This window comes from Schistocerca gregaria, chromosome 1 (genome assembly GCF_023897955.1).
Source record: "Schistocerca gregaria isolate iqSchGreg1 chromosome 1, iqSchGreg1.2, whole genome shotgun sequence".
In the NCBI taxonomy this organism is placed as follows: Eukaryota; Metazoa; Arthropoda; class Insecta; order Orthoptera; family Acrididae; genus Schistocerca; species Schistocerca gregaria.
The window spans coordinates 606,981,505-607,125,683 of NC_064920.1; the positions used below are offsets into that span (position 1 = coordinate 606,981,505).

At 42.5% G+C, this 144,179-nt stretch overlaps 1 protein-coding gene across 1 annotated transcript; it reads left to right on the top strand.

Moving 5' to 3' along the window:
* Nucleotides 1–6,317: 6,317 nt before the first annotated feature.
* LOC126299449 (uncharacterized) lies at nt 6,318–88,863 on the top strand. The gene is made up of 4 exons (XM_049991400.1): nt 6,318–7,580; nt 33,663–33,839; nt 74,995–75,093; nt 88,629–88,863. Exons 1-4 carry the CDS (start codon nt 7,473–7,475, stop codon nt 88,680–88,682), a joined length of 438 nt encoding a protein of 145 aa, XP_049847357.1. The 5' UTR covers nt 6,318–7,472; the 3' UTR covers nt 88,683–88,863.
* Nucleotides 88,864–144,179: the final 55,316 nt, after the last annotated feature.

A 144,179-nucleotide genomic window follows, 5' to 3' on the forward strand; every position in this document is an offset into this window, starting at 1 on the left:
GTAGGGCACTTGATCACGAAAGACAACGATCCTGGTTTCGAGTCCTGGTGTGCCACATAGTTCCATCATAGAACAATTTGTGTTGTTGTTGTCTTCAGTCCTGAGACTGGTTTGATGCAGCTCTCCATGCTACTCTATCCTGTGCAAGCTGCTTCATCCCCCAGTACCTACTGCAACCTACATCCTTCTGAATCTGCTTAGTGTACTCATCTCTCGGTCTCCCTCTACGATTTTTACCCTCCACGCTGCCCTCCAATGCTAAATTTGTGATCCCTTGATGCCTCAAAACATGTCCTACCAACCGATCCCTTCTTCTAGTCAAGCTGTGCCACAAACTTCTCTTCTCCCCAATCCTATTCAATACCTCCTCATTAGTTACGTGATCTATCCACCTTATCTTCAGTATTCTTCTGTAGCACCACATTTCGAAAGCTTCTATTCTCTTCTTGTCCAAACTAGTTATCGTCCATGTTTCACTTCCATACATGGCTACACTCCAAACAAATACTTTCAGAAACGACTTCCTGATACATAAATCTATATTCGATGTTAACAAATTTCTCTTCTTCAGAAACGCTTTCCTTGCCATTGCCAGTCTACATTTTATGTCCTCTCTACTTCGACCATCATCAGTTATTTTACTTCCTAAATAGCAAAACTCCTTTACTACTTTAAGTGTCTCATTTCCTAATCTAATTCCCTCAGCATCACCCGATTTAATTTGACTACATTCCATTATCCTCGTTTTGCTTTTGTTAATGTTCATCTTATATCCTCCTTTCAAGACACTGTCCATTCCGTTCAACTGCTCTTCCAAGTCCTTTGCCGTCTCTGACAGAATTACAATGTCATCGGCGAACCTCAAGGTTTTTACTTCGTCTCCATGAATTTTAATACCTACTCCAAATTTTTCTTTTGTTTCCTTTACTGCTTGCTCAATATACAGATTGAATAACATCGGGGAGAGGCTACAACCCTGTCTCACTCCTTTCCCAACCACTGCTTCCCTTTCATGCCCCTCGACTCTTATTACTGCCATCTGGTTTCTGTACAAATTATAAATAGCCTTTCGCTCCCTGTATTTTACCCCTGCCACCTTTAGAATTTGAAAAAGAGTACTCCAGTCAACATTGTCAAAAGCTTTCTCTAAGTCTACAAATGCTAGAAACGTAGGTTTGCCTTTTCTTAATCTTTCTTCTAAGATAAGTCGTAAGGTCAGTATTGCCTCACGTGTTCCAACATTTCGACGGAATCCAAACTGATCCTCCCCGAGGTCTGCATCTACCAGTTTTTCCATTCGTCTGTAAAGAATTCGCGTTAGTATTTTGCAGCCGTGGCTTATTAAACTGATAGTTCGGTAATTTTCACATCTGTCAGCACCTGCTTTCTTTGGGATTGGAATTATTATATTCTTCTTGAAGTCTGAGGGTATTTCGCCTGTCTCATACATCTTGCTCACCAGCTGGTAGAGTTTTGTCATGACTGGCTCTCCCAAGGCCGTCAGTAGTTCTAATGGAATGTTGTCTACTCCGGGGGCCTTGTTTCGACTCAGGTCTTTCAGTGCTCTGTCAAACTCTTCACGCAGTATCGTATCTCCCATTTCGTCTTCATCTACATCCTCTTCTATTTCCATAATATTGTCCTCAAGTACATCGCCCTTGTATAAACCTTCTATATACTCCTTCCACCTTTCTGCCTTCCCTTCTTTGCTTAGAACTGGGCTGCCATCTGAGCTCTTGATATTCATACACGTGGTTCTCTTCTCTCCAAAGGTCTCTTTAATTTTCCTGTAGGCAGTATCTATCTTACCCCTAGTGAGATAAGCTTCTACATCCTTACATTTGTCCTCTAGCCATCCCTGTTTAGCCATTTTGCACTTCCTGTCGATATCATTTTTGAGACGTTTGTATTCCTTTTTGCCTGCTTCATTTACTGCATTTTTATATTTTCTCCTTTCATCAATTAAATTCAATATTTCTTCTGTTACCCAAGGATTTCTAGCAGCCCTCGTCTTTGTACCTACTTTATCCTCTGCTGCCTTCACTACTACATCCCTCAGAGCTACCCATTCTTCTTCTACTGTATTTCTTTCCCCTATTCCTGTCAATTGTTCCCTTATGCTCTCTCTGAAACTCTGTACAACCTCTGGTTCTTTCAGTTTATCCAGGTCCCATCTCCTTAATTTCCCACATTTTTGCAGTTTCTTCAGTTTTAATCTACAGGTCATAACCAATAGATTGTGGTCAGAGTCCACATCTGCCCCTGGAAATGTCTTACAACTTAAAACCTGGTTCCTAAATCTCTGTCTTACCATTATATAATCTATCTGATACCTTTTAGTATCTCCAGGGTTCTTCCACGTATACAACCTTCTTTCATGATTCTTAAACCAAGTGTTAGCTATGATTAAGTTGTGCTCTGTGCAAAATTCTATTAGGCGGCTTCCTCTTTCATTTCTTAGCCCCAATCCATATTCACCTACTATGTTTCCTTCTCTCCCTTTTCCTACACTCGAATTCCAGTCACCCATTACTATTAAATTTTCGTCTCCCTTCACTATCTGAATAATTTCTTTTATTTCATCGTACATTTCTTCAATTTCTTCATCATCTGCAGAGCTAGTTGGCATATAAACTTGTACTACTGTAGTAGGTGTGGGCTTCGTATCTATCTTGGCCACAATAATGCGTTCACTTAGAACAATTTAGATGTGGAAAATATTTCATTTGTGGGTCTGTTGTCCGTTATAGTTTGGTACAGTGATCGGATCTCTATGTTCACAAGTGCTTGTGTGTGTGTGTGTTTGTGTGTGTGTGTGTGTGTGTGTGTGTGTGTGTGTGTGTGTGTGTCTTGCTGTCTTATTTTAAATGTGGAAACAATGAAAGTTGTAGTCTTTTTATAATTGTTTTGGAAAAATGCTTTTGAGCACGGTGTAAAAAATTCAGATCGTTTGGATACTTTAGAGCATGGCCAGTATGAGTGCTCAGGAACTTCACTGTGACTAACTGCTTAATTTCAATTGCCGCTAAAGTACTACGCTGTGATTGGCTTGAGAAGGAGTGTAGGCGGATGGGGAGGAGAAGGAGGGGGGTGGGGGGGAGGAGGAGGTGCAAGGCACAACGTGACTGGTCCCACCGTCGTGGAACGTTTCATATTTTTATTTTTTTTTTTAAACACAACCTATTATTTTGTTGATTTTTCGTGTAATCGAACTACCAGCCAACATCACCCTCCATCTATATGTGTCACATGAGCACTATCTCGGATTGTTTAATTTCCAGCAGTCTGCTAATGTCAGCAACTTCAGCGCCAATTGTAGGTGGGCGCTTCAGCTGTGAGCCTAAGATCTGGTATTCAGCTGTACCGAATAAAAAGGGACTATCTGAACTAAACGTCCACTTTTTATGACATTTAAGGCAGTAGAATAAATTGGAGAGGGTCCAAGACACAAAACTGACGCTGGCATTGCTTTGCTAGCACGGGTGTAAAGTGGTTTATGAGAACATCTTCAACTTCTGTTGTCCTGTCTTCCTCACTTGCTTGTAATATTACGGTAAACTGATAATTTTTACTTTTTGGACCGTCTGACTGCAACTGAATGAAACACAATTTTCGTGCCATACGCGTTTCGCCTTTATTCTGTGCAAGACATCTTCTGTTACTGGTTGCGTGGACGATTTTCTACATATTACGCTTCTATTTCTAGTGCTGTGAATTTGTTAAAAACCGCAAGTGGCAGTTATAAGAAGAGGAACGGCACCAAAAATGGAACAGAAGTGTAATATGTAGAAAATCGTCCACGCAACCTGCCACTGAAGATGTCTTGCACAGAATAAAGGCGAAACGCGTATGGCGTGTTTCATTCAGTTGTAGTCAGACGGTCCACAAAGGAAAAATTATATGTATACCATAAAGGGTTATGGGAACTTGTAGAGAAAGAAAATCATGCAAGCCCTGCAGGGATTCCAGTCTCACCCTTCCGAAGATAATTGTTTGAACTATTGTTCGGATCTGTTTGATAGGTAACTTCGGATCAGGTAAGTTGTCACTTAAATAAAAATCGGGGGAGATTCCATTATTGCTGCATCCTCGATGATTGGAAACTGTCATATAGAAATTCCCTGCATACTGATACGGCCCCTCGGCGCGACGTTTCAAACAGCAACGTATCGACGCAAGCGACAAGATGTTCATTTGAGCTACAATGATGTCACATTGGAGCTAAATTTCACCACAATTCTGCCCGTAGACGTCTCACACAATGGGAAGGTCATCACACACCCTCTTGACTACATTTCACCCCTTATTCTGAAGACTCGGCGATGAAGCTCAGATGCTTGACACCCAGTTGTGAAATCATGCTGTTTCCTTAAGGGACGCCACGGGAAAGATTTCAGACACATTGCCGCTCAGAATACACACGAAAAATCCTTAGTAGTTGGCATAAGGAATGTCAGTGAAACCACCCACTCCCTTTGTGCATTGGTTCCCTAACTCCCGCTGTTGGAAACGACAGTTCGCTGTGTGATGAGCACCGGGACGAAGTTCTTGACTATCTGTTGCACTGCTGACACCTCCCGGACACTTCAATCCTTCTCTGATGTCAGGGGTAGTCAACCCCGCTGAATGTGACCAGGTCCATTTGGAGTGCAGGGCGACCATAAATATGCTCTGGTGTGCAAACGAAATCTTAATGCCGAAGGAGCAAAAGGTGTTTACGTTTTCTCAGTTCTCCTGTTTGATGCCTTGTCGAGGCGTGATAACAGAGAGGCGCACCACTGACACATGTGTGAACAGAAGGGCAAGAGGGTCTTCTAAGACTCCTCAGTTTGGCAACAGTCTCGTCGCCACTTACCCGCCTATGTTGAGTATTTAAAAAAGTATCTGAACAAAGACCACCCGTTACAAAGTTCTAAGGCCTTTCAGGTAGGCAACCCCCTGCACACCACTTTGATGCCGGAAGACCCGCTAGCAGGCGGAAGAGCCTGCTTGCCTGGGACTGTCGCCATGGGTTCTATCTCTTGACGTACATTTTTCAGATTCTCTACAATGGTGGGTTGATGATATCGAGGGTGTTGCCGAAATGATGCTCGTACAGGGACACTTCGCCGTTTTATTTGTGTACGGGTTCACGGGTGTTATCATATCAGAGGAGGGTGCGAAACAGGAGGGCTGAAAAAGCGTAAACACCCTTTGCTGCTTAGAATCAAGTTCAAATTTCTTCGAGAGGTTTCAGACGGTCAATAGTGATTCAAATCTGTAAACCAGCGCAAACACTGCAGTCGTGCTGCGCTCCGGAGGGGTGCGATCACGTTTAGTAGCGTACTGGCCCACAGCGCCTTAGAGGAGGGCTGGGTCAACCGAGTGATGTGTGCAGTGTCAGTGGCTCTGAGGAACGTAGATCTGTTGCTGATCCTATGCGCAACAGTCGTTTTCAGCCACGACATGTATAGGAGTCGATGCCCAAGGAAAAAAGTTTTTCGCCACCCGTAAGAAAACTGCGCGATTTCAGCGCTGGACGTCACGGCTCTGACTCTATCACAGAGGTGTGAAAATGAGGGGTCAAATGCGATGACCTTCCCGTCGTGTGACACGTCCGCGGTAACATTGGGCAGAACTGATGTGTAATTTGGTACCAATGTGAAATCACTACAGCTCACATGAACTTCAGAAGTCTATGGCTATTTTTTTTTTTCGCATGTGGGGATACCTGTTGGCAGTGTCGTAGAGCCCGAGGTTGAGGTCTCAGTATTCCACCCTTTTTCATCATTTCAGAGGAAGGTTGTAAACAGCTTTGAACCAAATTTCGATGTTATGCTTTGCAGGAGGAGAAAAATACAGCGTTTCGAAGAAGTGAATGTTTAATTTCGTTGCGCGGTTCGAAAGCGATGTATAGTGCCTGGATGGAAATGGGGCCATATTTAGTGTGTTGATGTTCTTCTGAAGTAGTGGCTTGAATAGTACACGTCTCCGGGTCGCATAGGACACCCAGTAGATACAGAGCAACTTTAATCCAGCGAGCACATTCGGTCTAGTTCTACTTGAACGCGCAGGCTCGTTTGCCAACGCTCTAGGAACAGATCGCTGAGTCGATGGTTAACTGCTGAACGGAAATAACTCCAGACAACAACATCCATCAGTAAGTGTGTGGGCGTAGGCACTACCACATAGGCCGTCGCAGCCAGCGTGAACGTCGCAAGCCTAGCCTACGAGGAAGGCGTCAGCTTACGCGCTTCTGTAGACCGCGTGGGCGGTGGGAGGGGATGCGTGGCCTGCTGCCGCTGCCGGGAGGCGGAGGAGGCGGAGGCGGAGGCGGAGGCAGACGTGGCCAGCGCGGCGAGCCGCCAGTGCCAGGCTCGACGCAGGGACCGCCAGGTGTCTGTTGTGGGGCCCCTCCAGCAGCGAGGACACAGACTGCGTAGCGAACCTGCACGTGACAGCCTTAGCTCCCACATCCAGCCACATATTCGTAATCAGTCGCGGTATAAGAGGGATCAGTGCCGAATCTTTGACCGACTGTGTAACCCGGATTTTGTGAATGCAGTGTCGGCGTTTAATTTCTACGTTATGTTCGTGGGTTTGCAGCACGTACAGTACCGCATCAATGAACAATTTGCCAGAGAGTAGGTGGCAGTAAATCTAAAAAGTACATGTGTTTGTTGCGGACAGTTTCTTTTCGCGTGCACAATGTAAAGAGGACTGGAGACCTCTAGGTAATATAGCCTGATCGTCTAAGTGAAGCATTCCAGTAAATATGCGATCCTCATGAACTTAAGAATACATGTTTAGTGATTTCGGCGAAAGATCGTTGAGCTGCAATTAGAGCGTGCGATGAATTTTTCACACTGATGTGCGTGTATTACTCTCGCTCAAATTTCCTTACAATCGTTCATTTTGTGCTTCTCATAAACATCATATGTACAGACTGGGATTTCCCTTGAGTGATCACTTGGCATTTAGGAGATGTACGGTGTAATCGGAATAAGCCAGCAGGTAGCCTGACGAAGAAGTTGTCGACACTACTCTTCATCTTGTCTGCTCAGCTGTCTTCGAATGAGCTGCAGTCACCATCTTCATCGAAGACAACGTACTGTGACGGATGCTCCTCTCATTTGTTCGCGTATCACTATTTTACGACAAGAGTGAAAGTGTTTACTATAAAATTCGTCGTAGCTGTAATTATTGTTTTCGTAGCTTATTAAAGAAATCGCGTGCCTGAAGTGGTGCAATGCGCGACAGATGTGAACGTAGTAAAATATTTGGTACTTGTAAATACCTGCACGGACGTTGAGGAGGAATAAGGCAGACTGTTCATCGAAAGTGAAGGATGATGCGAGAGTGCCATTCGTTCCATCTTCCACTGGCGGAATGCTGAAAACGCTTTTTATAGACGAGCTTCACTGTTGTGCGTTGTAACACCGGCGTGAAGTCTGGAGTGTGAGCACCCGCTGGAGAGTCGTGGCTGCCCAGTGATGGTGGAATCGACGCAGAGTGCGGGCGCCACCCCTGGAGGCCAGTCTGCGACCGGCGGCGGCGATGAGGCGGTCCCCAGCGCTCCCACCACCCGGTCGCCGGAGTCGGTGAGTGCCGCCACACACGTCTTAACTCTCTTCTGTAGGTCGCAGTGCTTCGAACAAGACACGTTACTTAAGTTGCCCGACCCTAACAACTGGCAGTTGCCTTAGATTCAGTGAGACTTGATCGTTCTTAGTTTAACCACACACAGCACAGATCTTAATAATTGCCGACATGTTTTACTGCAACATTTTCCACATTAGAAGAAATATATTTTCAATGGGCATACTTGTATGTGCTTGAGCGATTATGTTGTACTTCCGTACAGCAGAATTTGAAATGCATTTCACAACGCATAAGCGATTTCGACAAGCCAGTGGTGGTCACCAGCTTTCGTTCTTTTGGGTAAATTTAGAAAAGTCTATGTTGTTCTTGTGGTCTTCCGTCCTGAGACTGGTTTGATGCAGCTCTCCATGCTACTCTATCCTGTGCAAGCTTCTTCATCTCCCAGTACCTACTGCAGCCTACATCCTTCTCAGTCTTCTTAGTGTATTCATCTCTTGGTCTCCATCTACGATTTTTACCCTCCACGCTGCCCTCCAATACTAAATTGGTGACCCCTCGATGTCTCAGAACATGTCCTACCAACCTGTTTCTTCTTCTAGTCAAGTTGTGCCACAAGCTCCTCTTCTGCTCAATTCTAATCAATACCTCCTCATTGGTTATATGATCTACCGATCTAATCTTCAGCATTCTTCTGTAGCACCACATTTCGAAAGATTCTACTCTCTTTTTGTCCAAACTATTTGTCGTCCACGTTTCACTTCCATACAAGGCTACACTTTCAGAAACGACTTCCTGACTCTTAAATCTACACTCGATGTTGACAAGTTTTTCTTCTTCAGAAACGCTTTCCTTGCCATTGCCAGTCTGCATTTTATATCCTCTCTACTTCGACCATCATCAGTTAAACTGCTCCACAAGTACCAAAACTCTTTTACTACTTTAAGTGTCTCATTTCCTAATCTAATTTCCTCAGCATCACCCGACTTAATTCCACTACATTCCATTATCCTCGTTTTGCTTTTGTTAATGTTCATCCTATACCCTCCTCTCAAGACACTATCCATTCCGTCCAACTGCTCTTCCATGTCCTTTGCAGTAAAAGTTTAGCTGATCTGTAAAGGAGAGCACATTTACGTCACTGGTACGACCTAGTTTTGCATATACCTCGATTGTTTGGGGTCCCCACCAGGTCAAAAAAACGGCTCTAAGCACTATGGGACTTAACATCCGAGGTCATCAGACCCCTAGACTTAGAACTACTTAAACCTAACTAACCTAAGGACATCACACACATCCATTCCCGAGGCAGGATTCGAACCTGCGACCGTGGCAGCCACGTGGTTCCGGACTCCCACCACGTCAGATTAAAGGAACAGATAGAAGTAATTCAGAGGGGTAGAGCTAGATTTTTTTACCGGTAGTATCGATCAGCATGCGAGTGCGGCGTAGAAGTTTCGTGATATTTAATGACGATCCCTGGAGGGAAGACGTTGTTGTTTCTGCGAAACACTGTCGAGAAAATTTAGGGAACTGGCATTTGAAATTGATCGCAAACTGATTCTACTGCCACCATTTCGTGGAAGGACTGAAAAGACAAGATAAGAGAAATTAGGGATCGTACGGAGACATATAGATCGTCGTTTTTCCCTCCTTTTATTTGCAAGTAAAGGGAATGACTAATGAAGGTTACCGCGTAAGTGTGTATAAGTAGGCGTAGAAACCGTATTGTGACGTTGCAGTTCTTTTATCTAGAGTAGATACTTGCAGCACGTGCTTTTAGTCTAATGATGGCCTAGTTGGTTGAACTAGTTGTGCTTTGAACAATGCTGTTTCATAGAAGCGTTAAAAAGTAAAGGAATATTTTCTTCTGTTTTTGGAAGCTGACTTTCTCAATGTCATATTTAAATTAAATCGAATATTCCTTGTTAATCAGAAAATTTACTCAACTATGCATCCAATTAAGGCTTTAATTCACCAAATATTGAAAGCATTGCGCTACAGAATATTTCATGTTATTAATCACCGGAACTACCCAAGATTTTTGCAGACACTCAGATATTATGCTATTACTGAAACAGTTTCACTATATGTTCAACACAAGAAACCTACAGCTTTCGTTTTAACTACGCTTATAATGAGGTAATTGTGATGAGTGATTGTTTTAAGACTCGAAACAAAAATTTCTCCCAACTGCACTCTGTTCTACCTTAAGACCACTACTATATGTCTAGTTTATCGCACGTCACACGAGGAATTGAGTAAACTGCTTCAACAAACGTAGAACATACTTCTAGCTTGGTTTAATCAGTATTGACTGCAAAAAGATATGCACTCTTTATTTTCATTTTTCGTAATTTCAAAATCACATCCACTTTATAGTGTTTATGTTTTGATTTCTCGGTTCACAATATGTCAGTCATGGATTTTCCACTCTCCTGCTGAGAATTTTTTGGGTATTTTCCCCTCTGCTGCTGAGATTAGTTTTGATACTAAGCCAACTCATTGCCTGACTCGTCTTTCAATTCTGAATTTCTCAATATGCTGATAGAGTCTAGTGGGAACTGTAATAAGTTGTTGCATAAACCGCAGTATGCTAACGTAAGTTTGGACTGATCTATCATTTCTCAAAGGCCATTAGCACAGACTGGACCGAAAGCAAGTTATAAGTTTTCTCGCCATCTGTGCAGCCAACGCAGAGTGCTAACTCATACTTATCGCTTCACTCAGTGTGTATAATTCTGAATTGAAAATGGTCTATGTGCTACATCCCTTCCTATATCCCTTCTATGGTCAACTTAATCCTACACTGAATGAATTTGCTCTATTAAGGTCCTTCATCCGATATTGGCACTTACCTACACTACAGACAATCACTACAATGTAAGTACCAAAACAAAGGTGGCTCGGGCATGTTAACATTACACTACTCCTTCAATTTTTCAGTTTAGGCGATAAGGAAATTCCTTGCCTGAAATATGTTTTGCTTATGAATTTACTTCTATTTTGTTAAAGTCCACAATTATTGTAAATTTGATCACATACATTTCAGAAATACAGCATATGCGCTTTACGGCATAATATTTACAAACACTTATATGTTTTTTCTCTTTAAAAAAATGAGTTATTATAGAGAATGGTCACCTTCATCACGGTAGATGACACAATGTGTGGGAAATAGTTAATTACGACCAAATCTGACGCCCAGATCCAGCGGAATTCTGGACATGCTACAGAAGCACACTATCATCACATCCGACCATCAGACAGTGTCACGCAAAATTCATAGAATCCGGAAGTATTATAAAGAGTGATGCATATGTAGAACGGATGCAACATGCGTTTATCCGGAGCCCAACCAAACCAATCCGTCAAGCGTCTCGGCAACTGCGATTACCAATGGTATGATGCGCATGGTGTTACACAAGAGACTGAAGCTCCATGCCTACAGATCGCAGCTGCTCATGCAACTCAGCGTGAAAAGACCAAAACGCTATGCATTTTCAAATTGCATCGACGATCACCCAGACTACCCGAAAAGGTTAAGTTCACGAATGAAGCTTTCTTCCATACGTCCGGGAACATAAAACGAACCAATACCAGAACATGGATCTGTGCGACAGTCCAAAGGTGAGCATGTGATTCTGTATGTTTAATTACAGTACGGTAGGACCGTTTCTCTTTGTAGAGGCGTCCATAGCTCCTACTGTGTTTATCTGGACGTGTTGGAACCGTTTGCATTTACACAGGTCGAAGAACTGCAACCTTACATCGTGCAGCAGCAGGGTGGTATCACTCCTCACTTTGCATCGATCGTTCAGATGGCTCAGGGCTCACGTTCAAAGGCGCTGGATCGGCAGAGGACGAACCATTTCTTAGCCCCCGAGGTCTCCTCACATAAACCTGCTAGATTTTTTTTCTTTGGTGATTTATGAAGTATGCTGTGTACTAGAACGCGGTGCGCGAACTGCAGTAACCACGAACTCGAATCAGAGCATCAAATGCACATGTTAATGAGGACATGTCAAAGCCGGATATGGGAGGATTTGGAATATCGCTTAGATACACAGCGTGCTGCGTATGGAGCAAACAGTGAACTCTGTTAAACAGCTACTAAAGTTTCAGCTGTGTGTGAAAACTATGGCGCCATCCTTACCTTTCTAGCAATCCTCATTTCTGTAACATACGTGATCGCATTTGTAAAGATTATTCAAGAACATCCTGTAGTCTGAATCAATGTCGTGTATGTCAAGCACTGTCTGGGCAGACATTCCCATAACCTAACAAATCTCATTTTATCTACGTGGAAAATTCAGCTCATTCGTAAGAAGGTGAACATGAGAGTAGCACGTATTATTACTCACGTACAACCATATAAAAAAAGTAAGGGTTAGAAAACTGTAGAACAGGAACGAAAGCTCTTAAATAATAGCTACAAACGACTAGGGTCGCAAGTGCGGGTTAAAACACAAAGTAGTGTCTTGTTTAATACCAAATTGGGGGAGACGCACTACTAGAAGTGTAAAAAGTTTTACTGTCTAAGAAGAAAGTTTACACAAGATTTCCTCTGCAACGTAGATATCAGAAACAAATCGTAGCTTCTCCAAGCAGGGGCCTCTACTGATATCAAGTGCTCTTGTGGAGTGGGGCGTGACACACATTTTGAGGAACATTGTCCTTCAGACTAGCACACAGCTTCACATACGAGAGTGGTTTGAAAAGTTCTCGGAACTGAGTAGAAAAAAGTACTTACATCACTGAAACTGTTATTTATCGATATAGTCTACCTGTAGATTAATGCACATGGTCCAACGATGTTACAGTGTCTTGATGCAATTTCTGGAATGTTCCCTGCATGCCTGCAAAATAGTTGTGAAGAGATGGAAGTCTGACGGAGCCCTATCAGGGTAATAAGGTGGGTGTGGCCACAATTCATACCTTAGTTCGTGTAATTTTGCCATGGCAATAGCACTTGTGTGCGAGCGCGCATTGTCTTGATGGAATATGACTTTCTTACTTGCTAAACCTGGCCTTTTTTCGCGTTTCTTTTGCTGCAGTTGGTTCAGAATGTTAGCACAGTACCCTCCAGTAATTGTTTGTCCAGTGGGGAGATACTCTAGAGACAGAATCGCCTTCTCATTCCTTAACACTGATGCCATTACCTTTCCCGCCAAAGGAATTGTTTTTGCTTTCTTTGGTGGCGGAGAATCAGCATGTCTCTAGTAATTTGACTGTTGTCTTGTTTCTGTGGTATAGTAGTGCGCCCAAGTTTCAAGGTAGTCACAAACCGGCGGAAAAAATCTTGTTTGTTTCTCGCAAACGGGCCAGACATCGTTCCGATATGTCCATTCTCATGCGTTTTTCATCCAGCGTCAAGAGTCGCGGCACCCATCTGGCAGATAATTTTTTTCATTTCTAAGCCTTCTGTCAAAAAGTGAGATATCGCTTCAGATGACATCTGGTAAGCGTGAGCAATTTCACGCACTTTCAATCGGTGATCCTCCATACAATGATTTCTGGAGTCGTGACACATCTTGGCCGACCAGTGATCGGATCATCATGTAACTTCTTCCGACCGAATTCATTTGTCCACTTGGCGACAGTTGAACATGAAGAAGCAGAGTCCCCCATTGTATTCTGGAAATCGGAATGAATGTCCTTTGCTTTCACACCTTTCTTTACGAAGTACTTAATCACTGCTCGAATCTCTATTTTTTCCATCATCGTAAATCACTAAGCGGGAGCAATAAAAGAGCCACGTCACCGCCACAGCTCTGTTGCAAGAGAACTGACGTGGCGCGTGTTTACAGGCAACAGCCCAATAAAATCACGTGAACAACTCATTGCGCTAGCGCTGACTTTGCGCGGTGATTCCAAGTATTTAGGTGATCTCTGAGTTGTTGCATCAGTTTCGTCTCTACAATTCTGTTAAAGTAGTTGTGAAATAGCTAAATTTAATTCAGGGAACTCAACTATTTGGTAGTTCTATACGAAGTCATTGGCAGCCACCCGCTAACAGCTTGTCCCCATTATGACGACAACCTGCTACCAGAAAGTTATACAGTGTCCCAACGAACAGCATTTACAGTAAAATTCAGATACATTGTTGATTTCTACGCATTCCGAAGATTCAATGTCGATGTTGACTTGTGACTAAACATTGTGACCTGCTGATCTTAGTCTATTAATTTTAAAATCAATGTTTGATGACTAAATATAAAGAACCTAGCCTCGAATTTGGGGTTACTATATGTAAGTGGTATTTGTAGCACTCTCTAAACTCACAAGATATTTGATCTTTGAAAGTGTAAGGAGGTTCAGCAATTACTGTCACAGCTAGTAACTGTAAAAATTGTGATAGCCGACGTCTGGAGCATTGCTGTTCTCTGCAAAGACAGCGGTCTGTCGGTTGACTAGTGTTGTCAGTCGCGGAGTCGGAGTGGCAGAGGTTTGTTTGGTCCTGGCAGCGGCGGCGCGCGGCCTGTGCTAACCGTGTCAGAGCAGCCGGCCGCCGCGCCTTGCTCTACTATTTCTGTCCCCCCGGCTATTGCGTACACAAGCCGTACCTGTCACGCAGATACGCGGACAGAACAGCTCTTTATCCTCGACTTTCGCAAAAGCGTTCAAGCAGTCCCAGTTATCCTTCCTGCAAATTTTCAGATCAAAGACGTTAGACGGCGTAGAGGTGGGGCGCATTTACAAGAGAGTGAACAAACTGTCATCCCGTGACACCAATTTGTGGGGAAGAAATTTCCCTCTTTCTAGATGTGCATTCTGCCGAGAAAAAGACTGCAGTTTTCATTCACTTACGCCTGCAGATTTAACTCCCAATTCCAGATAGGTACAGCCTTTATTGTTACTTACATTAGATAAGGGTTCACTTAAAAAAAAAAGAAAAAAAAACCATTAACATCAGAAAGTTAACGGGTCCATTTTCCCAGAGGCAGTGTAAAACGTTCACATTGATGATTATGTCATGAAAATTGTTCAGAACAGAACTGGATCTGGATTTGATATCATGAGCAGTCACATATTTTAGTCCCGACTGATAGTTTTTATTGTACTACAATCTGAGTTTGGTTCAAATGGTTCAAATGGCTCTGAGCACTATGGAACTCAACTGCTGTGGTCATTAGTCCCCTAGAACTTAGAAGTACTTAAACCTAACTAAGCTAAGGACATCACACACATCCATGCCCGAGGCAGGATTCGAACCTGCGACAGTAGCAGACGCACGGTTCTGGACTGCGCGCCTAGAACCGCGAGACCATCGGGGCCGGCTCTGAGTTTCTTCTATAAGGTACATGACAGTAGTTCGACTGGAGGAAGATTCGATGTAATATTGTGGCTAATGCATTGAAGTAAATGTAATCACTGGGGATGAATTCAGTGAAATATAATAACAAATTGTATCTGTGAAATACATTCAGAACTAATATGAACATCGTTTCTTTCTAGTCTTCATCTTCCCTTCCGTCATTATCGCTATCTCATCGATGCTCTCAATTATCATATTTTCACTATCTAAGGCAGTAACAAATCAGTGATCATCTCTGAAGGTGATCGAACTGTCATCAATCGGAAATAACCTCCGTTGGTTTAAAATACATTATCTTTGTTTGTAAAATATATAAAATGAGACGGACCAATTATTCTTGGTAGTATTCTCGTGTTTGCTACCGGATCCTTAAGTAAATGTGACTGGATATTTCGGCGATCCGTCTGTCCGCCATCTTCAGAATGTCGCTGTAAACTGATGCCAAGGCTGCAAATTGTTGTCCTACAGGCCCCCGTACCACACACGGCGCGTCCAAGTGCGCCGCCCACCACAGTTCCCCCCCCCCCCCCCCCCCTTCCAAGATTTCCAACCTTGACAAAAGTTTTCAGCAGTAGCAATTGTCCCCCTAAAGATGGAGGGCAGATGGAAATCCCACATATTTTAGGATCCATCAAATTTTGGGATTCGACAGCAAACTCGAGAAGACTATCGAGAATATACAAGGTAGTCCGAAAGCTAAAAGTCCATACTAAATAGAATAGCAAGTAATCCCTTTATTTTCCCTTATCATAAATTCACAACTCTCAGTATTATGCAAATATCCTATTGGGATGAGCATATCAGAAACTATTTTCCATCTGGTCGCGCGTGCTAGCCGTGCGGTGTAGGGCGCCTTTCCACGGTACACGCGGCTCCACTCGTCAGAGGTTCGATTCCTCCTTCGGGCATGGGTGTGTGTTTTGTCCTTAGCGTAAGTTAGTTTAAGTTGGATAAAGTAGTGTGTAAGCCCAGGGACCGATGACCTCAGCAGTTTGATCTCATAGAGCTTGTCCCATATTTCCAATTTCCAATTTTGTATCTTGTCTGCAATGCCTTTCATGATTGCATTAAAATTATTTTCTCACTGGAAACATCTTTCTGATCATGATAGCATTTATTGATTCAATTCCTTCATTGATAATCACATTGTATTTGGATTCTTTAACTATAAACTTTGTCATTAATTCTTGAATCTTCGCGATTTCGATCTTCTCGACATGTAGATATTGTTTCAAACTTCGCACTTTGATTTGTGAGAGAAGTTTGCTAACGTTTAAGATGTCAGTCTTATATGTTCTTTTGGCTTAGTGATTCAATTATTCATGTCTGCCAGCGGTTGTAGGGATGTTAACGCGGTAGTACTCAGCCGCTGATCTCTCCACAGGTCGGTGTTCCGCACCGCGTCTCTTTTTCCAATTAACCATATTGATTCTAGTATTCCGGTCTCTTGTTTTTTCTGTCCCATTTCATCCTTTTCCACCGTCTTCAGTATGTAATTCGAACACTCCTTATTCTGCTACCTGGCCATATATCACTGAAACTAGTATAAAACGATTTCGAAATATCTGAGGTTGGTATAGACGCTTTCGGTCTCCATGTCCTGAAATTTATTAAACATCCTTACTCCGCTATGGCGTAAAATCACACCACGTGCTACACATGTCTCATTTCTTCTTTGACACAAAAGACGTTTACGGGAGCGCCAGTTTGATTCATAACATCACAGAATTTGCAATACACCCGCTCATCGGAAGCTATTGCTGCAGTAATCTCATCTCCTTGTCTTGCCAATATATCTTGTAATCCTCCTTCTCACCACGCCCTTACTGGCTACTAATACCGATGCCACACACAGCATGCAGTTCGTTCAGACGGTCACACTCAGGCACTGCATAAACATAATTGGCACGTTATAGAAGGAGAAGCGGTCATCTCCTCATGGCTACCCGGAGTGAACTAAACTCGCCTCCGTGCATGACATGTTCGCCCTCACTACTCTCAACCCTAATCTTCCTTCCTCTTTCACGACTATCGAATATCACACACAGGGATTTTCAAATGACATATCATCACACTTAAGGATCAACGTTTCTGGTTTTCTGTAACATCATTCCATGGCATTGCATTTCATTGTTTCCATGACTTCAGTTCAGTTGATGTAATTATAGGTCATTTCCTATTGCACAGATTTGAGTTTTCCTATAAAGTACACTAGTTGAAATATTTGTTGACTCCTATTGTTTTATCTTGTGCGACAGCTTCCTTTTCATAGTTCAATCCGCGTCTATTGCTCTGATATGAGTTTAATTCTTACTTTACTGGTTCCATCAAAAGCTTCTCGATTTAGCGCTATCCTAACTGTAACTACGGTTTTAGTTTCGTATTGTTTCGTATTTAAAGGATATTGACACGAAGTTATTAATTATAAACTGGAAACCATAATAAATGCATGTCAGTTTCTGGTAAATATTACAGAGATTCTTTATACACTGTTTGAAATCCTTTTACTGGCCGTAACATTTGTATGCGCTACAGAGAGCTAGAGTCGGTCATAGATAAGTCATATGACACTAGTGTCCATAACCGCTACTGTTGCCCCATAACATTGCAGCCTATTAGTCATCATTTCAGGCAGGAACTTACTAGACACTCTGCTGTTATGAATATGGCATCGCCTATGCCATGCAGAGCATTTTCGGTACAGTACAACATTTCTCTTCTACTTAAAGAAGTGCTCGTAGCTTTCAAGGTATGCAATTTAGAGCCCTTGCTTATTGCACAAATTTTTTTTGTTCTCATCCATGCTATTTCATTCCAAAATATCGAAAGCAAAGAGATCGCAGTAGAATGGATTTGTTTCACAGTGTGTGAGATGAGGAAGTGCTCATAGCTCTCAAGATACGTGCTTTTGAGTCCATGTTTACTAGTCATTTTTGCTTCGAATGATCGTTCCTGCCATGTCCCTCCTGGGTCACCCTGTGTAATCAGTTTGTATTGTTTTATATATATAAACCTCTAGGTTAAGTTGGGCAGCGTCAGAGAGTTTAGATGGGCTTAAATTTCGGTAAAAACTAATTTATACGTAAGTAACTGGGCTCTTGCGGACTTACAGATCGAAGTGCCATTATATTTGTACAATCCTCTTATTAGGTTATGTGTGTCACAAATTTTTTCTGAACGACGTTTACCGATAGCTTTTCTATAAACTTCTCCAATATTCACTTAAAAAACTGGAGATTTCTTATCCCCTGCAGTTGTCTGTTGTTGGCAGCCACATCGTCTTCTTCATCTCGCGGTATTATCCCTTGTCTCCACGGGATCGGCTTGTTATAACGTATGTGACATTTGGTAGTAGTGTGTGTGTGTTGGGGGGGGGGGGGGGGGAGAGGGGGGGCGAGCGATGCCCTTCCTGACGTAACCCCTCCTACACGCCCCGTCACCCCCCTTCCCAGGGCAAAATTTGTGTACCCCATCGGTCTAAGTCTGTTGTTATCGCAGGTGCCAGTTTGACAGCGCTTTATAAACGTTTCTGAATGCGCAACCGAGGCGAGACGTGGGTTAATGTCTGTATTCTCCAAGGCGGATATGGGAAATACTGACAGCCTAATATTCGCTATCAAATACACCTCTCCCACGTAGCTCGAACATTTTCAGCACACATTCACTTCATCGCGCTCGGCACTAAACGTGAAGATTGTAAAGGAAAGAATGAAATGTATCCACAACGTAAACATATCATCCAATTTAAAAGTTTCAAACAGTATAGTTGCATTTCTGTGAATTCTTATCTCTCGGTAGGTTTTGGAGACTATTATTATTCTGCCAAAACATCTGTTAAATATTTCCAAAGAACTAGTAATTATTCACTGAATCCGTATATAATTGCGACATGTTGAATTCAGTGATACTTCTGACGTAAGAGAGTGGATGACAAGCCAATTACGTAAAATGATGTTCCACAGTTTCACACGTCCCCAACTTCATTTGTAGTGTGGAAAGAGAAACTTTGCTCACCTCTACCAAAGATTTATGTACATCTCATTTCTGAAGTTGCTCGTTGTTTTTTTCTGCGGAGAGTGTTTGTGTGCTTCCAGCATGCTCTAACTGAGTGTGATAGGGCACACGGCCGCGTCCCCTGGTTGCTATTGCGTATAGATCAGAAAGCGGACCCATGCATTATATTGGAAAGTGGCTATTTTATTCTATGACATGCCGCCTTTTAGCGGTTTGTTGTTCTGACGGACAAAGAATGTTGGGTAAAAAGGTTCCGATCTTTTCCACTCTAATGTTTTAGTCATATTTTCATCTGAAGATGTGGTTTTTAGTGCAACGAAACCGGTAGTGATCCACTACTTAAGGGCTAAATACAGCTGAAGCGATTATTACAACCAAAGATACAAACTCATAGCTGTGGTTTCCCTACCTACAAGGCTGGCTGTTACAGTTCGTTTGCATATTTTTGACATGGTTTCTGCAGTTTAGAAAATCTCATTTTGGGCTATGTTATGGTAATTTTAAAATGGGTCCTGGCTTGAAACTAGTCATCGAGTAACCAAAAAAAGTGAAAATTGTAAACTTGACTAGTCTTTCGTTGTACTGGAGTGGGCCGGCCGTTGTGGTTGAGCGGTTCTAGGCGCTTCAGTCTGGAACTGGGCGACCGTTACCATGCCTCGGGCATGGATGTGTGTGATGTCCTTAGGTTAGTTAGGTTTAAGTAGTTCTAAGTTCTAGTTAACTCATGACCTCAGATGTTAAGTCCCATTGTTCTCAGAGCCATTTGACCCATTTGAACTGGAGTGTTTAGCCCTAGCAGGGACAGGAAACAACAGTAGTTGGTGTAGTACGATTGTAGACCTGATAGTACGGCAATAAATTTTGTATCTCATGTAGTCAAACACAATTTGAATTTCTTTTCTATACAGCTATCATGAAAGCGCTACGAGAAGTGCCAAAATAATGCAATTTCATAATAGCTCTTAACAGCTGAAGACTTATCAGTCCACTATGATACTGATCCTGAGAATAAAATGTTCATCTGACCACGTGATGTTACTACTTAGTAATAACTACACCATTAGACAGCGCTGGTACCTGCTAATACGTGTAATTTCTTTAGTTAGAGAACACGAAGTAATATGCAAATTTCAGTTCAAAGCCACCATATTAAATAAATTTAACTTACATAATTTTCGTGGTTTTAATTTTTGAACGGTATCATGTTTAATGAAATGCGCTCACCCGTTCCTTTTTCTCTTCCTTTCCTAGCGCGATTTCGTTAGGAGAATATTGCGTGGAAATGCGTGGTAATCTTTTCATCACATGCTCAAAGATCGCAACAAAATCTACCCTCCGGGTTTGTTGGTTCGGTGCATGCGTTCGGAAAAACCAGTTAAATTCCGGGAATATCACCCCAGTCGGGTTTGCTTCTGAGTGAATTCGCAAATAAAAACTTGCTTTAGTTTGTGTTCCATTAGAAAAGATCGTCAGATTTTCGTACCAAAGTTTGAGGAGTTGTCAGATATTGCTTTGGGTGTCCGAAATCGAAGGAAGTAGTCTTTCTTGAAACTTTTGACAATGGGCCCTGCTTCGATGGAGTTGGTCGCATACAGTCGTATATGTTTGGTGAATAAGTGATGTAGGCCATAAGGTATTTAATGTTTTCCCTCGCCTGCGGTATGGGGCTCCGGTGTCACCTTGTTTTGACGTTAGTATCGGGTACATCGGTATCTTTATAGATGCGTTTATCAATTTCGTCCTCTGACAGACGAGACAGGTTCGTCGCAAACTGTGCACCCGCCAGTGTAGATCCCACAGGTAACAACAGGATGCTATTTCTCACTTACGCTTTTCCACCCCACATGCCCCAATACCATATACGTCTAACAAATCATGTGGTCCTGACGGGCATAAGATATGCATCCACGCCATGATAAACACTATTTTTTCTTGCGGTGCAACACCACACAATTATAGAATTTGTACAGTTTTGTTAATTCATGAGAAGATTGTTGTTGTTCTATTTGTTTTGCTCTCTACCGACTGGGATCTACATTCTGCAGTGCAGTCATGTTCTTAAACATGTCACGATAATAGCGATGATGTGCCGTATCTTTCATAACATAATTCTTGTAATCGGTCACCTGCTCTACAAGTTCACTGAATTCTGGCAACATCTGGTAAGATGGAAAGTGCATCCACCATTACGCTCCCACAGCAGTTAATGTATACAGTATCAGAAAGTATTCTTGCAAGATTCCTCAAAGACAACAACAATATAACTACCCCTAATTAATTTTGCTTCCGATCTGAGCACAGCACCAGCCACCAATCCCAGAGTCTAGTGAAATACATATACAGGGCTAGAGGCTAGAAACATAGTAGAGAAGCAGTCTTTCTCAACACCGAGAAAGCATTCCATAAGGTCTGGGATGATGGCTTAATATACAGATCATCGCAGTTATGCCTTCCAGGACACATGATCAGCGTGACAGACTCGCTCCTGATGGGGGCAGTATTCTGTTAAGTAAGGCAAACATGTCAGCACGATCAGGAATGCAGTGAACAGGGTCCTGCTGGGGTCGGTTCTAGCCCCCGTCCTTTACAAACTCTATACCAATGACATACCCTACGTCCAACAGTTCTTGACTGTTGACGAGCTGCTTGGTAATCAATTTTCGAATGATTGATGCCAAATCATAAAATGCCCTCTACTGTTTTACTGTGCAGGAGGAGGGAACTTCTCTATAGATTTTATTTTATCCTGCCCAGGAACACTTCCGGTCGGAGATACAATGTGGCCTATCAACCATGAACCATAGACCTTGCTGTTGGTGGGGAGGCTTGCGTTCCTCAGCGATAAAGACAGCCGTACCGTAGGTGCAGCCACAACGGAGGGGGATCTGTTGAGAGGCCAGACAAACTAGTCGTTCTTGAAGAGGGGGGGATCAGTCTTTTCAGTGTCATTCTGTGTAACGTGACGTGGAATTTTATATCCCTTAATAGGTGTGGTAGGTTAGAAAATTTAAAAAGGGAAATGGATAAATTGGAATTAGGAATGGCGGGAATTTGTGAAGTTCAGTGGCAGGAGAGTAGGACATCCGATCTCGATGAAAACAGGGGTATAAACACTAAAGAAAATAGGTGTAATGCAGGAGTAGGTTTAAAAAGGAATAAGAAAAGAGGAATACTGTTAAGCTACTATGAACTACGTAGTGAACATATTATTGTAGCCAAGATAAACACGGAGCCAACACCTACCACAGCAGTCTAGGTTATATACCATGTAACTCCGTAAGTGACTAAGAGATTGAAGAAATGTATGATGAGATAAAACAAATTATTCAGATATGTGAGGGAGCTGAAAATTTAGTACTGATGGGAGGCTGAAAGTCGACAATATGGAAAGGAAGAAAAAGTAGTATAGCGTAGTTGAATAAGGTCTGGGAGAAGCGAATGAAAGAGGAACTAATTCACTCTTTAGTCTAGCAAGGGATCCGTACTCGTGGTCTAGGGGTCAGTCGTGTTCCGGCACTCGGCCAGCGCACATCGCGCGGTGACGGGCGGTAGCGCGGGCCAGTGTTTACGTCGCGAGCAGTGCTGAGGTGGAGAGCTGAGCAGCGTGTGCGAGCGCTGTTAACGTTTGTTTCTGTATAACTGTTGTAGGTAAGATGTCGACAATTAACAGAGCGAACAGCGTTCAGTGTGTTTTCGATCGCGCTGCCTTGCGACCGACGGCGTTTGAAATTCATGAGTGGATCTTTGAGGATTTGAAATTGCCTGAAGATATAGTCGACACATTCCAGTTAGACTTTGTGCAGTACTCGTTATTTATCAAATTTATTTCGAGTGACACTTACGAGAAATTCGCTGAGGAGCATGTTGGTGTGAGACCATTCCGTCATAATGATGGCAGTATTAGTAATGTCCAAATCGTGCCTTCGGGATACGGAGTAAGAACCGTCAGGGTATTTAATGTGCCACCTGAGTGCTCTAATGATCTGATTGCACGTTCTCTGTCACTGTACGGCGCTGTTTTGTCAGTTACAAATGAAAAATGGTCGAGTGCCTATCGCTACCAAGTTAACAGCGGGGTGCGCAGTGTACGTGTAGATTTGAAAAAGCATATACCTTCGTATGTTGCCATTGGCGGCTGTCGTGCACAGGTAACTTACATTGGTCAACCCCCTACCTGTTCGATCTGCCATTCAACTGAACATCTGCGGATGAACTGTACACGTAGACGTCCATTTCAACTTCCACGGGAACGTCCTGCAGACGGTAGTGAAAAGCTAGTACCACTATTGAGTGAGGTGGTCGCGGGGACTGTACCACCACCCCGGCAGCCGGAACATGTCAGCGAGGCGGATGTGCCAGTTCGGGTGGAATGCAGTGCCAAAGACATTCGCGGTAGGACGGACGTCGATTCGGCACCGTCATCTTCACCGGGGCAGTTACCGCTGGATACCAACGATGCGCCAGCCACCTCTGAAACTAAGCCGTGTGAGATACAGGAGCGGGTGCAGATCAGTTTGCCTGAACCACCCCTATCGGTAGAGACTGTAGCAGACACGAAGAAAGGCCGCCGAAGGAGAAGCAAAGGGAATAGTAGCAAAGAGGAAAAGTCGAATGATTTAGGACCCGTGCACATGTCAGAAAGTGGCAGCGAGACTGAACCTCAATCTTCTTGCCCCGTGCGCTGCGAGGACACCGCGAGGCAAGAACGCATTCGTGAACAAACCAAACATCTGAAGGCACTACTGAGCGCTGAAAGGGATCAGAGCACCGTAACGGCCAAGAGGAAGAGCGAGCAGAGCAGCGAGCAGCTGCAGCAGCGATCTCGCAGGAACTCGCTGACGTCAGTCGCAGCCCCGCGTGGTGGCCAGGCGGATGCGACCACGTTGACAGACTCAGCCGGCGGTGGCGGGCAGGGCGGCGCGCGCACCGCGCAGCACCCCGACAGCAATGAGCCGTGGTGGCAGCAGAACGAGGAGATGCAGCAGTAGCTGCTCTCGCGCATGACCATCGCGCTGCGACCTTCCCCTCCCTGGTCCGTTATTGGTTTTGACATTTCGTTTCATACTCCAAACGTTACCAACGAGTTTGGTTCAAAGCCGGAGAGAAGGACGATGCGAAACTCACAGCTCATTGTCCTCTGAACCATCATGGGTGACAGCAAACCTACAACATTACCACACTTAACGTCAATAGAATTCAAAGTGCGGTGAAACTCCGTTCGCTAAATGATTTCTTGTATGGTACCAGCGTTGACATTGCCCTCCTACAGGAGGTAGTCACAGCCTTAGAAGTGCCCGGTTACGTTCTTATTGATAACATCAATCTTCAGGATGCTGTAGGCACTGCCATCCTTCTGCACGACGGTATACCCTTTACGGATGTGCAGCGGCTGCCCAGTGGTCGTGGCATTTCTCTTCGAGTGAATGGTGTGCAGATTGTTAACGTGTACGCCCCCTCAGGTAGCAGTCATAAGAGAGATCGTTCAAAATTTTATAAAACCGAGGTTCCCATTCTTCTTAGCGGTTATCGTGAACATCTCATCCTTGGTGGTGACTTCAATTGTGTGCTCAATGACAGAGACCAAACTCCTAACACGAACAGATGTATCGAACTTGAACATTTAATTCATGGCATGCGTCTTCACGATACATGGGAACAACTGCACGGTGAACGGGTAGCGTACACCTTCGTAACCAGTCATTCTGCCAGTCGGCTGGATAGGATCTATGTGTCCGATGCCCTCCAGCGACACACTGTGAACTGTGACATAGCTCCTGTCAATATCTCCGACCATTGTGCATATCAGTGTTACCTCAACCTACACCGCCAGCCAATTTACCGCGGGAAGGGCTACTGGAAATTGAATGTCAGCCTTCTGCAGGATGCCCAACTTGAAGAGGAGGTGAACTTAACGTGGCAACAGCTCCAGCGGCACCGACGTCGTTACGCTAGCGTTCTACAGTGGTGGATTCAGTGTGCTAAGCCTAAATTACGCCTGACCGTCATGAGCTACGCCCGACAAAAAAGCTTTTGGCAGAAACAGACTATTGAATTTTATTATCGCTGTTTGAGAGAACTGTACAGTCGCACTAACAATCCTTCTCGAGACATCGACGTAAAGATCAAACGATATAAAGCGAAAATCACTTCGATACAACGCCAACGCATGCATGGCATCATCGTGCGAGCCCACCCTAAGGACGTTGCCGCCGAAGAACGGGCCTCTCTGTATCACATCCTGAGAACGACGAAACGGTGTAAAGCCATGTTGATTGAAGCCGTCGTTGATGACGCTGAGAATGCCATCACGAAGCAACGTGACACCATCTCGCACGTCTACGACTATTATAGCCAACTTTACAAGAAGCAACTCGTTGATGAACGCTCGTGCGAGGATTTTCTTAGGACCTTGAGCTGTCGCTTGTCACAACAGGATAATGCAAAGTTGGAATCTGTTTTCACACAGGACGAAATCTGACTGGCGGTTCACAGTGCAAAGAAAGGGAAATCACCAGGACCTGATGGTCTCAGCGCTGAGTTTTACCAGCGATACTGGAACGTCCTCGGTCCGACACTCCTCGAGATAGCGAATGAACTCTGGCACCTGGAAGTCATACCCAAGGCATTTACGGAAGGTATCATCCTGCCCTTACCGAAAAAAGGGAACAGCAGGAAGGTTGAAAACATGCGACCCATCACACTCCTGAATGCCGACTTCAAAATCATCACCAGATCGATTAAGCTAAGGATGCAAACCGTTATGTACAAGGTTTTAGGCAGTTACCAGTACAGTGCAGTGCAAGGTCGAAGTGCAATCTCAGCTGCCTGCGATTTGAGGGACATCATCTGTTCATATGCTGAAACTAAAGGACTGGCGCTCTGATCTTTCTAGATTTTGAGAAGGCTTATGACCGTGTACGTCATGATTTCCTCTTTCAAAGCATGAAGAAACTAGGATTTGGACCTCATCTCATAGAATTAATTCGCAAACTTACTACAAACGCCTCTTCACGGATTCTCATTAATGGCCATTTTACAAAAGAAGTTTCCATCGAGCAGTCCATCCGCCAAGGATGTCCTCTCTCAATGATTTTGTACGCCATTGCAGTAGAGCCGCTCCTGAACAACTTAGTGCATAGCGGGATCGGGCTTAGCGTCGAGTCTGTCACTATCCCATGCATTGCGTATGCTGACGATATATGCGTAACTGTGTCATCATCGCAACAACTTCTGTCAGCAGCAACTCTTCTACAAACATTCACGTTTCTTTCAGGAGCAATACTCAATAGAACTAAAACCACAGTTTTGCAAATCGGTGGCGGTATCGGAGACATATCCCATGTTACCTGGTGCAAGGTAAAGGATTCTCACACAACCCTCGGTGTTACTTTTGAAGCCAAACCAGACAAATTCCTGACGAAGAACTGGTCACACATGCTTAATAAATTACGTGCTGCTTTGATGCTTCACTCCGACCGTGACTTGAACATACTACAGAAAGTTAAGACCATCGAGATCGCCATTACGAGCAAGATGAATTATTTGGCGCAAATTCTTCCAATCTCCGACCACCTAGCCAAGAGTATACAACAAGCGTTATGTTGGTTTATTTTTAGGGGGCATATTTTCAAAGTTCAGTTCGATACCTTAACCTTACCTTCGTCCAAAGGTGGCCTTAACCTCATTAAAGTACACAAAAAGTGTGTCACCCTGCTCCTAAATCGCATCAGGAAGGAGTTTCGTACCCGGAGGACCAGTCTCATCAGAAACCTCATTCAGCGGTGGAAACCTCATAGCTTGGACCCACCCGTTAATATCGCCGGCATTCCACTTTCTTACCGACATGTGCGACTATACTACATGGAAATGAGCTACATTCGACACAACATCGTCGATACCGGAAGCCTGACGAACAGGAAGCTTTATGACCTTCTCATGACAACAAACCATAGGAATCGTCTCGAAGAAATATATCCACATATACATTGGAGTATAATATGGCGGAATGTGCACAACGACATGTTACCATCACGCGTCATAGCAGACTGGTATCTCACAGTCAACGATAAAGTAGCAACGAATGAAAAGCTACATAAAATAGGCCTTCAACCAACGCCCAACTGTGACGCATGCGGAAGAGTCGATACGCTCCTTCATAGGTTCACTTGCGGACATGCAGAAGAAATTACAACCTTTCTTCGTCAACGATTGTCAGTGATAGACCGTACGACGCCCAGTGATGTAGAACTTTTAGAGATCACTCAGCCACAAAAACTGAGGTATCCACGAGCAAAAAACAACACTACAACGTGGATCATGGGCCACACAGCATCGTTTATTATGCAGAATAGGCATGCTACTTTTCTAGACTATTATTCTTACATAGAAATTGAGCACTTTAAAATAAGCCAACATTGTGACTACAGGAGGATATTTGGAAATATGCTGAAAATCATAATTAACGGTTAAATGCTTCAAATACAATATTTGGATAGTAGAGGTTGCCAGTTGCCTGTATGTCTGAATCCTATTTGCTTCCTGGGCCTTTATTTCTTGCCGGAATTTTAAGATACTATTCAGATGCTCACCAATGCAGAAGGCATTTTTTTTTCCTTCCCATTTTTCTCTCAACATTTACCTTCTCTCGCAGAGCAGCGGGGCAACTTTCCTTTCGACAATGATGTGGTAGTCTTTTGTGCACCTCAAGAAGACATTTCCTTTCTTTTCTTATATTGCGCAACGGCAGCCTAGAACTCATAAATACTATGTTCATTCTATTTTCATTACAAATCGGAGCACATGTTTATTTTTCCCTTCCTAAAAAAAAAAAAGTGGTCCAGGGGTAGCCTATTAAAAAAAAATGTTGGTAGAGCACTTGCCCGCGAAAAAAAAGGGGGGGGTAGCGTCTTTGATTCATAATCAAAACGTCTTCGGTCCCGGGTTCGATCCCTGCCACTGCCAAAATTTTGATAAATAGTCAGCATTGGCGGCCGAAGACTTCCGGCATAAGTCAGCCTCATTCTGCCAACGGCCTTGTCAAAGAGGGCGGAGGAGCGGATATAGGTTCAGGGCACTCTCTTGTCCTAGGAGTGGGAAATTGCCCCTAAAGGCGGAAGAATCAGCAATGATCAACGACATGAGGATGCAGAAGGCAATGGAAACCACTGCATTAAACACACGTAACGTGTATCCACAGGACATGTGGCCTGTAGTTGAAGAAGTGTCATGATGATCTCTCCATTGCCAAAAGATTCCGGAATAGTCCCCATTCGGATCTCCAGGAGGGGACTGCCAAGGGGGAGGTTACCATGAGAAAAAGATTGAATAATCAACGAAAGGATAATGTTCTACGAGTTGGGGCGTGGAATGTCAGAAGCTTGAACGTGGTAGGGAAACTAGAAAATCTGAAAAGGGAAATGCAAAGGCTCAATCTAGATATAGTGGGGGTCAGTGAAGTGAAGTGGAAGGAAGACAAGGATTTCTGGTCAGATGAGTATCGGGTAATATCAACAGCAGCAGAAAATGGTGTAACAGGTGTAGGATTCGTTATGAATAGGAAGGTAGGGCAGAGGGTGTGTGACTGTGAACAGTTCAGTGACTGGGTTGTTCTAATCAGAATCGACAGCAGACCAACACCGACAACGATAGTTCATGTATACATGCCGACGTCGCAAGCTGAAGATGAACAGATAGAGGAAGTGTATGAGGATATTGAAAGGGTAATGCAGTATGTAAAGGGGGACGAAAATCTAATAGTCATGGGCGACTGGAATGCAGTTGCAGGGGAAGGAGTAGAAGAAAAGGTTACAGGAGAATATGGGCTTGGGACAAGAAATGAAAGAGGGAAAAGACTAATTGAGTTCTGTAATACGTAATAGTAATAGCGAATACCCTGTTCAAGAATCACAAGAGGAGGAGGTATACTTGGAACAGGCCGGGAGATACGGGAAGATTTCAATTAGATTACATCATGGTCAGACAGAGTTTCCGAAATCAGATACTGGATTGTAAGGCGTACCCAGGAGCAGATATAGACTCAGATCACAATATAGTAGTGATGAAGAGTAGGCTGAAGTTAAAGACATTAGTCAGGAAGAATCAATACGCGAAGAAGTGGGATACGGAAGTTCTAAGGAATGACGAGATACGTTTGAAGTTCTCTAACGCTATAGATTCAGCAATAAGGAATAGCGCAGTAGGCAACACAGTTGAAGAGGAATGGACGTCTCTAAAAAGGGACATCACAGAATTTGGGAAGGAAAACATAGGTACAAAGAAGGTAGCTGCGAAGAAACCATGGGTAACAGAAGAAATACTTCAGTTAATTGATGAAAGGAAGAAGTACAAACATGTTCCGGGAAAATCAGGAATACAGAAATACAAGTCGCTGAGGAATGAAATAAATAGGAAGTGCCGAAATGGCAGCAGGAAAAATGTGAAGACATCGAAAAAGATATGATTGTCGGAAGGACAGACTTAGCATACAGGAAAGTCAAAGCAACCTTTGGTGCCATTAAAAGCAACGGTGGTAACATTAAGAATGCAACGGGAATTCCACCGTTAAATGCAGAGGAGAGAGCAGATAGGTGGAAAGAATACATTGAAAATCTCTATGAGGGTGAAGATTTGTCTGATGTGATAGAAAAAGAAACAGGAGTAGATTTAGAAGAGATAGGGGATCCAGTACTAGAATCGGAATTTAAAAGAGCTTTGGAGGACTTACGGTCAAATAAGGCAGAAGGGATAGATAACATTCCATCAGAATTTCTAAAATCATTAGGGGAAGTGGCAACAAAACGACTATTCACGTTGGTCTGTAGAATATATGAGTCTGGCGAAATACCATCTGACTTTCGGAAAAGCATCATCCACACAATTCCGAAGACGGCAAGAGCTGACAAGTGCGAGAATTATCGCACAATCAGCTTAACAGCTCATGCATCGAAGCTGCTTACAAGAATAATATACAGAAGAATGGAAAAGAAAGTTGAGAATGCGCTAGGTGACGATCAGTTTGGCTTTAGGAAAAGTAAAGGCACGAGAGAGGCAATTCTGACGTTACGGCTAATAATGTAAGCAAGGCTAAAATCAACCTAGAAAAAGCGTTCGACAATATAAAATGGTGCAAGCTGTTCAAGATTCTGAAAAAAGTAGGAGTAAGCTGTAGTCAGAGACGGGTCACATAGAATATGTACAACAACCAAGAGGGAATATTAAGAGTGGACGATCAAGAACGAAGTGCTCGTATTACGAAGGGAGTAAGACAAGGCTGTAGCCTTTCGCCCCTACTCTTCAGTCTGTACATCGAGGAAGCAATGATGGAAATAAAAGAAAGGTTAAGAAATGGAATTAAAATACAAGGTGAAAGGATATCAATGATACGATAAGCTGATGACATTGCTATCCTGAGTGAAAGTGAAGAATTAAATGATCTGCTGAACGGAATGAACAGTCTAATGAGTACACAGTATGGTTTGAGAGTAAATAGGAGAAAGACGAAGGTAATGACAAGTAGTAGAAATGAGAACAGCGAGAAACTTAACATCAGGATTGATGGTCACGAAGTCGATGAAGTTAAGGAATTCTGCTACCTAGGCAGTAAAATAACCAATGACGGACGGAGCAAGGAGGACATCTAAAGCAGATTCGCTATGGCAAAAAAAGGCATTTCTGGCCAAGAGAAGTCTACTAATATCAAATACCGGCTTTAATTTGAGGAAGAAATTTCTGAGGATGTACGTCTGGAGTACAGCATTGTATGGTAGTGAAACATGGACTGTGGGAAAACCGGAACAGAAGAGAATCGAAGCATTTGAGATGTGGTGCTATAGACGAATGTTGAAAATTAGGTGGACTGATAGGGTAAGGAATGAGCAGGTTCTACGCAGAATCGTAGAGGAAAGGAATATGTGGAAAACACTGATAAGGAGAAGGGACAGGATGATAGGACATCTGCTAAGACATGAGGGAATGACTTCCATGGTAGTAGAGGGAGCTGTAGAGGGCAAAAACTGTAGAGGAAGACAGAGATTGGAATACGTCAAGCAAATAATTGAGGACGTAGGTTGCAAGTGCTACTCTGAGATGAAGAGGTTAGCACAGGAAAGGAATTCGTGGCGGGTCGCGTCAAACCAGTCAGTAGATTGATGACAAAAAAAAATCTAGCTACCGTAAGAACTATTAGTTCAGTTAATTTTTTCACATAAACCATCGAAAGTTGGCAGAGGTTTCTCGCTCGGCGCAACTTCTGTACAGATTGGCGGTTATACGTCACAAGCAAATCACTTGTTCTAGCAAGTGTAGGTTCTGAAATATCAAGATAAAAATCTGATTCTTCCATAGATGGATGGAGAATATTATAGACTTGTTTTCTTGCATCGGTTTCCATTTCCACCTTCCCAGCTTTCCCGGATTTTTTCATGATTTTAATTATTCACAGAATATCTTAATATTTATAAACAAAATTATTCACAAAGTTTGAGTCCATCGTTAATAACTATGAGCTGCAACAATTTTGGAATAACATAGATAGACAAGGTCGACGCTCATGTAAGAAACAGATGATGGGCTAGCCCTCCACATTGCCAACGTGCGGCGCTATAGAGGCTACGTTGGACAACTTCTCTAAAATAATGTGAAAAAATTAAGTAGATAACGAAATGAATCACTCAGATTGCAAAATGAGCCATGAGTTATTTAAGAAAGCTTCAAGAATGTTGTCGAACATGTAAAGGTGTGATACGTAGGCGGTTGTCCTTTACCTTTTCCATTACTGTGTTGCATAGTATCGTATAAATTTTTTCTCGTCCGAAAAAATATTGCGGCTTTTTCACGTTTTTACACTGGTTGATCTCGTTTGGTTCGGAAAATTAATACTCCCAATGGATGTTCTGATAAAATATATGAAAAAGAAAAGGATAATCATATAGTACGTGTTGTAACTGCGATGAGGATGGTCGCGGGGTAGCACTGACGAAAGGCGCGGAGGGACCCGTGGAGAGGCCCGCGAACAACAACACAACGGGAGAGGACGGACACGACCAACGAAGGACAGAACGAATACAAGACCGAACAACAGAGTCACAAGGAAACAAACTCGCACACGAACCAGGAAGAAAGCAGTCTAGCACAAACGAGGTTCAAACTTACGTAAGCGAGATAAGACTGGCTTGATGTGCCTTTTTTTTTTACTTTATTCGGTTTCGATTCCCCCTGAAGGGGGTGGGCTGGCAGCAGCTTATTACGCCGCTCTTCAGCCTACAGAATTTGTTTTAAAAAGATGAAGATAATAAACAATAACAGTTGGCGATAAAATCGGTGATTTAAAGGTAAAATGGCAGAACATTCTGGAACTTAAAACATAAAACACAGGGTTGATGATGCTAATAAAATACACAGGAAGCAGAAAAATAATAGACAGACAATTAAAAAAACATGGCGACAGTCTGGTTTCTGTTCCCAAGAGATAGAAAATGTACACTCAGCGACAGCATGATTCCTGTTCGCAACCTGTGGAAAGACGCACGACACTGAACACTCACTTAAACACTGAACTAAAAAGTTGGCACAAATATGACATACCACAGCCGACAGCAGGTGGGGGGAAACTGGACAGATGATGGGAAAATAAAAAAGGGGGGAAGGAGAGGAAAAGTGAAGGGGGAGGGGGGAAAGGAGCCAATGGAGGATCAGGATCCAGAAAAGGGGTGGGGGTGCTGAGCAGATGTGCCAGGGAGTGGGGAAGGCAGAGGAGGGGAATACAAAAGGACTCGGGGGGGGGGGGGGGGAGAAGGGAGATAGGGAGAGGTTACAGGGGCCGGAAACACAAGATGGAAGGGGGGGGAGGAAGAGGGAGCCCAGAGAAAGGACAGAGGAAAGGAGCAGAGTGCGGATAAGAGTTGATAGAAGGGATAAATGGAGGGAGAACCTTGCAAAAGGAGATGTAGAGAGTAGAGATGGAGGGTAAAGGGGATACAACAGTGAAGAGGTGGCAGGGGGCGGGGATGGGAGAGGAGACGAGGAATCAGGGGGTGAGGGGGTTCAAGGGGGCGGGAGGTGTAGAGGATGCGGATTTGTTCGAGGAGTAGGAGCAGATGGGGGAAAGGAATGAGATCATAGAGGATCCGCGTGGGGGATGGGAGGCGTATACAGAAGGCGAGGTGGAATGCATGACGCTCAAGGATCTGGATGGACTTATAGAATTTGGGGTGGGGGGCAGATATCCAGGCAGGACTGGCATAACAGAGGATGGGACGGATTAAGGATTTGTAGGTGTGGAGGATGGTAGAGGCGTGCAACTCTAACGTTGTAGTTACACAGGAGGACACCACATCATCTGACTTGGCCGAAGATAGACACAAACGTTATTCGGAGACGAATGTCCGAATCACGCACACAACACTTTCTTGAAATGAGCGCAAGATGTTAAATTGATTGGCCTTTAATATCAAGGTCACCGACTGCTATGAGCAAGGACAATGAATGAACGGAGTACACTTTCGGTCATTATGTCTCTTCACAATGACCTGCCGACTTTTCCGGACCCTATCTGTGACAAATTAGAGAATAGCGAAAGTCATGTAATTATTCACACTGAGAGTAGGTAGATTTAAAATAATTCTAAAAGTTGTAAATTGATACAACATTTAATTGCCCTAAATGAGCAAGTCTTATAAAGACGACTACACGTGTGTGCGTTAACTGCCTACGCCAGCGTGTAACTGTTGGTTAACGATGCGTGCCGTGTGTGCAGGAGGAGCGGCGCCGCACGGGCCAGTACATGGCGCTGGGCGTCGTGGCGGCGACCTTCCTGGTGGGCCTCTACCACGCCTGCCTGCAGAAGAACGCCGCGCTGGCCGGCCTGCTCGTTCCCTCGCTCATCATGATCGTCTACCTGGCCTGGGTGCTCTACTCCGCCAGGAAGAAGAAGGTACGTCTTCCATACGCACAATGAAATTATCACTCTTCCCCGGAACGTGGGCTGATTAGGAACATCAGGCGGAATAAGTGCTGAACACAGACACGAACTCATGACCTTTTCCTTTTGCGGGTGAGTTCTCTCCCGACCTTTTTTTTTCTTGTATGTATTTATTTTCTGAGAGACATCGACCACTGTTTTTCAAAAAAAAAAAAAAAAAGGTGAAGAAGAAACTGTGACTACCGCTCCAAAGCACGATGAAGGAACTACCATCGAGCCTAGCGGGTGTAAGAGGGTAGGAGGAACAGAAACCGTCATTGTTCACAAAAAACCAGAGTATGTCCTTATAACGTCATAACTGTCCTGGAAGTAACCTCGCTGCCGTTCTACCAGGCAGCAGGAAATAACAAAAGAGTCAAAGTGAGGCCACCCCGACAACCTTCAACATTTAAAAAGGAACATTCCGTTGCTAGCAGTGCAGCTTTTAGTTCTTTCTGGGTCGCATACTCGCCTACTTTTCCATAGCTGATCACTATCGCTTTGCTTGGTTTGTTCCACAAACAACAGCACCGCCGCTCATCTTTGCGCACCCGGCACACCCCAATTATTTGAAGGGTCCGCATAAACCACTCCTAGGAAATTTGCATGTAGTGCATTGTACTTTCATAACCGTAACATTTTTATATGTCCATATTGCAAGTGTTGTCAGTAACCCAGTAAGTTCATATCTGCATCTTGGTGTAGGTAATGGGCCGTCAATCCTATGTCAGAAGAGACTGAAGGACGTATATTGAGCCGCATGAACGCTATGATCTACCTTTCTTTCTCGGCAGAGTCCAGAGACGCAATGCCACGCCACAGACCAGTCGGTGGTCACCCGTAACCAGCATTGCTCGGTGTTGACACATCGGTGAATTCGTCAAATGTATTGCGTACTTTTTGCCATTCGTTGGTTGTTTCCGATTCAAGACGAAGTACCACGTTGACCTGACTGTTGTAGGCATGATGGGGTGGTTTGCCGTGCGCCACTTGCCAATTAACAGCAGGATGTTTCCGTCCTGTCTTGTTTAGGGCGATGTGTCGAAGAAGCAGATGGTACACGTCCTTCGACGGCGGTCGTCGGAACGTCGGTAAATGCGCACGAACGTAACTGTGTTGAGCGGTGAACGTGCGGATGTACGGTAACGGGGACGATATATCCGACACTGACGGGGGAAAGATGCGAAGTTGGTAACAGTTCATCGATGCTGTTCCCCATAGTGGAATGATTCCCATTTCGCCACCGTTTCTACATAGTATTAGTACACATGGCACGCGTCTTCTCGTGTACGTTGACTAAACCAACGCTCCCTTCTCGCGCTGGGAGGGTAAGTGTGTCGTACTGCACCTTAAAGAGCTGTCCCAAGCTTACATAGCACCAAAAAGCCGCCTGAATCCTCATAACCATCGTGCGGTGGCAAATCATGGGAGCAAGATAAGGACTGATGGGTAAACACGCGTTGCAGCATATCCACGGACCGTAGGGCGTTCAGTCGTACTGACGTGCGAACTCTCAGCAGCAACCGTCGTTAGTTGTCCGCAGCCGTTCTTCGGTTCTCCTTATGGAAGGTGATACCGAAACTTCGAAGGGTTTGCACCACAGGTAAGGGTCCTTTCGATCCTGGTTCTAATCAACGCCCCATATGCATGAATTGCGATTGTCGGAAGTTGACCTAGCTGCCAGTCGCCATCCCATACGTCTGTAGCCAATCCAGGACTGAGCTAGTCTCCATCTCTTTCCGGGCGAGGAACACAATGCCATCTGCGTATGCTCTAGTACATACAAATAGTTAAGATTTTTGAATTAAATTCACAATGTATGAGGACATTTGCATTATACGTAAAATTACAAATAATACAAAAAATCTCAACTGTGCAACACAATGATGTCCCGTCTACAAACAGTTAATTAATGAAACAAACTCGCGACGGCACTCTGTCCCCGCAACTAGATCACAAGTGTGGGATAATCCCACAACGGGACTTGAATATAAGTTCAACAAACATTACATAAAAGACGTTAAAATTCATATACCTCCACTGCTTATTCTGCTCTCATACAGGCAAGATACGGCCAAGCTGCCCAAAGGCTAACCACATGTAATATCGAAGCGACAATAGTACTTCACTGATTGGCCACAAGCCTCTTCCACACGAATCACACTAAGTAGTTAAATAAACTACCGTGCCCCTAAACCATAATTAAAATCGTCATGAGAATTAAACCCTTAATTTTATTTGCCCAAAGACATTAACCACACTCTCACTAGGTCCTTACAATTACAGAAAGAGGTAATTACTTCCTAATCCGGCGACACCCCAGCCCTGGCACGATTCCAAAAGATTAACGACAAACTACTCAACCTGAGGCTGAAACGGGAGATCTGCAGAATCGCGTGTGACCTGCCAAGATTTAGGCAACGTGCGACAGCGGAAAAGCCATTACAGCAGAAGGCAAATGCACCGCTGCCTCGGACCAGCACAACAGCAAAGCGTCAACCACTGCCATACAAGGTTGTCAACATATAGCAAACAACAAACAGCTAAACAAGTTTGACCAAAATTAACGTACACATTAATACTTAAATGGGAAATTAAAAATTCAGCTAATATATTTTCCGTAAGGGAGTGGCTTCCCAGCAATAACAAGACGAAAGAAAGAATAATTACATAATAATTGAAACAAGAGTTTAAAAAAAATAAAGGTGTGTGGCGCCTCTTAGGGGCTAATAGGCACTGTAATTGGGATACGCACCAAATGGCAGACGCCAGTTAAGTTGTACCCTCGAAAGGAGTCTACGGGGGCACATTTGTATGTGGCACCCGAATATGATTTTATAAACGATGTATGTATTTGACAGGCTTTGTATCGCTGACTTTGTAAGACCACAGACCCAGAGTTACTGCTTCTGGTCTGTGATAATTTAGTGTTGGAGTAAGAGAGTGCTGGGAGCTTAGTTATAGGTAGCCATCTGTGAGCGAAAGACCATGGAGTAGGCAGTTTTTGTGAAGCCACCAATTGTTAGATTAATGTAGGAATCACGAGAACATGTACGCAGATGTGTTCATGCAAGCGTGTTAGTATAGATGAATTGGCTGATAATTTGTAATTGTTAAGTAACTACAGAATGTACGTAAACCCTTTCATGAAAAGGGTAGTTAGATGCTTCACTTTTGTTATGCTTTTAAGATTTGTTAACAGAGCTACATGTAATCTGATGAGTTGCATTTATTTTGGATTAGTGAGGTTAAATAATACTTGCTGTTTAAATCTCATTTCTTTGTGAATCAATTGTGGGTAATGTAACTTCAATTGTTTCATGTTTTTTTGCAAAGCCAAACTTAAATTACAGTATAATTTTGCTACAAATACTGCGTGTTAATCATTCACTACAATCAGTACCTCCTCCCTGTCCAGGTCATATATTTTTTAAAGAAGTTGCTTTTTCTTGAACGTTTTCATTTACCAGCCAAAAGAATTTCATGTGCATTTCAAGTATTATGGCCAGCATTGCACACTTCTGAGCCTGTAACTAGCATATTTATGTTTTTCACCAGAGTTCAGTATATATAGCGTATTGATCTTTGCTACTTTAGAGATAAGACAATTTAATTTATATGTTATGCGTACAGGGACCAGAGTTATCAGTTTTGAACAGGGCCAGATGATTCAGCACCTAAGAGGCTGAATGTAATTTGCAGTGACTGTATTTCCTTGCTGGTGTTGAGAGTTGCATTGTCCTATCAATTCGTATAAAGTTTTGCCAACAGTAACACAGAGTAAGTACACCACTTACAGCTACAACACGCTAAACAACAATTTGCGTGTTGTATCCATTCCATAGTTGAGACATTCATTCAACGTAATCTTAAAACTTCTATTATTTAAAAGAACGTTACACTTGACGACAGCTCTGTCAGTCCTTGTGAAATCATATATATATATATATATATATATATATATATATATATATATATATATATATATATATATATATATATATATATTCTGTAGCGATAATATTAGTTTTTTTTCGCAACGCAGTTTACTAATTTGTGCAAAATTTTTCCACAGTTCATCGGCATTCTTATGCTCCGCCTTGTTTTCCATTGATTTGATTGTTCAATATTTTGTCTTTGGATTTGCACCCTGTGTGTGATTAACGATGCAGAGCAAAAGTGTTTAGGTTACGGCGCGTAGTATCACAATTAAAGACACCGAAATGGACAACTTCCCGATTTTTCACAACGATGCTGAGAATGACAGTGACCACGCTGCGGTCTTGCAGAGTCAGCGACATAAAGCCCGTCAAAGACATACATCGTTTATAAAATCATACTCCGGTGCCACATAGTAATGTGCCCCAATAGACTCCTTTCATCCTGTAACCCGAAGGCGTCCACAACACAGAGTAAGAAAGTTTGAATACAAGCACGCACACACATATGACCAACTTTTACGCCGAGCGCACACAATTTTAGTTACAGGCCATGAGTTCAACAAAACAGGAAGTACCATGAGGTCTACATCAAAAGAGACTACAATCAGTAGTATCAAATACTCAATAATAACAGACAATGATTTCAAGTACAAGATTAACATACCTAAGTATTAGTTTGGCGCATCCAGAAACCTCCAGATTGAGACACACAGCCCTAGAGAGTTCACCGAAGGGCATAAAGAAACTGGATTCCTGGCCAGCAAACACCGGGCAGGATTGATAGTCTTTAAGTATAGTACTTCCGAAACAGTCTTCACAGATAATTTCAAACAAATGCCAAGGAGGCCAATAGCTTCCGGACTCCAGGTAGGCAATGGACAGTACTGCTGTGCTGCGCGTGGCTGTTAACAAGTTGTTCAGCACATCTTGGCGTGTTTAGCACGCCACGACTGAGTGACCAGGTTGCACGCGATGAGAGCCGCTCCTTGCCCACTAAACTCCCCGACAGCAACGGTCAACGGTGTTAATTCGCTGCAATCGTCAGGACGTCGAGTACTGAGGCACATCCGCCAAGCTCCGTGTCCGACACCACTCGCCAGCACACAGCCTCAGAGGAAACACACAACCCAACACAGATGACACTAAGGGGGCCACAGACAACGCAACGAGCGCACAATTGGCGCCAGTAGGATTACGCATATGCCCTCACGGGACTCACCTCGGCTCAACTTCCTCCATGTAGGAGGTGAGGTACCGGTGGAAGTAAAACTGTGAGGACGGGTTGTGAGTCACACTTGGGTAGTCTGTAGAGCACTTACTCGCGAAAGGCCAAGGTCCTGAGTTAGAGTCTCTATCGGGAATTTTTAGTAGTGTAAGTAAATTACAAATATTTTGTACAGGACATAATGCAGACAAGCCTTTCTCTCGAGGTCATGATTACGCGCTGTAGGTCGCCCAGCATTATCGAAGTATCGTAGATTTCAGCTTTGAGTTGTAAAATTTACCGTTTCCTGCAGAGAATCCAAGGAAGCTCTCTGCCAGACACTTCATAGGGCTTCGCATATACACTCCTGGAAATGGAAAAAAGAACACATTGACACCGGTGTGTCAGACTGACCATACTTGCTCCGGACACTGCGAGAGGGCTGTACAAGCAATGATCACACGCACGGCACAGCGGACACACCAGGAACCGCGGTGTTGGCCGTCGAATGGCGCTAGCTGCGCAGCATTTGTGCACCGCCGCCGTCAGTGTCAGCCAGTTTGCCGTGGCATACGGAGCTCCATCGCAGTCTTTAACACTGGTAGCATGCCGCGACAGCGTGGACGTGAACCGTATGTGCAGTTGACGGACTTTGAGCGAGGGCGTATAGTGGGCATGCGGGAGGCCGGGTGGGCGTACCGCCGAATTGCTCAACACGTGGGGCGTGAGGTCTCCCATGGAGCATGTTTGGGACTGGATGAAGCGTGTCCCACGCGGTCTGCATGTCCAGCACGAACGCTGGTCCAACTGAGGCGCCAGGTGGAAATGACATGGCAAGCCGTTCCACAGGACTACATATAGCATCTCTACGATCGTCTCCATGGGAGAATAGCAGCCTGCATTGCTGCAAAAGGTGGATATACACTGTACTAATGCCGACATTGTGCATGCTCTGTTGCCTGTTACTATGTGCCTGTGGTTCTGTCAGTGTGATCATGTGATGTATCTGACCCCAGGAATGCGTCAATAAAGTTTCCTCTTCCTGGGACAATGAATCCACGGTGTTCTTATTTCAATTTCCTGGAGTGTATGTATAACATTGCCAGTGAACATAAAAATAAATTTTAAGTAAGATATCTACAATGAGGTCCTTCGAAATTAAACAAGAAGACATGAAATTGGATAAAATTATCCCCTCCAAAACAAAGTACACCAAAACATATAAAAACAGAACAAATTTTATGTTATGTTTACCATAAATACGTACATGAAATGTTTCCTCAGTAGTCAATATGGACAACCAGTTGCTGCGTAATGGTATGACCACAATGGAGACTTGTGCCGAACAGGCACTCGAACCCGAATTTCCCGTCATCGGAATCCCTACCATTTTTTCTTGACACTACCGAGCATAGCAGGAAACCAACATGCATGGAGAAGGGAACAGTAATTCGTCATAGGCAGTGGGACTATCGGCGCAAAGCTTTTTGGACATGAATATATATTTGTATATATATGAGAATATCCAATCATTACTAAGAGTGGAAAACACGTGGACCAAATTCTCATTGTTGTAACACCCCAACTCAGCGATGGGTGAAGAAAGAGACAGGAAAGAAAATTAGAGAAAAATCATTTGTATTTGGGACTGCGGACAACTGCACAATGTCGTTGACTGAGGAAGTGTCAAAATCAAGGATAGTTTTTCGTCATCAGCAAGCAAATAGTGAACTGCGTGTCCACAAATCCACTTCACGGAGTTTCTGTTCATTTGTAGGAAGTGTCCCTTGAAATACGAAACAGAACTCGATGTAGAAGTCGTAGGGAATCCAGTATTATAATGTGAATTAAAAAGAGCTTTGGAAGACTTAAGATCAAATAAGGCAGAAGGGATTGACAACATTACATCAGAATGTCTAAAATCACTGATGGAAGTGGCAACACAACGACTGTTCGCGTTGGTGTGAGAATGTATGAATCTGGCGACACACAATCTGACTTTCGGAGAAACAACATGTACACAGTTCCGAAGACTGAAAGAGCTGAAAAGTGTGAGAATTACCGCACAATCAGCTTAACAGATCATGCGTCCAACTGACTGACAAGAGTAATATACAGAAGAATGGGAAACAAGTTGACGATATGTCAGATGACGATAAATTTGGCGTTAGGACCGGTAAAGGCACCAGAGAGGCAGTAATGACATTGTTGTTCATGATGGAAGTAAGAGTACAGAGAAATTAAGACATGTTTGTAGGATTTGTCGACCGGGCAAAAGAGAGCCGCTATGTCAAGTGGTACAAGATGTTCGAAAATCTGAGGGAAATAGGGGTAAGCTATACAGAGAGTATGTACAAGAGACAATAGGGAATAATAAGAGTGGAGGTTCAACAAAGAAGTGCTTGGATTGAAAAAGGTTGTACGACAGGGGTGTAGTTTGTTGCCCCTTCTGTTGACCACAGAGTGTTTCTGAAAGAGCGAGAAAAATTTTATCAGGACGTAGGGGATGCTCCGCTGATCAACCTGGGGTCAGAAAAGTGAACTTTCCGACCGCTTTGTCTAGAATTACTATTTTCCAGTGTATTTACAACTAACATGCTGTAAGATGTCGTGGACTCCTGACCTTCATTGCTTACATATTCCGCCCTCACAATCATATCCTGCATATCAAGACGCTTCATTCGAACCCAAACTCGATAAGATAAAGTCAGTATTGTATGAATTCATGTAAACGATATGCAAATAACAAGTAAGCGCACCGTGGTTGAAATACTCGAGGCTAGCGTACACACATACATTCCAGACACGACGGTCACAGAAGCTTTTACTTCGAGAGAGGTATACCACACACCGGGAGGCCGGTCCCTTCAGAGGACAACCCAGCGTATGTTGGCTGGTGACTGCCCATGGAGTGGACAGCGTGGGCCCAAGTGAAAAGGGGGAATGACCCCGTGTTCAGCTTAAAATTAAATTCCGCTAGATTGTGTGGGAGCGACCAGCCTACGCATTCTTTACACATAGCATGCAGTTTCAGAGATTTTCACAGGGAGACAGCAAACGCCAAACGCCAATGCTACAGGTTTATGGATTGGTCGCCTTAAAGGAAACGTCATTCTCCCGTTTTAGAAGTTTGGCAGACGATATGTCTGATGCCTTGAGCTGAAGGAATAATGGAAGAGACCTAAAGATATACCCCTTCACATCTGGTGTGGAGAGGCACCGTTCTGTTATCGCTCTTGGAGCGAGGAACAAGTCTCTCCTCAGTACTTCACTGGGAGAGCACCTCTGTCGAGAGTGAATCAAAGTGCTACTCTATATTGAGTCCTTGCGATTAAGCATTGTTGACTGTGTTGGCCGACACACTTATTGTGCGGTGTGAACGGACAGAGTTATATTTAAATGCCTACGAGCGAATTTTGTGTAGCATTGTGGTGGACTGATTATCTGACCGGTGTACCACGCCAATAGTTAGACTAGGGGCGAATAGGAATCCTTGACTTCATCAAGTCATAGGGAGAGTTTGATTGGCGAACGACAGTTATCTTATTTGTCAGCAGTGAGTGGCGCAACAGCAGTCATCACAGCTTACAGTATTGTGTGCTACAGCTATTGCGAGCCCCATATTTCCTCCACAACAGTACACTTCACTGCATTTTACATGCGACAGCCTCGACCATACCTAGAAATATTCTAAATGATGATTATTCAAGTTGAGTAGGCACGCCTCTCAGCCATTCTGCCAAGTCAACAACTATCTTAAACTTTGTATAGAAATTTCATTAGCGAATCCTATCCTTGAGAGGTAACTTCACATTCCGAAAAGAACCAAGATATAACTTGTTCAATTCATAACTAAAAGTGCCTTTGTGATTTCTCAGAATTTTTGCAAAATAAGTAATAACTTTCGTTAGTTTCATGTTTTTCTTACACTAACTAGCACTACTCCAGTACCCAAGTATCCCACTAGTTACGTAAGAAATTTTGTGAATTTTTGTGTCATTTCCTTACAGCGGACGACTCCAGAAGATAATTACTGCTGAAAGTTTTTCAGGCATTTCTCTTTAGAACGTTAGGAGCGTCTCTCTGACTTCTGTAGTCGTGTGGGATGGAAATTGCATCTTGCAGGAGCCATAGGGTAAAGGGTACATCTCAGATTAATCCGTTGCGCCGAATAACAGAATAAAAGACCCTGAATGCGTACAAGTTTACACGTACAGTGCTGTTTATTTACATGTACATTCTTTATTTCCACCAGGGAGCAAGGAGAACGAGTCATATCTTTTACCTGGCATCTTTACTAGAGATTTGTGCTAACTGTTCTACGTAAGTTGTTGGAGAACGTAGCGTAGGTTGTTCATGAGAGCATGTAGATATGGCATAACGGTGCACCACCTCCTCACTTCACTGTGAATGGCCGCAACCATTCAGTGTTGTGTTTCATGTTCGCTGGAATGGAAGGGGAGGTCCTATCCCATGGCCTGCTACGTCAACTGACCTGAATCCCCTGGACTATTTCCTTCGGGGGTATCTATAGTACGAGACCCTAGTGGATTTGGAGATGGAATTAGTTGCTAGAATTGTGGCTGCGTTTGATGTGATTCAAAACACACCAGGGATATTTGTCAGGGTAAGTCAGAATCTTGTTCACGATGTCATGCTTGCATTGAGGTTGATGACCGCCAGTTTCAAAACAGTTTTTGAGACAGAGTACAAACGGTACGTGCAGTGTGCGAACGATGATAATTGCAGTTAATGTAGATAAAAAAGCACACAGTAATGTATTTTTTTCCCTATTATCTCCTCGGACGTCATGTTCCCTACCTCAGATTGCTCAGTAGAGTACCTTCAATGTCCTGTTAAATTTTTGCACGCTCTTACGGAAACATCTTGCATACATCGAAGCAGCATTGACGGAAATTAAATTTAGGGTGAAAAGATATCAGTGATAAGATACGCTGGTAACATTGCTATCTTCAGTGGAAGTGAATAAGGATTAGAGGAGTTACTGAATGGAATAAACAGTCCAATGAGTACAGAATACGGTTTGAGAGTAAATCGAAAGCTGGCCAGAGTGGCGCTACAGCCTGGAACCGCGCCACCGCTACGGTCGCAGGTTCGAATCCTGTCTCGGCATGGATGTGTATGATGTCCTTAGGTTAGTTGGGTTTAAGTAGTTCTAAGTTGTCAATAAAATTCTTCTGGGTTAGAGACCGCATTGTCATTTATAAAATTCCAACGTTTCGGCGTCTGTTGCAAGACGCCTTCCTCAGGGTGTGTTGCTAACTGCTGAATGCGCGCAAGTGTGGTTACATATATACTATGGAAGAGTGTTGTGATTGGATGTGAGGATGAGGAGGAAGGGTACTAGGAGTTCATTTTATTGGCGTTTGCATTGCGTCTTGTTATTGGCGGAAATAGGCGTTTTCCATTGGAGTTTCCTTTACTGCCTGCCACTGGTGGAAATCGGCGAATAGGAGACTTAGCGGCGACTGCAGCCAGTTTTGGATACGCGACGAACAGTGGTGAACCTCTCCAGCCACACCTTGAGCGATGCAGCCACAAAAGTTTTGGCGAAAGGGATGAACTATGCAATCGCACCAAAACTAGTACCGAAAGAAGACATTATCGAATCAGTGGAGGCCTCGGTACGCCATCTACCACAACCAGAAGCAGAGAAGATCCGACAAGAAACAGTACGAGTCTTGGCTCACGCAAAGCCTCCGAAGCAAAACATCAGTAAAGAGGAACGTCAGGCCATCAAGGAGCTGAAGAACAACTCTCAGATTGTGATAATACAGGCGGACAAGGGAAATGCCACCGTAGTGTTGGACACAGTAGATTACGATAAGCGGATGGAGGATCTTTTGAAGTAACCCATTTACCATAAACTTAAGGGGGATCCGACGGTCAAGCGCTGCTGAAGCAAACCAGGATGAATTTTGACACGACCCGTAGACTCATTCCACAGGTGCCACAGGCACCAAGAATATATGGGGTACCAAAGATCCACAAAGAAGCCTTCCCTTTACGGCCGATAGTGAGTAGTATCAACTCGCCGACCTACAAATTAGGGAAAGAATTGGCTCCGAAGCTTAGACGTTTAGTGAGACATGCAGATGCAAACGTCAAGGACCCCACCCATTTTATAGCACTTTTGAAAGAGAAGCGGGTCTCTGATACGGATTTGATGGTCAGTTTTGACGTGAAATCTTTGTTCACGAATGTACCCGTGACGGACACCATGAACATCTTAGAGGAACGCATGGCACGTGACATCAGCGAGCTAGTGCGCCACTGTTTGACGACCACCTATTTTAGGTGGTAAGGGGATTTTTACGAGCAGACGGACGGTGTTGGTATGGGTTCCCCTCTTTCGCCAGCTGCAGCAGACATTTTTATGCAAGCATTCGAAGAAACAGCACTCCTGTCCGCCCCATTACGTCCGGAATGCTGGCTACGATACGTGGATGACACCTTTGTTATCTGGCCACACGGAGAAGAAGAGCTTCAGAACTTCCACGAACATCTTAACCAGCAGCACAGCAAAATTCATTTTACCATGGAGATTGAAAAGAACGGGGTATTGCCTTTTCTCGACGTAGAAGTTTATGGTAAGCCAGACGGGAAGCTTGGACACAGAGTTTACAGGAAGCCCACCAACACGGACAGGTACCTGCATGCATCCTCCCACCACCATCCTATGCAAAAGAATTCGGCCCTACGAACTTTAACTAAGAGAGCCTACAGGATCAGCGATGAATACAACCTGCAAGCTGAACTGCAGAACCTCAGGACCATTTTTGGAGCTAATGGCTACGACATGAGGCTGATACGCAAAACCATGGCGCCGAAGGAGGAGGGCAACAGGGAAATACAGAACGAAGCACAGAACACCGCCGTGCTACCGTATGTACAAGGGGTTACTGAACATCTGTGCAAAATTCTCCGTCGGGCAGGTATTAAGCCGATTTTTCGTAGCAACAACAAAATAAAAGACATTCTGGGCTCGACAAAAGATACAATTGACAAGTTTCATGCCGCCGGAGTTTATGAAATCGAGTGTGAATGTGGACTGGTGTATGTAGGTGAGACTGGGCGTCCAATAAGCACCAGGCTAACTGTACATGAGAGATATATCCGCCTCAAACAATATAGCAAATCAGCCGTGTCAGAACATCATGAGCAGTGCAGGATGAACATCGAATTTCGAGAGGCCCGAGAACTGGCGAAACAGCCGTTTAGTTTGAGGAGGAAGATTAGAGAGGCTATAGAAATAGCCAAGCGACACGATAATATGAACAGAGAAGACGGGTACAGACTTCCAGCGTCTTGGCTGCCTGCTGTGACACCTTTGCGGAAGGACAGCTCGCGCAAAGCAACAGGCGTGCGGTAGGCCACAGCGGAGGATGGTACACAGAGCGCTGACGCGGCCTAGTCGATACTAGGCAGTTAGTAAACAACGCTACGCTGCAGTCGCCGCTAAGTCTCCTATTCGCCGATTTCCACCAGTGGCAGGCAGTAAAGGAAACTCCAATGGAAAACGCCTATTTCCGCCAATAACAAGACGCAATGCAAACGCCAATAAAATGAACTCCTAGTACCCTTCCTCCTCATCCTCACATCCAATCACAACACTCCTCCATAGTATATATGTACCCACACTTGCGCGCATTCAGCAGTTAGCAACACACCCTGAGGAAGGCGTCTTGCAACAGACGCCGAAACGTTGGAATTCTATAAATGACAATGCGGTCTCTAACCCAGAAGAATTTTATTGACATTGACAACGGCCGCGGACGCCTACGGTTACATTTAGTTCTAAGTTCTAGGGGACTGATGACCTCAGAAGTCAAGTCCTATAGTGCTCAGACCCAAGAAAATCGAAGACGTACGAAGGCAGTGAGAACTAACAGAAATGAGAACATCGAGGAAACATCAACATTGATAATCACGAAGTAAACGAAGATAAGGAACTCTGCTGACTAGATAGTAAAGTAACCCGTGACGGACGGAGCTAGGAGGATGTCAAAGGCAGGCTAGTACTGGCGGAAAGGGCGTTACTGGCCAAGAGAAGTTCATTAGTATCAACCGTAGGCCTTAATTTGAAGAGGAAATTAGTCTGGAGCACAGCATTGTATGGTAGTGAAACGTGGACTGTGGAAAACCGGGACAGAGGAGAATCGAAGTATTTGAGATGTGGTGCTGTAGACGAATGTTGAAAATTAGGTTGACTGGGATAAGATAAGGATTGAGGAGGAGGTTCTGCGCAGAATCAGAGAGGAAAGGAATGTAGGAAAACACTGACAACAAGAAGGAACAGGATGGTACCTAATCACGAAATAACTTCTAGAGAACTAGAGGGAGCTGTGGAGGGTAAAACTGTAGAACAAGACAGGGACTGGAATAACTACAGCAGGTAATGGAGGAAGTAGGTTGCAAATACTACTCTGAGCTTGGCACAGGAAACTAATTTTTGACGGTTCGCTTCAAAGAATGCAGAAGACTGATGACTCAATAAAATTAAATGAAACAAAAAAAACCGAGGAGCATGTGAGACGATATCTGATAAGCAGTCATACGGGTAATTAAAGCCAACATCTATCGTGACAAGAATCAGACACCGCATACCAGGCGATGCTCGTCTGCGTCTACATCTAAATCTACATGATTACTCTGCAATTCACACTTAAGTGCCTGGCAGAGGTTTCATCGAACCATTTTCATACTACTTCTCTACCATTCCACTCTCGAATGGAGCGTGGGAAAAAGGAACACCTAAATCTCTCCGTTCGAGCTCTGAATTCGCTTATTTTATTATGATGATCATTTCTCCCTACGTAGGTGGGCATCAACAAAATATTTTCGCTTTCGGAAGAAAAACTTGGTGATTGAAATTTCGTAAATAGGTCTCACCTCAAAGAAAACCGCCTTTGTGACTGCCACCCCAACTCGCGTATCATATCAGTGACACTCTCGCCCCTATTGCGCAATAACACGAAACGTGCTGAAATTCCTTGCGCTTTTTCGATGTCGTCCGTCAATCCTAGCTGGTAAGGACCCCACACTGCGCAGCACTATTCCAGCAGAGGAGGAACAATGTAGGCTGTCTCTTCAGTGGGTTTGTTGCATTTTCTAAGTGTTCTGCCAACGATGCACAGTCTTTGTTTCGCCTTCCCCACAATATTATCTATGTGATCTTTCCAATTTAAGTTGCTCGTAATTGTAATTCTTAGTTATTTAGTCGAATTGACAGCCCTTACATTTGTGCGATTTATCGTATACCCAAAATTTATCGGATTTCTTTTAGTACCCATGTTGATGACCTCGTACTTCTGTTTAGTGCTAATTGCCACTTTGCACCATACAGAAATTCTCTCTACATCATTTTTTAATTGGAATTGATCGTCTGATGATTTTACTAGACGGTAAATTACAGCATCATCTGCAAACCATCTAAGGGGGCTGCTCAGATTACCACGTAGGTCATTTATGTAAATCAGGAACAGCAGAGGGCATGTGACACTACCTCGCGGAACGCCAGATATCACTTCCGTTCTACTCGATGATTTACCGTCTACAAACTGTGACCTCTTTGAGAGGAAATCACGAATCCAGTCACACAACTGAGACGATATTGCATATGCACTCAATGTGATTAATAGTCGCTTGTGAGGAACGGTATCAAAAGCCTTATGGAAATTTAGGAATATGGAATCGATCTGAAATCCCTTGTCAACAGCACTCATTGCTTCATGACAATAAAGAGGTAGCTGTGTTTCACATGAACGATATTTTCTGAATCAGTGTTTGTTATGTATCAATAAGTCATTTTCTTCAAGGTGATTCACAATGTTCGAGTACAGTATATGCTCCAAAATCCTACAGCATATTGAAGTCAGTGATATGGGTCTGTAATTCAATGGCCTACTCCTATTTCGTTTCTTGAATATTGGTGTGACCTGCGCTACTTCCCAGTCTTTAGGAACATTGAAGGCGAGACACAACAAGGAGTCTGCAAGGTGAGTCTCGTGAAGATGCGTGTGGTATACTTGCTTCGAATTTTTAACTGACCGTAAGGTGCCCTGCTAACTCGACATCAGTAGCAAATACGGAGAGCACACCGATAGCAGACATATGGATGCTTCTCTTCAACCACGTTTGGTAATGTGTTTTGCTGAAGAAAGCCGTAGATGACCTTCGTGGACATCAAGCGCGGTGGCAGTTTCATAGTATGGTTCAAGGAAAAAATGGCTGAAGTAAAAGAAGGGCGGTGGGACGCCCAAAGGCAGGAGAGCGGCCGAGAGACAGCGTGGTGCACATGAGGTTTAAACTCAAAGAAAGAGTATCGACGGCAGCTGAAACACATACCACAGAGGCGGTTCTGATCCACCATGGTACACAAAACCAACAGAGTACTACTGCAGAAGCAACGAAAAAAGCATGCCGAATTTAAAGGATGGAAAACCCTGATGATTGGCCATGTTTGAAAGTAGTTCGAAATTTAGCACGAACGTCATTGCAAAATGTGTCTAATAGTTTACACAATGAAGCTTTATCTCCCAATACGGCGGAAAATCTAATAATCCAGAATTTCAACGAAAAACAAGTGAGTAAATTAGAAGTGGATATCCTCAGTGTAGCAAAGTAGCATAAATGATTTTATAAAAGCAAAGCCTCCGATCCTCACTGTACACCCGTCAGGTTCCTTTCAGAATACGCTGATACGATAGGTCCATACTTAGCAGTCACAAAAAACCCACCGCTCGTTGGAAGATCTGTACGTAAAGGCTGGAAAAATGCATATGTCACACCAATAACCAAGATTTAAGAAACAATATGATTAGCATTCTTAGTACGTTTGCAGATAGTGTTGTCATTTACCGTCTTATAAACTCATTATGTGGTCAAAACAAACTGGAAAACGATTTAGACAATATATCTGTATGGTGCGAAAAGTGGCAATTGACTCTAAATAATGAAACGTGTTGCGCTAAATTACATACCCATATTTTGGAACATATACTGTGTTCCATCATTACAAGTTGTCTCTACGAAAACGATATATTGACATACAGCAAATACGGAGTCAGAAAATTTCGTCCTAGTGAAACACAACTAGCTCTTTGTTATCACTAAGTAAAGAGTGCCTGACAGCGAATGTGAAATGGATTCCATACTTTTAGATTTCCAAAATACTTTTGACAGCGCACCTCACAAGTGATTTCCAATCACATTGCTTCCCTAGGAGCTAAGTTCTCAGTTGTCCAACTGGATTCGTGATTTCCTGTCAGGAAAGTCACAGTTCATAGTAACTGACGGAAAGTCATCGAGTAAAGCAGAAGTAATTTATGGTCCCCAAGGAAGTGTTATATGTCCTCTGCCGTTCCTGATCTACATAAACAATTTAGGAAACAATATAAGAAGCTTCTTAGAGACATTCCGACACACGACACCAAAAAAGTTCAAAGAAGGGCAGCCCATTCTGTACTATCGCGAAAAAGGGGAGGGAGTGCCAGGGATATGACACGTGAATTTTGGATGTCCTTTGTGAGTCCCATGTGATGCGGATCCAACACCGCAAAGTAGTACTCCAGACTACGGCGGACAAGCGCGGTGTAAGCACTCTCTTTAGTATACTGCACTCCTGGAAATGGAAAAAAGAACACATTGACACCGGTGTTTCATACCCACCATACTTGCTCCGGACACTGCGAGAGGGCTGTACAAGCAATGATCACACGCACGGCACAGCGGACACACCAGGAACCGCGGTGTTGGCCGTCGAATGGCGCTAGCTGCGCAGCATTTGTGCACCGCCGCCGTCAGTGTCAGCCAGTTTGCCGTGGCATACGGAGCTCCATCGCAGTCTTTAACACTGGTAGCATGCCGCGACAGCGTGGACGTGAACCGTATGTGCAGTTGACGGACTTTGAGCGAGGGCGTATAGTGGGCATGCGGGAGGCCGGGTGGACGTACCGCCGAATTGCTCAACACGTGGGGCGTGAGGTCTCCACAGTACATCGATGTTGTCGCCAGTGGTCGGCGGAAGGTGCACGTGCCCGTCGACCTGGGACCGGACCGCAGCGACGCACGGGTGCACGCCAAGACCGTAGGATCCTACGCAGTGCCGTAGGGGACCGCACCGCCACTTCCCAGCAAATTAGGGACACTGTTGCTCCTGGGGTATCGGCGAGGACCATTCGCAACCGTCTCCATGAAGCTGGGCTACGGTCCCGCACACCGTTAGGCCGTCTTCCGCTCACGCCCCAACATCGTGCAGCCCGCCTCCAGTGGTGTCGCGACAGGCGTGAATGGAGGGACGAATGGAGACGTGTCGTCTTCAGCGATGAGAGTCGCTTCTGCCTTGGTGCCAATGATGGTCGTATGCGTGTTTGGCGCCGTGCAGGTGAGCGCCATAATCAGGACTGCATACGACCGAGGCACACAGGGCCAACACCCGGCATCATGGTGTGGGGAGCGATCTCCTACACTGGCCGTACACCTCTGGTGATCGTCGAGGGGACACTGAATAGTGCACGGTACATCCAAACCGTCATCGAACCCATCGTTCTACCATTCCTAGACCGGCAAGGGAACTTGCTGTTCCAACAGGACAATGCACGTCCGCATGTATCCCGTGCCACCCAAAGTGTTCTAGAAGGTGTAAGTCAACTACCCTGGCCAGCAATATCTCCGGATCTGTCCCCCATGGAGCATGTTTGGGACTGGTTGAAGCGTCGTCTCACGCGGTCTGCAAGTCCAGCACGAACGCTGGTCCAACTGAGGCGCCAGGTGGAAATGGCATGGCAAGCCGTTCCACAGGACTACATCCAGCATCTCTACGATCGTCTCCATGGGAGAATAGCAGGCTGCATTGCTGCGAAAGGTGGATATACACTGTACTAGTGCCGACATTGTGCATGCTCTGTTGCCTGTGTCTATGTGCCTGTGGTTCTGTCAGTGTGATCATGTGATGTATCTGACCCCAGGAATGTGTCATTAAAGTTTCCCCTTCCTGGGACAATGAATTCACGGTGTTCTTATTTCAATTTCCAGGAGTGTATTTCCATTTTATCAGTTTTCTGCCAAGAAATCGTAGTCTTCTGTTTGCTTTACCCACAACATTACCTACGTCATCGTTCCAACTTAGGTTGTTGGTAATCGAAATCCTAAATTATTTTGTTGAATTTACAGCCTTCTCAAAAAATAGTTCAAATGACTCGGAGCACTATGGGACTTAACATCTATGGTCATTAGTCCCCTAGAACTTAGAACTACTTAAACCTAACTAACATAAGGACATCACACAACACCCAGTCATCACGAGGCAGACAAAATCCCTGACCCCGCCCAGCCTTCACATTTGTGTGATTTATCGTTAACCGAAATTTAGTGAATTCCTTTTGGTATTCATGTGGTTGACTTCACACTTTTTTGCAGTCCATCGCCACTTTTCGAATCATAGAGATGTTTGTCTAAATCATTTTGCAATTTCTTTTGTATCTTATGAAGACTTTATAAGACGGTAAATGGCAGCATCATATGGAAACGACGTAAGAATGCTATTGATATTGCATCCTAAATCGTTTACGTACATCAGGGAGAACAGATGGCTTATAACAATTCTGTTTTACTCGATGAGTTCCGTTTTTTATGTCAGTGCGAGGCTATATTCCATGCAAAATCCTTCAGAAAAGACCTATCACACATAGCTATAGCAAATATTAATAAATTCCTCTTCGTCACAAGTACTTTTTCCTGCCATTGGTAATCCACTCTACTTCAGCTATCATCCGTTATCCTGCTACACGAGTAACAAACTTCATCTACAACTTTTACTGTTTCATTTACTAGTCCTCTTCCCTCGGCATAACCTACACTAATTCTGCTACAATCTATTACACATTTTCTCCGTTTGGTTATATTCATTTTACAAACTCTTTTCAAGACACTATCCATTCCGTCAACAGTTAGTGAAAGCATTTGTGGAAGATTCTCAATGTTTTAATTTCCCCACCTCGAAATTTAATATCTTTTTCAAGATAACTTTCCGCTCCATGAAGTGTATCGTCATAACTTGAAGATTGTAAAGTATGTAGCTCAGTCAACATTTTCTAAAGCTTTGTCTATGTTTACCAATGTTACAAAGGTAGGCTTCTCTTTCTGTCATCTATTTTCTAAGATGAGTCGTAGGAGCATTGTTCCATCAATCGTTCCTCAACTTTACTGGAACCAAACTACTTTTCCCCGATCTCGGCCTCTACCAGTTTCTCCAGGCTTCAGCAAATAATTGTGGTCATAATTTTACAACCATGACATTAAACTGGCGGTGTGGTAACATCCACGTCTGTTTGTATCTGCCTTCTTTCGAATATCAACTCTTAATCCTTCTTCCCCCAGTATAATTTCTCTTAAAAATTCATATGCTTCCTTTTGTCTTTCTATGTTATCTTATTTGTTTTCGTTATGTAGGTCCTCTACGTATTCCTTCCAACTTTTACGCTGCTCCTCTTTGTGTAGTAAATTCTTGGAATTTGAGCTCTTAATGCCGCGTGCTTTTCTTTTCTTCAAAGGTCTCTTTAACTTTCCAAAAGTTGGCAACTACCTTTGTCATAGTCATGTTTGTAGCTGCAGCCTTGTTTTTCTCGACTAGCTATTTCTATTTAGTCAGTTTGCTCTTCCTGCCCATCCCACTTTCAGATTTCTGCATTCCTTATTGCGTACTTTCTTTGCTGGTAACATTCCTCTTTCGTCCTGAAAATCCAAAGGTGTAGCCTTATTATTTGTAGATTGACAAGCATTGCAAGAGAAATGTCTAATTCCCCTTTTCTAATCAAGATATTCAGTCTGTGAGACTAGATATATCTGGCGGGTAAGGCTTAATTTTGAGGTAGACATACATAAAGTCTTTCGACAAACAGCTCGGTGGTAAAGAGAGATACTGAAAATGTGTTGAGTGTGAGCATTGAAGTGGGGGCTCCTACAGGACTCAGGAAGCGGTCTACATCCAGAAAAGCTTCATATAATAATTTATTGAATACAAGTTCTTAGCTAACTTATCTGAAGAACGAGTTGGCTTCAAAAAAGGGGAACATAACGGATAGAAAACTGTAACATACCGTTATGTGTTGGAGGTGAAAATAAAGTATAATCAGGATAAAGTAACAGATTTGTGCAATATTTCTATATTGTAAGTTGTACTAAAATGTTCAAAATCCCTAAAATAATAAAAAATATGAATGCAAAATAGCAAAAGGTAAGTTGCAATGAAGGCGAAAAATGAAGATAGATGTTTTCGTTGCACGAAGTTTGTCAGGTTCGTTTGCAACTAATTACCAAAAAAATTCATGTCCATGAAGCAGCGAAGTGAAGTCTCACTTCTCTTGCAAAACATCAACTATGGAAGGTTTCAGTTGACCCGGAAGCGATGTTATCGAGGTGATCCAATAATGTAACAGTTCAGAAGAAGTTCAAAAGTCGTAAGATGTTTCTCCAATAAAATTCGATACGGACATCAGAAAGGATGTGTACCTCTGTAGCAAGGCACTGTGTGCAACTGGAGTATGGTATGTAGATAGGTGAAGAAGCAAATGCAAGCATTTCAAATGCGCTCTACCAAAAGGATCATAATTAAGTAGAAAGATAATGTGCGAAATGAAGAAGTGCTAGAGGTGAGTTTAAACGGCGATGAGGACTTTTTACAGTGATTAGTTACCTTAGCACAGGAAGTAGGAGGAGAAGGAATTTAAGATGTAGGAGTAGATAGTTTGTAGAGCATGAGAAATACATTATTCAGGTGACAATGCAGATGATGTGAAGAGATCAATTAATACAAAATAGGAAGAAATAGAGGGTGTCAGTTAACAGTTTTGAAAAGTTACCGACGTAGTGTTGGAGATCCGAAAAATATTGTTGCCTCAAGTGCAAGGTGTAGGCTGGGAACAGCTGCGCGTGTGAAGCGCGGAGTGCCACCTCTCAACGCAGACGGCGAGCTGTGACTTGGAAACTGCCTCGGCAGCCGGTTCCCCGCCCTGATCGCGGCGCGGCGTGGCCGGGCGCTAGTATTTTTACCCGTGTCACGACTGGGCGAGTGTTTACGTGGCTTCCTCGCTGGCCGTTGCGAGACGGGAAGCGCGCAGCGCCGCTGGACAGTGACTAACACTGCGCCAGAACCGCTCCATCTGAGTGGGCGCGGCTTGCTAAAACCTCGCGGTAAGTCATCTACTGCCGCTCTGCACCTCCTCCATCATCCGCGCGGGCTTCATTATCTCCCAGAGGAACTGTTTCAGGAGTATCTAATCACACTATTGTGACGGCCTCTTTGACTTCACGAGTACAGTGAATAAATTGTGTTACCGAGTGATAGTTACTTTATTTACCCCATACACGTCTCGCCTTCTCCTGTTCTAAGGCATCATCAGTGGGATCTATAACGATTCAGTTTTGTTAGTTATAGATTATCAAACAGTTCACTTCGCAATTTTTTGTAAAAAGAAAAGTGTTTACTTACGGTTTCATGATCTGCGTTTCCTCACATTTGGTCTGGAGGTCACACTACCACTTTTATCACTGCCATATAATCACATCTTTGTGTTCTCGCATTCCACACATTGTTCGCCATGTTTCTCACTATTTTTTGTTGTGGGCCATTGTTCTTTTCTCACTCGATACAACTGTTTCATCGTGCACTGTTTTTCACAACGTAAATATTGCGACACCATTACGTGTTTCATCTTCATTGGTATATTTATCTATTTATTGAAAACCTAACGAAGTATATTTTCGAGGCTAACATCTATTTATGGTGTTTATACCATGTGTGTGTATGAGAGAGAGAGAGAGAAAGAGAGAGAGAGAGAGAGAGAGAGCCAACGAGCTATTTTCTTTTTGGGAGGATGGGGGGGGGGGGAGGTGTACTAGCTAAGTTGCTGAAAACCATCGTACATTATACGTTAGATGAGTATGTGCCAAGTAAGATCGTAAGAGATGGAAAAGAGCCACCGTAAACCAACAACCGAGTTAACAAAGGGAACTTCACAGCAAACATAAACATAGCCAAAGCCTTGTAGGCAAACAAAAGTTACACGAAGCGGAATGTAGTGTGAGGAGAGCTATGCGAGAACGGTTCAGTGAATTCGAAAGTAAAGTTCTATCTACTGACTTGTTAGAAAACCCTAAGAAATTTTGGTCTTATGTCAAAGCGGTAGGTGGATCAAAACGATATGTCCAGACACTCTGTGACCAAAATGGTACTGAAACAGAGGATGACAGACTAAAGGCCGAAATACTAAATGTCTTTTTCCAAAGCTGTTTCACAGAGGAAGACAGCACTGTAGTTCTTTTTCTAGATTGTAGCACAGATGCCAATATGGTAGATATCGAAATAGTTGACAGAGGGATAGAAAAACAATTAAAATCGCTCAAAAGAGGAAAGGCCGTTGGACCTTATGGAATACCAGTTCGATTTTACTCAGAGTACGCGAAGGAACTTACCCCCCTTCAAGCAGCGATGTCCCGTAGGTATCTAGAAGAGCGTAGAGTTCCAAAAGATTGGAAAAGGGCACAGGTCATCCTCGTTTTCAAGAAGGGACGTTGAACAGATGTCCAGAACAACGTCAATCAGTTGTAGAATTTTGGATCACGTATTATGTTCGAGTACAATGACTTTTCTGGAGACTAGAAATCTGCTCTGTGTGAATCAGCATGAGTTTCGAAAAAAACGATCGTGTGAAAACCAGCTTGCGCTATTCGTCCACGAGACTCAGAGCTCATAGTCACGGGTTCCCAGGTAAATGCCGTGTTTCTTGACTTACGCAAGGCGTTTGATACAGCTCCCCACAGTCGTTTAATGAACAAAGTAAGAGCATATGGACTATCAGACCAGTTGCGTGATTGAAGAGTTCCTAGATAACAGAACGCAGCATGTCCTTCTCAATGGATAGAAGTCTTCCGAAGTAAGAGTGATTTCAAGTGTGCCGCAGGGGAGTGTTGTAGGACCGTTGCTATTCACAATATATATAAATGACCTTGTGGATAACATCGGAAGTTCAATGAGGCTTTTCGCGGATGATGCTGTAACAATGGAAAATTGTACAGAAATGCAGGAGGATCTGCAACAAATTGACGCATGGTGCAGGGAATGACAATTGAATCTCAATGTAGACAAGTGTAATGTGCTGTGAATACACAGAAAGATAGATCCTTTATCATTTAGCTACAATATAGCAGGTCAGCAAATGGAAGCAGTTAATTCCATAAATTATCTGGGAGTAAGAATTAGGAGTGATTCAAAATGGAAAGACCATATAATATTAATCGTCGCTAAAGCGCATGCCAGACTCAGATTCATTGGAAGAATCCTAAGGAAATGCAATACGGAAACAAAGGAAGTAGGTTACAGTACACTTGTTCACCCACTGCTTGAATACTGCTCACCGGTGTGGGATCCGTACCAGATAGGTTTGATAGAAGAGATAGAGAAGATCCAACGGAGAGCAGCGTGCTTCGTTACAGGATCATTTAGTAATCGCGAAAGAGTTACGGAAATAAACTCCAGTGGAAGAATCTGCAAGAGAGACACTCAGTAGCTCGGTATGGGCTTTAGTCGAAGTTTCGAAAACATAGCTTCGCCGAGGAGTCGAGCAGTATATTGCTCCCTCATACGTATATCTCGCGAAGAGACCATGGGGATAAAATCAGAGAGATTAGAGCCCATACAGAGGCATGCCGACAATCTTTCTTTCCACTCACAATATGAGACTGGAATAGAAGGAAGAACCGATAGAAGTACTCAAAGTACCCTCCGCCATACAGCGTGAGGTGGCTTGCGGAGTATGGATGTAGATGAAGATGTAGATTTTCACTCGTCACAACTGATGCCGCACAAATTCTTGATCCACTTGATATCAATAGACGTTATCCTTTCCTTTCCTTTCTCCAACCTCCTTCAATTTATATAATAGCTAAAATTGCATTTCTTTATTCATGAAACTTGGTTTAGTAATCCAGTTGAATTTAAAGGCGTCAACAATCGTGCTCCTGGCTTCAGTATTTCACTATACTAACTGGAAAACCCAGCTGATAACATGTCAGAAACAAGCCTCGAGTCCAAATGATTGTTTTTTGTCATCATCCCTTAGACTGACTTGAAGTGTTTCGCCAAGTTTTCTTCTCATGTTCCAAATGTTGCATCTCTTAGCAGCACTTCACCAAACATCTTCACTTATTTTGTTGGATATATTCAAATCTCTGTCTTCCCTTACAGTTTTTCTCTAAGTGACTTCCTCTTGTGTCATGGAAGTTATTCCCTGACATCTTAACACATGTCCCGTCATCCGGTACCCTCTTGTAGTTGGTGTGTTTTACTTACCCCTTTCCCCACCAGTCATACACAGAAATTCCTATTATTTCATTTCGTTTTAATCATTCTTTTTGCGGAAACCCATATCAGATCAGTTACTCATTATTCTCACATTGGGTTGTATCTACAACCCACGATTCACTCCCGTCTAATGCTCTGGTAAATGGAAATGAGCGTTTGGTGTCATTGGCCGGGAGGCCCCTCACGGGGCAGATCCGGCCGCCTTCGTGCAGGTCTTCTTATATTCGACCCCACATTGGGAGACCTGTTCGCCGGATGGGGATTAAATGATGATGAAGACAACACATCACTTAGTCCCTAAGCGAAGAAAATCGCCGACCCAGCCGGGAATCGAACCCGGCGTCGTAGGACGGCAATCGTCACGCTGACCATTCAGCTATCGGGGCGGACAATGCTCTAGTACAAATGTACATCTTCAGATGTTAATACATCAAAGTTAAGTCTCTTGTTGACATGATTTTTTTGGAGCAATGAATGTCATTTTCACGTATGCTAGCCCGCTTTTTACATCCTCATTGCTCGTCGATCATTGGTTTTTTTGCTTCCAGAGTAGCAGAATTCCTAACTTCGTCTACTATATAGTCCTCAGTTTTGAGGTAAGTTTATCGCTAATCTCATTTCTGCTACAAATTTCCGAGTTTTTTTTCAAATACTATCAGTCCAGAATGAAACTTTCACTCTGCAGCTGAGCGTGTGCCGATATGAAACTTGCTGGCAGTTTAAAACTGTGTGCCGGACCGAGACACAGTTTTGATCTGCAAGGAAATTTCAGTATCAGTCCACATTCTGTGCTAATTAGACTGTTCATTCCATTCAACAGATCTTGAAAATTTTCCATTCATCCAATAAGGATATGAAATGATCTTACGGCGTTATTGCCCGGCAGATACCCCCTATGGTTGGTCGGCCGCTTCGTGTAAGTCTTTCTATTTGACGTCACTTTGGGGAAATGCGTGTTTTGTGATGAATATCAGATAAAATGACTCTTTTGTGCCGTGTAGAGGAACGTGGGGGGTTATCAATTTCCTCTCTTTTACCAACCTCCTCACCTCAGAACAGCTCCTGCTCCCTGGGTCCTTAGGCTAATTATCTGTCGGATTCATTCTAGTCTCTGTCTTCCCCTACAGTTTTATCACGTACGACACCTTCTAGTACCATGGAAGTTAACAGGTGTCGTGTCAGCCGGTCCTTTCTTATTGAGCGCGTTTTCCATGTCTTCCATTCTTCGACGATTCTGCTGAGAGCCTCCTCATTCCTTATCTTATTAGTACACTTAATTTTTAACAACCTTCAATAGCGCAACATCTCAAATGTTTCGATTCTCTTCTTTACCACTTGAAGATTAGGATAACCCAAACACCCAACCCCTACTGAAGAAAACGTCTCACCTAGTTGGGAGTTGAACCTGGGACTCCGCAGTCTAGAGGCAGCAATGCTAACTTTTTGCCCTTGAGCTGTGTACCACTGGCAATAGTAATATAGTAACAGAATATTATCTTTGTTACTCCACTATTGAAACTATCCTTTATTTCTTCCATTGATCCATTGAGGTACGAGTTAACTAATAGAACAGAAACACTTATACCATTTTTAACCTTAGTACTTATCCCTTAAACTTCTGTTATTATTGTGCATGGTTACTACTCATCAGACATAGGGGTTAGAAATTATGAAGCCATCATTCATATTAAGAAAACTTGTATTAAAATCTGGCCTTGTTTTACAAGAGACACTTAATCCCGGAGGACTGCCTACGACTGTGCAGGTTTCACAGTGAAACTTGCCATTATAGAAATATATCATGCTATTTGATAGACGCCATGAGATATCTAAATGAGGAAAAAAGTAATTCATGTAGATTTCATCTCACTCTTAGTGACCATGGATGCAATGCCGACCGTCTGGGATGCTTTTCAAACTTTATCAAGATCCTAATATTAAAATGTGCAACTGTTTGATCCCGGTAACATGTTTCGGCTGCATAGCGATGAAATGCACTTTCAGAGATACTCATTTTGTATAAAATCCGATTGGGAATTAGTTTGAAATACATAGCTTTCGGGGGAATATCTAGAGTATGTGGAATAAATGCCGAAGGGAAACATTTAAAAGGAAACTCTGATTACTACTTTGTCTTTACTACGTTGATTCACGGTCTGCTCAGATTACATGAACTAAAATTAGATTAATAGTAAAATTTATAAATCCTTCAAATGTGAAAGTAAGGCGTAAGCGAAGTTGTAAGAGAGCACCAGCACGGAAGATCTCAAATCTAATGAGCTGAAAATTGAGAATCCATTTGTTAGGTGACTGTTTAGCTATTTAATACTGCAAGCCCAATCCCTGTTGTCCTACAGAGAAGAGAAGCTCCCCATCAGATCATGCAATTTAAGAAAAACAATCTCACGCTATGGAATAACTTTATGACAGAAAACTATTAAGAGTGACCCAATCAACATGAAAATACAGTAACCACACCACACATGGGTACTGTAATGAAGGCGCTCACGTAACTTTAAAAGAAACTGTTGTTGTTGTTGTGGTCTTCAGTCCTGAGACTGGTTTGATGCAGCTCTCCATGCTACTCTATCCTGTGCAAGCTTCTTCATCTCCCAGTACCTACTGCAACCTACGTCCTTCTGAATCTGCTTAGTGTATTCATCTCTTGGTCTCCCTCTACGATTTTTACCCTCCACTCTGCCCTCCAATACTAAATTGGTGATCCCACGATGTCTCTGAACATGTCCTACCAACCGATCCCTTCTTCTAGTCAAGTTGTGCCACAAACTTCTCTTCTCCCCAATCCTATTCAATACTTCCTCATTAGTTATGTGATCTACCCATCTAATCTTCAGCATTCTTCTGTAGCACCACATTTCGAAAGCTTCTATTCTCTTCTTCTCCAAACTATTTATCGTCCATGTTACACTTCCATACATGGCCACACTCCATACAAATACTTTCAGAAATGTCTTCCTGACGCTTAAATGTATACTCGATGTTAACAACTTTCTGTTCTTCAGAAACGCTTTCCTTGAAATTGCCAGTCTCCATTTTATAACCTCTCTACTTCGACCATCATCAGTTATTTTGCTCCCCAAATAGCAAAACTCCTTTACTACTTTAAGTGTCTCATTTCCTAATCTAATTCCCTCAGCATCCCGACTTAATTCGACTACATTCCATTATCCTTGTTTTGCTTTTGTTGATTTTCATCTTATATCCTCCTTTCAAGACACTGTCCATTCCATTCAACTGCTCTTCCAAGTCTTTTGCTGTCTCTGACAGAACTACAATGTCATCGGAAAACCTCAGAGTCTTTATTTCTTCTCCATGGATTTTAATACCTACTCCGAATTTTTGTTTTGTTTCCTTCACTGCTTGCTCAGTATACAGATTGAATAACATCGGGAAGAGGCTACAACAGTGGTTCATTCCCTTCCCAACCACTGCTTCCCTTTCATGTCCCTCGACTCTTATGACTGCCATCTGGTTTCTGTACAGAGTGTAAATAGCCTTTCGCTCCCTGTATTTTACCCCTGCCAGAGAGTATTCCAGTCAGCATTGTCAAAAGCTTTCTCCAAGTCTACAAATGCTAGGGACGTAGGTGTGTCTTTCCTAAATCTTTCTTCTAAGATAAGCCGTAAGTTCAGTATTGCCTCACGTGTTCCAGTATTTCTATGGAATCCAAACTGATCTTCCCCGAGGTCGGCTTCTACTAGTTTTTCGATTCGTCTGTAAAGAATTCGTGTTAGTATTTTGCAGCTGTGGCTTATTAAACTGATTGTTCGGTAATTTTCACATCTGTCAACACCTGCTTTCTTTGGGATTGGAATTATTATATTCATCTGGAAGTCTAAGGGTATTTCGCCTATTTAATACATCTTGCTCACCAGATGGTAGAGTTTTGTCAGGACTGGATCTCCCAAAGCCGTCAGTAGTTCCAATTTAATGTTGTCTACTCCGGGGGCCTTGTTTCGACTCAGGTCTTTCAGTGCTCTGTCAAACTCTTCACGCAGTATCATATCTCCCATTTCATCTTCATCTACATTCTCTTCCATTTCGATAATATTGTCGTCAAGTACATCGCCCTTGTATAGACCCTCTATATACTCCTTCCACCTTTCTGCTTTCCCTTCTTTGCTTAGAACTGGGTTTCCATCTGAGCTCTTGATGTTCATACAAGTGGTTCCCTTATCTCCAAAGGTCTCTTTAATTTTCCTACAGGCAGTATCTATCGTACCCCTAGTGAGATAAGCCTCTACATCCTTACATTTGTCCCCTAGCCATCCTTTGTTAGCCATTATGCACTTCCTGTCGATCTCATTTTTGAGACGTTTGTATTTCTTTTTGCCTGCTTCATTTACTGCAATTTTTATATTTTCTCCTTTCATCAATTAAATTCAATATTTCTTTTGTAATCCAAGGATTTCTACTAGCCCTCGTCTTTTTACCTACTTGATCCTTTGCTGCCTTCACTGCTTCATCTCTTAAAGCTACCCATTCTTCTTCTACTGTATTTCTTTCCCTTATTCCTGTCAATTGTTCCCTTATGCTCTCCCTGAAACTCTGTACAACCTCTGGTTCTTTCAGTTTATCTAGGTCCTATCTCCATAAATTCCTACCTTTTCGCAGTTTCTTCAGTTTTAATCTAAAGGTCATAACCAATAGATTGTGGTCAGAATCCACATCTGCCCATGGAAATGTCTTACAATTTAAAACCTGGCTCCTAAATCTCTGTCTTACCATTATATAATCTATCTGATACCTTTTAGTATCTCCAGGGTTCTTCCATGTATACAACCTTCTTTTATGATTCTTGAACCAAGTGTTAGCTATGATTAAGTTATGCTCTGTGCAAACTTCTACCAGGCGGCTTCTTCTTTCATTTCTTAGCCCCAATCCATATTCACCTACTACGTTTCCTTCTCTCCCTTTTCCTACACTCGAATTCCAGTCACCCATGACCATTAAATTTTCGTCTCCCTTCACTATCTGAATAATATCTTTTATTTCATCATACATTTCTTCAATTTCTTCGTCATCTGCAGAGCTAGTTGGCATATAAACTTGTACTACTGCAATAGGTGTGGGCTTCGTATCTATCTCGGCCACAATAATGCGTTCACTATGCTGTTTGTGGGAGCTTACCCGCATTCGTATTTTCCTATTCGTTATTAAACCTACTCGTGCATTACCCCTATTTGATCTTGTGTTTATAACCCCGTAGTCACTTGACCAGAAGTCTTGTTCCTCCTGCCACAGAACTTCACTAATTCCCACTATATCTAACTTTAACCTATGCATTTCCCTTTTTAAATTTTCTAATCTACCTGCCCGATCAAGGCATCTGACATTCCACGCTCCGATCCATAGAACGCCAGTTTTCTTTCTCCTGATAACGACATCCTCTTGAGTAGCCCCCGCCCGGAGATCCGAATGGGGGACTATTTTGGAAATATTTTACCCAAGAGGACGCCATCATCATTTAATGATACAGTAAAGCTGCATGCCCTCGGGAAAAATTACGGTCGTAGTTTCCCCTTGCTTTCAGCTGTTCACAGTACCAGCAGCAAGGCCGTTTTGGTTAATGTTACAAGGCCAGATCAGTCAATCATCCAGACTGTTGACCTTGCAACTACTGAAATGGCTGCTGCCCCTCTTCAGGATCCACACGTTTATCTGGCCTCTCAACAGGTACCCCTACGTTGTGGTACGGCTATTTGTATCGTTGAGGCACGCAAGCCTCCCCAGCAACTGCAAGGTCCATGGTTCATGGATGGGATAAAAGAAACAGTCACCATAAAAATTCGGTTTATTAGCGTAAAGGTCAAACAATAAAATTACTCACCAAATTAAGTATGTAATATTTAATACATGAATGGAGGACTTTTATTAGGAAATATAGCCTCGGCACAGATAGGTGGTCACTTGAAAGCATGCGGTGAAACTACATCGCTGATATCGCCAATGATTGTGTAAATGGTTAGTGCTTTAATGAAAGAACCCAGAATACTCGTAATAAGAACACACTGTGGCAGAAAAGGCAAATTTCGACTAGTAGTCAAAACGTTCTCGATACCTCGTCTGAACATCGAACTGCTTGAAATTTGCATAAACAGTTGTCAGCAAATGGAGTAAGAAGTCACTCTCATTCTGCCAATATCCATGTCGAAAAGGGAGAAGGAGTGGACAGCGGATCAGCGCACTCACTTGTCCTTGGGGTGGGAAACTACTGCTAAAAGTAGAAGGAATCAGCAATGCTCATGGCACGAGGATGCGGAAGGCAATGAAAAACACTGCATGAAAGGCACATAAGTTGTGCATGTGGTCTGTATTGGGAAAAAGTTAAACGATTATCTCTCCACTGAATGAAGATTTTGGAATAGTCCACCATTCGGATCTCCGGGAAAATACTGCCAAGGAGGAGGGTACCATGAGAAAGAGACTGATTAACCAACAAAAGGACTGTGATCTACGAGTCGGGGCGTTGAATGTTAGCTGTTAGAATATTGCAAGGAAGCTAGAAAATCTGAAAAGCGAAATGCTAAGGCGCAGTTTAGATGGAGTGGTGGTAATTGAAGTGAAATGGAAAGAACAAAAGTACTTCTGGCCAAATCAGAATATAGTAATATGAACAGCAGCAGAAAATTATATAACGGAAGCAGGATTCCTTATGAATAGAAAGACAGGGCAGAGAATGAATTACTGCGAATGGTAAAGCGACAGAGTTGTTCTCATCAGAATCTACAGCAACCAATGGTTCAGGTGTACATTCTGACGTCAGAAGCAAAACATGAAGAGATATAGAAAGTGCATGATGATATTAAACGAGCAATTCAGTACATAAAGAGAGATAACAATCTGATAGTTATGGGGGACTAGAATGCTGTTACGGGGGAAGGAGTAGAGGAAAGGGTTACCGAAGAATATCCGAAAGTAACAGCGAATACTCTTTTCAAGAGTCACAACAGAAAGTTTTATACTTGGTAAAGGCCGGGAGATATGGGAAGAGCGCAGTTGGATTACACCATGGTGAGGCAGAGATTCCGAAAAAAGATATTGGATTGTACGACGTACACAGGACCGGATATACACTCTGATAACAAATTTGAAATGATGGAAAGTTGACAGAAGTTTAAGAGACTACAAAGGTAAAATAAAAACACAAAGAAGTGAGATGCAAAGGGATAAAGATATACGCTTGATGTTATTCGAGGCTTTAGCCACTGCTGTAATAAATAGCTCAACAGGCAGTTCACACGAAGAGGAATGAACATCTGTAAATAAAAAGTCCAATCACAGAAGTTGGGAAGAGAAACATAGGTAAAAGGAAGGTGATTGTGGAAAGACGATGGATAACAGCAGAAATACTTCAGTTGATCGACGAAAGAAGAATGTAAAAGAGCGATCAGGGCTACTCAGGCATACAGAAACACAAGTCAATTAGGAATATAAAAAGTAGGAAATGCATGGAAGCTAAGGTGAAATAGCTGCACGAAAAATGTGATGAATCGTAAGCTAAATGATTGTTCTGAAGTACACATTCTGCATGTAGAAAAGTCAGAACAACATTCGCTCAAATTAAAAGTAAGCGCGTTAACATAGAATGCAATGAGGTTGCCAGTGTTAAATGCAGGGGAAAGAGTGGATAATAGGAATGAGTTCATCGAAAGCCTCTATCAGGTTATGTACTTTTTTGATGAAATGGTAGAAAAAGAAACAGGAGTCGATATGGGAGAAATAAGGGATGAAACAGCAGAACTGGAATTTACAAGAGATCAAGTTAGGCAGAAGGGATGGATAAAATTCCGTCGGAGTTTCGAAAATCATTGGGGAAAGTGGCAACAAAACGACTATCCACGTCAATGTGTAGAACGTATGAGACGGGCTATATAGGATCATATTTACGGTAAAACAACATCAACACAATGTCGGAGACAGCATGAGATGACAAATCCGAGAATTATCTCACAATCAACTTAATAGCTCATGCATCTACGTTCCAGACAAGAGTAATATACAGAAGAATGGGAAACAAAACTGAGAATCTGTTAGATGAGGAACAGTTTGACTTTATGGAAGGTAAAGATAGCAGAGAGATAGTTCTGATGTTGAGCATGATAATGGAAGAGCGTCTGAAGAAATATCGAGGTACGTTCATGGGACTTGTTGACCTGGAAGAAGAGTTCGACAGTGTCAACTGGTAAAGATGTTCGAACCTCTGAGTAAAATAAGGGTACTAGTACATACAACATGTACAAGAGCCAAGAAGGAATAATAAGAGTGGAAAGTCAATAACGAAGCGGTCGGATTAAAAAGGGTGCAAGACAGGGATGTAATCTCTCCCCACCCTCCCCTACCCCTTACTTTTCAATCTGTACATCGAAGAAGCAATGACGGAAATAAAGGAAAAGTTCAAAAGCGGAATTAAAATTCGATGTGAAACGATATCAGTGATAAGGTTCACTGATGACCGTGTGGGAGTGAAGAAGAATTGCAAGATCTACCGAATGGAGCGAACAGTCTACTTAATACAGACAATGGATTAAGAGTAAATCGAAGAAAGGCCAAAGTAATGAAATATAGCAAAAGTGAGAAAAGAAAGATACTTAACATTACGATTGATGGTCATGACGTAGATGAAGCTAAGGCAGTAATGAAGCTAGGCAGTAAAATTACCCATGACAGTTGGAGCAAGGACGACATCAAAAGCAGGCTAGCACTGGTAAAAAGGGCATTCCTGACCAAGAGACCTTACTAGTATCAAACATAGGCCTTCACAGGAGGAAAACATTTGCGAGAATGTACGTTTGGAGTGTAGCATTGTACGGTAGCGAAACGTCCACTGTGGGAAAACTGGAACAGAAGAGTATCGAATCATTTCTGATGTGATGCTACAAATCAACATTCAAAATTAGGTGGACTGATAATGCAAGGAGTGAGGAGGTTCTGCACAGAATTGGAGAGGAAAGAAGTGTAGAAATCATTGACAAAAAGGGACAGAATGGTTGGACAACTGTTCATACATCAGAGAATAGCATCGACGGTACTACAGACAACTGTAGGAGGTAAAAATTGCAGAGGAAGACAGATATTGCAATACATCCAGCACATAACTGAGTATGTAGGTTGCAAGTGCTACTCTGAGATGAAGAGGTTGGCACAGGAGCTGATTAGTGGTGGGCCACATCTTGCAATGGTTAATTAATGATGATCTGATGCGGGGAGAAAGGCATAAAATGTTGACCACTCCATGACCAGTTTCTAACCGTGGCTAGTCGAAAGGCTTGTACGTGGACATGTGTGGAGAGTGTGCCTGAGACAGAAATAATCATTGTGAGCCAATAAGAGACTCGAGTACTAGGATTTTAAACAAACTTTTGTTCATTGTGTGGCTGCAGAGAAATTGCCAGTCTCAATGATTTACCACTCTGAAATTTACTCCTGGCTTCGATTTCATCTTTCTTTAAGGGATTTCTCCTAATGTCAAACACAAAGCAATTTATGGGAAACAGTCCACCCATGAGTAGCGTGAGGCGAAATGTGATGTGGAAAATTCTCTTATTTAAACGTGCTCGGTATGGTTGCTTTAAGCTCTGAAGAAGATTATGACTTTTAGGCCTTTTAAGTAAGTTTCCAAGTGTACAAGCCAGCTAATAATAGCTGCAATGCTGCCATAAATAACAGCTCCACTTACCATAATAAAGGAATGGAGCAGAAGAAGTAGTTAGCTGAGAAATCATTGGCAGTATTGAATAATATCCACAGTTACGGTGCAGCGTGAAAGAACCAACAGTTATTGGCATGTTACATCATAAAATATGTCGCATGTCAGTTTGGACAAATTATAATGTAACACATGCAAGAAAAGAAGGATAGCCCTGTATTAATGTTAATCAGATTCGAAGTAATACTATTTCTGATGGCACATGGTCCACGGTGGCATGAACAGAACAGAGAAATCCAATTCAGACATCAGCAACGAAAATTGTTCGAAAAGAATTCCACAAATCGAAACCAAAAACGTTCCTGAAAGGTTAAGGAAATAAATTATTTTCCTATCTCAAACAAGCATATATCCACACCAACCAAAACACAAAGATGTACCACAACACGTTCAGAATAACATCGTGCTTACCTCACCAACATCTGGACGAAGAGAGTGGATCCTGTACCAGCCAGAGACCATTGTTGTGCGATATGTTGATTTTTCAACGGAGGTGGGGTGAGTAGCTAACGAATCCTGGACACTGAAGGAAGCGAAATGCTCTGACTCGCAGACCGAGCGAGGTGGCGCAGTGGTTAGACACTGGACTCGCATTCGGGAGGACGACGGTTCAATCCAGCGTCCGGCCCTCCTGATTTAGGTTTTCCGTGATTTCCCTAAATCACTCCAGGCAAATGACGAGATGGTTCCTCCGAAAGGGCACGGCTGACTTCCTTTCTCATCCTTCCCTAATCCGATGAGAACGATGACCACACTGTCTGGTCTCCTTCCCCAAGCAACCAACCAACCATCTGACTCGCACAGAATTATATTTTGTTAACCATTTGAAAGCCCCAAACAATGGCGGATGCTGTGAAGACTGTTCTTTTTATTAAAGGCAGTAAGGCGGTTCTCATTGCCAATGTTTCTATGAGAAACCAATGACAACACTTTGACTGAAAAACAAAGTTATTGCTAAATCTCTCTGGAGAAGCATAGCGAGGTTGCACAACACTACCAGAGGACATAAGGTAGTCTCTCATCCCATCACTCACAGGTTCTAACACATACACCACTGCATTCAACCTTGCATAGACTACTTTGGTGTATGGAATGGATGTGACAAGGATGCTGGTGATTATAAAAATAAATACTGCCTAGCCATATGTATTTTCTTCCCAACGGAGTACAACACACAGAGAAACCAACAGCTATGCAAATCTCTACCAAAAATAAAATAAAATAAAAATAAACCTAAAAAATCAGAGCTTAAATAGCAATTTTTCATGGTTCCCTCTTGAATATTGTACATATTGTCTATTACCCTTCTTGTCATATAACTTAAATGAATTTTTCGCTGAATTTCGAAGATGTAGCTCCATTTCACATTTTCTAATTCTTTTTATACATCCAAAAACCATGCTGATGTCTTGCCTCCTGTATAGAGAACAATATCAGAAATTTCTCTCTGATGCGTCGAGCTGATAGTCACCTAACAGAACCTCAGCTTTGTTTTTCACACTTCTACAAATTAGTATTATTAATTTTTAACTCTATGTAGTTTTACATGTACATTCCGTGGGATTCATTGGGATTGTGAGGATGATATTTTTCCGTAAGTTTGGTGGTACGCCTTCACAGATTCTACATACGAGTTCGTGTGATAGTTTGTTTTGCTATGCCCCTCAGCGATTTTAGAAATTCCGAAGGAATATTATCTGCGCCCTCTGCCCTGTTTTATATGTCTCCCAAAGCTCTGACGTACTTCTCCAACAGCTTCCCTTTCTTCTTCTAATACTTGAGCATGAAGTTCATCGCCCTCAACGATCCAAACAGTGTTTCTACCTATCCGCTCTCCCCTCTGCGTTAAGTAATGGAATCCCCATTGTATCCTTCATGTCAACGACCTCACTCTTAATATCACCGAGAGGTATTTTAACCTTTTTTGAATGCTGAATCTTCATACGAGTTCTGCAGATGTTTCCTTACAGTTCCAAGTAACATGTATTGTGGAGTTTTTGTATTATTTCTTTTTTCAATTGAAGTATTATTTTCTTATAGATCAAGTAATTGGTGCGTGCACTGAAAATGTCCACCAATGTGATTACTGAAGGGTATTTCTAATTAATTAATATGTTCTAGAGGATTACGTTTTTGTCTATTACTAGTAAATTGGCATTCACTTATTCAGGTTGCAATGCAATTATATATTTGTGCAGTCGGTCTCCGAATACGATAAGGTTAGCCATACAACCAGCCATTGTAGAGAGAAAGAGATGATATGTGCACCACGCTACACTTACGTCTATTTTTACCCCAGGGATAAATTAAAGTTTCTTTAATAAGAGACTTTCTTCTTGGTGACTTCATTCAGAAACAAGAACAATTCAGGAATTATCTGTCTCGTAAACAGGACGATTTTTCAAAGAAATCTTGTATTTTCCTTATGTTCCCTAGTACCAAAGCACATTTGCATTCAGGGACGTTGTTCTAATTAACAGGAAATTTTGTTTTCCAGTGAAGGATTCTCTGACATGTATATTTTCGTACTGGAGTCCTCATTTACTATGAGCTGTACGCCAATAATTGTGTTATCATTTGGAAAGCAGGCAAAGAGGAGAAAGTATTTTGCTTGCTCAAAGACAAAAAAATGGGTCAAATGGCTCTGAGCACTATGGGACTCAACTTCTGAGGTCATTAGTCTCTTGAACTTAGAACTAGTTAAACCTAACTAACCTTAGGACATCACGCACATCCATGCCCGAGGCAAGATTCGGGCCTGCGACCGTAGCGGCCTCGCGGTTCCAGACTGCAGAGCCTAGAACAACACGACCTCTTCGGCCGGCTGCTCAAAGACACTAGCTAATATTAACGGTACAGATCAAAGAGATGTAAGTGTGTGTTCTCTTGTAGGCTGAAGTTGTAGTCCAGCTGATTACTCATGGTAGTAAGCGATTGGAAGAAAACACTCAGTGCGGTAGCGTTCCTGCTTCCCATGCCCGGGTTCCCAGGTTCGATTCCCGGCGGGGTCAGGGATTTTCTCTGCTTCGTGATAACTGGGTGTTGTGTGGTGTCCTTAGGTTAGTTAGGTTTAAGTAGTTCTAAATTCTAGGGGACTGATTACCATAGATGTTAAGTCCCATAGTGCTCAGAGCCATGTTTTGAAGCCACTCATTTTATTCTACGAAAATGGAAGAGAAAAGGGTGAACAATAATTCATAATTAGAGCCAGAGCCCTGACAAACCTGGTCAAGAGGTTTGGAATACGACTTAAACAAACTTGTTCCCGGATAAAAGATTTACATTTACATCAGTCTTACCGTGATTGCCAAAGGCTATTGCCACAGACAGGAAATACTATAGGAGGTATGGATTTACATCGGTCACCAGGGTTGACCACATGCTGAACCTCTAGTTGCAGAAAATTTTCAGAGTGAAAACAGCAGCTACTGAATACCGTTAAAAATGACGCGATTTACCTTACAGATCACCTCACTGATGCGACTGGATCTAACGATACTCATTATACAAAATCGTTAAGGCTTTCGTGGACACCTGTTGACAAACTGCCTATTGGCTTCTGTCTCGGGTTCTTCGGCCGACGATCGTCTCGTGATTTTATTGACGTTTCGCCAGAAAGAGTGGCTGGGGTTGTCAAAGCTTTACCCTCCATTGCCGGTGATGAACTGGAGCCGAGCTCGCGGCCGCTGACTATATGTACCTGGCGCGCCAACGTCCGAGGGCTTCTCCGAAGTCATTTCTGGTACGGTCCTCCTCTTGCCTCTTTTCTGGCTCGAGTGGCATGATTAATACCCTCGTAACGCGAGCAGGACAAATCTGTTAGCAAGAGTACCTGAGGCGCGAAATGAAACACCTGAAGAGCGTTCTGAGGAGCAATGGGTACACCACAAATTATATTACAGAGCCAAACAGTCGGCCAAGTAAGAAATCAGGAAAAGAAATGTCGGGTATGGTTTTCCTGCTATATATTCCCAGAGTGACTGACCGAACTGACCGTATATTGTGCAAACACGCCGTAAAGACGATTTTCAAATCGACAAAGAAGATCAAAGATTGTCTTAGATCGGCAAAGGAGGAAACGGACCCACTTGCAATGTCGGGAATATACAGTATACCATGCACATGCGGTAAAGTTTATGTCGGAATGCCTGGACGATCAATCTACACCAGGATCAAAGAACATAAGCGACATTGCAGATTGGACGTGGTGGAGAAATTGGCCGTGGCAGAGCACGCGCTGATTGAGACCGACCACGTAACAAAATTCGGCGACAAGGAAGTTGTGGCTGTAGAAAAGCACTATCACACCCGCTTCTTCAGAGAAGCTGTACAAATACAAAAACACGGAAATAGTTTCAGCAAAAAAGAAGAAAGCCTTCAGGTAAACAGATCCTGGCTTCCTGTGCTGCAGCGTAAGATCGTCGCAGGTAGCAAGAGGAGAACCGGAAATGACCGCGGAGAAGGCCTCAGACGTTGGCGCGCCAGGTACATATAGTCTGCGGCCGCGAGCTCGGCTCCAGTTCACCACCGGCAATGGAGCGTGAAGCTTCCACAGCGCCGACCACTCGTGCTCGCGAAACGTCAGTAAAATCATTTGATGAACGTCGGCCGAAGAACCCAAACAGAAGCCAATAGGCAGTTTGTCATACTCACTGTATAGATATGGCTGCAGAAGTGGTTGCAAAATCAACCAGTGGCTCTGTATCAACAGCTTGCGCTCCATCTGTGTATGAGTTCAGTTCAGTCCGATCATAACCTCCCGTTTCTGAAGTAAAGTGTGAGTGTGAAGACCACAAGACTGCATGAATGCGCGTTTCAGTGAAGTAACTTTCGACAGTAGGTTTCTAACAGTAGACTTCTCCGCGTTTTTCAGGGTCAAATAATTTTGGTTGTCTTATTAATAAATGGTACGAGTGTGACCAATAAGATGTCTTAAAAAACGCTGGTCTCTCTCTCCTTCACTCTCATTCCTGATGGTTAATCAGTTACGAAATTCATTGTACTTGACGCAGCTAAACTTCTGCTTTCTCCGTCTCTCTGTCCACGTACGTGTGCTGGCGAAGAAAGGATGGACCTGTATAAGCGCAGCGGTATTCCTAACTACCACTTCTAAATTATTTACATTCACCGATGGTAGCTGTTTCTACAGTTCCTTAAACATGTTTCCTTGCAGGATCTGAACATGGTGGCGGTGTCTCACAATCTTCAAAGATGCCCTAAACTTCGCTGTTGGCATTCCATTCTCTTACATGCTATCTTAAAGCCGTTTGTATTCTCTCTCACATGTTGTCTTAAAGGCGTATGTACTTGGGAGATTTCTGACAGCGTGCCATAAAATACACAGAAAGAGCTCTTCCAGCACTCTGCCAAAAGAGTACCCATCCACAGACCAAACACACCTCTTTAAACTCTGTCTTCCTTGCCGCAGCACACCCTAGAGATACAATCTGCGTTGTTACTATTAGTGTGTCCGACACAAAGTCAGTTTTTGTCGAAGCTCGGTCTATTCTGACTGACGGAGTAACTCCCTGGCATCCATGGGAGTGCCCCAGCAGGCCTTCTGCGAACTCTGCTTGTGTTGTTTCCTCTGACAGTTTATGAGCCTTGGCATGTCCCGTCATCTACATTCAAGTGCATCCAATTAAGTATAGTAAATTCTACACAGTTAAAGAGTGGTAATGGGTGGCAATAAGTCATAATTCATTTATCGGTGGATGTTGATTTATTCGGATTATTGTTTTTAATTTTTAATTTCGGTTTTTCCACCAGTTACGGGACAGTTTACGAAAAATTGGCCATACAACAATGTACTAAATTATTTCTTCCTCAAGGTTTCGGCTCCTGTTGTTTCTTACTCCTCAGACTGTCTTTCGACCAGTTCCACATTACCCATTTTCCGGATTTCTTTTGTGTCCTTTACCAGGATCACCTAAAAGTGATGTTCAGGAACTTTGATTTAAGCAAATCATTTTTTATCTGATGAAAGTGAATGAGGGAGTTTTAGCGTGATATTTTACCTACTGTGAACGAATTTCAATTAGCAATAAACATTCCTAAACAGAGAATAAAGTGAAGTAAAATAAACAAATGGGTCTGAATTACATCGTAAGTTATATATATGAAGAAAGTACAAAGAAAACTACTACTATCAAGTTGCGTACAAACTAGATATTCTACAGACGTCATTTCTCCACAATATCGTCTAATAAGAAGACATCAACAAAAATCTCATTGTTCTCAGCTCCTCTCTATGTAATTTGCCGATTTATTGTTATTTTGCTTCACGGAGTGGTTGTGATGTAAGAAACTGTTCCAGTAATGCTGCTCCTGATTCATGACGGAGTGTTTCTTCCAAGAAAAGTATTGTGGTTACGTGTTGAGTGTACGTGTAACTCGCCAGGGTAGCCGAGAGCGCTAACGCGCTGCTTCCTGGACTCGGGTGTAGCGCAGGTCCCGGATAGAATCCGCCTGGCGGATTAACGACGTGGGCCGATGTGTCGGCCAGTCTGGAGGTGGTTTTTAGGCGGTTTTCCACATCCCGCTAGATGAATATGATCCGCCTGAGCTACACGACTGACAGACATATGAACACATTCGCACTATTCCATGAATTACACTCGACACAGACAGTTGGGTACACTAATTCCGTCCCGGAGGGGGGGGGGGGGGGAGGGGGGTATGGGGTGGATGCAGGAAGGGCATCCGGCCACCCTTTCAACATTAACATGCCAACTCCGATTAACGATGGCTGACCCTGCGTAACTGTGGGGCAAGGCTCAAGCGATAGAATAGGTGTAGTTGTGTGTACGTGTAGTTTCAGCACTTCCAAGAAATGTATTGTGCTGACGTGTTGTGTGAACGTGCCGTTGCAGTACGGGGAGAGGAGGCGGAGTTCGGCGCTGGAGAGCGGCGGGCTGACGCCACGGGCGGCGCGGCGGCTGGCGGAGCACTGCTACAGCAACCCGCAGCAGGTGAGCCAGCGGCGGCGGCGGCTGCAGCAGCAGCAGCGGCGTTAACAGGCCGGCTGGCGCCAACCGCTCATAACGTCATCGTACAAGGTTTATCGCCGTAAATGTCAGCAGCTGCGCACTGTAATAAAATGGTGTAATGACGATTTTATTTAGACTGTGTCATTGCACTTATGGAATACACGGTCGAATATTTTTTATGATCCGAAGATATCTGAATCTGACCGAAGTCGATAGTCTAAACAAGTAATAATACCGCTATGATGCAGTTCCTAACACTTATGAAGACTGTGCAACACCACCTATAGAAAAAATAGCATCGTCAAGTTTTAATCATTAACCTGTGACACACAGGCGTCGATGAGAACACGGTGTGGTTTGGCTACAGTTGTAAAACTACTGTAGGATCGTTTACACCACCATAAGTAAATGTAGACCACAGAGGTTTTCCTAGTAGCTTTGGTCCGTTAAGGTCGTACCCACATTACCCGTACATTGGGTGTGCTGCATACCTTCTGGGGGTTATCTCACAACGATCACCGTCTTTACATATGCGATTAGAGTCTTAGTGAGTTTCCCTAAACCCGGAAGCGGTGAACCTGCTAGATACTGAGTAAGGATCCATAAATAGCGGAGTAGCCTACAGAACATTTTTATTCTCTGGTGTTGTCCCCCTTGCCTGTTACTTAATAATAAGTAATAATTGTAGCAAAAAAGGAATTTTAAATGTTTAATTCATGTTTTATTCAAACATTGTTGATTTGTAGTGTGAAACAGAAGGTTGTAGTAGTAAAAATCAAGAAAACAATGCAGATTTATCATACAGTGCTAGAAAACGCAATATACTCAACGAAAAGGCAAAATAGAGAAAATGTCAAAGATGACTGTAATATTCGTCGAACTTACATAAAACCTGTTTCAAACACCTTTCGAAATTATTACATGAAACTCTCGTCTTTGATTATGATGAAGTACGTTACCTTGAGTACAAAATGACAACGATAATTATACATATTTTTCATTATTTGTGTTTACATCAAAACTATTAACTTTGGTTAGATAAAAGCGCAAATGTTATTCGATCAACTAATTTTTGTGGCTTCTAATATGCAGTTTATATTCTGTAAGAATATAAAATACACAATGGACTAACACTGAATGATGTTCGGTTCTAATTAGATGCAAAAAAGCAACCAAAAAAACAAAGAGAACTAGTTGGCTCTCATTTTTTCTCTTACACTTTCATTTAAGTTACTTTCCCTATCAATTCTACTAATTCTGCCGGCAGTCCTACCATTTACTACGTCGTTTATGTTATTTTGCTAGAGTGCAACTCTAGATTTAACAGATGAGAGGACACGACATGCGTGAGGCTGGATACACGAACACCGACCGTTCTCTAGGAGGTAGCAGCGTCTGGGTGCAGGCTGCTTTATCCGGCAGGCGACACTTTCACATTGTGCAATTGGTACGAACGAGAGGCCACGTAGTAACGTCGCTTGCAGAACGACAGGAACGGGAAGTGTTCGTTACTGGTTGTATTACTGCCACTGGGATAACCCAACAGCATTGGCTTTGGATGACCCTGATAATATGAGGCCCCAACGAGGTGGAAGCTCATTGGCTCAAAATTCATTTCATAGCTGCAAAATACATACGGACCAAAGAATTACATATCACAGGAAAGATGAGACAAGAACGTGCGCCTGCACTATCTCCTGATGCATGAAATAGAACTTAACCCTGGGAAGCCTGAGGGGGGCGGGGTTCGTTGAACCCATAATTTCTTTATGTCCCCTGCTTTTGTCCAAGTAACTTTCATACTACATATTCCCTTTGAGTTATTGTTTTTTGGCTATTTTATGAAACTTTAGTGTCAAAATATTTTATAGAAAATTTCTGCTTTGAAAGAAAAAATAAATAAACTTATTATGTTTTCAAATACCCCCCCCCCCCCCCTTAGGCTTCCACGCTATAGAAAACTTCCCTTAGTAGGATTTCGTATTTCTCATCTCTACAATAATGCAAGTTAGTTTCATGTTGGTTGGTATTCTTGATATTCAAAACAATCGGTTTACTTTCAGAATAAGTATTTGTTTATGTCAGTCAGCTGTTACTTATCTTGTAAACTTGCAGTGAGTTAGTGCAGTTCCCTACTGTTCACACCCAGACTTGAAAATGACTAAAATAATACGTTACTCGCCTTTATAAAAAGTTATGAATGAAATTTTAGATGAAGGTTCTGTCTCGGGGAGTGAAAGTGTATATGAGGATGGTGTTATGGAGTATGATTCAGATAGGGAAAGTGGTGTAGATGTTAGAGAAGATGAAGATAGCGCTGCTTCGGGCGGTTACCATGAGGATGTTATTCTGGCCAAGTCTGGAAGAAGGTACGTAACCACACAGCCTAGATTACTTCAGAGGTCTGTTGTTAATATACACTCCTGGAAATGGAAAAAAGAACACATTGACACTGGTGTGTCACACCCATCATACTTGCTCCGGACACTGCGAGAGGGCTGTACAAGCAATGATCATACGCACGGCACAGCGGACACACCAGGAATCGCGGTGTTGGCCGTCGAATGGCGCTAGCTGCGCAGCATTTGTGCACCGCCGCCGTCAGTGTCAGCCAGTTTGCCGTGGCATACGGAGCTCCATCGCAGTCTTTAACACTGGTGGCATGCCGCGACAGCGTGGACGTGAACCGTATGTGCAGTTGACGGACTTTGAGCGAGGGCGTATAGTGGGCATGTGGGAGGCCGGGTGGACGTACCGCCGAATTGCTCAACACGTGGGGCGTGAGGTCTCCACAGTACATCGATGTTGTCGCCAGTGGTTGGCGGAAGGTGCACGTGCCCGTCGACCTGGGACCGGACGGCAGCGACGCACGGATGCACGCCAAGACCGTAGGATAATACGCAGTGCCGTAGGGGACCGCACCGCCATTTCCCACCAAATTAGGGACACTGTTGCTCCTGGGGTATCGGCGAGGACCATTCGCAACCGTCTCCATGAAGCTGGGCTACGGTCCCGCACACCTTTAGGCCGTCTTCCGCTCACGCCCCAACATCGTGCAGCCCGCCTCCAGTGGTGTCGCGACAGGCGTGAATGGAGGGACGAATGGAGACGTGTCGTCTTCAGCGATGAGAGTCGCTTCTGCCTTGGTGCCAATGATGGTCGTATGCGTGTTTGGGGCCGTGCAGGTGAGCGCCACAATCAGGACTGCATACGACCGAGGCACACAGGGCCAACACCCGGCATCATGGTGTGGGGAGCGATCTCCTACACTGGCCGTACACCTCTGGTGATCGTTGAGGGGACACTGAATAGTGCACGGTACATCCAATCGTCATCGAACCCATCGTTCTACCATTCCTAGACCGGCAAGGGAACTTGCCGTTCCAACAGGACAATGCACGTCCGCATGTATCTCGTGCCACCCAACGTGCTCTAGAAGGTGTAAGTCAACTACCCTGGCCAGCAAGATTTCCGGATCTGCCCCTCATTCAGCATGTTTGGGACTGGATGAAGCGTCGTCTCACGCGGTCTGCACGTCCAGCACGAACGCTGGTCCAACTGAGGCGCCAGGTGGAAATGGCATGGCAAGCCGTTCCACAGGACTGCATCCAGCATCTCTACGATCGTCTCCATGGGAGAATAGCAGCCTGCATTGCTGCGAAAGGTGGATATACACTGTACTAGTGCCGACATTGTGCATGCTCTGTTGCCTGTGTCTATGTGCCTGTGGTTCTGTCAGTGTGATCATTTGATGTATCTGACCCCAGGAATGTGTCAATAAAGTTTCCCCTTCCTGGGATAATGAATTCACGGTGTTCGTATTTCAATTTCCAGGAGTGTAGTAAGAGAGCAGGCAGGAGTAACTGCACCTGGTGTTTGCCATTCACCAGGAAAAGCCTTGAAGTTACTTCTTAAGCCTGACATTATGGATGTTATACTAAAACATTCAAGTGAAGAAGCTGTTAGGCGAAATGTTACATTGACTAATGAGTAAGAATTGTATGCCTTTATAAGAGTCCTGATACTTATGGGACAAATAAGGACAATTCTGTCAGTGTACACGATCTTTCGTCAGACCTAATGCGTCGGCCAGTTTAAAATGTTATTATGGCAAGAGAACGTTTCATGGAACTTATTGCAATCATCAGGCTTAATGACAAAAGTACCCACCAGCTAAGAAGCGATGCACACAAGTTCACAGCAATCGGTAATGTTTTCAACAAAGTGAATGAGAGGTTTCCCCTACTGTATAAACCAGGGGTCCACCTCACCATTGATGAGATGCTCAGCTTGTTTAGAGGGAGCTTCCCCTTCAAAGTATTTATGAAGGATAAACCAGGCAAGTATGGCATCCTTATACGCATGATATCCGATGCAGTTGACAGATACGTCTTGAATATGGAACCCCATGCACGTAATGTTAAGAATTTGTCGAAAGAAGAACGGGGTTCAGCAGCTATTGTCAATCGTCTGGTTGTTGTTGTTGTTCTGGTCTCTCCATGCTACTCTATCCTGTGCAAGGTTCTTCATCTCCCAGTACCTACTGCAACCTACATTCTTCTGAATCTGCTTGGTGTATTCATCTCTTGGTCTCCCTCTACGATTTTTACCCTCCACACTGCCCTCCAATACTAAATTGGTGATCTCTTGATGGCTCAGAACATGTCCTACCAACCGATCCCTTCTTCTAGTCAAGTCGTGCCACAAACGTCTCTTCTCCACAATCCTATTCAATACTTCCTCATTAGTTACGTTATCTGCCCATCTAATCTTCGGCATTCTTCTGTAGCACCTCATTTCGAAAGCTTCTATTCTCTTCTTGTCTAAAGTATTTATCGTCCACGTTTCACTTCCATACATGGCCACACTCCATACAAATACTTTCAGAAACAACATCCTGACACTTAAATCTATACTCGATGTTAAATAATTTTTCTTCTTCAGAAACGCTTTCCTTGCCATTGCCAGTCTACATTTTATATCCTCTCTACTTGGACCATCATCAGTTATTTTGCTCCCCAAATAGCCAAACTCCATTACTACTTTAAGTATCTCATTTCCTAATCTAATTCCCTCAGCATCACCCAACTTAATTCGACTACATTCCAATATCCTCGTTTTGCTTTTGTTGATGTTCATCTTATATCCTCCTTCCAAGACACTATCCATTCCGTTCAACTGCTCTTCCAAGTCCTTTGCTGTCTCTGACAGAATTACAATGTCATCGGCGAACCTCAAAGTTTTTATTTCTTCTTCATAGATTTTAATACCTACTCCGAATTTTTCTTTTGTTTCCTTTATTGCTTGCTCAATATACAGATTGAATAACATCGGGGAGAGGCAACAACACTGTCCCAGTCCCTTCCCAACCACAGCTTCCCTTTCATGTTACTCGACTCTTATAACTGCCATCTGGTTTCGGTACAAACTGTAAATAGCCTTTCGCTCCCTGTATTGTATCCCTGCCACTTTCAGAATTTGAAAGAGAGTATTCCAGTCAACATTGTCAAAAGCTTTCTCTAAGTCTACAAATGCTAGAAACGTAGGTTTGCCTTTCCTTAATGTAGCTGCTAAGATAAATCGTAGGGTCAGTATTGCCTCACGTGTTTCAATATTTCTACGGAATTAGTTTTTCCATTCGTCTGTAAAGAATTCGCATTAGTATTTTGCAGCCGTGACTTATTAAACTTATAGTTCGGTAATTTTCACATCTGGCAAAACCTGATTTCTTTGGGAAACGTCTGGTAGCACCTGTGAAAAATACTGGTTGAAATATTACTACAGACCGATACTACACATCGGTGGATTTGGCGGAAGAGTTATACCAAGACTACAAAGTTACTACAGTAGGAACTCTCCAATCAAACAGGATTCTTATTCCAGAAATAATGAAGAACACGTCAAATCGAGAGCTATAGTCATCAGTGTTCTTGTTCACCGACCCATCAACAGGTAGTCCTCCAGTCAACAATGCACCAAGATAAAGGCACTGTTGGAGGAGAGAAGAATAAAACCACGATAAATGCATATTATAATTCCACAGGTTGGAATTGATACCATTGATCAAATGGCGCGTATGTACACCTGCCAGAGGGGAACAAAGAGATGGCCTCTATCTGTATTCTACTCTGTCTTCGACATTTGTACTGTCAGTGCAACCACCATATTCATCCAGCAACACCCAAGATGGAATGAAAAGAAACACAACGAACTGAAACTTTATATTTTGCAAGCTGGGATGGAACTAGTGAAATTGCAGGCAGAAGAAAGAAGTGCCAATGCAAGAGGGTTATCTAAACAAATTGTTCAATCAGTGGAGACTATTCTACAAAAGAAAATCAAAGAAGTTACAACAGAAGAACGTCAGCCTCCGGCACGGAAAGGTCTGTGCCATATTTGTGTGAGAGAAGCTAAAACAAAGAAGCCGAAGTACAACAATCTAAGTAAACCAAAACAGTATTGTGGACAGTGTCATAAACATGTGTGTAACACACATTGAAAAAAATTGTGATGTGTGTCTCTTGCCTTAAAGTTGAGGACTCAGAATAGTCTACTGTATATGAACACATCCGTGTTTTGTATTGAAATATGTCAATTTTTTATTCACTCAATCCAATATTTATAACATAAACCATTTTGAAAGTTGTAATTTTTCGTCAGTAGACTTATATAACATCTGTAGGCTCACCGAACCCCCCCCCCTTTCCCCTTAGGCATCCGAATTAGAAAGAAAGGCTTGGACGTCCTAGGGTTAAGCTATTCAAGATGCAAGCTTTGTAAATATCCACGATTACAGGGAATTAATAACTTGAAAACGACATAAGCTGCAGTAGTAGCACTCTAAAATGAAATGCAAGTAGTCACATGAACCACAGGTGCCGGCCATTTTCTCAACTAATAAAGAAGCCTGTGAATTATGAAGAAAACTTTATTTTGTTTCTTATGTGTTGCCCATAGTAACATTTATTGAAAAACTATCAACAAAGCTTAACGTATTTCGTCATATTTGAAGGCAGAACAAAATTTCAATAATAATGCACCGTTTTAACTAAAATTATGTCATTGAGTTTGGCTGTTTTTTTTTTTTTTTTTTATACTGATAAATGCCAGTCTAATTGTAGCTTTCGGAACCAGACATACAGACAGTCTCGGAATTATTGGGGTAAATGAATTTATCACGCGCATTACACAGTTTTCGTTGTCACTCCATAGGTTGATGCCCGTCTTTCAGTAAGAGGAATTCCAGAACGCTCTTGCAGAATATAGTTCTCATCGATAGAACTCAATAATATCTTCCTTGTTCCCATCCTCCTCTAGCCACGCTAGTATTCGGGCTTCTGCGCTCCAATCGACGATTTTACTTAATTTAATGAAATTACACGATTGTTCCAATTGTTATGTATTCTAAAACAACAGTTTGTCAATATGATAAACGTATTACAACAAACATCGTCGGGAAAACATCTTCAAAAAAGATCTGTGTTTCAAAAACACTTACGTAACTGGTCGCGCTTATTACAGTGGCAGATCCCTGACTGTGCCATACCTCCATGAGACCACCACACGTGACTGTCCCTCGCACAAAGCTGAGAGGGTCTTCCAGCAGTCCATCTTAAAATTTATAGGGGCTCGAATCATAGTATGTACCCGAATCGCACATTTCTTTAATTTCCACAACTGTATTACATATACATGATCTCGCTACTGCTGCAGGTTTAAGTTGTTTCGAAGACCCAGGTAACCACAGGTAAAACTTGAACGTTTCTACCGTCGCTCATTTCCACAATTTTTAGCATCTTAATACATTTTTAATTATATGCTGGAATGTTCACTTGGCAAATTAAAAAAATTATTTTAACGAAAATTAAATTATAAACCGGTAAGAGTAACGACAGTATGAGAAAGTAGGATACAGTAGCTAGTTACAATCATGCAAATCTCACTAAGTTTGACAATAATTAATAAGAAATTCGGATAAATGAACTACCCCATTAATTACAATGCAAATAGCCAAAACTGAGAACCCCACCATCACGGCAAAGCTGGTGAAATTGTGGTCCATATTAATACGTAAGATGTATGGTGGCTATAAGTTTAAAGTGTATTTCAGAACTCCCGTACAACAGATCGAGGTCATTTAGGGCAGCAGCCACCTTGCGACTGGACAATCGACTTTGAGAGTTGTAGGAGATCACATCAAAAGTATCCGGACACACACGCGTAACGCGGAAATGACCACTAGATGTCACGAGAAGCGGATCCAGCACATAAAAATGAGCAGGAAGTATTGTGTCGTCAGTACAGGAGCAATAACAGCAAAATTAGTCGGCATGAGAGCTCACTGTCTTTGAACGGGGACTAATCATTACATGTCACCAGGGGTATTCCAACCCTTCTAAGGATGTCGTCGTAGACTGGTGAGAATGTGACTGCGAAGTGGATATGCAAAGGAAAAACTGCAGCTAAACCAACTGCAGGCTGACCTCACGTACTGACAGAGGAGTATTGTCGTGCATTCGGCTGGGTGGTTGTAAGAAGTCGGAAAAATCATCGAAGGAATCAATCACTCTAAGAGTTCCAAACTGCTACTAGTAGTACAGCTAGCATAAAAACTGTCTCATGAAAGTTAAAAATAATGAGATACAATGGTCGAGCAGCTCGTCGTAAGCCACGTATTTCCGTAGGTCAATGCTGACTGACGCTTTAGTTGGTGTAAAAAGCGGCACCATTCCACAATAGATGACTGGAAACGACTGATTCGACGAATGAAGCTATGCACTGTGTCAATCCGACGGAGGGGTATGGCTTAGGGAATGCCTAGAGATCGTTATCCCCCATCATATACTATTGCAACACCGCAACATTGATCACAGTGCTCTCCTAACCTAATGAAAAATTTTCATTTGTGTCCGCTTGACTACATAAATAAAGTGGAAGACGGGCTTGCCCAAAGGACCTCACAAAGAATGTGGTGTTATTATGTGCGCATATTTCTCGTTGTTAGATTCTAGGCCCTCAATGCGCCCAGGAAACCGCTAGATGCGGAAGAATATTAACCAATTTTACAGTAGAGTTCGGCGCATACTGGAGACAAACATTTCGGAGACCATGAATTTTGTAATAAAAATAATGGCTATGAGCACTATGCGACTTAACTGCTGTGGTTCAAAATGGTTCTAATGGCTCTGAGCACTATGGGATTTAACATCTGAGGTCATCAGTCCCCTAGAACGTAGAACTACTTAAACCTAACTAACCTAAGGACATCACACACATCCATGCCCGAGGCAGGATTCGAACCTGCGACCGTAGCGGTCGCGCGGTTCCAGACTGAAGCGCCTTGAACCGCTCGGCCACACCGGCCGGCTAACTGCTGTGGTCATCAGTCCCCTAGAACTTAGAATTACTTAAAACTAACTAACATTTTGTTGGGTGATGCGATAGGAGTCATGGACACGCGTCACACAGTTTTAATCTGCCAGGAAGTTTCAAAACCTATTGACTTTTCAGAAGTACGATAACAAGCACAGGAGGAAAGCTACGTTGCATCATTACATCGAAGAATTCAGTCTCCGACTATAAGACTAAGAAGTGCTGCAAGTCCTTCTCTGCGTATTCACCAATCATTGCAATACATTTTTCCCACCGATAGACGACTTGTCGGAGACCTTGATTGTATATGTCAGCATTATGGCTGGCCAAGAAAGGTACCACCTCCAAAACCGTTTCTTTGCCATTCCTCAAATTGCTGTCATCCAACGGTTTCTTCATCTAAAGAAAGACTGCCACGCTCTGACAGTGAGTGTGTGTGAGGGGTGGGAGGGGGGAGGGGGGAGTGATGGATGTGACAAAATTTGATTGCCTAAAGAAGCATCGTGTGGGGCTGTATCCTGCCTTTTCATGGAGTGAAAACACCCCTGTGCACAGTTTGCCGCGAAGCTTTACATGGACTGTCTGCAGTCACCTTGTCAAGAGATACCGACACTACGCCCCTGTGATGGTATGCCCCTTACGAATATATTCTGGTAAAACTACACCATGGCTGTCCGTAAGCAGCAACGCCTTCTCCATGTGTGGTTGGATCCTCGCTTTTTTTTTTTTTTGGCGGATGGGAATTTACATGTCTCCGGTGATTTCATTCCTCATTAATCTCAAGGATTATACTGGTACCCCCAGCACAGATCCATGCTAAGTAGGTGTCAAAGACGTCATCTGTAATGGCCTGACATTGCTGCCGCGTTCCCACTGTTGCCTAAGTTATAATGAATTTTTAAATGGGTGTCAGCAGTCCTGGAACACAGGACAAGGTGTTTAAAACTCATGACGTTTACTTTATTCCACAATCGCCTTCATCTTCATACGTTGGTGTTTGAGCAGCACAGCCTCCATTTCCCATTGTCGGTTCTTCGCTGAGAGATGGTCTGACACTTCATTCTTTTTCATTCGACCTTGACTGATGACACAAGGATAGTCTGCACTACGAACCCATAGCGCCGTATGATAGTGCATTAAACGCGTACACTTAGTACACAGGAAAAAAACTACAACATGGTACGACGGCGATAAACTGCAAACTGCAGACTACTGTAAACAAACATGAAAATTAATTATGTAACTTGAAGACCATGTCTCGTACTAACTACCGGTAATGAGTGGTAAGGGGTGACTGTTTGTTAAAGTAGTTGCAAGGAGGCTACTGTTTCAAAAACTGAACTAATAGAGCAAGTACTTCGTCAGATCCTGGTTTAGAGAAACTGTGTCCTAAAATCAGTAAATTCAGGAGACAATAATCGATTTTGTAACGCAGACTGGTTTCAGGAACAGAAAACTAATCTATCACAGTGGCGCACACAGTTAATTGTACAACAAGTAATTGGCAGCTTTAGCTTCTGTAATTGACCATGAAATACTCTGAGAGTCATTCGTACACTCCGATCAAAATTTTACAGTGTACAAACTATCTGCTTAAACAAGATGTTGGTAAATTCATGTTACAGACTTCTAGGCTTATAGATGTGAGTGAGTACATAAAATTTTGAATAGGAAGCCATGTCCGGAAACGTAAAGTTTCCGTTCGACGACGGTTTCAATTGAGATGTTTGAATCATTATTGGGTAACAATTGGATAGAAAACATAACGAAACCATGGCTGTGTTCGCCACATCAAGCCGCTTTTGTGATGGCTTAGTACTGTTCTTAAAGTAATTTATGGTGGATTCTTTTTGGTTTTGGGATAATGTTACACGGAATATTTAACTTTCAATTAAAACAAACGGGCGTAAGTGATAAAGGGATGTTTCATGATGTTTCGTTTCGAACTGTTACCTAGTAACTGTACTAAGTCACGCCCAATTCAGTTCCTCAAGCAGACGTGGATGAGTTAAGCATCTAAATTGAAACCGTCGTAGAACGGAAACGACTCGTTCTGTTCGAAATATTATGCACTCACTCCCTTCTATAAGCCTAGAAGTCTCTAAGTGGAATTTTCCAAAACTCCGTAGCTGAATGCACTGCAATATCATCGTCGCCCATAATTGTGATCACAGTTCTTTATTGCGAAAGTGACTTGTTCAGATTATTCGAATGATGATACCACTCTTAAAACTGAATTTGTATAAACAATTATGAAATGCTGAAGAGATCAGCACAATTCTCGGAGCAGGTTTTAATTATCTGCGCTGTTTGTAACCACTGAATAAGCGAGAGGGTATTCATTGCAACAGGAGTGCACAAGTCGATATCAGACAAGGAATGCATATCAAACAAGGAATGCACCATAAATAGATATAAATAAGCAGTAGCTGGTGTAGATAAGCTGAAATGTGCAACAGCAAAGTCATATAAGATTTCTATATTGCCTTCAAATCAAGCAACATTGGACTGAAGCCACTTTAAATTCACAATATATGTCAAACAAACGTCGAAATTTGAGCAATGACAAACGTTCAAGTTCCGCATATGCGATTTCCGTCAAAGCGTAGAACGATCTAATGTGAAAGAGAGTATGACGAAACCGAATACATAATAAGGCGGACTGAATGACTGAAACACGATTCGGTAAGCAGCTTTTGAATTATGAATAGCACAATGACACTCAACCTCACGCGTGAATTTAAGTTGCCTTTGTAATTCGTCACACGTTTTGCACGCGAAGCTAATGAAGAACAAACCGTGCGATACTAAAATCACATGAATGAAGTGATTCAGAACTTGCGTATAGCAGTCGCTCCATATTAACGATCTCACCAAATCCGAATTGCTGCCGCCGTCTCTGAACCGCCACAACTCACCGCTCGACATCCTGGAACAAAAGTGTTTTCCACTTAGCCGAAAGCATGGCCCAAAACTACCAGGTCTCCTAGGGCCTGCAAGCGATCGGAATTCGTCAAATGTAGGCAGGCTACCGTGCAGTGCTTCATTCACCCCCCTAGATGTGCATCTGCATACCGGTACAGGTAGTGCAAAAGTTTGCAAAGACCAAATCGTGCCTTAAAGAAAACAAAACTGTTGTAAAATTTGAAACTGCAACTTCGAAAGTGACTTATGCCGTAATAGGTACAAATCAGACGAGCAGCGGCTGCCACTGGGCACTGCAGGAACCTTAAGAACCAGCTTATGAACTATTTCTATGAATGGGTATTTCCTTTCTTAAGGCGGAAACTCTCACAACATGCTCACATTTGCTGACTAATATCGTGGCCTTCTGTTTCGTATATAAGGTGAATTAAAGGAATATATGTTTCCTTAAACCACGAAACAATGATAGGCAGACATTCGTCAAGTATCAAATAAATCAAGTAGGTACGGGATCCGTCGTAGATACTAGAGATGAATGTGAATGGAAGATGGCTATTGAAGTATAATTTCGATTATTTTCATTTTCCAGTAAAGCAACAAATGTACGAAATCGATCAAGTGAAAAGCCCCCCCCCCCCCCCCCCCCCTCCCTGCTATTCCAGCTCCACCTCTGTTCCGTGCCAATCAAAAATATATGTGTCAGGGCAGGAGCGTTTTATTCTTGCGTGTATCGTCCGTGCACGGTATCAATATTTGCCAAAAAGCCACGTCGTAAAATGAGTATTTTAGGTCATATCCCGGGTTCTGTTGATCACAGGGTTAACGTGTCAAGTGCTTCGGATAGCTCTTGCCTAACGACGATTTCTATACCCATCGGAGCAACGGGCTTACTGCAGCTAGACTACGGACGGAAGGAACCAATTACGGGGATGGCCACTTCTATAATTGCTATTCATGGCATATAGTCAAAATTTTTACGAGAAACTTAGCATTTTTTTGTTATCATTATCAGTCCGAAATTACCTTAGTTATGCACGTAATATCCAGTCTGATGAGTAAATGTAGTATTACATGATGTACTGACACAGATGCTAAGGGCTCTAGAGTAATTTCAACGGTTCTGAGGTTACCAAATTATGCATTTAATCAGCAATTTTTCACCAAAAAGTCTGTTTATCATTTAACGAAGTATTACAGAAAACTTTTTGATACTGTTGCAGGACATCACCGCCACGGAACTGAATAATGCATCAAGAAATATTCGGATCGCATGACGCAGCCGTGTAGCTGTGTGCTGCCACGTCCTCGTCGTGCTGCCATGTTCCGTGGCTCAAAACGACAACTACTGCTGGATTCCAACGAACTTCCCAGGAAGAAGTGCTGGCTGCGTCAGCGGGGAGTCCTACTTGGTTTACGTTCCAGTGTCAAAACATATGATCAAACTGTTGACAATTTTTTAAAAAAAATGCCATTTCTCATCATCTACACGACATTAGAGAATCGTATCAAGGTGGAAGTCTGAGTTTGGGAAACAACTGACTCCATTGGCCCAATTTCAGCTTAATACTTTTCTTATCAGCTCGTTTATAGAGACTGTTCAAACCTACCATTCGACGTTCTCCTATTAGCAGTTTGTTGCAATAGACGCCAAAACATTGCTGTCTGGATCTAAGCACAGTTGGGTATCTAGACGTTTTGTTTGCAGTCAGCATTATTAGGGAATATTTCTCAATTTGACCCTGCCATTTCACTTGCCTTCGTGGAAACGGTTCCCCACTGTCTCTGGAGCGTCTCCTGAAGAATCGAGACGAGTAAGATTTGGTCTTATTCTTGCCAAATGTTATTTAGAGCACACCCATCGAGCAAGGTAAATGGAGCTAGCTGTAGTATGGCGACAAAAGGCAACTGTGTCGTGATCGTCATTTCTAAAGAAAGAATTAGTTATAATACTGAAATCAAAATTTTAATCTAACAACAGAATACTTACCTATAAGTATAGGGAAACTTTTTTTTGTACTACATTGGAGAGATAATTTTAGGTTATCGACAATACTGCAAAATTCTCACTTGTGTCCTAAAGCATGGTTAAATTCGCCCCTCGAGAGAGAAACGTTTCAGATAATATCAAACAGGAACTGTAACAAAAAGCTTCGAAAGCAATTTATTCACTGTTGAAAGTTATCACGTACAGTACCAACCTTGTCCAAACACAGTGACCGTTTTTCAAAATTTAACACTCCTACGAAATCACATCACATACCAGCACGTAACAGAAAACATAACTCATTTTATGAATAGTTATACAAGAAATTCATATTTACATCTTTAATACAGAAATCTATATTGTCAGTTCCGTAATTTATTAGGTGGCACTTGTGTAGAATTCACATTACGTTTGAAAGACTGGAGTTCAAAAATTTTCTGCTATTTCCTGCCGACTAAAGTGTATAGTACCACATTGAATTCATTCTTAATTCTTGCCAAAACTAATTTAAATGTGGAAAATATTGGCCTTCCTACGAGCAGGTATGGTTTGATTAGTGTACAACCACTACAGGAGATATAAGTTCAACAAAGCTGGAAAAGAAATTTGATTTCTGAAAGAAGCAAATATTCTCTAACTGGTTATTTTAGACACAGATACAACGTGTATAAGACGCTCCTAAGACACAAATACTAGGATAAACCGGTAGTGAACGAAAGGGATTAAAAAATTTAATTTACAGGTGGCACACTGCATAACTTAAACGTTTTGGTTTGACAGCACCTCAGCTGCACGCATCGGAATGCCGTCGCTTATTTACTTCAACAACCTCACATTTGACTTCGGGAGACGAGTGGACGCTTTCCTTTTATAGTACATAAATATCCACGGAGCTTACAAGGGAGCTTTAGGTCAACAGCTAGAAACGCTAGTCTCCTGACCACGAAGGTGATCATGAATTTGATTGTCCCAGAATATTAGCTCTGAGTTGATGTATTACCCTTCTTCAGTACATAATAAACGTTTTCTCGCAAAGTCTGTTACAGCAAATACATGAATCACCTGAACTGTGATCAGTGAATTTTCTGATGAACATGCACATTGTAACATATATTCGTTGACATGGTGGATTTTGTGAGAAATCAAATGACTGATACGTATTCTGAAAAGTTTAAAGACGACAAGAAAGTAATTACTACATTGTACACACATTGAAATATTTTTGTATAAATGACGGTGCTAAATATAATAAATATAGTAATGAACCCTCGAGTCCTGCTGGCACGTGATTTCTTTTTAGTCATTCTTATCTTCCTCTTTTTCCTTATCACACAAAATACCAGACGTGTCTCTCTTCTAGAACATCGTCGTACGCAAAGCGCAAAAGTGGGATTGAAAGTAGATTGACTGCTGTCTCCTTCTTTCCAATTAATTGTACTGCTCCAAAGACCTCCGGCATAGAGGCAACAAAAAGCGGCAACACCATACAGAGGTATTTTGAGCACCGTCTTAGTCGACACGCGGGAGGGATTGAATCTAACATATTTGTTCTAAACAAGGCGTACATATGGACAATTGATCTGAAGGCACTGACGGTGCAGTACGTTTTCTTTGGTCCACTTTACCTGTTTACTGTACTGACACAGCTGTTTCCGATAGGGGACCAGGTTCAATAATATCGTTGGGACAACCGTAATACACCGTTTGGTTTTTCGTAGTATACTGGATAAGTCCATAGCGAAGCTCGAGATCTGACCAGTACATATAATTCTATTTACCTCTTCTTTTACATAGAAATTAGCTTCATCTGAAAGCAATACGTTCAGATATCGTGTTACCCATTCTGCAAACTGAATCTGACGATCTGGATCGTCTTCGATGAGATGTACGAGGGTGAATCAAACGAAAACCTTAAATATTTTTTTAAGTATTATTTACTATGCAGAAGTGGTGCAAAGCTGTATCACTTTTCAACATAATCTCCCCCACGCTCAATGTACGTCCCCCAGCTTTAACAAAGTGCATAAATTCGTTTAGAAAAAAATTCTTTTGGTAGTCCGCGCACCCACACATGCACTGCCTGGCGTACCTCTCCTTCAGAACGGAACTTCTTTCTTCCCATTGCGCCTTTGAGTGGTCCAAACATATGGAAATCACTTGGGGTAAGGTCTGGTGAGTATCGTGGATGAGGAAGACACTCAAAATGCAGGTCTGTGATTGTTGCAACTGTTGTACGGGCAGTGTGGGGCCTTGTATTGTCATATTGCAAAAGGACACCTGCTGACAGCAATCCACGTCGCTTTGATTTGATTGCATGCCGCAGATGATTTTTTAGGAGATCTGTATATAATGCACTAGTGACATTGGTCCCTCTAGGCATGTAATGATCCAAACTGACGGCTTTCTCGTCCCCAAAATAAGTCTGGTTCAGTTCGAAACTTCTTTGGTTTTGGTGATGAGGAAAGGTGCCATTCCTTGCTCGCTCTCTTCGTTTTCCGTTGGTGGAAGTGAACACAGGTTTCGTCCCCAGTAACGATTCTTGCAAGGAAGCCATCACCTTCTCGTTCAAAGCACCGAAGAAGTTCTTCACAAGCATCAACACGTTCTCTCATTTCAGGAGTCAGCTGCCGTGGCACCCATCTTGCAGACACGTTGTGAAACTGGAGCACATCATGCACAATGCGGTGTGCTGATCCATGACTAATCTGTAAACATGCTGCAATGTCATTCAGTGTCACTCGGCGGTTTTCCTTCACTATGGCTTCAACTGCTACAATGTTCTGTGGAGTCACAACTCGTTGTGCCCGTCGTGGACGAGGAGCATCTTCCACTGAAGTCACACCATTTGCGAACTTCCTACTCCATTCGTAGACTTGCTGCTGTGACAAACATGCATCACCGCACAGAAGCTACATTCCTCGATGAATTTCAATAAATCTGACACCTTCACTATTCAAAAACAGAGTAACAGAACGCTGTGGGCGGCCATCTTTATACTGATACTGCGTCGGTATGTGTGCATCTGCACTATGCTGCCACCTACAGGCCATTCTGCACGCTGTTTGTAGCACGCTAACCACCTTACAGGATAACGGCGAAAAATTGGATTTCTTATTACAAATTTAAGGTTTTCACTTGACTCACCCTAGTAACAATCACATTTTGTAAGGGCTCCATTTACGTGCGGCCAAAATTCTCGTTATTGATTTACGTTTGGCCCTTCTTTTCTGCAAGGTGGTGCGAGTACTGTGCTGTGGACTCCTTCTGAACGATGCCACAACAGACGTGGACGTTGCTTTGTGCGCAGCATTTTTGGGTCGTCACACCTTCGGTTTGCTACGACAGAGTCAGTTTCACGGAATTTCGCGAGAAGCTTTATCGCTGAAATGTGTTTAATGGGTTAGCTGTCCGAGTGGTGTCCCTTGAAACACTCCTCAATAATGAGCGTGATCGCCCCTCCTAATATCAGGACGATCTTAACATGTTCGGCTTGTGCTAACGGCCTCGTGTTTCGTGACACAATTAAGAGGGACATCAGTCATAACTCATAAATTAATAAAGCTATGCTCAACGAAACGAACCATTGCTTGTCTCCTGAACTCTTCATATGATAAGAAAAATCACCCCCTTTTGATTTTAAAATTGCCAGTTCAGTCAGACCTGCTGCTAGAATGACAGCGAGTTGGTAACATTGCCTCACAGGGATTTCTCCCTCTCCAACCTCATACTATTTGACTTAAAATTTCTGTATATCAAGCAGCTTTTGTATTAGAAGAGTGGTTCCACACATTTATAGACTATCTTCTTCCATACACGGTGAGTCATCCCACACAGGAGACGCAAAGTTTACCGAAAACGTAGCAAGTGCAGATGTTTTGGCTTTAAGCCATGTTAACATTATACATGCTGACACATTTATATGTCGTTGTCATTTGCTGTTATATGCACATACGTAACGCTGCTAAGTAGTGCGAGCACACATGCCCATATATCGTAAAATTGCACAGTCTCTACGTACACATGTTTGTTCCACCATCACTAGTAATGTTTGCGCTAAACCACAGCAGCGAACGACAGTCGTATATTCACCCATAAATAAAACGGCTTGTTACTAGTTACATTATAACAGTAATTCTCTTCGTTACGTTCGCAGAAATTTAAATAACTACAACAAAATCAACGTTTTCAGAAGATCTGTTTCTCATGACAAAAGAACTCGTAGCTGAAAAAATGCCTCCAGGAAGCACTTGTTTGACGCTGACCTTAGTAAATGTTAAATAGAACAAGAATTAAAAATTTTATAGCAGTGGCAAAAAATTGAGGTCGCTAAAATATAGGCAGCTCTCCACTACGCCCTGTACCAGTATAAATAATCGTTATTTTTAGTCTAGATATGTAGTTTACCGACCATCAATCTCGAGTAGGAAACTACGACAGCCAAGGAGTTCACGAGTCTACCAGTCAGAATTTACGAGTGTGTATCCCTCAAATGGTCACCCTCTTCGGACTCTCATGCTGCTCTCTGTGGTTTTACTGCTGGTGCCGAGTCTGACGCTGTGGCTTTAGCAGTCTCCAACTGGCGGGCCACCTGCAGGGTCCATTTCAGTTACATCCGCCATCCATCCTGCAGGTCTCTTGTTTCCGTCCAGGGTCGTGGAGTCGCTTCCTTTGCGATCGCCTATGTGGGCAAACTTACAGCTGCCTCGTCTGCTCTTGACAGGCGCCGCTGTTGGAAGCTGCTACTTCTGTCGTGTTTGGTTTCGTCCGGCGCTGCTAACAGCCTGTAACCGGTGCGGTTGACACAGAGTTCATGTCCTGCTGGGTCATCGGTCTCGCACTGCCGTTACTTCCTCCTCACCAACCGCCTGCTGGCAGCGTTATCTACCTTGTTGGGCGTGCTTTTTATGTCCTGTAGGCGTTGGCATCCTGGAGCAAATACATGGCAAATGTACTTAGATCAATAAATGACTGGTTTTCGAATGCTGCTTCTCTGATGTCTGCCTGGATGCCTGAAAGGCACATACTCACCACTTCTCAGCCACCGACTCCTTGGTCAGTGGTGCTCCGACATCCTGAGTACGATTCGTCTTTTCCACCACTCATCACAGCTGCATATCAACCCAGGTAGTCATAGTAATAATTGCAAAAGACTTCACTGAATTATCACATTTGATTCCACTGAGTAATGGTTGAGCCCAGCATATTCATTTCAAGTAATAAAAGGCACAGCAATCAGTTGCAAGTAACGTGAGTAGTGCGAAAATCTGGTGCCACCTCACTGTGTTGCCAAATTTATTCACGATGGTGGATCCAAGAAAGCGGCCATAGATGTGACGACATCGCAGTGACCTTATGGTGGAAAGCTCAAATTCTGGCAGAAAAAATGTCAATTGGACTGCTTCCACAAATCCAATCCACTCCGATCACCCCTTCCCTCCCCCCTCCCCCCCTGTCCCCCCCACAAATTTGAAAATTGGAGGGAGAAGGACATGGTCTGTGCTGGGCTGCTGGATAGGATGGACATAAGTATGCACTGTTTATTTAAATAATTTGAGTTGTCATACACAGTAGATCCAACTGGTGTGTTCACCATGAGGTCTGGAGTCCATCTGACAGCACCTCCACCAGTTGGGTGCCGTTGGTTCTCCGCCTCTCCCTCCCATGATGTATTTCAAGATGGCGCTCTGGGGGAAGAATGGCAGGAGGAGCACTAAGTCTGTGCTGAGCTTCCCAAGAGGATGGACTCAATTGTTCACTGGGTTCAATGGATGAGATGCCTGTGGTGAAGAAGGAGGAGTTTAACAGGTAAATTAGTTGCAACCATGCATACTTGAAGATGTCACAGGAACTAAATGTACCGCTTCACAGAGAGAGAGAGAGAGAGAGAGGGGGGGATAGAGAGAGAGAGGGATAGAGAGAGAGAGAGAGAGAGAGAGAGAGAGAGAGAGAGAGAGAGAGAGGCAGCTTTGTATAAGATGTGAGAGTATTTAGAGAATTATACATATTTTTCTGAGGCATATCTTCGCCGCCACACTTGAAAATGTACTCTAAGAAGATTTCGGCACACTTTTCAAACCATCCCAGTGACACTTCACTCATTTGTGAGAGATATTCCTGTCTTGAGCACTGGCTGCTTCAGGAGTTACTAAATACAGCTCAATATGTCTCTAAATATACCTGCAAAAATGATCACTGCACAGTAGTTTGCGTCCGTTTTGCGATGCATACCGTCACACTAAATCTCAAAAGATCGCTGCACACTTCTGGAACTTCCCTGAAACACTTCACATGTTTTTCTGGAAACAGATCCCGAAACCGACATCAGCTGATATATGTGAATTTACATTCCAAAACGACGATTTTTGGAAGTCGAAATAAATATCTCCCATAACTCTAAACAGGACGCTCACCACCCTTCAAGTTGTAGCTGAATGTTTGCAGGCACCATCAGAGAAATAGAGAGAAAAATTTCTGAGCTCTACAGCTGTTGTGGTGATCATCAATTTTCTTAAATGATGAGTGGGTGTTGTTAAATTTTTGCTGCTGCTGGAGTCAGGGACATTATTTCCTCAACTTTTCGAAGCACAAACTAGTGTTTAACCACAGACAGGAATATCAGAACATTAAGACAAACAGATTTCGAAGCAGTGTCCTACAAACGAGAAAAATGGCTGGAATTATCAGTGTCCTACAGTTGCTGGTCTGGAGATGTTCTAAACCCGCACTGATGGATGAGGGACAGCATCCCACCAGGGATAGATAGTCTGATTGGACGTGTATTTGCACACTCGAGCAAAGAATACATCACATTACTCTCAGACGTCACAGCACTTTCCGCAGATACCTTTCCCCGTCTCGTTCGAACCAGTCTGTAGAGGCTCCTATGCCGCGCACAAAGAATGTCTTGTGAATGGAGCATTCTGATTGGCTGTTACTGAGTTTAAACGCTGAATTGCTGTAGCACTGTCCACCATTTTCTGCAGACATACAAATTACGAGACTTTCCTTGGCAAAACTATTTTGTACAGATCGAAAAAACCTACAGCAGTCATACTGCACTGACAGTTAAACCCTGCAAAAGTGGCCTAAGATCATGAAATACAGAAACTATCGTCGCAGACACTTCCTTAATTAAACTGCTCTGCGATTGTCGATGACAGCTTGAATTTTTCTGCATGAAAGCGATCTCCAAGCAGGATACATAACCACACAATACAGGCTCATCCAAGAATCGCGCCCGGCGGGGCGCAAGACAGTGTAATTCAGCGCCCCGTCCGCGACCGTGTGTCGCTAGTGCTGGCATAGGAGGGAGAGAGACAGCTGCGGAGCGAGTGAGACCGCGCAGCACTGCTCAGCGCTGGACTGTCTCGCGGTCAGATCTAACGTAAACAAAATATTCTATTTTAGAAATAATTTTATATAAGGATATAGAGTCTCATTCTTACCGTTAGTAGTTACAGGTAAGTATTTTTTGTTATACTTCGTGCTACAATTTTTGTATCCCTTTACAGAGCTTAGAAATCGGATCCTTAGTTTGCTGTTTTGTACGTAATAATTTTAACTGACCAAGTTTGAAAACTTATTAAAATAGAATTAAGGTTATAAAGCTCTTTAATTCTTACAGTCAACATTGCTGAAGAAGACAATTAACATTTTTCACGTTTTTCTTTACCGAGGAAACGATTTTGTCTAGGCTTGGTACAATATTCCGTGAGACTGCTAACCTCAAAGAATTGGGCAAATTTTTATCGCCAAGGACTTAATGGTTCTTAGTTTTAGCAAGCTTTAAAAGAGAGAAAAAGCGCTCACGAATATACGTGGAACCATACATTGAGAGAACTTTGGCCGCGTGCTTGTCCAAAAGAGCATATTTCTCTCGTGGAAGACAGCTGTAAAAGTCATCTTAAGTTTTACATATAAGAAAGCGGTCCTTCAGGCGGATAAGGCACTGTACGTCAATCAGCTTTAGTTGAAGCATTTGTGAGACTTCCTCTGCCCGAAGGGAAAACGGGCTAACAAATATATCTCTCGGCTGGTGTTCGGGTGGTCGGCAAGGCCAGCTAAGCGGCACGGCTCGGCCACTGCAGCAACACACGAATTCGCCCGGGGTGCTGGCCGCGGGCGATCGCGGGCGCTAGCGCCCCAGGGGCACAGTTTGGAGGAGCCTGACATAATGTATTAACGTATTAAACAAAATTCCTATCATGCATCATACAAAATCTTCACTTCTGCAACGAGTGAGGTGGTGGAGTGGTTAGTACACTGGATTTGCATTTGGGAGGAAGACGGTTCAATCTCACATCTGAACATCCTGAGTTCGGTTTACCGTTATTTCCCTAAATCGCTCCAGGTAAATGTCAGGATGGCTCCTTTGAAAGGGCATGGCCAACTTTCTACCCCATTTTTCACTAATCTGATGAAACCGATGACCTCGCTGTTTGGTCTTCTTCCCCAAACAACCGAGCCCATTACTTCTCTTTCCTGCATATAGGTATCGACCACCAGACGCTCGAAAATACACTGTGAAGACCGCCAGATTCCAAAACAAAAGAAAAACATAACAACAGGCACAATACATACAACCACAGCCGGCCGCGGTGGTCTAGCGGTTCTAGGCGCTCAGTCCGGAGCCGCGCGACTGCTCCGGTCGCAGGTTCGAATCCTGCCTCGGGCATGGATGTGTGTGATGTCCTTAGGTTAGTTAGGTTTAATTAGTTCTAAGTTCTAGCCGACTGATGGCCACAGATGTTAAGTCGCATAGTGGTCAGAGCCATTTGAGCCATACAACCACATTACCAGATATTACCCACAAGTGTGGTCAGTCATCCACCGTGGCCGTGGCCGTGCCCTCAGGCGCATCCCGGCCTGAAGCGCTCTAAGAGCGCCCTCTATGGACAGTGGTAACTCTTTGAACTGCTGTACAAAGGCTGGTCGCCCCCCCCCCCCCCCCCGCCACCCTTGCACAAAGAATATACTGTTTCTACTTTCTAACCCCGACCTCCTTGATTTTTTCCTTGCTGCCATGCTTTCTACGCCCATCTCCATCTCCATACCCTGGGATTATAAGAACACATATATTTTCACAAGGTTTGCCAGAACATCTTTCCATTTACGCGATAGTCTTCATATCAAGCACATAGCAGTACGCTACCGATCACTTGCATAGTAAAAATCCGAAGATAAAGAGTGCAAATCATTTCTCTAGAAATCCGAAACTTTAGCGAGGTGCACCATATTGCAAACCACTGAGTGACTAGAAAATTATCTCGTCTATGTAGCTCTTCATGTGAAAACTCGTTAAAGCAGAGGAATCTGGTAGCTCGACTCGTATTTTTTTAATGAATACCCATGTCAATGAGATAACAGATTCCAGATCATCCTTCCACTTTTACAATGTTAGTTAAGGTGTATCTTTTGTGTAGAGAACTCGCGAACATCTCTTCCACCTCTCTTTCACCAACTAGATATACAAGACAGACTCCAAAATCGGTGTTTTCTTAACCAAATAAAGACGCGAAATGTGTAGCAGCAGTCAACAAGGCTATTTACATGGGAGGGAATATTGTTCAGCACAAACGCACAGCCATATTGAATCTTCTCAAAATTCCACGGAGAGCATACGCGATCATGAAGGCTACCCAACACATACTGAGTATTAGTTCGCTATTCAGCACCTACAGGGCGACAGTGTTAGGTTAGTTGCATTCTGGTACTCCAGCCCATCCAGTTCGGACGGCTGCCACAATAAGCCAGAAATGTCGGTCACTCCAGGTAGATTCTACCACTGTCACATGCGCTAACACACCGCAGACAGAGTCGTCCTAGAAAACCAGCCACACATATTTTATCACTGTACTTACAATCACATATTATGATTCCAGTCTCAATCTGATGGCATTCGACAATGAGCAAAGCATCGTAAATATCCCCTCCTGACGACAGTGGGTCTGGAAATAAAAATATCAATATCCTTCATATGACTGGATATAATTTTCCAAGTAAAAAATCTTCCATCCCCCTCATGGCTGTGGCAATTTTCCACATCAGTTCCACACGTTCCTTATGACAGGACATAGCCATTTCTTTTTGCACATGTCAGAACACTTACCACAGTTATAAGCCAGCTAATAACGATGAACGTGTCACATATCTCCTACTAAGTACAGTATTTCCGCAATAACTGAATGCTGGTGATACTAAATAATATCGGGCGAAAATCCGAGATGGAAGGACAGGCCTCATGCATATTTCTTGCGAGCGGTACCAGAGTGCCTTAGGAACAGAGACGTTATCTTCTTACATAGACTATCTATCAAGAAAACACGATTGGAACGCCTATATCACTGTCTCAAGCGGTCTTGGTCTTACCGGCGCACACAATTATCGGTAATGGTATCCATGTTAAATGCTATACAAGCTTTATAAATAAAGGTATGGTATTGCTTATGAATGAAGTGGTCTTCCATACAAACACCGTGACATTGACTATAGATGGTGATCGCTTGGGTGTATGTTAGCAGACTGAATGCGTGGGGCGCACATTGGCGGTGGTGTAAGCTCGCAATAAAATCACCCAGTTTTGAAAGTGATGGGGCTAAGGAACATGGTATGAAGCCAGTAGCTGCAACTCCAGCATGCTGCTGCTAGGTATTTCTCCAGTGGTTGAAACACATTTGTGTAGATGCCATGTTATAGATTCTGTGATATATCCATTGGGTAATGGGCGAGGGAGCATAATGGTTGATTGAGGATCATCACATACAGTAGCTGGTGTGCTATGCGACAGACCACTTAAAAATGCAAAGGTAGAATGCTGTATTAATCAAAGGTACAAAACCCAATTAGCAATACACAGATTTTTCCGATCTACAGCGTTACCCTTTTTGGTAGAAAATCTGTCTATGATTTGGAATCAAGTCTATCCATTCAACAACATACCAGCATTGCATCCTATGGAGATGATTAATGCCACTAGTGAAATATATTCGTGACTCTCTCATATGCCGAAACGAGTCAGCTTTTTTGAATTTATCTGCTGCAGTAAGACTCCCAATAGTTTTCTAGGCAGCCCCTATGCTTCTTTTAACTGTTCCTCAGTCTCTGCCTCATCCACCCTGCAGCTTTGCGGCTGTGATTGTTCCAATTTAAATCAGAACTGAGCAGAAGTTGGAGAGTGTTATATCTATGGCCTTCTGCAACCGGTGTAGTAATTGGGTGAGCTGAGTAAATGCGACAGGACCATGTTACAACTTTTTGGTGGAAACGGGAACGTGTTGCTGAAGCCCTACCAACAGTTTACATGTGTACGGATAACGTGAAAGGATGCTTTGTCCAACTCGAGGTAGTAGTAGAGAAAGACAGTATGGGAACTGGAAGAAGGATGAGGAACCACTACCGCATTGCGGAGCATCTCCAACTACATACAGACACTCCAGTCCAAAGGAGATCTGTGTCCCTGAGGAGGCATTCACGTCTGTAACCCAAACATTCTCTATAATATCGTTATATTGTTCCGTCCAACAGGGAATAAAAACTATGAACTATAAAAACACCACTATCGTCATCCAGTAGAGAACTTGAGAACTTGATAACATTATACGACTTCCAAAACATAGATATAGAATATAAATAATTTTACCGTCTCTCTGTCTTCTGATATATATATATATATATATATATATATATATATATATATATATATATATATATATATATATATATGCATCGAAAACAAATACCATCTGCATGCTGGCATCGTGCATATTTGCTGATGCCCATTAAATATACAGGTATTGACTCACTCAGTGATCGAAGTCGCCTCCACAGACCAGTGTAAAGTGTCATCCCCTATACTGTAGGAGGACCATATCCCACAGACTGCAGCCGCAAGTGCGAGTCTCTGAGTTGTTGATTGATACGGCGTCTTTTTCTGCTGTAAAATATCGAAGTAGCGTATGACACAGCTTTGTACATTGCCACACATTTTGTTTCCTCCATAGTGACTTTGGGATCTGAGCTTCGAAACTCATGTTAATACTTTTAGGTCCATTGGCTGTTACTGAAAGTTGGACATAGCACAGTGGAAATTATGATACTGCTCCCAGAACTCAAACACAGGATGATTTTGTGTAAAAGACTGTCACAACATAAGGAAATTGGAAGAGTTTTGCTGTGTTATGGAGCGTTTCCAAACAGCTGTCTAAAGATGATTGACCACCTCCATCTGCCAAGGGGGAGGTTTCCATAAGGAATAGATTGAACAATCAATGAAAGAATAACGTTCCACGAATCTGGGTGTGGAATGTCAAAGGTTGAATGTGGTACGGAAACTAGAATATCTGAAAATGGAAGTGCAAAGGCTTAATCTAGATAAAGTTGGGGTCAGTGAAGAGAAGTGGAATGGGTAACATCAACAGCAGCATAAATGGGTAGGATTCGTTATTAATAGGAAGGTAGGGCAGAGAGAGTGTTTCTGTGAACAGTTCAGTCACAGGGTCGTTCTTATCAGAATCGACAGCAAACCGACACCAACAACGATAGTTCAGGTATACAAGCCGACATTGGAAGCTAAAGATGAAGAGATAGAGAAAGCGTATGAGGACATTGGAAGGGTAATAGAGTATGTAAAGGGGAATGAAAATCTAATAGTCTCTGGGGACTGGAATGTAGTTGTAGGAGAGGGAGTAGAAGAAAAGCTTACAGGAGAATACCGGTTTGGGACAAGGAATGAGAGAGGAGAAAGGCTAATTGAGTTCTGTAACAAGTTTCAGCAAGTAGTAGCGAATATCCTGCTAAACAATCACAACGGGAGGAGGTAAACTTGGTAAAGGTCAGGTGATACGGGAAAATTTCAGTTAGATTAGATCATGGTCAGACAAAGATTCCGAAATCAGATACTGGAATGTAAGATGTACCCAGGAGCAGATATAGACTCAGACCACAATATAGTAGATATGAAGATTAGGCTGAGGTGTAAGACATTAGTGAGGAAGAATCAATAAGCAAAGAAGTGAGATACGGAAGTACTAAGGAATGACGAGATACGCTTGAAGTTCTCTGCGGCTATAGAGTCAGCAATAAGGAATATCTCAGCAGGCAGTAAAGTTGAAGAGAAATGTACATGTTTAAAAAGGACCATCACAAAAGTGGGGAAGGTAAACATAGGTCCAAAGAAATTAATTGAGAAGAACGCAGAAGTAATAGAAGAAATACTTCAGTTGAGTTATGAAAGGAGGAAGTACAAAAATGTTCCGGGAAACAGAGGAATGGAGAAATACAAGTCGCTGAGGAAATAAATAAATAGGAAGTGCAGGGCAGCTAAGAATAAATGGCTGCAGGAAAAATGTGAGCTATCGGAAAAGAAATGATAGTCGGAAGGACAAACTCAACACAAGAAAGACAAAACAACCATCGGCTACACTAAAAGCAAGGATGGTAACATTAAGAGTGCAACGGGAATTCCACTGTTAAATGCAGAGGAGAGAATACGTTGAAAGTCTCTGTGAGGGGGAAGATTTGTGTGATGTGATACATCTACTTACTCTGCTATTCACAAGTGCCTAGCAGAGGGGTCAATGAACCACCTTCAAGCTGTTCCTCTACCGTTCCATTGTCGAAAGGCGCGCGGGAAAGACGAGCACATATTTCTTCTGACCAAGTCCTGATTTCTCTTATTTCATCGCGATGATCGTTTCTCATTACCTAGGTGGGTTCCAACAAAATAATGCAAAACGAGCCGCCCTTCTTTGAACTTTTATGGTGTCAACCGACAGTCCTACCTGATGCGGATCCCACACCGCACAGAAATACACCATAACAGGGCAGACAAGTGTAGTGTAAGCAGTCTCTTTAGTAGATCTGTCGCACCTTCTAAGTGTTCTATAAATGAATCACAGTCTTTGATTTGATCTACCCACAACATCATCTATGTGATCGTTCTAATTTAGGTTATTTGTAATTGTAATCTCTAAGTATTTAGCTGAATTTACAGCCTTCAGATTTATGTGACTTACCACGTAATCGAAATGTAGCGGATTTCTTTTTCAGCATCATCTGCATATGATGTAAGAGGGCTACTCAAATTGTCTCCTATCTCGTTAATATAGATCAGTAAGAACAGAGGCTTTAAACATTCATTTCCTTAGAGAACGCCGGATATTCCTTCTGTTTTACTCGATGACTTTCGGTCAATTACTATGAATTGTCACCTTTTTGACAGGAAATCACGAATCCAGTCTCACAACTGAGGTGATATTCCATAGGCACGCAATTTGTTAAGATGACGCTTGTGAGGAACGGTGTGGAAAGCCTTCTGGAAATGTAAAAATATGGAATCAATTCGACATCTCCTGTCGTAGCACTAATAACCTCATAAATATAAAGAGCTAGATGTGTTTCCTGAATCCATGCTCACTATGTGTCAATAAATAGTTTTCATCGAGATAAGTCATAATGTTCGAACACAGTATATGTTCCAAAACCCTTCTGCAAATCAACGTTAGGGATATGGGTCTGTAATTCAGCCGATTACTCCTATGTGCCTTTTTGGGTATTGGTGTGACTTGAGCAATTTTCTAGTCTTTAGGTACGGAACTTCCTGTGTGCGAGCGGCTGTATATAATTGCTAAATATGGAGCTATTGCACCTGCATACTCTGAAAGGAACCTGAGTAGTACACAATTTGGACCGCAGGCCTTGCCTTTATTAAGTAATTTAAGCTGCTTTGCTACACCGAGGATATCTACTTCTATGTTGCTCATCTTAGCAGTTGTTCTTGATTGGAATTAAGGAATATTTACTTCGGCTTCTGTAGTGAGGGAGTTTCGGGGGGATTTGATAACTCTGCTTTAGTGGCACTGTCATCAGTGACGTCACCGTGGTTATTGCGTTGTGAAGCTATTGACTGGGTCTTGCCACTGGTGTGCTTTATATATGACCAGAATCTCTGTAGGTTTTCTGACAGATTCCGAGACAGAGGTTCGTTATGGAAATTATTAAAAGCATCTCGAATTGAAGCACGCGCTATACTTCTAACTTCTGCAAAACTTTGCCAGTCTTGAGTATTTTGCTTTCTTTTAAATTTTGGCATGCTTTTTTCGTTGCTTCTGCAACAGCGACCTGACCCGTTTCGTGCACCATGGGGGATCATTACCATCACTGATTAATTTATGAGGTATGTATCTCTCAATTGCCTTCGATACTATCTCTTTGAAATCATTCCATAGCTTTCCTACGCTTACGTGATCAGACAGGAAGGAGTATAATCTGTCTCTTAAAAAGGCGTTAAGAGTAATTTTTCAGGTTTTTTGAATGGTTGTACTTTGCGTTTCTTTTTGATGGTTGTGGGTGTTACGGTAATCCCTGTATTCGTCATGATACTCCCTATTTGAGCAGAATTATTTGTTGCTAAGAGGTCAAGTATGCTTTCGCAACAATTTATGTTTCGAGTGGGCTTATGAACTAATTGTTGAAAATAATTTTCTGAGAAAGCATTCAGTACAATTTCGGATGACATTTTATGCCTGACGTCGGCTTTAAAAGTATAATTTTTCCAGTATATCGAAGTTAGACTGAAGTCACCACCGACTGTAGTTGTATGAGTGGGGTACCAGATGTAATAACTGCCGAAGTAGTTAGTGCTCAATTACAAAGAGTACGCCGGGTTTCGGGGGATGGGAAGGAGGAAGGCCGTCGGTATTTCCAACGTGGCAGGAAGTTTGTGGCTGCTCCTGCAGCTACCAAAGGGCCGTGCCGAAAGCCGGCGCGTGCCCTCTGGCGACAGGGAGTGCACACACCACAGTGAACGTGTTGCCTCTTTAGAAGAAGGACTGCATTTTTATTGAATTATCTACAGTTACCGCACATAACATTTACCAGCTTGAGCTGTGAAGTGTAACATAGTCCCACCCTGATGCATATTCGTTTCTTCATGAAGTGTATTTGTCTTTGCCAGAAATCTTTGCTATCGACACAGTCCTCATATGTATGGTGATTGTTAAAACCCTGGTTGAACTCCTCCTTCTCCACTACAGAAATTCCATATACTGAACACAGTTAAGAGCTACGTCCATCATCTTGGGCAGCTCAGCACAGATCAGTACTTTTCGCATCATTTTTTTCCCAGACCGCCATCTTGTATTTCGTCATGGGAGGGGTGAGGGGCCCTCTGATTTTTGTATTGTGAACTAGGTCCGTTGGACTCTGAGCCTCATGGTGAACATACCGGATTTAACTACTTTCAGTGACAACTCATGTTGCATAAATAAACAATACATATTTACGTCCATCCGCTCTGGCAGCCCAGCACAGGCCAATCCATCCTATCTGGCTGCCCAGCACAGATTCTACAACTACATCTACATGACTACTCTGCAATTCACATTTAAGTGCTTGGCAGAGGGTTCATCGAACCACAATCATACTATCCTTTCCCTGCCAATTTCCAGATGGGTTAGGGATAGAGTGCAACACACACAAAATGAAGACTTATGTCTATCCTATCTGGCAGCCTGGCACACATTGAGTCCTTTTCCCACTTTTCAGGTGGGGGAGCGGAGGGAAGGGTAAGAGGGTAGGTGTCAGGGTAGGAGAGTGGGGTTAGGTTAATGAAGGTAGCCCAACTGACTTATTTTATCACCAAAATTTGAACTTCCCACCATGAAATCACTGCGTTGTTGGCACACCTTTGGCTACCATTTTGGATCCGCCATCATGAATAAATTTGGCAAGAATGCAACTGGTACTGGCTTTCTTTCACTACTAACTAGTATTTCATCTCCCGATTTTTGTCACAGTGGGCCACATTCAATGATAAAAGACACATAGAACCAGTTATAATACAGTAATATGCATATCTTACTAAGTATACAGTTTGCGTATGCTTCAAATGTGAGTTAGACATGAAATACGTAACAGTTAATGTAGGTCACAACATTAAATAGTTTAAATGGCTCTGAGCATTATGCGACTTAACTTCTAACGTCATCAGTCGCCTAGAACTTAGAACTAATTAAACCTAACTAACCTAAGGACATCACACACATCCATGACCGAGGCAGGATTCGAACCTGAACAACCGTAGCGGTCGCTCGGCTCCAGACTGCAGTGTCTAGAACCGCACGGCCACTCCGGCCGGCCACAACATTAAAACCACACATATATTCACATGGTCTCAACAGGACTTCTCAAATCAGAGGTTGAGTTCACACTGAGGCCGTTATTCGCAGTTACAATACAGTTAACTGTAGATTGATGTGATGTATGCTAAAACTGTGTTGTAACTGTAAACAACCTTTGACATGAATAGTCCAGATGGGAGTATGTGCATAGACGTGGTTTTAATGTTTTAACTTACATGTACTGTATTGTATGACTGTCTCACAATTAAGGCTTATACAATTGTATAAGCCTTAAGACCTGTTACCTTACTGTAACTGGTGCTATGAGTCTTTAGCACTGAAGAGGGCCGCACAGTGTCAAAATCTGGAAATGCAACAAAGATCATTTGCGACTGACTGTTGTATTCTCTATCCCTTGATTTTATTGGATAGTCATATTTAAGCTACCTCGTAGTGACGTTAGACTTGTGAGTCACTGCTGCTAAATCTCAGTCGCATTTATTTTCGTTATTGCTACTACTTTTACTTGGTACATTTTGCTACTCATGTCCCTTGAAAATTTCTATAATGTTTACAATTACAAATCTTGAGATATTTGCACAATCAGCACACCTTTTACCATATAATCCCTTTGTTGTTCTAACAGACATTGGCATTAAACAAAATCGATATCCACTTTTTCGACTATCGAATACGTTCTGTAATTCTGAATAGCTCTATGATCAAGTGGTCTGATGGCCACAACAGCAGAGTACAGACTGACTGGTTTCAAGCGCACTCTTAACCACACCAATAGTTGATTTAACTGTCACTTTCATTTGACAATTGTATTCTGTGCAGCTGCATTACACATTTCAGGGACTACAGTCTTGTAACATGGTTTCTATTTTGCGAAACCTTTATGACCAAGATGATGATTTTCAACTCAGATATTAATTTTTACTTACTCAAAGAAGCCACAAAGCAGTTAATCTGACAACAATATGAGTACTGATTAGTTACAAATACACTGGTAGTGCTCTTTGAGTTTCAGACATCGTCACTTGTGCATGAGCCCAACTCTTTTTTTGCCATGACCAATGCGACTTGTTTTGCAGAGTCCGAAAACAGCTCTTATCGTAAGTAATGAAATCATTCTCTTAAAGGCTGTTTGCTTATTGAGCGTCGCCGAAACAGCAGTACCGACAGCAACTATGAAAAAAAAATTCAGGTAAGGCTCGACTTGTGTGACAGTGATCTCACAGAGTTTCATATCTGCCTACTGTTAATTAACTTGTACATAGAAGAAGTTATGAGATTGTTCCATGTGTCATATTCAGGTAAAATGATTTAGTTTTAGATTCTCTAGTCAGTCATACTTTGAACATGTCTTCTACTTAATACATTACTAGTCCACACTACCAGTTCACTGCGGAGCGCTATAACGCTCCTGATTCATCGATCTTCAAGCTAAGCGAAGTTACGTAAAAGGAGTGGAGAATGTATATTGTATCTCGTCGTATGCGCAATGAATGCATACGAACTACCAGTAACAGACGAAAGAATAAAAATCTGAGACATAGTCACAATATAAAAACAGGAAGTAAAGAAGTTTTTAATTCAAGAGTCACAGATCAGTTGTCACATTATCGATTTCCGTCCATAGTGAACCGCTTATAGTACCCTCTGGCTTACAAAAATTGAGACAATTTAAGGTTTATTTTGTAATAATAATACTTGAAGGTGGCCATTATGAAAAGAAATCAATAGTTTGTGATCACTGAATGGAATTAAAGAAAGTAGGCGTAAGAATCTAAAGCATTGCCAAATTAGTGAAGCGTACTTTGGGAATCAGGGTAATTACAAATTCCATCCTCAGTTTAAGTCACGATGCTTTACTAATGTAAGAAACCATGCTATACATTGGTTTCTAATTTATTTTGATAGCAGTCTTGGTTAATCTGTAATCAAATGTAAACATATTAAGTCAGACACTTTGTTCTATTGCCATTATGGTTAATGTATACTATTGGCTTCTTTGTTTATTTTTTGCCTACATTTCGCCATCGACTGCTGAGCCCCTACAGATAAACACAGCTTTCAGAGGTTTAGAATAGTCATGCAGTCTCTGCTCATCAAATGTACTAAGACTGTGAAAAACTAATTATTCCTATCAAAGTCGTGTACACACACCATGTTATGAACTGACTCACTCCATCAACACAGAGTCTTTTACGTTGTCTAGCATGATAACCGTACTCATACATTCCAATTAAGTAGTATTTGTTGGAATTTATTAGTGCTGTAAGAGTATTTACTCTTGTTTGTTGCGATGGCGTTTCCATGTGATTTAACGTGAGAGTCCTAGTAATCAATAATTAACATGAGTAAAATGTAAAACATTATCTTCACCGTTGTTTTCCTATTTTCATGGTTCTCTGTAACAGAGCATACGAATGTTCCGCTCACCTATTTTTATATTTATGCGACCACGGTAAATGTACTTCACGCTGAGTGTTTGCGGATACTGATCTAAAGCCTAAAACACGGCGATACATCGAGGACGGATGCATTTCGAGCTTTTTCCTCAGAAGGTGTCTCCTTCAAGGTAAAGTAATTGTTCTGAGGAATATTAAATTTGGGACCCAAGTTTGAAGTTTTCCACATCAAAGGGACTCATGCAGCTTAATCGCAAAGACCAACGAAAAATTCAGGACAACAGTGAACTCTAAATATATCTTCCAATAATTCCAGCCTTGCTTAATTAAAAACTCGTAATTAATGTAGCGAAAGTGTTACGTTAAGCCACGCAGAAGAGGGCAGAAACTTACCTGCTTATCCAGTGTACAAGTTTTAATGAGAACGGTTTTAAAATTCGATCATGTCCTTACACTATTAGCTAAATTTTGAATTTTTTTAACGAAGATGCGTGAAGACAAGTGGCCTAGGCAGCAACAACGCGAACACAGAAAGTATTCATAATAAAATGATATATCTCTGTGTAAAAAAGGGAACACAGAAATTATTAATAATACAATGACATATCTCTGTGTAAAACAATCTTATAAATCAAAAGGAAAAGAAAACACAGTGAAACACAGGATAACACATTTGTATTCACGTAAGTGGTTAAGTGCGTCTACGTAATTGGTCGTTTTTACGTTAGAGCTAGTAGCTGTTTGCATTGTTATATACAAATAGGTGCTATAGATGATGCATCAGTCAAAACTAAAATGCGATATAACAATGCTGAGATGTGCTGCTTACGCTTCTGGAAAAACGTTTAGTTCGATACGTGTTAAGAGGAGAGAAAATAATACATGAAGAGGAAAATAGATCTGCAAGGTTTTTTTAAATTTATTTTCTGGATGTGCACTGCATATTGCGGTATCAGAGACTCTGATTTTCATCTTAATATTCTACGTAATTACGCATTTCCTTTACCTGTTATGACCTTAATGTCTCACCGTAATTAGGCATGGTAATTTCCACAATTGGAGGAATTTTCACGTATGGACGAAATGTTGCAATAGTTAACGGGAATGGTGACACTTATAAAGGTATTAGATCCGCAACAGTACGGTATTATTAAGAGCGGTAGTTTTACTAGACACAACAGCACTGTTTACGTACCTGAAGCCACAGCCTCATTTCAGAAATATCACATGCCACCCTGGAATGATTTACCAGTTTACTGGCAGGAAAAAAATTCCAAATAATGGGTGATACCGTTTGGTTAGATACAAGTACAGACTAGAATCCTTTAAAAATTGACACAAGAATTGTGACCTCTTCATAACAGTTTCAGCGGTTGTAGAAGATGAGATTGAATATCGATGACTGTTGTATGAAAAAGATATAGCGCCCTATGTTAGGGTATCCGTTGATAGGTCTGGTAGTTAGTACAAAAACATAACAACAACAAATGAAGACCGATTCAATGAGGTGTACACTCTCTTACATAGCACTGTCAGTCAATCTCCTCTCAGTGCCTGTATCTCATTCAGCATATGTGTAAGGCAGGAGGTTGGCAATAAATGCGGGTCAGTTATTATCAACAACTAGCGAACTGGAAAGAAAATGTGAGCCATAGACTGTACCATTCTAGATGTCATTATCCGCATGACATATGTGTGATGCAGGTGTGTACGCCTGGATCAGGGTTCCTCTATCCACGTCTTCCATTACACTAATATGAGACTGCATTTACGGTCACAAGGTTAGCTCTATCTGGACGTCGTCAACCCAGAGGTATTTACAAGCACTTGCTTCTTTAATTTCACTCACCCCACGTCCTCAGTTACTTGTTGGATATATTCCATTCTTCAGCTTCCTGAGTCGGTTTTACATTCTAGTACCAAGAGCATTATTCTTTGCTGTCTTAAGAAATGTCCTATCAAACTGTTATTTCTTCTTGTCAGTATTGTTCATACGTTCCTTTCATCGCCGGTTCTGAGGAGAACCTCCTCATTGCTTACCATAAGAATCCTCCTAATTTTCAAAATTCTTTCTTAGCATCAAATCTCAAACGATTTTCCGTGTTTTTCTTTCTTCAACTGTTCTGAAGAAAACTTCATTGTCTATCTTACCAGTCCTCCTAAGTTACAAATTTCTTCTGTAGCACCATACCGCAAACGCTTGGATTCTCTTCTGTTCGTGTTTTCTTACTGTGCATGTTTCACAACAGTACAATTCTCTGCTCCAAACTTATTTTCTAAGAAATTTCCACCTCAAATTAACGCTTATGTCTGATGCTAGTAGATTTCTTTAGGCCAGGAATGGCTTCTTTGCCTGTGATAGTCTACTCTTTTTGTCTTCCTTTCTTCGCCTGTCATGGGTTAGTTTGCTTCGAAGGCAGAATTTCTTAACATCGTATACTTCACGATCACCAATCTCGATGTTAAATTTCTCGCTGTTCTTATTTATCCTGTTTCCCACAACTTTTCTCTCTTTCCAATTTACTGTCAATCCACATTGTGTGCAAATTAGACTTTTAATTCCACTGAACCGATCCTGTAACTCTTCTTCACTTTCGCTGAGAATAACAATGTCATCGGCTAATCGTAACATTGATATCTTTTCACCTTGAATTTTAATCCCTCTCTTATGGTAAGCTTATATAGACAAATAATTTTGCAATAATGCTCTGTGTGACACCAACCAAAACTTACCCTGGACTGTACCGTCACGTTGCGTTACGTTGTATGTATCGCTACTAACAGTTGATGTGTCTATACATAAGTAGTTTTGCACACTTTTGTCGTCGCTCCTAATATTCCACGAAAACTTTTACAACGATAAAAAATTCCGAGATACGCTGATGTATAAAGGGCAGATGGATGAAAGTAAATAAACTGTTTGTTATTTGAAAAGTAATCTCCGTAACTGCTAATGTACTTATCCGACAGTGAGATAAGAAGGTCAGTGTCTTCATGGAAAAATGCTTGCAGTTTGCTATGGAACCACGATTCCACTTCGGCATGTATCTGTTCTTGCGAAGTAAATCGACGACCGAGAATGTCTTTCTTCAGGGCTGCAAAAATATAAAAGTTTCACTGCGTGAAATCGGGATCGAATGGAGGTTGTGTAACGGCTTCCAAGTGAAACTGCCCCAGCATAGTCGAAACAACCTTGATGACATGTGCGGTTTCTATATATTTGGTAAAATTAAGACAGACATTCGTTGATTAGCTTCAGAGTGAAGTTAAAATCATCTGGGTTGTTAGGCTGGGTCACATTTCTCCTATACAATCGAGGTTTCGACCTCTCGAAGAAAGGATCCTGAAGAAGATTCCAGAAGAAGGCAGGAAACGTCGATCAATAGGAGAAATAAGACGTAGCCTAACAACCCAGAAAATTTTACCTCCAACAAACGGTCTTGCCAATTGTCTCGTTTTCATTTGACTGTTCCTATACAAAGTACAGTGCGATAATGCCATAAATGAAGAAGAAGTATTTCAGACACAAAGTACAGTAACTGCAGAAGAATAAGATCCACGGTTGAAGACTTCATTGCGACGGAAAGATAATATATCAAGCACCGGATAGGATGCACCGAAAATTTATGCCAGACCAAGACTGATACCTAGCTTACTGCTTCTCAAGAGCAGATGCCTCAGAATTTTTTAATTTTTTATTAATGTGTTTAATGACACTTTACTGTTTATTTAAGATCTGTGACTCCATCCTCTCATCTACTACACGTTACTCCCATCAAAATTCGTCTTCATTAGCATTCCGGTATAGAAATCGTCAAGAAGTTTCTCCTTCGAAAAAGTAGAATTCCTTTCGGCAATTATTTGGTTAAAAGAAGATGCACGGGAAACGACTTTTCTTCTTTTTAAAGCGACTGGTGGAATTAATAAAGTACTTATAACTGACTTCATGATAATGGCCGTTCCAGGTAGATGTATTTTTTTGTTTTACAAAAATCTTTATGAAGTGATCGGCTACACAAACTTATTATATTTGACTGTGAGAAACAAACTCGAATCGGGTCTCTTAATACCTGTGTTGTCGATTCTACGTGATCCGATTCTGCTCAGAAACGTAGTTCTTCCCAAGTGTAAAGCCGTAACTGTACTTATACATGGCACAGAATATTGTGACATGGGACCTGCATTACATAGCGCTGGCTGTGGTAAGGACTTGAGACTACAGTCTGCTTGGTTTTCTAAGTGTTGGGTGCAGCTCTGTCACACTTAACGAGGGAGCGGAAGACATTATCTATGTTGGTCTAGACTGAAACCAAGTTGTTTCGTGGTATTTGGTCGCTGTTGGTCAAGGGAATGGGTTTGCTGCTATGAAGTGTCAGTTGCACGGTTTATCAAACCCTTAAGATGCTATCAGTCTGATCCATGCTGCTCTACAAGCAAGAAGAGCTCCCCACAAATGTATGTAAATTTAATTGAAACAGTGTCATGAAATAGAAAAAGAATCTTAGCAAATAAAAATTATTAGGTGTGAACAGTTGAGCATGAAAGTATGGGTACCACATCTCAGATATGCCAATGAAAGAACTCATCTAAGTACTAAAGGAAACTAGCAGTCATTACAACAATAAGGTTTACTGTACGTATGCAGGCTCTCGTGGCCTTTGTCACTGAAGTTAAAATCTTCTGCGTTATTAGACCACGCCATATTTCCTCTAAAGTGATCGACGTTTCTAGCCCACTTCTGGCATCTTACTCGGACTCTTCCGGTGTTCACTTCTAGCTGTAGTGGACACCGGAAGATCCTGAGAAAGATCCCAGCAGAGTGGTTCTAGGCGCTTCAGTCAGGAATCGCGCTGCTGCTACGGTCGCAGGTTCGAATCCTGCCTCGGGCATGGATGTGTGTGATGTCCTTAGGTTAGTTAGGTTTAAGTAGTTCTAATTCTAAGGGACTGATGACTTCAGATGTTGTCCCATAATGCTTAGAGCCATTTGAAAAAAAAATGGGAGGGGGGGGGTGGTTGAAACGACGATCATTTTAGAGGAAATATGACGCGGCCTAATAACCCAGAAGATTTTAACTTCAATAAGATTTACTGCCATGAGATATAAAATCAAATATTTAACCACTGAATCAAGCTTATAAATATTCAATAAACGGACAAACCGTTGTAATTATGAACTATAGCCTTGGTAGAGATTGTTGGACACATGGAAACATTAAAGAGGATGTAGCCTGAGAGTAGCTGATGACAGCAAAAGTAGTTAGTAATTTAAAGGAAGATCTCCTCAAAAGACGCATGAGCATCAATACTTCACCAAAGCACATGATTATGTTACTAGCTGGCTGTAACTGATACAATTGCGCAAAAGAACTTTGTTACGAGTTAACTAGCTTTGCATCCCCCTGACTTTAGTGACTGCATCGATAGTTCATGCTTGACAATATTAAATGTTACAAGTGTAGTTGATGGCTGCGATAACGGCAGCAAATTCTGAGTTCAGTACGGCCTCTGTACTCTATTCTAAGTCGGAGACACCCCCATCTCTCTGGCTACCTAAACCGGAGTGCTTTCTTGATGGCATCCCTGAAGCAAGCGTGTTCTGACGTTCTTCTTCAAAACTAAGACAGGAATCCTCTTGGTGGCTATTTGCAGCAGACTTCGCGAGCTCAGATCAATAACAATCCTATCCTGAAGAGCCAAACTGGTACAACTCCCTAATACCGTGCAGGGCACCCGCGAGCACGCAGACGTGCCTCAGAACGACTTGTTATGGACTCGACTAAAGTCTGAAGTGGTGCTGGAAGGAAATGACAGCAATAATTCTTGAGCGCTCTTCTGAACAACGCGTTGCAAGGCATCCCTCGATATGCTCAATAACGTTCATGTTTGGGCTGTTTGGTGGTCGGCGGAAACGTTTAAACTTAGAAGAGTGTTCCTGGAGATACTCTGTAGCAATTCTAGACGTTTGGGGTGTCACATTGTCCTGCTGGAATTTCCCAAGTCAATCGCAACACACAATGACATGGATGGATGCAGGTCAATCAGACAGGTTGCTTAAGTACGTAGAGCTTGTGAGAGTCGTGGCTAGACATATCAAGGGTCCCATATCACTCCAACTGCACATGCTCCTCACTATTACAGGATCTCTACCAACTTGAACAGTCCCCTGCTGACAAGCAGGGTCCGTGGATTCATGAGGCTGTCTTCATACCCGTATACAGCCATCCAATCGATACAATTTGAAGCGAGACTCGACCGACCAGGCAACATGTTTGTAGTCATCAACAGTCCAATGTCGAGCACAGACGAGGCGTAAAGCTTTGTGTCGTGCAGCCATCCACGTTGCACGACTGGGCCTTCGGCTCCGAAAGCCCGTATCGATGACGTTTCGTTGAATGGCTCGCACGCTGACACTTGTTGATGGTCCATCATTGAAATCTGCTGCAATCTGCAGAAGGATATCAATTCTGTCACGGTGCACGATTCTCTTTAGTCGTCGTTAGCCCCGTTCATGCAGGATATTTTTCCGGTCTCATCAATGTCGGAGATTTGATGTTTTATCCGATTCCTAATAATCACTGTACGCTCGTGGAATGGTTGTACTGGAAAATTTCCGCTTCCTCTCCACCTTGCAGATACTGTGTCTCATGGTCGTGCTCCGACTATAACACCACGTTCAAACTCACTTAAATCCTGATTACCTGCCATTGTAGCAGCAGTAATCGATCTAACAACTGCACCAGGCACTTGTTGTCTTATATACCCGTCGCCGGCTGCAGCGTCGTGTTTACCTGTTTATGAATCTCTGTATTTGAATACGTATGCCTCTACAAGTTTCTTTGGCGTTTAAGTGTATAAACATGTTAAAAAAAACTCCTACTTACACAGATTGTGTTATGGTTAACGAATAATGGTGTGGTATAGGAAGGACATCCGAGAATTTCTTACACGACAAGACATATTTCCAATCCCTACCAATCGAATTCCTTGTATGTAGACACATGTGGGAATACATGCCTTCAGTCGAAATACTACTGTGAATCAATTACAGATTGTCTTAGTCGGATTTAAACAAATGCTACTGCAAGGCACAACTACAACAACAGGTGATCCCTTGGTCTCAAGCACTGAGTTATGTACCTGACTTTCAGATCTTATTTCGCAAAAAATGATTCCTTGTAGCATCTCATGCAAAGCAGTTTTTATGAAATTCCGGCCATACACCTATGCTGTGCAGGCACGAGACACTGTGACTCCCCGATTCTTTTCTTGCTCAGAGGCAGATTTCTGCGCTGAACAAGTTTATGACACCCCAGTTCTTCTAAGTCAATTACCCTGTTATGAGAGAGAAAGAAAAAAAAATCAATTCTGCGGAAAATATCAAGTCTTCCTCACTGTAATAGAAGGAAAGGAGTTAAAGAGGAATTAGGTAACAGAGAAAGACACTTACACAACACCTTGTAATTTGCATATATGTAAGTCATGTATTTCCAAGCAGTATATTACATCACTGCATCTGTTCCTATCTCAGAAGGAAAACATAATCATTACTCCAAATATATCTGCAACTAAATGTTGGCAAAGTTGAATCTGTTGCAAAGTGAAATCAAAAACACTTATTATATAGATTAAGGATAACTCGAAAATATTTAAGTTCACCAACCTTAACGGTCATTCCATCGATCTTCTCTTCACTTACCACCAATTAACTACCAAGAACATTCTTACCACGTTTAAAACATGGTTCAGCTTTCGGACCATCACCACATACACTGATTTCTGTCAACTGATTTGAACTTACAAGAGGCACAACCTTACTTAACTATTTTTCTGATCGTTTTTTACAAAAGTAACACTTTATAGTAACACACTCCTCCACGGTTTATTCATTCAAATTCAGTTACAGCTCATAACTCTTGTTTTGTCAGGTACAGACAGTCTCCTCTTGTGCACCTGTGACCTCTAGCACAAGCACTGGCTGGCACTGTACCATCTGAACTAAGTTCAACACTAGTAATTAGTTGGCCTAAAGTAGAAACAGGTTCAGCTTCTGTAACAACCTCCTGCATAGCAGTATGCTTCTGAGTTTAGTTCCGGCAAATCATCTAATTTGTCTTCTCTTTTCATAAACAATACCTTCTTTTGACCTACCGGCTGCCAGTTCTAACTGTCTAAGATTAACAACATCAATCTTTCCTAATCTGCCTATGTCACTACATCTGTCAAAGTGCTTTCATCATTAACTTCCGTTGCAAATTTCAGAACTTACCGAAAAAAGTTTTCAAAAAGGAATCCCTTAGAGAAACGATGAGTATCAGGCTCATTAAGCTTAGTACTATGCATCCTTCACAAATTAGTAACTATATAAATTTCATGACGGTACACAAGCCCATGTAAAAATTTAAAAGGCCAACCTGTACATAAAAATAAAAAAGTACAGTAGATCTTCAATGAAGCTCTACAAACTAACTAATTACAAAGACAACGATTAATACATGTAAGGATGTCTCCAAAATACTACTTAGAATCTCCAGAGTTAGAATTGTAACCGAGCAAAACATGACATAAAAACAGAATTCATAAAAATAACACGCCAGAAATCAAATAATCACTACAAGAGATCATTCATCAGAAGCATAACCTCAGTGATCACAGAAATAAAGTCCACACAAAATTTTCTACATTCCAAGCATACGTTTGTCAAAATATGTAACAGAGGAAGGTGAACTGTAGCTATGTCAATGTATCATCTTTTAATAATCTGAAAGTGGTACCTCAAATTACAAACGCTTCTACTTCACTGAAGTATACAAGCAAAGGGGGGGGGGGGGGGGGGGGTTCAGCTGTGCATCACAAGTCACTAAAAAAAAATCAAGAAACTACACCACTGGCTATACTATAACAAATAACAATCAATTGTCGGAGCAGCACTCAGGAGTTCCAGATAGAACTTTCTCTAGCAGTATGTAAGCCACCCATATCTGTAAGATATCTGTAAGTATATGAATTCCCTCAGTTACATTCAATTGAGCAGACGCAGGATCATTGAACAAATACCCACAGTTTCAAATACAAGTCTCGTAGAATAATCTACACTAAATAAAATTATAGTCATTCCTAACCGGGATGTCATAGACATTAGGGAGGAAACAAAGGTACAAAGAAGTTAACGAAAAAAAAGAAAAAAAACACAACTAATAGAAGAAATCAGTTGATCGACGAAAGTAGGAAGCACAAAAACATTAAGGGACATTCAAAAATTCAGAAATATAAGTCACTTAGTAATGAACTAAATAAGAAGTGCAGGGAAGTTAAGGCGAACTTTCTGCATGAAAAATGTGGAGTAATCGACAAAGAAACGACTGTTGGAAACTTTGGCTCAGCTTATAGAAAAGACAATATAAACTTCGGTGAAATTAAAAGCAACGGTGGTAGCATTGAGAGTACAGTTGGAATCCCAATGTTAAATGACTTAGAGAAAGCGGATGGACCGAAAGAGTTCACTGGAGGCTTCTGTGAAGGGAGGAATTGTCTGATGACGTGATAGGGAAAAAGCAAGCTTCCATGTAGGAGAAGTAGAGAATCCAGTATTATAATCTGATTTAAAAGAGCTTTGGAAGGCTTAAGATCGAATAAAGCAGAAGCGATGGACCACACTGACTTCCCGAAAACATCGTCCATACAATTCCGAGGTATTCGGACACCTGGCTGAAAATTACTTACAATTTCGTGGCGCCCTCCATCGGTAATGCTGGAATTCAATACGGTGTTGGCCCACCCTTAGCCTCGATGACAGCTTCCACTCTCGCAGACATACGTTCAATCAGGTGCTTGAAGGTTTCTTGGGGAATAGCCCATTCTTCACGGAGTGCTGCATTGACGAGAGGTATCGATGTCGGTCAGTGAGTCTGGCACGAAGTCGAGTTTCCAAAATATCCCAAAGTGCTCTATAGGATTCAGGTCGGGACTCTGTGAACGCCAGGCCATTTCAGGGATGTTATTGTGAACAGGTGCTCGATCGAGTTGAAGGATGCAATCGCTATCCTCTAATTGTTCTTCAATAGTGGCAAGCCAAAAGGTGATTAAAACAGCAATGTAGGCCTGTGCTGTGATAGTGCCACGCAAAACAACAAGGTGTGGTATCACCCTCCAGGAAAAACACGACCACACCATGACACCAACGCCTCCGAATTTTACTGTCGGCACTGCACACGCTGGTAGATGAAGTTCACCGGGAATTCGCCATACTCAAACCCTGCCATCGGATCGCCATATTGTATACCGAGATTCGTCACTCCACACAACGTTTTTCCACTGTTCAATCGTCCAATGTTTATGCCCCTTACTCCAAACGAGGGGTCGTTTGGCATTCACCGGCGTACTTATGAGCAGTCGCTCAGCCATGAAATGCAAGTTTTCGCACCTCCCGCCTAACTGTCATAGTACTTGCAGTGGATCCTGATGCAGTTTGGAATTCCTGTGTGATGGTCTGGATAGATGTCTGCCTATTACACATTACAAGCCCCTTCATCTGTAGCGGCCCCTATCAGTCAACAGACACAGATGCCCTGTACCCTTTTGTGCTGTACGTGTTCCTTCACGATTCCACTTCACTATCACAGTGGAAACAGTGGTTCTGGGGATGTTGAGGAGTGTGGAAATATCGCGTACAGGCGTATGACACAAGCGACACCCAATCACCTGACAACCTTCGAAGTCCATGAGTTCCGCGGAGCGCTCCATTCTGCTCTCTCGCGAAGTCTAATGACCACTGAGGTCGCTGACATGGAGTACCTGGCAGCAGGCGGCAGCGCAATGCACCTAATATGCAAAACGTATGTCTTTGGGGATACTTTTGATCACATAGTGTAGCAAGAGCCGACATGTGCGGGAATTATAGCTGAATCAGCTTAACAGCTCACGTATCGGAGGTCCTGGCAAGAATAATGTACACAAGAAGGGAAAAGAGAGTTTTGGAAGTGGTAGATGAAGATCAGTTTTGCTGCAGGAAAAGTAAAGGTGCCAATGAAGCAGTTCTGATGTTGCAGTTGACAATGGAAGCAAGAATAACGAAAAATAAGACAGGTTTACTGGATTTGTCGAGCTGGAAAAGCGTTCGACATTGTCACATGATGCTAAGTGTGCGAAATTCTGAGAAAACATGGGTAAGCTATAAAGAAAGACGGGTAATGTACAAGAGCCAAGTGTGGAAGACCAAGAACGAAGTGTCCACATTAAAAAATGTATAAGGCAGGGATGTAGTCTTTCGGCTCTACTACTCAATCTGTACATCGGAGAAGCAATGACGGAAATAAACATTTAGATAAATACAATGTAACCAAAATGAATGGAAGCAACAAGCAAACATGTTTTGCAGTCATCAAATTGAGCCACAGAATGAACGTAAATACGGTAGCTACATGTTCTATGTTTCAGAATTACAGCAGAATGTTTTTCAAACAAAATCTGAACGTAAGTATTTCGAATTAATAAAAGTGTAAAATACCTGCAATGAACGAGAAGGCGAATGCGAGAGTAGTGATGCCAACTGTAAGGAATAGAATTTGAACCAACAACAACAATTGAGGACTGTACCATACCGTGGAGGCAACGTCGACGGCTTGCAAATTACATTTACAAACAACTAGCTACAGCTGCTAAATTTCGGGAGCTCTTTAAGGGAAGTTTTCAATAACTGGGCGGCAGATATCCAAGAATTTGGTGCTCTTTAATGTGCATTACTCATTAAGCGTTTTTTCCTCCGCTTCTTTTTAACTGAGCATAAATTTATATTAATTTATAAATTAGCCTATTTCCGTTGTATGAAGGACTACAATGTTGTTTTCGATACTTTATAGTTTGTAACAATCTTTTGTAAGGTGAACTACGAATGTGGATTTGGTAGCTATGTTTTTCTATTTTCTTTTAATTCCGTGATTTCTTTATACCGCGTCTTGAAATCTCTTCCAGTTTTTCCCGATATAGCTCGCCCTACAGTCTAAGCAGTTAATTTTGTATATGGCAGTGTTGTGGTATACATCTTGTGTAGTGTTTACGTCGAAAAAGTTACGGTTGAGTTTTACATGCGATTTGTACACTATATTTTTTCTTTAGTCTGTATGATAACTGGCCAGTAACATGAAACTAACCAAACTGTGCTTATGTGGATCCTCATTTTGGGTCAACTGATTCTGTTTAGGCTTCGTCAAATTGTAAATTTCGCCAACGACCATGCTATGATAGACGTTATTCCGCGCTATATTTAATAACTATCGAAGTTTCTTCTCAACTTCCTTAGCTTGTAGTGGCCGTTTGAGGAGTCTCATGATGCAGTCAGGTGCGAATTTTTTTTTTTAAATCCACTTGACTTCTACTATTTTTATCATCTCATGTTTCTTCTCTACAGCGTAATTTATCTTCTGTATTGTTTCTGCACTTATGATGTACATGTATCAGTATCATTCCTCATCTCCTGTTATAAATCATAAAAAATATATCCATTCCCGCCATATTATGTATTAATATTTGGCACTTCCTAAGACAAGTAGATACATACATACGCCGAAACTTGTTTTGTGAACGTAATGAAATTACAAAAAAGCAACAGTGGCGACTTTTTATTAAGTAACGATTTTGTAAGGATCGACACTCAGAAATGACTTGAAATGGTCTTTCCTTCCACATTTGTGTTCAGTTGCACGACATATACATATACTTGTCTGAGTTCATAGTGTGATGCTTTTCTCAGTTTGTCAACCCGAAAAAGATCACGAAAACTATCGAAAGTTTCATTATCTTGAGTTTGCGTCTTGCAATAAATATCGGTTGACCTATTCATTCACTTGTTTGAGTGAAGCCAGTCTATGGAATCAATCAGACGAAAACAGTGCATTCAGTCGGTTGTAATTTTATATGTCGGTTGGACTATTCGTTAATTCTTTTAGACAACAGAATAATTTTATAGTATATGTTCAAATTCATAGAAGTTCTTCCAGGCGAGCTGAGAAGAGAGAAAGTTAACACTAGGCCAGCACCCCATGCAGAATGTCAACAAGGGTCATCGCCCATGTAACAGACGGCAGGCCATAAGGTGAACATTGCCACACGACTTCAGAGCGAGGAAGGTAGAAATTATGCTACATAACAACGCACTGTGAGGTAACGCTACGTAACTTCATCGCTCGAGCACCACTGCCAAACAAAACGTAGGCAGAAAGAACGGAGCTCAGCGACCTAGAATTGTTACTGATTTATCACAGCGAGGCAAGGAGCACTGACGGATTCAATAAATGAGGGAAAATACGCTCATACCACCACACTATAGGTGAGGGCTCTGGACTTTAAATAGTGAGTCTTCCAGAGCGCAAGAACACATTCTGTCGCTCTGCCATTCTGCCTGCATTGCTAGGACCAAAGAGAATGAGACTATTGAGTTTCATTGAAAGAACAACGAGCTCATCCATGATGGGCAACCTGGTAAATGTTTGCCAACTTCAACACTAAGATGTAGCCAGCTTCATGCACACCACAGTCGTGGTCCACCGATGCTGTCTACTCGGTGTGCCCTACAAGACTTTGGGTCATCACAGATCATCTACAAGCTGCCATCCTCACACAGACGAGGTGTGACGCATCTGTGCAGCCTCCTGGCCGACTTGTGAGCTTCTTCCGCTATCTTGGTCGACCCATGGTGGATGACCAGGGAATTTGCTTCATGGTATCCGACATCCTGGACCAGAATTGGAAACTCCCCGTGAGTGTGCGACAGGCCATCTATGAGAGCGCTGAGGCGGAAACGGCACTGAGTCTTCGCGGATCGTACAGGCAGGTGGCGCCCTACTTGGCCTACCGCCACCGCCAGCACATAACGCGGCCACATCACTGACCCGCGCGAGCAGTGTCACGACTCGCAGCCGAAACATAGGCACTTCTTCACAGCACAAGCGCTTATTCACGGCCACTCACCACAGCTCTGTGGATACTTATAACTTGCACGCTAAATAAATGTTATTCCGTATATAGCTGTGTCACCGACTCACCTGGACATGAACTAGAGCCGGCCGCGGTGGCCTTGAAGTTCTAAGCGCTTCAGTTCGAAACCGCGCGACTGCTTCGGTCGCAGGTTCGAATGCTGCCTCGGGCATGGATGTGTGTGATGTCCTTAGGTTAGTTAGGTTTAAGTAGTTCTAAGTTCTAGGGGAATGATGACCTCGGATGTTAAGTCCCATAGTGCTCAGAGCCATTTTGGACCATGAACTCGACGACTCACTCAGATTCTGCGCTAAATCTTCTATTAGCAACGCGATTCCACCGCTCCAGAGCGAAACTAGTCTGTGGGAGCAACCGAACTGAAACAGACAACACTTTAAAATCATCACCGGTGCATTCATTTCTGAATGCAAATATTCGGTCGTTTAGTCAGAGTTAAATTATTATTGATAATTGCACTCTTTACCACCTGTTATCACAGCCATTGTTATTCCCTGTTTTGCTTTTTACTGAGTACGAATAAGTAGCTTCCAGTTGAGATTTTCGACAACAGTATTTGAATACGCTATTACTTAATCGTGAACTGGATCAAAATGTCGCAGTAGTCAGTGACCTAGGGATATAATAAAGAGAGAGGTGACAAAATCCTAGGAGTGACCAAGTATCAATCTCCTAACCAATCATTGCTTATATTTGCTCATTCGTCCTTGTTTCTCGGTAGAACTGTGCGGATGTCCCAGAACAGCAGCGGCATAACTATAGTAGGACGATCGGCCCATTTCTGCAGAAGAAAAGATTGGCGTGGAAAAAAAGAAAGAAAATAAACAACAAAAATTCAAATCGAAAGTAAAAATGGAAAAATCAGTAACGTCTGCCTCAAACAAGTCTATTAAATTGATGAAAAAGTGTTTTGTAAATCATTGCGAGGTAAAGTTATATGAGTTATTTACCTCCTTCATCAGGTCAATATGTCAGTTCAAATGGTTCAAATGGCTCTGAGCACAATGAGACTTAACATCTATGGTCATCAGTCCCCTAGAACTTAGAACTACTTAAACCTAACTAACGTAAGGACATCACACAACACCCAGTCATCACGAGGCAGAGAAAACCCTGACCCCGCCGGGAATCGAAACCGGGAACCCGGGCGCGAAAAGCGAGAACGCTACCGCACGACCACAAGCTGCGGACGTCAATCTGCCAGCATTAGAATGAAATTAACTAAACGTGAGCCGGCCGCTGTGGCCAAGCGGTTCTAAGCGCTTCAGTCCGGAACTGCGCTGCTGCTGCGGTCGCAGGTTCGAATCCTGCATCGGGCATGGACGTGTGTGATGTCCTTAGGTTACTTAGGTTTAAATAGTTCCGAGTCAAGGGGACTGATGACCTCAGATGTTAAGTTCCATAGTGCTTAGAGTCATTTGAACCATTTTTTACAATTAGTCGTAAGCAAGGCTATGGCAGAACATGCATCAAGAACAGCGGTGAGTAAAAAAGAATGGAATCATAGTTTAATCTACGTTTGGAAAGACACTGTAGAAAGGAAAAGGCTAATGAACGAACAGCCCAAAAAACTAAGAAAATTTTTTGGTCACAGCGCCCTACGGTCATAGAATTTTATGATTTGTTCCTGAAGACTTCCTAGGGAAAGCTAAAGAGACCAAATCCAATGCCTTGGGCTAGCAAGTAAGAAACTAACAATACACGTAGAGTTTCTTTGAAGAAACGGACGAAGTTTAACGATATCTCTTAAGAAACATTATCTGACAGTTCTAAGATACTAGATAGAAGAACTTCTACAGCACCCAAGGTCTGGCAGTCTGAGACTGTGGGTGTTGCAGCTACATGTGGCTTAATATGAACTATGCTCTCAGAAGCAAAAATTGTGATTGAGGGTAACATCCCGTCGACGAAAAGTAAGACGAATTGATATTATTTCACCTATAACTTACAGCACAGCTGATCAGCAGTGGCTCCTCTAGGTGTCACAGTCAAACGGAAAGAGCCTGTTCATCCCAAAATTGTAGCCTCGTTTTCCTGCCACCTGATTGTCTACTCCCTGCCCAATCCAACAAAGGTGCCTGTGCTTCTGGTGTCCATACAGCTTTGTGCTCCACGAATATTGGTACTCACACTGTATCTTCGCTTCAGCAAGTACTTCGTGTGCTGAAACCTGCACGCTACTACAAGAGTAGTGAGAGTTAGTGTGACGAATGTTTGTTGTTTTTCACACAGCACCACAGCAAAATTTCAAAAGTGTTTATGAATATATTATAAAAATTTCATTAAAACCTACTGAAACTTATATTCGACTTATTTTGAATCAATAAATACGTCAGCTAAGTACTTGTACCACCATGTGATTTAAGTAATGTTCTGAAATATGATTACTTTCACACCTCGTAAACACATTCATAACTGAAATACTGATAAATGACACCTGCTTAAATATTTATTCGGTTTAGAATGTAGTCCTGCAAGTATTATATCCAAAGACTGAGGGAGTTTAACGATATATATTGTTTAATGGCAGTTTAATAATTACTTGCATCTTGTGAATTCGAAAGACACATTTTCACTGTATTTTATCATAACACAAGTAGATCATAAGTCGATACAAATATGACCACTAATTCGAATCGTTACCTAATGAATGAGGTAGTTGTTAGCAGGATATTGCATTGTGTTACATTTACCATATACAGAAATAAATTGTATAGTTTATAGCTTGTACTGAGAACAGTAAGCAGATATGTGCATGAATTGCTAACCAAACTGCTGAGGACATCGGTCCCTAGACGTACACCCTTAACTGACGACTTATCTCCTTAACTCTCTAAGATCGTGCCAGAATTGTGCAAGTCGTTCTCGTAGGACAATTATGGTGGAATGTTCTTATACACCACCTGCCCTCTTTTAATCACCAACCCTACAAATTATTCTTGTCATTTGCGTTATCGTCTAATTTGATTGTGGTTGATCTGTGTTGTTGACGTGTGGTGGGGTGTCCTATACCGCGACACGTGCACTCCGCACGTGATTTCGTTAGTTCAGTACAAAATGAGTTCGCAAGAATATGACAATTCCACACACTCTAATTGCAATGAAATATTTATTCAGTGAATGGAGAATGATGTCAATGATATAGAACAAGAAGTAGACGAAGAACACAACGAGTTTTCGATAGCCAGTGATCACAATTCCGCTAGTTAACAAGAGGACCATTCAGTGGAAGAAATTCAGGACAATGCTGATGAGGACCATTCTGTTTCTCCAACAAAATACTTAGAATTACACAAAATTAAATTTTTTGTCAGTGTAAGAAAGATGTAGATCTCAGTACTAACTATTAATTTTGCAGCATTTCTTTTCCTGGCTATTGAGTTCAGTTTTTATATGCAAGTTAAACCCTGCAAATTAATTGTATGCGAAATTTTGCTATCTACAGAAATACTATGATTTTAGAGAACGTAAAATTCAGTTCTCTAAGAGTTCGTTTTGTATACTATTGAAAAAGCTTCACAAAAGTACGTGAGTTTTGCTTGATACAAAAATAAAATACTGTTGGCTTCATTTAGTGCAATAAAATCAACAAGGAGTATTTAAACAACATATTTATAGTTCTAACCATCAATGTTATATAACAAAAACTAGATTTTCAAATGATTTACAGCTTAAATTTTGGTTTAAACATAGAGACCACACCTCATAGTAAAGGAAAGTATCTAAATCCGGACTCCAGCCCCAAAGCGGACCCCTAGGGCTCCATACTCTGCATTGCGCTGAACTCTGGTGGAAAGACTTCTAAACATTAGTTTAGGCTTGTGCCACTATGTAGTGGAGCGCTTGCGTCATCCGCTCAAGCTGCCATTTGCTCAGATGACAACGCATGTTTTTCGTGAAATCAAATTTTTGAGACAGTGCTACTTGTTGCTACTTTTCGTTAGTATACTGGAAGGTGAGTAATAATATCTATACACATTCCTTAATGGGAAGGCTTGGGGAACAAGTTTATATCTAATTTATGATATTTTGACGTTTATCTAATAAGTTATTTTAATTATAGATCTGATAGTACGGGGTGCCTCAAATTAGACCCCTTTCTGGTTCCTAAATCGGATACCTTATTTTTTAATGTATTCTTTTGGATTTCTGACCCAGAGCTCAAGGGAATAAAATGGTGAAACGAGGCAGAAGGAATGGAATCCAACAAAAGTGAAAGAGGCTATGGATGCTATTCGAAGTAAAAAGATGGGCTGGAAAAAAACAAGTAAGCAGTAAAATGTCCCGAAAAGTACGATAATTATTTATCTAACATGATATATGACACTCCAGAGGAAAAGGCGAATGGGGAGACTTACTGTTTTAGGCTGTACCCATAAAGACGAGCTTGTCAATTTTTGTCTTGCAATCGAAACTTCGTTTTTCGGGCCTACTCGTAGTGACCTGAGGAGAATGGCTGTTCAGTTGGCAGAAAACAATGGCCTTGAACTATCTTTTATTAATGACATCGCTGGAAGAGAGTGGGTTTCACTTTTTTTTTAAAATGTCGTCATCGTAAATTATCAGAAAGCAAACCTACTGGTATATCTTACAGCAGGGCCTTCGGTTTCACCAAAGAAAATACACAAAAGTTCTACAAACAAGTAAGAGGAAGTTTACAATAAAGGAATGGTCACCCCAGACAAAATATGGACGAAAGCAGAATCACTGTCATGCAATCCAAAGTTGCTAAAGTAATCGGCCTGAAAGGGAAAAAACAAATAGCTGCTTTAACATCAGCAGAAAGCAGAGCTTTTGTAACTATAGTCTAATGTATAAATGCTGCTGTTTCATTTGTACCTCCTCTGGTAATTTTTCCGCAAAAAAAATATGAGTGACCAACTGAAGAAAGTGGCACCACCTGGCGCAATATTTGCAGTGCGTCTTTCTGTCTGGATCCAAACCAATCTATTCACTCAATGGTTCCAGCACTTCATTGAAAACACCAATCCTACATAGGAAAAGCCAGTGCTACTAAACTTGGATGGACACTTTAGCCACACACAGAACACTGACTTAATTGATCTGGCGATAGCAAACCATGTTACCATGGTGTCATTGCCTCCTCATAAGTCGCATAAATTGCAGTAAATTGCAGCTGTTCGACAGGACGTGTAGGGGCTGTAATTTTTGATATTCCTTTTCTTTAAACCAGCAAGGTAAAACAGAGGCCACTGCTTCCACCATATCAATTGGATTTAGTGCTCACGTACTCACACTGAGCCGTGAACACTTCCCAGTTTATCGATGGGGGATAATTGAAAATTATTATTACTATTATCGGTGCCATGCGTGCAATGGTCGTGCCAGGTGCGCGATATTGAATCTTGATCCTATCATTAATGGCGCAAGACCTGCAAAACCTTGTAGCAACAGTTATAGTTCTTCATTATTCTACTGTGACACTAAGGATGGTTTCACGCAATGAAAGCGAGAATGTACGGATTAAAAGACTGATTTATTTAACAGTTGAATACTGAACAATTATACAATCAAATGGGAGTGGGGAGAGAAAGAATTGAGTTCAGCAGCTTGCCCCAACGCTCGTTCATAATAAGTTACGATAGCAGGAGACAAGGAATTTTAGGGACGATCGCTGTATTATCAAATGGGGTCCAATTTACTAAGGGAAGGGGTTGCAGGCAGGCAACGACCACCACCATGAATCAGCCAAAGACTAAGAAAGATGCTACTGTGGGTGAATCGCTAGGTAGCCTCCACAACTAAAGGAATACAACCAGCAAAACGCGAAACTATTCATATAACTTAGGCTCGCGGTCCGACTACGTTACCGAAACATGAAGTGGCGCTAGATACTCACCACGTGGCGTAGGACAAAGGGCACAAGTTTTCAAGCTGGGAAGACATAAATTCTGAGTCGAATTTTACACAGGAGAACTGAAGGAGCTACTGTCGGACGAAGTGGAAAAGTGAGCATGCATGTATGCACTTTAGTGTCGTACTGCAAGCTTCTGTGACTAACCAAAACGTCTCACACATTATGCCCGACTGTATAAGAAAAACCCTACAGTCTGATAACACGGAAGACATTGCATAAATCGTAATTAAAGGAGCGCACATCAGTACAATGACCTATAAGGTTCCCTCTGGGCCGCAGGGCGCGAATCTACAGTGCACGTCGGCGCTCTTGCTTACCGAACTTCAACTCCTGGGAGCAGCACCTCCGGTCTCAGGCACGGTCACACTAGAACTGACTACTGCCCCTTTGTCCACTATCTATCCGCGGAGGGCGGTTGGCGCCCGCCCGCGAAAAACGGGCGCGCACCTGAACTGGCCAATCATACGGCCGGAATTTCACAGGGAGGCGACCTCGCGACGTTAAAGTTCAGAAGAAATATCAGTTACAAGGTTAGTAAGGTAGGTTGGGGAACTGAGAGCAGGAGAAACTTCGGCCACTACTGAACTTTCAAACGCCACCACGTGCTACCCTGGCGATCGGAAAAAGGATAGGGAACTGGGAGCCATCATGGCTGCCAGGAAGACTGCTGCCCTCGCCCATAAATAAAGAAAATTCCTAGCGCCAAGGTCCTCTCACAGATCAGTGTGAGACAAGCTGTAAAATCGTCAAATAAATCAGGCAACCCATAGAAATTATTAATATTACCTGAATTATTAGTTTACCGAATACCAGAATGCGTGGATTAGTGATATGAAATACGAGCACTGAATGGTGAGTGAAGTGCACGTCTTTCAACGTCTATGAGTCCTTTGAAAGTCTACTACAGCGAAGAAGTCAGGCAGTGGCTGACACAAAATCAGCAGGCTCTCTGTGTTTATGACATCACGGAGCTATTTGGCAGAGTTTATTCAAATGTCAAACAGCTCAAATTGCTATCAATGGTTTTAAAGTTACAGGGATATACCCCTTGAACAAGACACTGTTCTCAGATGTAGAATACATTGAGGAAGCAAACAAAAAAAAAACTTCTATTTATGAAACCGCTAAGAGACAACTGTTGCTTTCAGAAAATCTATCAACTTGTTTGGCAGACCAGACAGAGCCATTCGATCTAAACAAAAGAACGAAATCTTCCGCAGCTCAGCCAGAGCCATTCAATCCAAACATGCCATCAACATCTTTGGCAGCTCAGGGGTTGACCCCACCACCATGTGGCGCATCATCAGAATTTAGCTCGTCTACCAAAAAATGTCCATTCAACATGTTTCTTGGCACTTCACTTCAAAAAGCGGACCTCTACTAGGGGACAAAAAAGTTGTAGCTCTACCGTCATCACTTCCTCGCCCTATAAAACATAACTGGTTGAAACTCAGAACGCTAAAGAAGAAAAAGGAAGCAATAAAGCAAGCCAAAAGGGCAGACGTGGACGTGTTCATGGCTAGGTATCAACCAGGTCTTCAGGAAAAGGAAAAGCACCAGTAAAACAGCGACTTCATTTCAAGAAATAAAACTATAAAGACAGCAATCAAGATGAGCATAACAACATCGCTAGTGGAACGTCTGAGTTAGAAGTCATCCCAGAAGTTACACCTTTCTTGTCACGGTCCGTAAGGCTCCCCCCGTTGGACGTTAGAGTCCTCCATCGGGCATGGGTGTGTGTGTTGCCTATAGCGTAAGTTAGTTTAAGTTAGATTAAGTAGTGTGTAAGCTTAGGGACCGATGAACTAAGCAGTTTGGTCCCATAAGGTCTTACCACAAATTAAAAAAAAAAAAATGTTACGCCTGCCCAATATGATGAAGACACTGAGTGCATCTTCTGTTCTGTGAAGTTTTCTGAGGGCAGACAAGGAGAGTTGTGGGTCATGTGGCTGATGTATAGCTTGTGGTGACATGCAGAGTGCGCAGGGGCTAAAAAGACAATTACATTTGTGACGTCTGCCGCTAAAGGCAATGTATTCATAAACTGTTCGATTTTGTTTCATTTTGTAATTTTTCTACTTCAAAATACATGTTTGGTTTCATTAAAGCAATACTTCTAACCTTCATTGTGTTTTATTTCACTGTGACATCTCTCCAACTCGATTTCATTACTATTTAAAATATTTTAAAAGGCATCAGAATTAGGCACCAATTTTCCAAAATGAGAAATGTAAGATTGTTTTGGAATTTTTTTAGAGTAAGAAAATTATTTCAAATTGCTAAAAATTTCACTTAAAGAAGTTGACAACTAAATGAAATATATGTAGAATGCTCACAAAGCGTAAATTTCAGATATTATATATTTTAAAAAAATAAAAACTTTTGGGTACTTTCCTCTATGTGTTACAGGAAAGTCACCTCGTGAGTTAAGGGTTAAACCAACTGAAACTAAAACAACACACACACACCCATGCCCGAGGAAGGACTCAAACCTCTGGTGGAAGGGGGGGGGGGGGCAGACATGACCTGGGTGCCAGACACCAAAGAGCCCAACATATTTTCCTATGTCACACCCAGTGCTGAAAATCAGTCGTCGCAAGTGTTGTCGGATGAGTGTCAGTGATAATAATTTCAGTGGTAGCTCTGGAGATACACGTCACAGCACAAAAATAAAATTCTGTTAACCAGAGCCGTTTCGTTCGATACAGCCTGCAGCAAAGTATACGACGATGTTTCAATGGAACATCAGAGTTTAACGACCTGTCGAAATCGACAGCATTAGGGACGGAGGACAAGCTCGGATTGCGTTAGGGATACGAAAAGAAATCGCCAATACCCTTTCTAACGAACCATCCCGACATTAACCTGGAACGATTTTGGCCAACCACACACAATCAAAATTAGGGTTATCAGACGTGGATATGACACTTGAGTGTATTAAAACTGGAATTACATTTCGCAATCTAGAAATAACAACGGAATAGGCAATGTGGAAAGTAAAAGGAACAAGTCTCCGTTACCAATTACAGAAGAAAATTTTAGAATTTACAGAAATCACTGTAAGTCAACGAGAAATGAAAATTACAGGATAATCAGAGAAGCTGTAGTTCCGTGCTTATATGAAAACTGGGAAGAGTTCTTACTGAAGTTTTGCAGAGAAGCTGTAGCAGTGAGGATGTGTGAAAATTGGGAAGGCTGTTCCTTGACATATTACAGACTTGGATGACAAGTATCCTCGGGGAAACGGTAAGAAAAATAGTTAGGAACAGTAGTTCAATTCTAAAATCAAAGATATAAAGCACAGAACGAACCAATAGAGAGAATACATCACAGAAAGTACAGCAACTGCAGACACACTGGATAATTTGACAAGAGAGCAGAAATACTTTAGGGGAGTGGTGGGTAATTAGCGTTCCGTTGTGAGGTTGAAATGACACTAAAATCTTTGGAGACAAATAATAATTACAGAAGAAATAAACTGCAAGATTCCTTAGAAACCACAAGTATCGAAATACTGTGTTAGATTTGCAAAAAGGCATTTTCTTTCACAAGAGAACTCTCATAAGTTGATATTTACTGTCTTTGTAATCATATCACTATATCAGGCATTCAAGTTCTTACTGAAAGTAACACGTAAATTTTGAGTTCAATGTTGGATGAAATAAACATATCCACGAAGTAATTTTGGGAGTATGTATGGCTTAACGAGACGTCCGATGCTAAAGAGAACATACATCGGTGTAGTATGGTGCATGTTTACATAAAGCCAATGTAGAATAGATGTTTAAGTGCAAATCATTAAATTAGAATGGGACAGCTGTGATTCATAATTGTCAGACTTCCGGCTGAAAGCAATGAACATTAAACTAACTTGAAACTATAGACTGCTTGATATATAAAATAAATAACGAAATTTCATAAGGAAGTGGCGAGCTAGTGAAGTAAATATACGCAAAATGAGTGAAAATAATAAGAAAACCTTGTGTGACTCGTGTGACTAAAACGGTTAGATGGAGCAAACAAGTAGAACAACGAGCTATCCAAGGTTTATCTGATTCTGAAACTATGCCACTAACAAAGCGCCGATCTGAAAATTTAATACAATTTACGGGTGCCAGTAATCGGCCAGAATCCGAAACGATAAGTGAAATAGCTGCTCTATATTTTGCCAATGGTAATACGACGGAAAGTATTATCTATACAACGCCTACCAAGCAAAGTAATCATAGGGAGACGGCCGGATTCACAAATGTTGCTATTGGTTCACCCGTTGCTCAACCTTTCACTCAGCTCATTTGTAAATTACAAGAGAGAGACCAAGAATGCGAACGGGTACAAGCCAAAAGAGGCAAAGAACGTGATCGTTTACTGAAGGAACGTGAAAATTATTTCCTTGAGGAAATTAAAGAAGTTGCAGAAGCTTGGAAAGGTTTTCCTGAGCTTGTACAAATTTTGTCCGCACGAGTAACTGCACTACAGACTGAGCAAACAAAGGCAAAGGACAAAGCAGCAGAAATCATCGGAAGGTTTCATAATTTAGCAATTGAAGCTAAGAAAAGTGCAGAACGAGGAGGAAGAAGTTAAGATATGTGATGAGAGATTTAGCCAATGGTCACAGGCTGAAGATAACGAAGTAGTTTATCACGTTCAAACCAAGTCAAAAATGCGGTCCAACGTATAACGGGTGAAAACGTAGATCATCACATTGTAAATCTGAACTGTGCAACATCTGTGTCGGATGAAACAGTGTTGAGAAACAAAACTGACGCAACAGTTTGACAGCGGAATGCTCTAGAATGTGTAAACAGAGATAATTATGCTATGAACGATAGTAGACAGTTCGCGGGCGAACCTTCTTTCGGTATGCACAGATAGATTTGGTAACGCATGCACTTTCCCGAGCGAACTAAGACAATAAAACGTATGCAGCTATCCCTCAAATGCAACAGAACGCTTGTAGCTTTTCGTGTGGGCAGATGCAACACAATGCCTGTCATTCGAGTCGTTACAGTCACTGTCCGATGCAAAACACTTCGGTTGCGGGGCAGGGCCTCCAGTGTCAGAATTGGCAGTGTAAGAAAGTCTAATAAAGAAGACTCAGTTTCAACAATTTGCGGATGACACGAAATCTGTACACCCTGTAGTTTTCATGTGTAGTTTTAAAAATATCTTACCCAAAACATGGAGTTAGAGGCAACGAATACATTTCATTCTTTATTGGATCTAGGTAGAATCCGCACTGTGGGCAACGCAAATTTCTGAAACGCAAGAAATGTTTGAAAAGGCATTCTTGACCAAATTTTGGTCAAACGTGCTTCAGGAGCGTTACTTTGAACGATATGTTAATAAGACTCGCTATTGAGATGAGTCAATTTCCAATACAGATTTATTAGATTGTTGAAGGCAAGACTGACTCGCAGTATAAAAGATAAATTGATAAACGTGTCTGAGAGTGACACAGAATAGTTTATGCCTGTGCTCAGCTCTATCGTCATAAAATACGCCTGGATAAATTGAAGAATCACATCAATGAAAGTTACCAATACTTTCTTATATAAACGTGCGACGCGAGCTCAATCATCACCCCACCTCTTTTAACTCTGATGGCCCAGCACTCTGCAACAACCAAAACAAATTTTCTTAACAAACCGTTATCTAACAATATTATACACAACTCAAAAATATTGTCATCTTCTCACTTAACATTTACCAACAATTTTTCGAACTTTGTTCCTCTAATTACACCAAGAACTCATCATAAAGGTTTTGCAGCTAATACTGGGAGGATTGCTGTCATAAACGCTTTTTTTTAAATTTATCGTCTTCAGAGACATCGCAGAGTATGCATTAGCTCTATGGCGTGAAGAGACATCTTCGTACGTGGCTTTAGTGCAGTTTTCGGCCCTAAATGTGAAAAACGTAATGACCTGCGTAACGACGACCAACATAAAGCGAGAAGCAAAGCTTTCCCTTGACACCGAACTCAGATAACCGTAAAGTTCCTACCGCGAGCCATAAGCGTGTTTTACGGTCGCACTTTAACGCAGAAACGCCGCTACTCGCTCGTCGTTTACTACCAAGTTCTCCATGCACTAGGTTATGAGGAAGCCACGCACTACGATTACCGAGAGAAATTCAGGTTTCCAGTATTAATCTATATGCTAAATGTACAATCCTAAACTCAAAAGAACATCTTTCATTTTTGACGTGCCAGTACAACCATTTTAATGCAGTAGCTTTACGTTTACCTTAACCTATTCTTTAAAAAAATATTCGGAAGTGATTGCTACTAGTCGCATTTCGTGGCGCTAGAATCGTCATTTTCCCGCTCATCATATAGTGTACAGTTAACAGTAATAGTCGGCAGCATTCTGGGGTCGTTATGCAGCTGTGTCAAGACAGAACAAAATCGAAATGCATATAATCACTCAATGTGGCGACGTAACCGTAGCTGTTCACACCATAAAAACACACCGCTAATGTGGCGTTGCTCACAAATATTTGGTTCCATAACACCAATCAATGTACCCAAATCATTTCAGAGGACATTGTCCGTGGTCGCTAGTTTTTTCTCTTTCTTTTAGAAATCATCCCCATTACATTTAAGAAGTGTCTTGCCATTTTTTTTTACTTTTCTTCGACCTCTTCAACACTGTTGCTTCTACATGATGGAACATAAAGGGCTTTTAACACTACAATAAATCTTGGAATGATCCTAATATTTCTAAAACGATATAACTGGTACATTACCCGATGTCAGCGTCCAGTAACGCAGATGCTTCGGCGCCGTGTTACATGGCAACAGACGCAATATTTTCTTAAACGTTCTGAGAACGCCTTTAGTACCAAGAGCGTAGCGCTTATCGTTAACATAGCAACTAAGAGTAGCTTCGAAACTTCATTTTTCTTTTTGTATTCTGTAATTACATTAAGCAAATACTGCGAAAGACTGACATAGGAAAGGAATTGGGTTGCCTCTGAATTATGCAGCCAAGAGTAATACAAGAGTTTTTATACCGGTGTCCCGCGTAGTCCTCCCAAAATCAGTAGTACGTGGCTGTAAGAATTGTGTAATCGTAAATCTCTTTGGCCCCTGAACTGAACGACTTTCCGAGAGTGTAGTATAATAGTGGGGGAGAAGGAGAAGGCATTGCTGATGCGGAGTTAACGCTTGCCGGTGTTAAACGCAAGGTAAACAAAAGACCGAGTTAGGTGGGGCAGTGTGTTGCACAGTGGACTTGCATTCGAGAGGACGACGGTTCAAACCCGTGTCCAGTCATTCTGATCTAGATTTTTCGTGATCTTCCTAGATCTTTTAAAGCAAATGCCGAGATGGTTCCTTCGAAAGGGCACGGCCGACATCCTTCCCTATCCTTCCCTAATTTAATGGGACCGATGACCTCGCTGTTTGGTCACCTCCTCCAAATCAACCAACAACCACCAACAAAAGAATGTAACCTCTTAAATTAAGTGAACTCGAAAATAATCTGCCGTACCAGACTTTCTACCATTCCGTATGGATGGAAAACAAACATATGTATTTTACATCATTTGAATCATCCACGCATTTTGTATTATTGCAACATGCACAAAAAAACGAATACGTTCCTCTGTAAAAGACTGACGGAAGTGTGGAATCAGCTTCCTCGATCCTCATTCTCCTTTTTCAGCAAAAAGATTGGCATGCGAACATATTCTCACTCTTTTGACACAGAACATTCTGACTCCTTTTACACCGTCTCTCAGTGTCTCTCTCTCACTACTACTGTCTATATATGTCATCTCTCACTGTCTCCTTTTTCTCTCATTGATTTATAGGTCATTCATCTACGTCTCCTTCTCTCTTTTTCTCCTGGTTTCCCACTGCTTCGGTCTCCACCACTCTGGAGGATCCAACTTGCATTTTCGCCTATACTGACGTGTTTAAAATATCCGTTTAAAATGTGTCCTTCGCTCCAACTAAGTGTTCTCCGGTCTGAGAGGGCTTCCCCCACACACTAAGCACATGTATGGCCTCTACTCATCCTTGCTTTTCATTTCCACTGTCACCTCTCCCTTTCACTCCAACTGCTTCTACCTCAAACCACCTGTCTCTCTCTTCTGATTTGCCACTGCCTCCTCCTGACCGTCGTAGGATACATTATCTCTCTGTCAGTGGTACTGTCATTCTCTTTCACTGCCACTTTTTCTCTCCCACCATCTCTCTCCTCTCTCTCACATTGCCACTGTCTCCTCTCCTTTCCACCGTCACCGTCTCTGTGCTGCTCTCTTTCAGCATAAAAAATCGCAAATGTGTTCACATGCCACAATTTTCGGCGAGAAAGGCGGCAAGAGGGTTGAGACAGCTGGATCATCAGTTTTCTGATAGCGTCTTTGGAAGAGGAACATTCTAACATTTTTAGTGCTCCGAGTAGAGAATTTTCCCCCTGATCCCCTTCTCTTCCCTGTCACAGCAGGGTGCGCTTTATATACATAACGAACTATAGTAGGACAGTCACCTTTTGACAGTTTGTTTATATACCGGGTGATCAAAAAGTCAGTATAAATTAGAAAACTGAATAAATCACGGAATAATGTATATAGAGAGGTAGAAATTGACACACATGCTGGGAATGAGATGGGGTTTCATCAGAACCAAAAAATTACCAAAGTTCAAAAAATGTCAGGCAGATGGCGCTTCATCTGATCAGAATAGCAATAATTAGCATAACAAAGTAAGACAAAGCAAAGATGATGTTCTTTACAGGAAATGCTCAATATGTCCACCATCATCCCTCAACAATAGCTGTAGTCGAGGAATAATTATGTGAACAGCACTGTAAAGCATGTCTGGAGTTATGGTGAGGCATTGGCGTTGGATGTTGTCTTTCAGCATCCCTGGAGATGTCGGTCGATCACGACGTACTTGCGACTTCAGGTAACCCAAAAGCCAATAACCGCACGTACTGAGGTCTGGTAACCTGAGAGCCCAAGCATGACGAAAGTGGCGGCTGAGCACACGATCATCACCAAACAATGCGCGCAAGAGATCTTTCACGCGTCTAGCAATATGGGTTGGAGAGCCATCCAGCATAAACATGAGATTCTGTAACATATCGGCGTACCTCTCACCCGTCACGGTAGCAGTTACAAAACCAGAATCACGCATTTTCTCGAAGAAAAATGGCCCGATAACGGTAGATGTGGTAAATCCAACCCATAAGGTGTCTTTGCAATCGTGCAATGGAGTTTCCACGGCAGTTCTAGGATTTTTGGTAGCCCAAATTCTGCAGTTGTAGGCGTTGACAGACCCTCGGAACGTGAAATAAGCCTCGTCAGTCCGCAGCACGTTACTCAACCAATCGTCATCTTCCGCCATCTTTTGAAACACCCACACCGCAAATGCCCTCCGCTTTACTAAAATCGCCAGGTAACAGTTCATGATGCCGATTGATGTTGTACGGATAGCATCGGAGGGTACGCCTAAGCGCCAACCAAACAGTAGTGTATGGAATGCCGGTGCGACGTGCGACTGCACGAGCTCCGACTTCCCCGTGCATAAATGAACCCGCTACAGTCTCCATTTCGTCCTGAACTGTCTCAGCAGCATTACGGCTTGTGCTCGGCCGGCCACTACAGGGTCTATCGTCTAAACAACCTGTGGCTTCCAGCTTCGAAACCATTCTCGTCACAGCTGCATTTCCCAACGGACCTTTACTCTTTCGAATCCCGTTCCTATGGCGATAGGATCGTAACGCTGAACTAACACATTCCCCATTATGATAATACAGCTTCACTAAACGCGCCTTTTCAGGTAACGTCAACATTGTGCGACTGCTGGCGCATCTGATTCTCTCTCTTTTTTTTCTTTATTGTTATTTTTCACCTCATACAAAGGTGGGCTGACAGCGGACACATCTACTCCGCTCTTCAGCCACAAGCATTACAATAAATGAGACAAGGAAGTCAGAAAGTAACAGATTGGTGGTTAAAAACACAGTAGATACAAAAAATTAAAAAACACAAAGCTGTTCCCACTCGACGAAAAACACAAAGAACTGTCGGCACTGCGAACAAACACTGATGTTTGAGATGGAACAAGTGAACGAAGGAGCGTGGCGGCGAAAAACACTAAATCACAAACACGATGGCACACACGAGAAACTGATGCCGATGATCTCCGGCGCGCGAATGTCCACTGAACATGTGCGAGTCCAGGGACCTGCCAAGAGGGGAAGATGGTGATGGGAGAGTGAGAGGGGAGAGCAAAGATGCCAATGGCAGGGGAGATGGTAGGAGGAATGAAGAGGAATGAAGGTATGGGGGTAGGGGAAGCCCGGGCGAGGAGGGGAGAAAAGGGGAGGAGGGACGGAAGGGCGAGAGAAGGGAGGGAGGGTGAATGTAGGAACAAACACAGGAATAGGGAGGGGAGTATCAAAGTTGGTAGGAGGGTTAGATGGAGGGGAGGAGGGCATCATCAGGCACGGGGAGCTATAGGAAGCCACCTTGGGAGAGGATTATAAGAGTGGAGAGATGAAGAGCAGGTGGGACATGGAAATACAGGTGCGGCAGCAGGTGGGGGGCGGGAGAGGATGGGAATGGGAGAGACAAGCGGGTGAGGAGGATCGAGTTTACGGGAGGTAATCATTCTCTCTCTCCTTACAACTCCTTTTATACACGATTTTCATGCTCAGTCACTGACATTTTGTTGTCCAGCGCCATCTGTCGGACATTTTGTGAACTTTATTTTTATTTTTGTTCTAATAAAACCCCATATCATTCCAAGCATGTGTGTCAATTTTTTACCTCTCTATCTACATTATTCAATGGTTTATGAAGTTTTCAAATTTATACTGACTTTTTTCATCACCCGGTACTTCCACACATTAAACCAGCCATCAGCTACAATGTATAGTGTGCTTTAAACTGGTTAATCGTGTTTAACTTCCATCGAAATATGCTGCTAATTTTAAAAAGTAGACTCCTACACAGCCTTTTAAAATGATTGTTGAAAGTTTTCTTCAGATAAATTGTACATGTTTACTGTGCACCTAACAGTAACTGATACAGCCCCATCCTCAATCATCGCCTTATCCTGCCTCTCCCTGACTACCAGATCACAACTGGTAGCAGAACGAGGTTAAGATTCCGATATTGCCAATTCAGTAACAGTTGGTTCAATTGGAATTCCTTCAATGTTACATGGTAATTGTTTTTGGCATTTGGTTGTTTTAGGTAACCAGTTATATTGGTGGTCAGGCAGTGCCCCTGGATCAGCCTGTTGAGGACAACCACCTCATTTATGAGCTGGCGATAAGGCATAAGCTTATTGAGGGTAGTGTTCCGGACTTAGCAGCCCGTTTGCGTACTACCGTTGTAAGTAGGCTGTTTAGGTTTTTTTACTGGTAACGCCATATAGCGCTCTGTATGAAAAATCACTGGCTGTACTGTGTGCAGTCAGTGGCTGGTTGGCATTGTTGTAATACTCGCCATTGTAGTGTTGGGCAGCTGGATGTTAACAGCTCGTAGCGTTGCGCAGTTGGAGGTGAACCGCCAGCAGTGGTGGATGTGGGGAGAGAGATGGCGGAGTTTTGAAATTTGTAAGAATGGATGTCATGAACTGATATATATATATATATATATATATATATATATATATATATATATATATATATATAATGACTATTAAGGTAAATACATTGTTTGTTCTCTATTACAATCTTTCATTCGCTAACTATGCCTATCAGCAGTTAGTGCCTTCCGTAGTTTGAATCTTTTATTTAGCTGGTAAGCTGGCAGTAGTGGCGCTCGCTGTATTGCAGTAGTTCGAGTAACGAAGATTTTTGGTGAGGTAAGTGATTTGTGAAAGGTATAGGTTAATGTTAGTCAGGGCCATTCTTTTGTAGAGATTTTTGAAAGTTTGATTGCGTTGCGCTAAAAATATTGTGTGTCAGTTTAAGCACAGTCTTGTACAATTTTTCTACGAGGACGTTTCACCGTTCTTCAGCCTGTTGGCTGCCCGCCGGATGTTGTGGGTAAGACAGAAGCAGCCATTGAGTTTTTGTTTAAGGACATTAGGTGGGTAGAGGACACCATAGGCTTTTTGGAGGGCACTCAACCTAGTAGCAGTCAGCTAGACAGGGTGTGTACACATTTAATGCATTTAACCAACCAGATAGCGGATTTAGGGGCAATAAGGTTGGAGGATCGTCATTAGAAGTTAACCGCCGAATTGGGGTTCTTGGTTAATGGATTGCAGTTTAAGCTTACATATTTGGAACTTGATGGGTAAAGGAATGAGGAGTGGGACTCACTATCTCCAGGGGGGGGGGGGGGGGGGGGGGCGGCGCAAGAGCCAGCTCAGGAGTGATGCTCTTGTGTCTTCCGTGATGTTAGGCATAGTGTTTGCTAAATTGCCTAATTCTTTGGTTCACCTCCTTCGAGATATCACGGCATTAGTTATAGATCGACTGTAGCAAACTGAAAGCTTATTCTGGTTACTAGTTCGCCTTGAGCAACACGTTGCTGCCTTTGGCATTTCGCATCAAGTAGTTTTGTCACTATTGTATCAATTAGCTAGCGGCGAATTGAGGACCCTCGTATACCGAGTCAAGGCAGAGGAGTTTTGTTTCAGCAATTGAGGGAAAGATTGACTATGTGGGTTCGCAAGCAGCTCCAGTGTTGCTATATTTGGCAGATGCAATAAGATAAAGAGGAGTTACACTAATATGTGGACAGAGTGAAGACAGCCTCCTTGGCCTTGTTGGTCGATTTGACAGAACGGAATTTGGTTTTTATTGTTCTGATGGGAATGCGGGAGGCGGATAAGTCGCACTTTGTGTTTCGTGACCGTCCTTCAACTTCGTGCCGCCGTTGTAGCGATATCTGCGTTGCCACAGTGGACATTATCAAGTAAAACTCAGATTTATCTACTTCGGCTGAGACTGCCAAAAGAGAACCGCGGCGTTGTTTCAGGTGTGGTCAGATAGGTCATTTAGTTCGTTCTCGCATTCAACCGCGCGCGACCTGAGCCAATAAATGACGCCGGGCTGGGCAGCGACTTCGGGATCGCGCCGTTAAACATTTGTGTACCCGTGTCACCTACCCATTATCGCCACCTTTGCCTTATATTTGCTCTCTGGTAGGTCGTGAACCTATTTGTGCCCTTTTGGATTCTGGAAGTTCCTTTTCGTTGTTGACCTTGGGATTGTTTCTTGAATTTGGACATCTTACGAGACTTCGGTAGGTCCCTTCTCCGGTGTAGAGACGTCGGGCTGCCAGTGGCCAGGTGTTGCCTCTGCATGGTTGGGTCTGAGGGAGTATCTCGGTTTGCGGTTTCTCCTGGCCCTTGTCTTAGGCTTTGGTTAAGAAGCTCCCAGTTAATTTAATTTTGGGATGTGATATTATAAAACTGGTGTTGTTTTGGTTTATTCCGGGCACACCTTCTTCTTTAAGTTCGCTTCTGCTCAGAAGTTTGGGTTTTGTGAATGTGCTGAACGTACGGTGCATCGAAATGCCGGTATGCTGGCTGTTGATACTAATGTTAATAAGTTTGATCTCAGCCATCTGTCGTCACAGCAGTCCTCGGAATTGGGCGATTTGTTGGGGAGGTTCCATGAGCTTCTGTGTGATAGACTGCGGGTTACTAATGTTCTTAACTATTATATTCGTCTATCTGACGGTATTGGAGTCCCCATATCGTCTCTCACAGCCTAAGATGAAGATACTAAGAGCGAAGATATCTAAAATGCTTGAGCAAGGAGTTGTTAGGCCTTCTACATCTGCTTATGCCTCCACTATTATCCTTATTCCTAAGGATCAGGAGCGAGATTTTAGGCCTATCGTTGACTACTGGCGCCTGAACACCAAGGTTGTCCTTGAATCAATTCCTCTACCTGATCTTCATAACTCTTTTAGTTGGTTCGCCGGCGCTAATTGGTTTACTGTGCTCGATTTGAATCAAGATTCCATTAGCCAAAGAAAGTACGCATGTTACTGCTTTTGTACTGATTGGAATCTGTTTGAGTTTAACAGGGTTCCCTTTGGTTTGGCCACTGACGCAGCCGTTCTGACTCGTTTGCTGATAATATTTTTGGGGACTTGAAATTAGTTTGTGTTTATAATTATTTGGACAACTTAGTAATTTATAGCCCTATCGTTCCAGGGGCATTTGGATCACATTCAGAGAGCCTTTTCTAGATTGCAAGGAACCGGTTTAACTGTTAAACCCAGTAAGTTTACTTCCGCCAGGCAGCAAGTATCTTTCATAGGTCACTCAGTATCAGGCCAGAGTATACGCATTGACCAGGAGCGGTCTAAGGCATTGAGAGCTTTCCCGCCGCTTACTGATGAACTTGGGATCGCCAGTTCATAGGTATGGCGAATTTTTTTAGTAATTTTTTCCCTAATTTTGCTCAGTTAGCGACTCCGTTACATGAACTGCGCCGGTAAGGAGCGCGTTTTGAATGGGGACCTGCCCAAGAAGCCGCGTTTGAGCACATTAAGGCAGCTGTAGTCAGTCCTTCGGTTCTCGGAGTGCCGGATTTCAATAAAAAATTCATTGTAGAAACAGACGCATCTACTGCGGGAATTTCCGCCATCCTCCTCCAGAAGTTCGAGGGCCAAAGGCAGCCGTTAAGCGCATGCGTCGCGGGATAACCGGTGTCGATCTCAGATATTCTGTTTACGAGTGTGAAGCATTGGCCGTCTTATTCGCGCTGGAGAAGTATCGCTTTTACCTTGAGCGTAGAGTATTTCAGCTTGAAACCAACAATCAGTCATTAAGCTGGGTATTAGCCAGGCCGAGTAAAATTGGCCGTATCGCCAGGTGGGCAGTACGCATTTCAGAGTTTCAGTTCGAGGTTAAACATATAAAGGGGACTGAGAATGTGCTTGCGGACGTCCTCAGCCGTATGTTCACTGAACATACAACTAGTGAGTGCGTCCAAGATACGGAGCAAGGGATCTTATTTGTGTTGTGTTAGGCGAGATTCCTCATTTGTTTGGTGAAGTTGCCGACTATCAGAATCAGAACGCCTCTTGGGGACCGGTTAAGGAACGTTTATCGGCTGAGGAGCGTTTGGATAGATGCGTGACCAGGTAGAGCATTTTGTGTAAACGGGTGGGACGTGCCAAGCAGTTGAAAATCTGTCTGTCAGCCACCCTGGTATGCCCGTTTTCCTTTACTTTCTCAATTCGTTGATTGGCGGGCCCTGAGGAACCTATAAGACCTTGCAGAAAATTAAGAAACATCTGACTTGGTCATCTATGGGCCAAGACGTTAAAGAGATGGTTTCTCGGTATCGGGTATGCCGTGTGGCCAAACCTAAGAACGCCCTTCAGCAGGGTTTCTTGATTTCTGAGTGCGAATCCTGCCCCATGCACAAACTCTATATCGATTATGTGGAC

Coding starts and splice junctions, on each gene's coding strand:
- LOC126299449 (XM_049991400.1), top strand. CDS start 7,473: ATGGTGGAATCGACGCAGAGTGCGGGCGCCACCCCTGGAGGCCAGTCT. Junction 33,840..74,994: donor ACTCCGCCAGGAAGAAGAAG/GTACGTCTTCCA, acceptor GTGCCGTTGCAG/TACGGGGAGAGGAGGCGGAG. Junction 75,094..88,628: donor GCTACAGCAACCCGCAGCAG/GTGAGCCAGCGG, acceptor ATACTGTTGCAG/GACATCACCGCCACGGAACT.